The following is a 144,179-nucleotide window of genomic DNA, read 5'->3' as shown; positions in this document are numbered from 1 at the left end:
GGACATAGGATTTAATACCTGGGTTCAGACTCCAGGAGATGGTGGTAACAGAGTACTAAGATTCCTGTAGAAACTTGGAAAAAGTGATGGCCCATAGGAAGTAAAACTGATATGCTGGAAGTGCCATGATAAACAGTGAAAGAAGGAATCCAAAGGCTTCGAATAGTGGATATATTAAGATTTATATGCTTGTAAGTCTGGAAAATCTACCACATGATTGTTTACTGAAGTTATAAATTGTTCAGTGTTGCCATATTCTGAGGACCAGGTGGTTGACAGTAACAAAACTGAGCTCAATGACGTTAATTGTAATCAAATCCAAAAATAAGAGAGACTAGGTGATGGTACTCAATCATCAGAAGTCAGACAGTCACAATGATCACAGTGAACAGTGAGGTTAGAGTGGCAGCCAAGCAGTCTTAACCCATGAAAAGCTATCAATATGGTGATAGAGATAAACAGGCCACCAAAAAGGGCATTGTCCTGTCTATACTACCAGAAGAGTTTGAGGATCAGTATCAGAAGGATGAGGACCATCGCTTCACTCAAATCATAATCACTTGTCAAGCTTTTAGACCTGAGAGTTTTTAGACCTGATCCATTGACTAATGAAGAGACTAAGTCCTTTAGAGGAAGAACGCTGTAGCATCACAGTAAGTGTACATGCTAATAATTTCCTCAATTCTTTCCCAAGAGGATGACAGCATCCTGGGACAGCTAATGATTTTTTCAGTCCCTCAAATATATAATTGGATAGAAATACTTTGTCAGTGGCACAAATGCAAACTGTATCCTTGACATGTGGGATAAAAGTTATAATAGTGAGAAAGGTCGGGTAGAAGCACTCTGTATTAGATTCCTAGGGCTGCTATAACAAATTACCACAAACTTGGTAGTTTATAACAACTGAAATTTATTCTTTCACAGTTATGGAAGCCAGAAGTCTGAAATCAAGGTGTTGTTATGTTCCATTACTTTTTGAGATTTCTTGAAAAATCCATTCCATGGCTCGCTACAAGATTCTGTTGGCTTCTGACAATGCATGTTGTTCCTTGGCTGTGGTTTCTCTCCAATTGCTGTCTCTCTCTTCACATCACCTTTTCCTTTGTGTGTCTATAAACCCTTTCCATCCTTCTTGTCATAAGAATATCTGTCATTGGATTTAGAGCCCATCCTAAATCCAGTATGAACTTATCTCGATATCTTTAACTTAATTACAGGCATACATCAGAGGTATAGCAGGTTGGATTCCAGACCACCACAGCAAAGCAAAGGTCACAGTGAAGTGAGTCACAAATTTATTTGTTTCTCAGTAGATGTAAAAGTTATGTTTGCACTGTAATGTAATCTATTAAGTGTGTAAAAAAATGTACCTTCCTTAATTAAAAAAGATTTTATTGCTAATCAATGTTAATCATCATCTGAACCTTCAATGTGTCATAATCTTTTTGCTGGTGGAGGTCTTACCTTTTTGATGACTGTTAATGAATCAGGCTGGTGGTTGCTTAAGACAAGGGTGGCTGTGGCACATCAATTGACTCTTTCTTTTGTTTCTCTGTAACATACAATGCTATTTGAAAACATTTTGTGCTCAATAGAACTTCATTTGAAATTGGAGTCAATCCTCTCAAACCTTGCTGCCCCTTTATCAACTAAGTTTATGCAATATTCTAAATCATTTGTTTTCATTTCAACAATCTTCATAGCATCTGCACCAGCACTACTTTCCATCTCAAGAAGTCACTTTCTTTACTAATCCATAAGAAGCAACTCCTCACCCATTAGTTCTATCATGAGATTGCAGCAATTCAGTCACATCTTTAGTCTCCACTTCTTTTTTTTTGGCTGCTTCGGGTCTTAGGGGTAGCACGTGGGCTTCTCTCTAGTTATGGAGGGTGGGTTTTCTTTTCTCTAGTTGTGGTGTGGGTTCCAGAGTGCATGGGCTCTGTAGTTTGCGGCACACAGGTTCTCTCACTGAGGTGCACAAGCTCAGTAGATGTGGCGCGCAGACTTAATTGCCCCGTGGCATGTGGAATCTTCGTTCCCTGACCAGGAATTGAACCCATGTCCCCTGAATTGGAAGGCGGATTCTTTACCACTGGACCACCAGGGAAATCCCTAGGCTCCACTTCTTTTTTTTTTTTAACATTAAAATAAATTATTTTATTTATTTATTATTTATTTCTAAATCTTAGGTTCTATTACTATTTATTTATTTATTTTCACACACACACACACACACACACACACACACACACACACACTGTATTTTATTTTTACAAAAGATAGACTGACACCAAGCACTGTAAATGGATGACCACAACAAAAGCAACAATGATTGCAATTACCAAACATGAAACATACTCATACTATGTCATGATATTGATATTCAGTCCAGTAATCCTCCATGTAACAGTTCCTTTACTTTGCAGTGAAAATTGATTTGTATATTTTTTGCCTAGGTTCCACTTCTGAATCCTCTTGCTATTTTCACACGTGCAGTTCCTTCCTCCATTGAAGTCTTGAACTCCTTAAAAATCATCCATTAGAGCTGGAATCAATTTCTTTGAAACTTCTGTTAATGTTGATATTTTGACCTTTTCCCATAAATCACAAATGTTCTTAATGGTATCTAAAATGGTGAGTTTTTTTCAGAAGGTTTTCAATTCACTTTGACCAGATCCATCAGAGAAATCACTATCCATGACAGCTATAGCCTAACAAAATGTATTTCTTAAATAATAAGACTTGAAAGTTTTAGTTAGTCCTTGGTCCATGCGATGCATGATGGACATTGTGTTAGAAGGTATGAAAACAATATTAGTCTCATTGTACATCTCCATGAGAGCTCTTGGATGATCAGGTGCCTTGTCAGTGAGCAGTAATATTTTGAAAGGTTCTTTTCTCTGACAGTAGGTCTCAGAGGTGGGCTGAAAATATTTAGCTGTAAATATACATTGTAAAGAGATATGCTGTCATCGAGGCCTTGTTGTTCAATTTATAAAGCACAGGCAGAGTAGATTTATCATAATTCTTAAGGGCCTAGAATTTTCAAAATGGCAAATGAACTTTGACTTCAACTTCAAATCACCAGCTGCTTGGCCCATAACAAGAGAGTCAGCCTGTTCTCTGAAAATTTGAAGCCAGATATTGATTTCTCCTCATTAGCTATGAATGTCCTAAATGGCATTTTCTTTCAATATAAGGCTGTTTCATCTACATTGAAAATCTGCTGCCTGTAGTCACCTTCATGAATTATCTTAGCTAGATCTTCTGGATAACTTAGCACAGCTTCTACATCAGCACTTGTTGCTTTACCTTGCACTTTTATGTTTTGAAGAGGGCTTCTTTCCTTAAACCTTATGATCCAAACTCTGCTAGTTCCAATTTTTCTTAGGCAGCTTCCTCACCTCTTGCAGCCTTCTTAGAATTGAAAAGAGTTAGGACCTTGCTCTGGTTTAGGCTTTGGTTTAAGGGAATGTTGTGGCTGGTTTAATCTTCTAACTAGACCATGAAATCTTTCTCCATTTCAGCAATAAGGCTGTTTCACTTTATCGTTTGTGTGTTCACTGGAGTAGCATTTTTAATTTCCTTCAAGAACATTTCCTTTGCAAAAAAAAAAAAAATCTTTGGTGCAAGAAGCCTAGATTTTGGTCTGTCTTAGCTTTCAATATGCCTTTCTCCTTAAGCTTTATTATTTTTACCTTTGATTTAAAGGAGAGATAATCAACTCTTTCAGTTGAAAACACAGAGACCATTGCAGGGTTTTTAATGGCCTAATTTCAATACTGTTGTGTCTAAGGGAATAGGGAGATCTGAAGAGCAGGAGAGTGACAGGTGAATAGCCAGTTGATGGAGCAGTTAGAACACATGTATTTATTGATTAAGTTCATCATTTTGTATGGGTGAGGTTCTGTGGCACCCCCTAAAATTACAATAGTAATATCAAAGATCACTGATCACAGATCACCACAACAAACATAATAATAATGAAAAAGTTTGAAATATTACAGGAATTACCCAGATGTGACACAGAGGTATGTAGTGAGCAAATGCTGTTGAAAATATGGCATTGATTGACTTGGTTGACTCATGTTTGCCACAAACATTCAATTGTTAAAAAGCTGATATTTGTGAAACACAGAAAAGCAAAGCACAATAAAATGAGGTATGCCTGTATATTTCAAAGACTGATTTCTCCATATAAGGTCAATTTTATAGATCCTGGGAGTTACAACTTGGACATACTTTGGGGTGTCCACTATTCAACCCATTACAGACTTGAAACAACTTACTCTCACCACCACTTGACCCCAAAAACACAAACAGAAGACAGGATCACACTTCTGTGTATGGTGAAAATTAAAGATCTTAAAGAGTTAAAGAATGCAGGATGATGAGCTCCATCCTATCTGGGCCCCTCAAAACCAAAAGATCCTGGAAAATGGTAGTGGATCCTGCAAACTCATACAAGAATTCATTCTACTCTCACACTCTGTGTCTGATGTGATATCTCTGCTAAAGCATATTAATACATCTTCAGGTACATGGGATGAGGTCATTGTTCTGGTAACTGTGTTCTCTGCCATCCCTATCTGAAAGGAGATCAGATACAGTTCTCATTCACTTGGAAAAGACAATAGTATACATGTATATACAATTTTGCCTGAAGACTATATAAAATAAACTTTCTTCTCTTCCCTCATAATATAGGCCAATGAGATATGAATTATCTGGATATCCTTCAGAAAATTGTACTAAACAGCTATGTTGACAACACTATGCAAATCAGAAAGATGAGCAAAAAGTGGTTAGTATGTTGGGCAACTGAGCTTTAGAAAGTGGGAGACACATGAGCTTTAGAAAGTGGGAGAAAAACCCTATGAATATTCAAGTGTGATCTTCCACATCAGTAAAATTAATTGAGATCCAGTGATCAGGGATATTTAAGGTTATCATTTCCAAAAGAGGATAGATTTTGCATTTTGCCTTTTTTCTGCAAAGAAAAATAATAGATATTGTAGGCCTTTTCAGGAATTAGGGGAAGCATATTTTTCCATTCTGTGACTCGTAGGCCAGATAACTCAAAAGACTATCAGTTCTGAATGGACCCAGAGCAGGAAAGAATTCTGCAGTAGGTCCAGCCTGTAATAGTCTGTAATATTAGGTAGACCTTATAGCATTAAATACATCAGCAGTGAGAGAAGACACTGTATGGAATCTCTGCCAAGCTTAATAGAAGAATCACAACACAGCAATATAAAGTCATCTGGACTGAAGAATTATGTGTTTTTGGAAAAACAACTCCTGACATGTTATGGGACCCTGTTAAATATGGAACACTCAACCATGGGACATCATGTTATTTCTCACCAGAGACCAACCATCATAGAATTGGCATTAAGCAATTAAGTAGGCAAAATTACCCAGCCAGGTCACATCAGACCGCTTTTATCATCATCCACCCCAGTTCTGGCTCCTAGAACAAATTAACAAAGTGACTATGGTGACAGAGAGTAAAGCTATGCATGGGCCCCAGTGTATGGGATCCTATTTACTGAGGCTCATGTAACTACTCCCTGAGTGTCAAAAGGATCATATCTGCTTGGAAGAGAATTAAACATTGAGTTCCTGATAGGGCATCATTGCTAGAGTAGACCAACTGGACACTGAGGCCAATTTCCTAAATTGGATCCCTTTCACACTGGCTATTTACCCTGACAGAAATAGATAATACTGGAAATGATTTTATTTTATTATCTACATGGACTCTGCAAAAAGGTCACATTTCATTGACCCAGAATTTTAGCAATTTTATTGGTTCCTAAGACTGAGAGGTATAAAAGTGGTATAAAAATCAAGATATTTTAAGGCCACAGGTGAAAATTGACTTCAGCATCAACACAAACTGAGTACCTTAGTTTTTCAGTAGAAAACAGTATAGAGCATTTTGAATTTCCAATTTATGGCAGTTTCTTTCCCAGATGTCAATTCTCCTCAAGTTCTCATTTCTTTTTCTTCACTCATTGATACCCCCAGTTTCTGCTATTGATTCTATTTTTGGCAATGTAATATCAAAAGTGGCTATAGTCAGAAAGCTATGGTGATCTTAGGGTTCACCTCATTAGCTTCCCTTCTCTTAGTTGTTAAGTTTCTGTGATGCCTGTTCAATACCTGAAAATAGTTGTTACATATAATTTGTCCAGTTCTCTAGTTGTTTGTGGCAGAGGGTTAGTCTGGTTCCAGTTATACCATCATGGACAAAAATGGAGTCAATACCTTAACTGACTTAATTACTAAGAAATTTAAATGACTTGGAAAAATCTTTGAATAAACAAATTAAAGCAGAACCGGAGGAAGCTTTGCAACAAGAATGGAATTTTTGTAATGTAAAAATTTAGTGACTCACTGAACTCAAATCCAAGAGAAAGCCCACTCTCTTATTTTTCCAGACTTCCTAAGACTAAGAGAACAAAATAAACACTTTTAGTTTTTTCCTACTAAAGTACAAATGGTTAACATCCAAGCCAGGAAACATCTAATAACCTTGAGAGAGTAATACTGATAATGGATGAATTCATTGGCTGTGGGTCAAAGTTATTTATCCCTTTTGTGGTTCATAACAAATATAATTCAGTAGAATCATTAATACAAGAAATTTTTAATGATATCCAAACATTTATGGAGATATAATCAACATACAACATAGTATAAATTTGAGGTGACTTGAAATGCTTTTATATTAGAAATAATTACTGCCTTAGCATTAAATAACATCTTTGAGACACCACATAATTACCATTCTTTGCTTTTGTGGTGAAAACATTGAAAATGTTTTCACTTAGCAACTTTCAAGTGTAATACAGTATTATTAACAATAGTCACCATGCAGTACATTAGGTCCCCAGAACTCATTCATCTTATAATTGTATGTTTGTGCACTTTTACCATCATCTCTCCCTTCACTTTAACCCCTACCTTCTAGAAACCACAATTCTATTCTCTGTTTCTATAAGTTTGGCTTCTTTAGATTCCACATATAAGTGATATCATACAGTATGTCTTTCTCTGTCAAACTTATTTCACTTAGCATTATGCCCACAATGTCCATCTATGCTGTGGCAGATGGAAAGATTTCCTTCTTTCTCATAGCTAACTAATCTTCTATTGTATACATATATCACATCAATTTGCCCATTCATCTATTGATGGACACTTACTTAGATTATTTCTATATCTTGGCTGTAGTTATTAATGCTAAAATGAACATGAGTGCAGATATCGCTGTAAGATCCTGTTTCCATTTCCATTGGATATGTACCCAGAAGGGGAATTGCTAAATATGTGTAGCTCTATTTTTTTTTTCACAAAACCTCCATACTGTTTTCCATAGTAGCTGTACTAATTTACATTCCCCCAAATAGTACACTAGAGTTCTCTTTTGTCCATATGGTCACAAATACTTCTTGTGTCTTGTACTTGATAATAGCTATTCTAACAGATGTGAGGTGATAGATCATTGTGGCTTTGGTTTGCATTTCTGTGATGGTTAGAAATGTTGAGCACATCTTCACATACCTCTTGGTGATTTATAATATGTATTCTTTGGGAAAATTATTCAATGTGTCTACCCATTTTAAAACAGATTTTTTAAACTATTAAGTATAGAGTTCTTTATGTAGTTTGGATATTAATGCCTTATCAGATATATGATTTGCAAATATTTTCTCCCATTCTGTAGGGTGCCTTTTATTTTGTTTATTTTTATTCTTCCTGTGTAGAACTTATTAGTTTGATATAGTCCCACTTGTTTATTTTTGCTGTGGTTGCTGTGCTTCTGGTGTCAATCAAAAAAAATCAATGCCAAGACCAAAGTCAAAGAGCATTTCTCCTAACTATTCTTCTATGAATGCTTTCAGTTTTTGTTATGTTTAAGTCTCTATCAATTGCATGCTAAATTTTGTGAGTGATGTAGGATAGGGGTCCAGTTTAATTATTTGGCATGTGGTTATCCAGTTTTCTAACCCCATTTATAAAAGAAACTATCATTTCCCCATTTAGTGTTATTGGATCCCATATAAAATATGAGTTAACCTTATAGTCAAAGCTTTTTTTGTTTTAAACTCTCAATTCTGTTCCATTGGTCTACATGCATATTTTATGCCAGTGTCATACTGTTTTGATTACTATAGCTTTGTAACATAATTTGAAGTCAGGAAGTGTGAGCCTTCTAGCTTTGTCCTTCTTTCTCAGGATTACTTTGGCAATTATTTTGTGGCTCCATATAAATATTAGGATTGTGTTTCTTATTTTTGTGAAGATGCCTTGGAATTTTTACATTAATTGCATTGAATACAGAAGGCTTTGGATAGTATGGATATTTTAACAATATTAATTCTACTAATTCATGAATATGGGAATCATTCCAACTTTCTGTGTCTTCTTCTATTTATTTCAAATAAGTCTTATAATTTTTGGTGTACAGAACTTTCACATCCTAGGTAAATTTACTCCTAAACATTTATTCTTTTTGAGCTATTTTGGATGGAGTTGTTTTCTTTGTTCTTTTTTGAGATGTTCTGTTGTTAGTGTACAGAAATACAACCCATTTCTGTACATTGACTTGTACTCTGCAAATACACTGAATTCACTGGTCACTTCTAAAAACTTTTTGGTAGTCTTTATAATTTCCTATATAAAAGATAATATCATCTGCAAAGAAATGCAATTTTACTTCTTTCTTTCCAATTTGGGTGCCTTTTATTTCCTTGCCTTGACTGATTGCTCTAGCCAGGACTTCTAGTACAGTATTGAATAGAGCACATGTGTTATTCCTGATGAAATCCCAGAGGAAAAGCTGTCACTTTCACTATTATGTATGATGTTAGCTGTGGGTTTGCATAGATTGCCTTTATCATGTTGAGTCATGTTCTTTTTATTCCTAACTTGTTAAGCATTTTTATCATGAAAAGATGTTATATTTTTTTCAAAATTTTTGTGTCTATAATATGCTCATATGAGTTTTATTTTTCATTCTGTCAATATTGTGTATCATAATACTGATTTATGTATGTTGACCCATCCTTGAATCCCAGAGATAAATCTTATTTGATCACAGTGTATGGTCCCTTTTTTGTACTGTTGAATTTGGTTTGCTAATGTCTTGTTGAAAAAAATTGACATCTATATTCATCAGAGATATTGGTCTGAGTTTTCTACCATTTCAGCTTTTGTTTGTATGGGAAAGTATCATTCCTTTATTTCTGAAGGACATCATTTTCACATAAAATATTTCAGGATCATAGGTTTTTTTCTTTTGGAACTTTTAATATACCAACCAAATCTGTCCTGGTCTGCAAAGTTTCTGCTGAGAAATTTATTAATATCTCTATGGGGAGTTCCCTTGTATGAAGTGAGTTGTTTTTTTCTCTCTTGCTGGTTTGGTATTTTTCTCCCTTTGCTCTTTGTTCTTAACTATTGAGAATTTGATTATCATATGTCTTGGTTAAGTCTTCTCTTTGGTGATTCTGTGTGGGAACCTCTGAGTTCCATGTACCTGGAAGTCCATATCCCTCCCCCAGCTTGAGAAGTTTTAGCTATTATTTCTTAAATTAAGCTTTCTGCACCTTGTTCCCTCTCTTCTCCTGCTGAGAATCCAATAATGCAAGTATTGTTTAACTTTAAGGTATCCCGTTCTTCACATAAGCCTCCAGCACTCCTTTTTGGTCTTTTTTCCTTTTTGTCTTCTGACTAGATAATTTCCAATGACTTGTCTTTGAGCTCACAGATTCTTTTTTCTGCTTCACTGAGTCTGCTCTTGAGGCTCTGTATTCATTTTTCATTGCATTCTTTAGTTCCAGGATTTCTGGGGTATGTTGTTTGTTTCTTTTCATTGTTGTGTTATTTTTAGAAAAATATGGTCTATAATTTTTCCTGTTTCATTTTTGTTTCTTTTTATGATTTCTGTCTGTGTTGAATGTTTCATTTTGTTCATGTATTGTTTTCTTGATTTCACTGAGCTGTATTTCATTGTCTGTGTTCTCTCACAGCTCTCTTAGCTTCCTTTAAAAATTATTTAAAATTCTTCTCAGGGAATTCATAGATCTGTATTTCTTTGTAATTTGTTGCTGGAAAGTTATTGTGTTCCTTTGGTGATGTCATGTTTCCTTAATTTTTTATGTTCCTTAAAGGCTTGTGTTGGTGTTTGCACATAAAGCATCAGTTACCTCACACAATCGTTACTGACTGGCTTTGGGACAAAAATGCTTTCACCTCTCAGTCTGACTAGAAAATCTGAGACTTTCTCAGACCTTTCTTATGGATATGTCTGTTCCACATTGCTTTTTCCCTCTTTAGGGGGATTTCTTCAGGTTGTATGCCTTCTTTTGATTCCACAATGGAAGCTGTGTGTTGAGGGTCTCCAATTTGTTTTCCCTAGTGTAGAGTCCTGAAATGTTCAAGTTTGTGAGTCTTATCCCAGTCCTACAGATATGGGTCAGGTTTCTGCACTTGCTTACTCTTATTCTCCATGGCAGTGTACAGCTGGAGACAGCTCTGTGGGTCAGGGAGAAGGAGCAGCAGCGTTTAGTAAAGGAGCACAAAGCATTGAGGGGGGCTGTGGCCCCACAGAGCAGTCTTCTGATGAGTTGTCCCAAGAAGATGGTGGGCAGGCTTCCTAATGGAGTCCAGAAATTGTTTAGAAGGAAGAACCACAGAGTGATTACTAGCCTTGCTTTGATAAGTTCTAAGGCCTGGTGATGATCCCAGCCTCTCCTATCTCCTTAGCTTTGCAGATCACCTCAGTAATCTGGAAAAGGTGAGAAAGAAGTGGACATCCCTTATTGCTGGGGAAACCAAGTACTCATAAGATTTCACTTTCCACTGTAGGAGAAATTACAGTTCTCCTAAAGAAGAAGTTCTTACAAGGAACTTTCCGGGAACTGGTCCATAATGCCCTGTGGAAGGAATGACACAGGCAAAGTGAAATTGTTTTCTTACCCTCTTCAATGAATCTGTTCTTGGAATGATTTGCTCCAATGGTGGGATAAAACTTCTCCACCGGACTCCCAGAAACTTACCTTCATTCCTGGATGACTGCCAATATCAATATTCTGTGTGGATGACAGTAGAGATCTCCTTCTACAGTCTTGATGCTGTCACTACAGGAAAGAAATTCTTATCATGGAAAGTTTAAAGGAAGCTGATATCAATGAAGGGGGAAAGTGAAACAACATAAGATTAGAAAACTAGGGTCTTGTGGGCCATTTCAAAGAGTATAGATTTTAATGTACATATAAGAGAAAGTTATTAAACCATTTTGCTCAAGTATGATATTTTCTGAAATAGAATTTTTTTGAAAATCAGAAAAGTTTCTCTATGGAGAGTAAGTTGCAGGTGTGTAGAAGTTGAAGAAGTGATATTGGAAGGGTACTTCAGTAAGTCCAGATTAGATATGAAACTGAATAGGGTTAGATTGATGATAGTGAAGACTGCAAATGAAAATAGATTGGCTTATCATTTGGAGGTAGAATTTAAAGTTATAGTAGGAAATTGAATAATTATGCAATTATATTTTTATTATTAGTCAATTATTCTTATGATAATATTATTATCATCCTATATTCCTATTGATTAATAACTTGAGGAAGTCAACGTTTTAAGCAAAAGGGCTATAGATGAAGTTATGATCCTAAATATAATTGTTTCCATTTCTACATGGAGTAGTGGCTTCCAGTTGTGAAGATCCAAGCTAAAAAAAAAAAAAAGGGAATTTTACACTATAAGAAGAATCTTAGAACAAGAAAGCAAAGAAAAGAGAAGTGGATACACTAGAAGGAAGCATAAGATAATCAAGATGTCTTATTCTTATTTATGATCTACCTTCTCCATTCTAAGTTATCTCTTCACAACATAACATTAATCTCACCTAGAATCAGAACTTGACTCATATCCACAGTAATAGTAAAAAGACATTTTTCTTAAAGATAGTTGTGATATAGCCAAACTGGCACTTTATTTAGCATCAGAATATTTATATTAAATTCTCCTTGCCTTAACAGCTCTTAAACTCGACATATTTTATTTTTCTGACAGGAAGTGTTTGTCTCTTTCCTATGTAGAATATCTACTATAATTATCAGTAAGAGAAATACTAGAGAGACCACTCTTTTCAAACGGACATTCAAAGAAAACCAGAGAAAAATTCCAAAAAATCTAGTTTTAATTGAGTATGCATCACATGATGATGGATTTTTTTAACATTACCAAGAAATTATTATGGATTTGTCTTTCACTTTAAGCCTCTTTATTTTGATATCATCCAAAAGAAGTTTGGAAATTCTCACTTTTTTTTTTCCTTAATATATTATTGACTTCATCGACTTTTTTTTCCATCACAGCAGTTGCATTGCATTTTAATCATTTTCTTTTAAATTAACTAATTTATTTTTTAATTGACATATGGTTGATTTACAAGTACACAATTCAAAGTTCAACCCAGCCTACTATAAAATAAAATAAAATGGATAAGATTTAGTTTGAGCAAGAGTTAATCATGAAGACTGTGAAAGGCTTCTGTGTCCTTTTCAGGCTGCATCTATGTCTCTTTGACTCTGGAAGGACTGGGAAAGTACTTGTATGGCCTGAGGATTTTAGTCACTGGATTAATTTAAAAGTTATTCTGGAAGAACTCCTCCTTCACACACATGAGATAACCATCCTGGTACCTTCACCAAGCCTTCTGCTGGATCATACCAAGATTCCCTTCAATGTGGAGATCCTCCAACTTCCAGTAACTAAAGAAGCTTTCATGGAAGAATTTGATACTGGTCTCTATACAATTTCTTTTGAAGTGCCGAAACTTTCATGGTGGGACTTGCAAGAAAAACTAACAAAAATGATCAGAAGTTTATTAACATCAGACAAATGAGTATGTGACAGTGCTATCACAAACAAGGAGTTACTCAACAGGCTACAGGCAGCTAAGTTTGATATCTGTATTGATGACCCTTTAAGCTTTTGTGGGGAATCAGTGGCTGAACTCCTCAATATCCCATTTATATATTCTTTTTGGTTTTCTTATGGGAATGTCATTGAGAGATTGTGTGCTGAGCATCTTATACCTTCTTCATATGTTCCTGGCATCACATCAGTACTGACAGACTACGTGACTTTTATACAGAGTCTGAAGAATTGGTTTTTCTATGCAATGAATGAAATGTTATATTCATATGATATATTTCTGGAATGGGTTAAGTATTACAGCAAGGTTTTAGGTAAGAGAAATGTGCATGTAATGATTCTTATTTCATATGTAAAATGTAAATATTTATCTGACTGCATGAAAACTTACAAAAAAGTGTTTTTAAGAGAGAACCCAAGCTCCTCTTGCTTAACTGTATTGAATGAAAAAATAATAATTTTTTCTTTCTTTTCTTTTTTTTCTCTTTTTTTCCTTTTTTTCTCTTTTTTGTTTTGTTTTATATGATTGAGTACTGACAATATATCAAAGAAGGAATATTCTATATATCTATGCATAAATCCTGACTGATGCCCCTAGGTTTTTTTGAAGTAACTGGAAAACCCAAATCTGACACTGTGCTTAATTTCCATAACCTTGGACTACTCTCTTGTTTACTTCTGGTACACAGCCTGTTTTCTTTCTGATTAACGTGCTGTTTCTCAGGCTTTCTGTTTGCATTCTATCAGGGCTTGGTTAGTTGGTTGCAGAGCTTGGCATGTGTTGAGCATGAAACTAGAAAATAAATAAATAAATGTAGCTTCGTTTCATCTGCTCTTGTTTTCCAAAGGAGAAAAAAGGAAGATTTTTCCCTAAAGGACCATGTTTTTAAACTTTTAACCTATTATTTTCTTGTTGCTGTTGTTCTATTTTAAATTGCATTAGAGGTCAACTAGTGAGTTTTTACTCTGAGCACAAAGTTTTTCTCTGTTTAAGCAAGTCTGTTTACCCCCTTTGTTTTTCCTTTTGATTTTTTTTATTTGAAAAGCATTCATTTAATTGTGTCATGGATGATTTTTGCATAAGACATTATTTATCTTTGAGGAAGCCCTACCCTACTTACATTATTTAGATTTTTTGAGATATAATTAACATGTAACATTGCATTCATTTCAGGGATCTACAAAAATTAATCAATAGTCAGTCTACAAAAAACTGGAAAATTGTATTCGAGCCAACGTGAGGATTATAATCCAGGAGACAGTTTTTCATAAAGCTCTGAGGAATGTTCTCCCCATTAGAAGTCAAAGCACAGTTGTACAAGTTTTTGAGACAAAGTGTTATACATCAAAGTAATATACTGACAGTTTACATAGGTCAAGAAGGCGAGTAGTGGGTCACTGTGATCCCTTAAGGGATTAAGGAAGGAATTTTATCTCCTAAGGAGCTACCTTGCTGGCACCAGGAGGAAATTGGTTTTTTTGTTGTGGTGGTGGTGGTGGTTGAGTAGGCACTCTTGTGTCTTCTAAGGGGACCTAGTTAATGTAGAATGCAGATACACTAAAGGGGGGGGGGTAGTGGCTCAAATGGAAGAGAAAATTTTATGTTAAATTTTTCTTGTCCTGCCTTAAAATCATTTCCTTTTATCACAGGTATACAACATAATGGTTTTATATTTGTACATATTGAACACCACAAGAACTTGTTAACACTCATCACTGAATGTAGTTTTTTTTATTTTGAGATGAGAACTTTTAAGATCTACTCTCTTAGCACATTTCATATATACAATACAGTATTATTAACTATAGTCACCATGCTGTACATCACAGCCACAGGACTGACTGCAATTTTGTACCCTTTCACCACCTTCACCTACCTATTGTGCCCATCTTCCAGCCCCGGCATCTGGCAACCACCAGTCTGTTCTCTGGTTCTATGAGTTCATTTTCTTTTTCGTTTTGTTTTCTTTTTAGATTCCACATTTAAGTGATATCAAATAGGATTTGTCTTTCTCTGTCTGACCGAATTCACTTACCATGATTTCCTCAAGTTCCATCTGTCGAGGCAAATGACAGGTTGTCCTTTTTTCTCATGACTTAATAATATTCCATGGTATATATAATCATATTTTCTTTATCCATTCACCCATTGAAAAACATGCAGATTGCTTCCATATTTTGGCTACTGTATAATGCTCCAAACTTGCAGTGAACATGGAGTGCCATAGTAGTTTTATTTTTAATTTTTTGAGGAACCTCCAAACTGTTTTCCATAGTTTTACACAAATTACATTCCCACCAACAGTGCACAAAGGCTTCCCTTTCTCCAGATCCTCCCCAGCATTTGTTATCTCTTGTCTTTTCATGATAGCCATGCTAATAGGTGTGAGGTGATATCTCACCGTGGTTTTAATTTGCATTTCCCTGATGATTAGCAATGGTGAGCACATTTTTATATATTTGCTACCTATTTGAGTAGCTTCTTTGGAAAAATGTCTATTCAGGTCCTTTGCTCAATTTTTAATTGAATTATTATTTTTTTTGTACTGAATTGTATGAATTCCTTAGAGATTTTGGATGGCAACCCTGTATCCAATATATGGTTTGAGAATAATGTCTCTTATTTCACAGGTCACATTCTCATTTTGTTGATCATTTCTTTTGCTGTGCATAGTCATTTTAGTTTGAAGTAGTCCCACTTATTTATTTTTAATTTTGTTTTTTATGCTTTTGTGTCATATTTTAAAAATCATTGTCAAGACCTCTGTCAAGAAAATTTTCTGTCATGTTTTCTTCTAGAAATTTTTTGGTTTCAGGTCTTATATTGACGTCTTTAATCTATTTCCAGCTAATTTTTGTGGAGTAAGATTGGAGTCTAGTTTCATTCCTTTGCACATGAATATCCATTTTTTTCAGCAAGAATTGTTTAAAACTGTCATTTTCCATTGAGTTGTTTTGGTTCCTTTGTGAAATATTAGTTGATCAAATATGCATGGGTTTATTTCTGGGCTCTTGATTCTGTTCCATTGGTCCATGTGTCTGTTTTTATGCCTGTACCAAATTGTTTTGATTACTATTGCTTTATAATCTTGCTTGAAATCAGAAAGTGTGATGTCTGCAGATTGGTCTTTTTTCTCAGGATTTCTTTGGTTATTTGGGGTCTTTTTCAGTTTCATGTGAATTTTAAAATTGTTTTCTTTGTTACTGTTTCTGACAGAAATATCTCTAATAATGCATCATTACTAAAAAATTAGTTTATTCCTGAAAAATTAAAATTTTCCATTATAGTTGTGATCTCTTGTTTTATAACTGCTTCCCTTTTCCTTTTATCGAGTATCTGTTCTAAATGGATACAGGATTTCTTTGGGGATTAATGATTTTCTAAAATTTAATAGTGGTGATTGTTTCACAACATTATAAATATACCAAAAACTATACTGTCATTTATTTAAAAGGAAGAATTGATTGTATTTAAAATATATCTCAACGAAACTTTTATGAAAGGGTATGAGAGTGAAACATTTCACAAAGAGAATAATATTATACTCATGGCTGACACAAATAAGGCAGTGAAATGGGATACACACTGAGTATGAAACTGGATTTTGAATACCTTTGGCATTACCAGAATCAAAACCTAAATTAATGAGATTTTCTTGTGATCTCATGCGGATAGATCTTCCTGGCAGTTCAAAATCGCTTATATTTTCTAATCAAACTTTAACACACTTAGAACATCAAGGAGATTATTCAAAAAGCCATGTGGTGAGAAACCAGATAGTAATGGTTTCCTCCTATTAGTGATATAGAGTACATATTTCAAAAGGACACCAAAATGCTGGGTAAGGTCCCTTACACCACAGTAATTGAATAGAATTCAGAAAGGAGGCTCTGGCTCAAAATTAAGAAAAATAATTTAATCAGAGTCACTAATTTTATTTCTTATTCTGTTAATATTCACTTGGTCGCCACTTCAGTTGAAAGGTACCCCTTTTGTAGTGTTTGTCAGCTAAATATGTCAAAATAACAACTAATACATCACCAGATTATTATGAAGTGCTATATCTTCACCAAAGAGGATAAGATCTTGTGAAACGGGAACTATAATTATGGATAGCAAAGGAGATAATCACTTTTAAATATTTATTAAAAGATTTCAGTCCTAATAGGATATAGTTAGTTGTGGTGGCAAACTCCCAAACACCAGAAAAAAAAAAAGATGGATCAATTACAAAAGCTGATTTTTAAAGACATCAAATTCTTTTGGAGCAATGAGGATGAGATAAATTGGAATTCCAGAAGAGGAGGAGACTCTACCATAGTAGGCTGGGATCACTGGCTGAATTTCTTGCTCATTGCTCAGAGCACGTGCTGGTTCTGAGCATGGAGTAGGGCTCAGACTTAGCTCAAGCTGAAAGAGTCTGTTGACAGAGAAAGCAGCAGGCTTTTGACTTTGTTCCATACTTAAATCTGTGTCTGATTCTTCATAATCTCACTATTGTGTACTCTTGCAGGGAAAAGGCAATAGTTACATGGGACCCATACTGGTTCTTTAAAGATTTTTCTTAGAAAATTTGATGGTAAAACATTTCCCATCTCATATATCAGTTCGTTTTCCCTCTATCATTCTTTATTTTTATTCAGGAAAACCTACCACATTATGTGAGATTACGGGGAAAGCTGAAATGTGGTTGATTCGAACTTACCGAGATTTTGAATTTCTTCACCCTTACTACCTAATTTTGAGTTTGTTGGAGGACTGCACTGCAAGCCTGCAAAGCCCCTGCTAAAGGTAATTAAATGTACTTATTATTGCCTCTTTGAGTGTTTACCTCTTGGAATGATTTCTAGTTTATTATTTTTAGTATTTGATCTTCAATCTGAAAACTTGGACATAGGAATTAATGGGAATTATCCACTTGGAGTATTATAATACCATAGTATTAATAACATTATCATGGTAATCATTAATGATGTTCATCAAATATGCCAGATATTTGACAACAATAAAATCCCTAGCCCCTGAGTTTGGTGCAAATTGTTCAATATTCTCCAGGCAATGAGTATGAGCTGAACTGTCATGTATCACTTCCAGGTCCAACACTTAACTGTCAGGTGCACTTACTCCAGAGTTCTCTTTTCTGTAATGTCAATGGGGTGTGTTCCAGAGTGGTTACTCTGTCAACCTGAGTCCTAGTTAAAGAATATATGTAACAGTTACAGCTCTCTAGATGGACATATGGCATGGGAAAGAAATAAGCTGTTGTTTTAAGCCACTGAGATTTTGGAATTGCATGTTATTTAGCATAATCTTGTCTAAGACATGGACAATAGTGGGGAAATTATAGTACTTTGATAAAAGATCTAATAGAAATGAGATGGCCCAGTAAAATTCTGGCAGAAATTCAGTAATGATGACCTGTTTGATTTGAAAAGAGGAGAGAAATTAGACTGGAGACATGATCGGAGGATAGGTTATGAAAAAAACAAAGGGACAATGCTAAGTATTCTTCACTTCAAATTTAAGGTCGATGAGGATCAACATATAATTTGTAAGCAGTAATGTGATATAGCGTCCCCTTTCATAAATTTTGACTATTGAATTGTTTGGAATGGAGCAAGATTTAAAGCAGGGAAATGGGCTGAGATACAGTTGCAATAGTTCCTGAAAGTCATTATAAAGATCCAAACTTCAATATGATAGCAATTTTGAATATAAATGGAGAGACTTAGGAAGTATTTACAAAGAAAGTCAATAGGATTTTCTGATAGGCTGAGGGTGGAGATTAAAAGAGAGAGTGCCAGAATTCATCCTTGTCTTTTGTTTCTTTGTATATGTTAGCCCTTTACTTATTTATTATTATTTTTTTTGTATGGGCAATTTAGTAGTGAATATTGTCATTTACAAAGGTGAAGTAAATGGGAGCAGTTGTGAGGGAAAATGATCATTTCATGTATGGGTATGCTGAATAAGATACAATGCAGTGTCTAGCAAGCAGCTATAAAATACATTGTTTCAATCTCAGAGGACAGGTCTATGCAGTATTTGTGGGGTTTATTTTTAAACTAATTGACTATTTTTAGAGGCACTTATATTCACAGCAAAGCTGAGCACAAAATACAGAGGGTCCCCACCTATTTCTAGCCCCCTCCCATACACAGCTTCCCTCACCATCAATATTCCACATTCCTGCAGCACATTTGTTACACTTTATGAACCAACATCCACATGAATATCAACAAATGTCCATGGTTTACAGTAAGGTTTACTCTGTGTGTTGTACATTCCATCTTTTGATAAATGTATAATGACATGTTATCTATCCTTATACTCTCATACAGACTCTCCACTCTCCTAAAAATCCTCTGTGCTCCACTTCTTCATCCTTCCCTGCCCCTAAATCTTTAGAAATAACTATTTTTACTTCCTCCATAGTTTTGCCTTTTCCATAAGAAGTGGTTTTAAATTAGGGATGTCAAGGAATAAGAAGACATGACCTTGTATTGGCTGTTTATTGTAAACATTACACCACCCAGAGTTAAAAAACAGAAATTGGGGTGGAACAGGAGACTATAATCCAAATGTCTAAGGCTTGTGTGAACAGGTGTTGCACCTGTCAGCCTGACAGTTGGCATTAGAGAACATGAGTAGTTGACAGTACAGAGTAAAGACATAAAGATAAGGATATTTTTTAAAAGCAGAGAAAATGAAACAGTTGGAAATGTTAGCCAAAAGAAAGCAGGACACATATTAAGACTCTGTCTGGACCCTGTTTGATGTAGGTAGGGTAGAATGATTGAGCATACTTAAAGGATTATAGGGCAAGACCTGAGTTTCAGGTAAGGTCAGGAAATATATGGAATACTCAATGAAGAGGTTGAGAATTTGGGGGAATTTTTAAATCATGTAACAGAAATTTTTACTTTATCCTGTTCTATGAATATGTACATTAATATTTTGACAAGTTAAATGATATTGGATATCCATTCTACTTTGTTCTAAGCCATTGTTTCTGCTCAGAAAGTAATCACTTAAATATTCTGAGCCTTTTTTATTTTATTTCATAATTTTTGATAAAAGGTCTATGCCCTGTTGGGATAGTGTGAGACTTACTTATAAGTATATTTGCTATATTTAATAATTCAAAAGTATTCAGAATTCTCTTATTGCCTTATTATTGACCCAGTAACACACATACATGTATATATAATGTGTGTTTGTGTGAATTTGTGCATTTATTTATTTTACCAACTATATGTCACGAAGGATCTGATTTCTTTTGTATGAACTTTAAGGATGTCCAGAAAGTGTAAGAGCTTTGAAGTATTTCCAATGGATCTTATTTCCCCTGTCTCCACCCATCAGAGAACACTAGGGCCCTGGGGACACTACAAAAGCACAATCACATCTCTGCAGTTCAATAATGACATGCTCTCACACTCATGAAAAAAAAATGATTCCTAAGTTTATGACAGCTGTAAGGGGGTTCTTTAATATAGCAAGCATTTTCATAACATTTAATTGTTTGAATAATTCACATGATTAATTTTGGTATTAGAATATTTCCAGAAGATTTTCAATGGTATCCCTAACTATAAAAAGCAGATACTAGGGACCTCCCTCGTGGTCCAGTGGTAAAGAATCCACCTTAATGGTGCAGGGGACGCGGGTTTAATCCTGGTCAGGGAACTAAGATCCCACATGCCGCAGGGCAACTAAACCTGCGCACCACAACTACTGACCTGCGCGCCTCAACTAGAGAGCCTGCCGTGCCGCAAACTACAGAGCCCACGCACTCTGGAGCCCACGTGCCACAACTAGAGAGAGAAAACCCGCACACCATAACTAGAGAGAAGCCCGCATGCCCCAACGAAGGGCCCGCGCACTGCAAGGAAAGATCCTGCATGCCTCAATGAAGATCCCACGTGCTGCCACTAAGACCTAATGCAGCCAAAAATGAAATTAAATAAATAAATCTTTTTAAAAAAAAGCAGATACTAAAGTACACTGTATCTATGTTTACATACAAATACGAGTCGATGTGAATGTGCAAATTAACACATAAAGAGAGTGACAAGTAAAGTAATCGTGAGGTTTGAGGCTCTAATAGAAAGGAATATGATGGGAGAAAGTGTAAAACTTGAACATTTCCACAAACAACCATATTTGTGTTCTGTTTCTGAGTTAGAGTATGTACAATGACAGATGATATATAAGTGTGAGCCCTTTGTTAACTACATTTGTGCCTTAATCCTTATGCAGAGCTCTCTGGTAAATTAGCCTGGATCATTTGGTTAAACTCAAAGTGTACACAGCTGCTTCTACTCTTGAGCCAAAATCTTATCAATGTCAGGCAGCTATGTCAAATTAATCAGATCAATGTAAACATTAAAAGGAAAAAGCAGTATTGAAGACCCATCTTTGGAACAGGGTCTTTTCTTCTTAAACTTTTAGCCCCATCTACTGAAGAAGTAGAGGGAGAGTCACAGTTAATCATGTATGTGCGTTCTTATAACACTCAGCACAACAATCCTCTACGGAATGTGACCCAACTAGGGATCTGCAGTAAGACTCAGACTTTCATCTTTTCCCTGTAAGGAAGATGTAGGAAAAGGTTGGAGAGAGGAGTGAAAAATTTCCCTCCAAATAAAAGTAATAAACTTATTTACCTCCTTCACACTAGTCACACTATTCATATTAACAATTCCAATTATAATAACATTTACAATTATAAACTTAAGTATTTACAAAAGTAATATATATCCATCCTGTGTAAAACAACAATCTCATATGCTTTTATCACCAGCCTAATTCCAACAATAATATTTATCCACACAGGACAAGAACTACTTATCTCAAACTGACATTGAATCACAATCTAAACCTTAAAATTATCACTTCAAAATAGATTATTACTCAATAATGTTTGTGTCAGAAGCACTATTTGTCACATGATCTATTATAGAATTTTCAATATGATACATGTATTCAGATTCCATTACAACATGAAAAAGACGTCAATTTGATTTTGAATGCCAAAATGTAAGTTTGTGGAATTATGGAATTTGGGGTTTTCTTTTTTTAATTTCAGAGCCTCAGAATGTATTAATCATTCTCGCAATTCATTCCATATGATAATCAGCCCATAGCTGACATCTCTTTTGATTTATTTTCTTACATTTTTTTCTTTATCTTCTTTTTTTTCATTACCCCACAACCAGTAGGCACCCAGTCAAATGCATTTAATATTTATCATCTCACTTCAATTTACACAGATACTGTGGATCTTCAAACTATATATAGTATTGATTTGAGTTTTATAATTACATAAATTGTTTTATACTATAATTCACTTTTTCTTATTACTCTATGATTTTTTTCAAATATATCCAAGTTTCTATTTGTAAATCTATTTAATTCATTGTGAGAGTTGCAGAGTTTTGGTTTATGTATTTATCACATTTTATTTATTCCTCACAAAGGATAATTAGGTGTCCCCATCTCCATCCTACAACGGAGAATATTAGGAGGAAAATTTGCAAAGCTAGGCATATATTTGAGATCTATATCCAATAGTGGGATTAAATTATAGTATCATGGGTTATTGGCATATTTAATTGTGTTGTACATTTAATTTCACTGAATATCTCTACAAATGTGTTGTTTCATCAGGAGTGCATAGGTGGTCACATCTTCCACATTTTATCTACACCTTGATACTATTCTATTTGTCAGTTTCAAAGAGGTAAAGTGATATTACATTGCTGAATTTTATTTGTATTCTCTGTAATAGCAAAGCTGAACATCTTTTCAGAAACTTATTATTCTTATTTTCCCTCTTTGAAACTCATATACTTAGTACATTATTTTGGATATTCTAACATTTTTGCAAGAAATACAAATTATTTCCATAGCACAGAATATTTAGGTATTAATCCTTGATCTAGCCATTGCAAATATCTTCTCCTATGGCTTCATATATTTGTTAATATTACCTCTAATTTCCTTTTTTAAACATAAACTGCCAAATTTGATGTAATCAAATCAATCCTTTAATACCTTACGATTTGTACTTTTCAAAGTCTCATTTAAAATATTTGTATCTTTTCTGAGGTTAAAGAGACATTCTCTTATATTTTATTTTTAAATGTATAATATTATAGTTTAACATGATATATTTAATGCATTCAGATTTTTCTATTAATACATGCTAGGAGGTAAACATTCACCTCCCTGTTTTGTCTGAATAATGAATGTATTGTTATACCACTACCTGATAAACAATCCACTCAGTATGAATTTTTCTCACTGATTGTCCCAGTGAATTGTGATATCATTTTTAGCATAAACGGGACTATCACATACTTATGCCTCTCTTTCTGTCCTAACTACATTATTCTATGGTTCACTTAGTCTGTTAGCAATTCAGTAGCCTTCATTTTGTATTCTGCATTATTATCTGATGAAGTAGTCTCCAGTATTTCCTTTGCTTTTTCAAAGTTCATTCATTATTGATGAAAATGTAATTTTTACATAAAATTTAAAATATGTGCCAATTTATCAAGAAAAATGCCATAAATGAAAAGAAATTTAAAGAGATTGATAGCTTTACATATTAAGTCAATCCACGTAAAATATAGTGTGATGTTTAATTTTATGTGTCAACTTGCCTGGGCCAGGCACCCAGCTATTTAGCCAAACATCATTCTGGAAGTTTCTGTGAGGGTATTTTTGGATGACATTAACATTTAAATATGTGGACCTTGAGTAAACAAATTGCTCTCTATTATGTGGGTGAGCCTCACCCAATTAGTTGAAGACCTGAATAGAACAAAAGACTGAATGCTCCCAAGCAAAAAAGAATTCTGCCAGTAGACAGACTTCAGACTTGAACTAGAGCAATGGCTCTTCTCTGAGTCTCCAGCCTCATGGCCTATTCTGCAGATTAAACTTTCCAAACTCCATAATCATGTGAGTCAATTCCTTAATATAAATCTCTTCCCTGTCTTTCCCTTTCAAGACTCATACATTTTTTTCCTTCTCTTATTTAGTTGATTTAGTTTTAGTTTTGTTAGTAGTTAAACATAGGATGAAAGGATCATTTTTACTTCAGCATGATTAAATATGATATTTTTATTTTTAATGGAAAGTCATATATTTCTATTATATTACTGTCAGCCTCAGAGTATTCATTATAGTTCTTTCTGCATGCCTTATCTAGTCAGGAATTTACGTGGCTACCTCATTTCTAAATGTGGTTATGGAAGCTTATACAAAGAGAAAATGTAACCAAAGTAAAAGAAAACTGAAATTTAGAAAACAGGATAAAGTAAATATACCAAACTTATGTCATTATACTGACTGCGATTCAGCAGAAAAAGGAATGATAATCTTATTAACATCCAAAACTAAATATAAAGTGAAGCACCAGAACTATTTAACTTAAAGCAGGAATCAAATGTTCTTCATTTGGAACATTGTGGAGAGGGTTTTGGAAGGCAATAGAGAGTACTGAATATAGTCATTGGCTTTACAGTCAACAAGCTTAACTTAGAAATTTGGCTCTGCCAGCTACTGCTGTGTAGACTTGGACAATTTACTCAACCTTACTGAGACAGCTTTCTCATTTGCAAATGTATACATATCTCTTAGAATGCCCATATATCTAAGTTAAAGGATACATGTAAAGAGCTCTGCACATGGCAGGAGATAACATGTAGTCAATAATTTGTAAACACACACACACACACACACACACACACACATACCACTCTATCATGCTGAAGGGAACATCCAATTTAAGTCATTTTTAATTTGTCTAATAACCAGTGATTTCAGGTCATATTTTGTACACTGAAATGGTTAACATATGAAAAACAGAAATGTTCTAATAATTCTGACACCTTGAGAAAAGTGTATGACTTATTCTTGATACTATCAACTTTCATATAACAAAGACTGTTTCCCTCACAGGAGTTAGAAGAGTTTGTGCAAAGCTCTGGAAAAAATGGAGTTGTGCATAGTTTTGGAAGTTTTAGCCACAGCAACCAGAGAAGAAAAAGAAATAAAAGGACTCCAAACTGGAAAAGAAGTAAAGCTGTCACTGTTTGCAGATGACATGATACTATACATAGAGAATGCTAAAGATGCTACCAGAAAACTACTAGAGCTAATCAATGAATTTGGTAAAGTAGCAGGATACAAAATTAACGCACAGAAATCTCTTGCATTCCTATACACTAACAATGAAAGATCAGAAAAAGAAATTATGGAAACAATCTCATTCACCATTGCAACAAAAAGAATAAAATACCTAGGAATAAATCTACCTAAGGAGGTAAAAGACTTGTACTCAGAAAACTATAAGACACTGTTGAAAGAAATCAAAGATAACACAAAGAAATGGAGAGATATAGCATGTTATTGGATTGGAAGAATCAATATTGTGAAAAAGACTATACTACCCAAAGCAATCTACAGAGTCAATGCAATCCCTAACAAATTACCAATGGTAGTTTTTTACAGAACTAGAACAAAAATCTGAAAATTTGTATGGAGACACAAAAGACCCTGAATAGCCAAAACAATCTTGAGGGAAAAACTGGAGCTGGAGGAATCAGACTCCCTGACTTCAGACTATACTACAAAGCTATAGTAATCAAGACAGTATGTTGCTGGCACAAAAACAGAAATATAGATCAGTAGAACAGGATAGAAAGCCCAGAGATAAACCCACGCACCTATGGTCAACTAATCTATGACAAAGGAGGCAAGGTTATACAATGTATATAAGACAGTCTCTTCAATAAGCAGTGCTGGGAAAACTGGACAGCTACTTGTAAAAGAATGAAATTAGAACACTCCCTAACACCATACACAAAAATAAATTCAAAATGGATTAAAGACCTAAATGCAAGAGTGGACACTATAAAACTCTTAAAGGAAAAGGTAGGAAGAATGTTCCTTTACATAAATCACAGCAAGATCTTTTTTGACACACCTCCTAGAGCAATGGAAATAAAAACAGAAATAAACAAATGAAACAATACATTTGGACCTAATGAAACTTGAAAGCTTTTGCACAGCGAAGAAAACTATGAACAAGATGAAAAGACAGGGGCTTCCCTGATGGCGCAGTGGTTGAGAGTCCGCCTGCCGATGCAGGGGACACGGGTTCATGCCCCGGTCCGGGAACATCCCACATGCCGTGTAGCGGCTGGGCCCGTGAGCCATGGCCGCTGAGCCTGCGCGTCCGGAGCCTGTGCTCCGCAACGGGAGAGGCCACAACAGTGAGAGGCCCGCGTACCGTAAAAAAAAAAAAAAAAAAAGATGAAAAGACAACACTCAGAATGGGAGAAAATATTTGCAAATGAATCAACAGACAAAGGATTAATCTCCAAAATACATAAACAGCTCATGTAGCTCAGTAACAAAAAAACCAAACAACCCAATCCAAAAATGGGCAGAAGACCTAAATAGACATTTCTCCAAAGAAGACATACAGATGGCCAAGAAGCACATGAAAAGCTGCTCAACATCACTAATTATTAGAGAAATGCAAATCAAAACTACAATGAGGTATCACCTCACACCAGTTAGAATGGGCATCATCAGAAAATCTACAAACAACAAATGCTGGAGAGGGTGTGGAGAAAAGGGGACCCTCTTGCACTGTTAGTGGGAATGTAAATTGATACAGCCACTATGGAGAACAGTATGGAGGTTCCTTGAAAAACTAAAAAGAGAACTACCATATGACCCAGCAATCCCACTACTGGGCATATACCCAGAGACAACCATAATTCAAAAAGACACATGCACTCCAAGGTTCATTGCAACACTATTTACAATAACCAGGTCATGGAAGCAACCTAAATGCCCACTGACAGACGAATGGATAAAGAAGATGTGGTACATATATACAGTGGAATATTACTCAGCCATAAAAAGGAATGAAATTGGGTCATATGTAGGTACATGGATGGACCTCGAGACTGTCATACAAAGTGAGGTAAGTCAGAAAGAGAAAAACAAATATCGTATATTAATGCATATATGTGGAATCTAGAAAAATGGTAAAGATGATCCAGTTTGCAAGGCATAAATAGAGACACAGATGTAGAGAACAAATGTATGGACATGGGGGCAAGGGGTGGTGGGATGAATTTGGAGATTAGGATTGACATATATACACTAATATGTATAAAATAGATAACTAATAAGAACGTGCTGTATAAAATAAATAAAATTCAAGAATAAAAAAAAACCTTAAAAAAAATCAAGTGTACCATACTAATGTTAGATGCTAGTAATAGCAGAAATTGGATGTGGGGTTTATGGAAATTCTGCAATTTTTCTGTAAATGTAAAAGTATTATAAAATACAAACTTTTTAAAAATCTGGAAAGAAAAGTAATTGGAAATTTTTTTTTGGCAGTACACGGCCCTCTCACTGTTGTGGCCTCTCCCGTTGTGGAGCACAGGCTCTGGACACGCAGGCTCAGCAGCTATGGCTCATGGGCCCAGCCGCTCCACGGCATGTGGGATCCTCCTGGACCGGGGCACAAACCCGTGTCCCCTGCATCGACAGGTGGACTCTCAACCACTGCGCCACCAGGGAAGCCCCCAGAAAATTTTTTTTTAATGAATGAAAACACAACAGTCCAAATCAATAGATGTGGAGAAGCAGGACTCAGAGAGGAATTTATAGGTGCAAGTGCCTACATTAAATAAGAAGAAAGATCTAAAAATCAATATACTAATATTATACTTTAAAGAACTATAAAAAGAAGGCAAACTAAACCAAAATATAGCAGAAGGAAAAAAATAATGGAGTTAGAGCAGAGATAAACAAAACAAACAAACAAACAACAAAAAAAAACAGAGAAAATCAATAATACCTAAACCTGGTTCTTTGAAAAGGTCAGCAAAATTATCAAACTTTTAGCTAAACTGCCAAAGTGAAAAAAAAAAAGTAGATGTAAATAATTTTAAAATGAGAAATGAACCTAGGGAGATTACTAAAGGCTTTTCAAAAATAAAAAAGTTTATAAGAGGATATGAAGGAGTTGTAGCCAAGATGGGAGAAGAAGAATACCCCAGCTTACCTCTTAGCACAGTGAGACAGATAGGGGGGATGAAGAAGTGGTATAGTCAAGACTCATAGCACCAAGGGAGCAAATTAGCAAAGATTGTCCCCAAGGAGTGCATAGTCCTAACTCCTGGTTAGGCTCCCCAGACCAGGGCTCCAGCACCAGGAAGCCATGCCCCGAAAACAATGGCCTTAAAGGCCAGTGGAGAGTACTTTCAGAAGAGCTAATGGCTCATAGTAATCAATCTACCACAATAAGAGGACAGAGGCAGCCCAAATACAGGTACCCCTAGTGCATCTAAGTCTGGTGACCGGATGAGGGTGCACTGCTTGGATGGATAGGATGTCTAATACAAAAGGCCACTTTTACAAGGTCAGGAAATGTAACCAACCTTCAGATACATAAAAATAAAAACTGCAAGTTGGGTGAAATAAGGCAACAGAGGAATATGTTGCAAATGAAGCAACAACATAAAACCCCAGAAAAAGAACTAAGTGAAGTGGACATAGGCAATCTACCCCACAGAGAGTTCAAGGTAATGATTGTAAAGATGTTCAGAAAAACTGGGGAGAAGATTAAATAAACAGAGTGAGAAGGTAGAAGTTTTTAGCAAAAAATTAGAAAATATAAATAAGAACAAAACAAAGATGAACAATACAGTAACTGAAATGATAAATACACCAGAAAGAATCAACAGTAGATTAGATGATACAGAGACATCGATCAGCGAGCTGAAAGACAAAGTAGTGGAAATCATTGAAGTTGAACAGAAAAAAGAATAAAAAGAAAGAAGACAGTTTAAGAGACTTCTGTGACAACATCAAGCATATTAACATTTGCATTATAGGTCTCCCAGAGGGAGAAGAGAGGCAGAAAGGGGCAGAGAACATATTTGAAGACATAATAGCTATAATTCCCTAACTTGGGAAAGAAAACAGTCATCTAGTTGTAGGAAGCAGAGACAATCCCACACAGGATCAACCCAAAGAAGACCACACCAAGACACATTGTAATTAAAGTGGCAAAAATTAAGAGAAAATTTTAAAAGCAGCAAGGGAAAAGGAACAAGTTACTTACAAGGAAACTCCCATAAGCCTATTGGCTAACTTTTCAGCAGAAACACTGCAGACCTGAAGGGAGTGGCACAATATATAATATTTAAAATGATGAAAGGGGAAAACCTACTACCAGGAATACTCTCACCAGCAAGGCTCTCATTCATGTTTGATGGAGAGATCAAAAGTTTTACAAGCAAGCAAAAGTTAAAGAGTTCAGCACCACCAAACCAGGTGTACAAGAAATGTTAAGGGGACTTTTCTAAGTGAGAGAGAAAAGGTCACAACTAGAAACATGAAAATCACAAAAGGAATAATTGGTAAAGGCAAATATATAGTAAAGTTAGTAAATCAGCCAGATATAAAGCTAGAAGGAAGGTTAGAACACAAAAGTAATACAATCATGTATACTCATAATAAGTAGTTAAGAGATACATGAAACTAAAAGGTTTAAAATATGATGTCAAAAATAGTAAGTGTGGTGAGGGAAGTAAAAATGCAAGGTTGTTAAAATGCACTTGAACTTAAGAGATCAGCAACTTAAAATAATCATGTATTTTCACATATATATGTATGTATTTTGCTAAATACAGTGTGGGGAATAAGACAATAACTATGCAATAGTTTTACATGTTGTAACTAGACTTATCGTGATGATCATTTTGAGAGGTATAGAAATACCAAATAGCTATATTGTGTAACAGGAACTAACATAGTGTTGTAGGTTAGTTATACTTCAAAACAGAAAAGAAAAAACAACCTCATGGAAAAATAGATCAGATTTGTGGTTACCAGAGGCAGGGGACTGGGGAAAGGACAATTGGAGGAAGGTGGTTAAAAGGTTCAAACTTCCAGTTATATGACAAATGAGTACTAGGAATGCAATATACATCATAAATAAACACTGCTGTATGTTATATATGAAAATTGTTGAGAGTAAATCTTGAGTTCTCATGTGAAGAAATTTTTTTTCTATTTCTTTAATTTTGTACCTACATAAGATGATGGATATTCACTTATTCACTTATCACTTATTGTGATAATCACTTCATAATGTATGTAAGTAAAATTATAATGCTATACAACTTAAACTTAGTGCTGTATGTCAATTATATATCAACAAAACTGAAAGAAAAAATAGAGGATATTATCAAAACTTGCACAACAAAAATTAGACAACCTGGAATACGTGGATAAATACCTTGAAAAACTCAATTTACTTACACTGACTAAACAAGAAATAGAGTATTTCAACAGACCTATATCAAATTAAGAGACTGAAATAGTAATCAAAAACCTACCAAAAAGGAAAAGTCCTGGAGAGATAGCATCACTGGCAAATTGTATCAAACATTTATATAATTAAGTAATCCTTTTCAAATATTCCAAAAAAGTGAAAAGAAGAAAACATTATATAATGCTGTGAGGCTAGATTTACCTGATATGAAAGCCTGTGTATTGCCGAAACCTGCTTTCAGTTTCAAGGTTCGTTGCACTCACCAGCAAAATACCCACTCGTCTCACACAACTGAACAGATTTAATTAATTTCTTTAATAGAAGATGATTTAACTTAATTTCAACATACAATCATTAGAAGGGGATGAATAAAAGTATTAGAAAGACATAACAGAGTATACATCACCAGATTGGGCTGACATCTTCATCCAGATTCAAACAGCTGCTGGGAAATCCCGAGTAACAGCAATCTGGAGTCCCAGCTGGGAAGGGTCCCAGGCGGTGCGTCCACCTCAGGGGTGAAACTTCAAATTGTAGTTCTGGGGGCTTCCGTTTATAATTCCAGGCCACAAACTGATGTCATCAATTTGCATGCAAAAATGCAGCTCTGGTTCAACTGTAACAATGCTGTTGATTTCACCATATGAGTCACAAGATTTTCTACACCCCAGGGGACTGGCCAGGTCCCCAGGGCTCGAGAAATTCCAAGACCCACTCCCTTTCTTATTGTACTTGCTGCTTGACTTGTTAGTAAGAATTGTTAGGTGTGCAAGCAGGCCTGCAGTCCAGGCAGGATCACAAGTCAGTCAGAGGCCTTCTTTTGCCTCTGAAGCCTAAACAAGACTACTTTACTAGTTTTCCCAACAGCCAGATAAAGACACCACAAAATAAAATTACAAACCATGATCATTTCTAAATATGGACATTAAAATACTCAAGAAAAGATTTGCATATCAAATCCACTAGAATATTGAAAGGAGTATTCACCATAGTAAAATGATACTTATTCTATTTTTGCAAAGCTGGTTCAGCAAATGTAAATCAATCCATGTAATACAGCACATGAATATAATGACGGGAAAAACAAACAAACAAATGATCATTTTAACTTACACAGAAAAGGAAGTTGAGAAAATCCAACATTCTTTTGATGAAAACTCTCAAGAAATTTAGGAATAGAGGGAGAAGTCCTCAATATGATACAGGATACTTTTGAAAAACCCACAGCTTATGTCATACTCAGTGGTGTAAACTGAAAGCTTTCTTCCTAAGATCAGGAACAATACAAGGTTGTATTGTTTCACTGCTGCTATTTAACCTTATACCAGAAGTTCTAGCATAGGAATGACACAGGAAAAAGAAATAAAAATGCATCCACATTGGAATGAGAGAGGTAAAGCAATGTGTATTTGCAGATGACATGATACTATACATAGAAAATCTCAAAGAATTCACAAAAAACTACTATGGATAATAACCAAACTTAACTAAGGTGCATAATACAAGATTAACAGGCAAAAATCAGTTTTGTTCATACACACAGTGTCAGTGAACACTCTGAACATGAAATTTTTAAACTTCCACTTACTAGAGCAACAAAACAAATTAAATACTTAAGAATAAATCTAACCAAGGAGGTAAAACATTTGCATGATGAGAACCACAAAATATTATTATTATTATTATTATTATTATTATTACTACTGTGCTGCGTGGCATGCAGGATCTTAGTTCCCCAACCAGGGATTGAACCTATGCCTCCTGCAGTGGAAGCTCAGGGCCCTAACCACTGGACAGCTAGGGAATTCCCCACAAAACATTATTGCTGCAAGAAATTAAAGGATACCTAAATACATGGAAACTCATCCTATGTATGTTCATGATAGGAATACTTAACATGGTTAAGATGTCAACACTATCCAAAACTATCTACAGATTTAATGCAATGCCTATCAAAACTCTAACAGCATTTTTGTAGAAATAAAAAATCCAATCCTCAACCTCATATGGAGCTACAAGAACCACAAATAGACGAAACAATCCTGAAAAACAACAAAGTTAAAGGACTCACACTTTCAAACACTGAAGTTAGAAATTTACTATAAACCTACAGTAAATTAACAGTGTAGTAATGGGAAAAGGGCAGACATATAAACCAATGGAATAGAAGACAAAGTAGAGATTAACCCTCACACGTATGGGCAATTGATTTTCAACAAGGATGCAAGACGATTCAGTGGGGAAAGGACAATCTTCTCAACAAATAGTGCTTGTAAAATCTTGATATCCACATGCAAAGGAATAAAGTTGGACACTTACCCTAAAAAAATTAACTCAAAATGGATCAGAGACAAACTTTAGAAGTAAAAACATAATACTTTTACAAGAAAATCCTAAGGGAAAACTTCATCACATTGTATTTTGCTATGATTTCATAGGTATGACACCAAAAGCACAAACAATAAAAGTAAATAAATTGGACTTCATCAAATGCAGAACCTTGTGCATCAAAAGATACTATCAAGAAAGTGAAATACAATATACAGATTGGGAGACAATCTTTGCAAATCACGTATCTGATAAGGAACTAATGTGCACAATACATAAAGAACTCCTATAACTCAACAACAACAAAAAACCAATTGAAAAATGGGAAAGTACTTGAATAGATACTTCTCAAAATAAGATACACAAATGGTCAAAAAGTACATGCAAAGATGCTCAAAATCATTAAGGAAATGCAAATCGAAGAACCACTTCACACATTAAGATGGCTATTATAAAAAATAAATAAAAGGAAAATAGCAAGGGTTGGTGTGAATGTGGAGAAATAGGACCTCGTGCGTTACAATTCTGTTACCGAATGCAAGTTTGTATACCTGATGCAGTTAGTCCAGACAAACCAAAACATAGGAGTTTGGAGCAGAGAAAGGTTTACTGCAAGTCCACAAAGGAGGTGGGTGGCTTGTGCCCAGAAAGCCCTGAACTCTCCAAAGGGTTTCAACAAAGCACTTTTAAAGGCAAGGTAAGAGAGGTATGTGGTTAGTTGTTGCAAACTTCTTGGTGTAGGACAGTACTTTGTTCTTGCCACTCTCCAAGTAGGTCAGGTCATGATGTTCCTGTAAACCTCCAACAAGACAAATATTATTTTCTGTTCTGCAACTTTTATCTCTATATTAATGGACTCTTAAAGGTCAGAGCCTTGAGAATAGGCTACCCTGTACATTTCAGGCTGTAGGCAACATTATTTTACAAAAGGTACAGAGCCAGCATGACCAACACAGGAAACAGAACAGAAAGGTTAAAGTAAAAGAAACAGATCTAATGTGAAATCAGATTTGTTCTTCTCTATTATACTCATAAGAGTGCAAAATGATGTATCTGCTCTGAAAAACATTTTTCTTGTTCTTCACTAAGTTAAACATAGAGCTGTTATATGCCCCAGTAATTCTAATCCTGACTATTTATGAAGAGAAATTGAAATCAGGGACTCAAACAGATATTTGTACAACAATGGTCACAGCAACATTGTTCACGATACCAGAATGAATGGATAAAGAAAATGTGATATACACACAAAATGGAATATTATTCAGCCTTAAAAAGAAAGGAAATTCTGATATGTTAAAATATACATGAACCTTGAAGACATAATGCTAAGTGAAATAATGTTGTCAGAAGACAAATACTGTATGATTCCACTTATATCAGATACCTAGATTAGACAAATTCATGGAGACAGAAAGTAGAATAGAGGTACCAGGGGCTAGGGAGTGGGGCGAATAGGGAGTTATTGCTTAATGATACAGAGTTTATGTAGGGAAGATGAAAACATTTGGGGTATAGATAGTGCTTATCGTTACACACCACTGTGGATGTATTTAGTGCCACCAGATTCTATAATTACAATACTTTAAAATGATAGACATCATTATGTATATTTTACTATAATAAAAAAGGAAATACTTGATTCTAATTTACTACCAAGTATATAACAAAGATCAAAGCACTAACAATTTCTTAGTGAGGTAAATCACATTCCTTCCGTTTGCCTCTGAAAACTTTGTTTCAAAATCCACTTTACCAGAATGGCCTAGTAATACCAATATACACTTGTTTCAGACACAGATTATCTTTTATCTTCATCTACAAGTTAGAATTAACCTGATGATGATAGCCTATCGACTAGGATTATTGCAAGCATTTGAAAACACTGTTGTGGTGTCAAAGGTTTAAAAACATTCATTACTTAATCACTTAGGACCTCAGTTTGCTTGTGTATTACCTGGAGTCATCAAACCTGATTAATTATAAGTTAACTGCCTCCTTCTGATGGGATGTGATTCTAAAAGTTTTCTAATAGAGCAAATGCACTTGTCTTAGCAGGTTCTGTGGAGATACACAGGAAAAGAAACCAGAAACACTAGGAGCAAATACCCGGCTATATGGATGGATTCCACAGAATGATCTTGGGTAAGACCAAAGAGAAGCAAAATTAAATAATTTTGCTTAATTACGAATGAGGAATAATCTGAATGATTACTCAATAACAGATAAGTTGTATTCAAAATAAGAAAAAAAACTTAATTTCTTCTTCACATTTCTTCTGGAGCTTGTTAAAGAAAAACTTATTCATGACACTTGTTAAAGACTGTAAGGCACACTTTAGCCAAGACCACCATGATAAGTACAGTAACTACTGCAATGGACTTTTACAGTAAGACAGAGAGATTGGACTAAACTGCATGCAGAAAGAAAAGTGGGAAATTTATAACCAAAGTGCAGAGAGGGAGGTCAGTGGATGGAAAATCACTAGAAGAAACATCAGGGTCAAGGGAGGACGCTGGCAAAACTAACCTAATCCGATTCTTGTTGACAGCAGGCCAGGGTGATCAGCCATCACTTGGGGGATGGTGAAAGAGGAAGCAGCAGCTCAAAAGAGTGATCAGGTATCAGTACTAGGAGAATCTAGCTAAACTGACTTTAGAAGGATGGTTGCTAAAATTGGGCAATGCAGAGATAAACAAAAAGCCCCCAAATCAGGGTCTACTTGAAAAGAGAGTTCAGAGGAGCCTGACTAGAGTTTGGTCAAATATGGAATCTTTGTCAAGCACTAACATAAATATTGTATTTATAATTCTTCCGTTTATGATACAATCTCTCAGAATCAGAGCCAAAGAAAGTACCTTTACATCAGGCTATAATTATCTTTTGTATAGAATATTGCAACACCCTCCTGGCTTTCTGTATCCATTATCTTCCTCGTCTCTTCACTTTTCCCACAGTAGCTATTTGAAAAAAAAATCTGATAAGCCATTTCACCATCTACAATATTATAAATGGTTCAAATTACTTATAATCAATTCAAAACCCAATTTTTAAAACAGAGTACTACATGAACTTGCCCAGGTCGATCTTTCTAGCCTGTTATGCCAACATTCTCACATTGAAACCCTGCACATCTCAACTCCCTTTCCCTATTAAAGCAAGCGTTTGTTTTCTTAAAACTCTCCATTCCTTTTTATTAAAGTATTCTCACCCCAGCAACTGTCCAACGTCAAGTGCTCTCCATCGGTTAACTCTGCACAAACTTTTCACAGGTGTGGAATGACTTAATTGCTGGAATTACTAATTGCTGCTTAGCCTGGAATAATTAAGTGCTGCTTTCTTTAGAGCCTATAGGAATTTATATATGGCCTCATGGCACAGAATTATGCAGAAGATGCTACCTAATTGAATTAATGATTTATAAAGGTGTCGTGATTTTCTGTATCTGAAACTCTTACTAATGATATATATTTTATTTTTAGGTCATCCCAAAGCCAGAGCTTTTATTACTCACTGTGGAACCAATGGGATCTATGAAGCTATTTACCACAGAGTCCCTATGGTGGTAATTCCCCTGTTTGGTGATCAGCATGATAATATTGCTCATATAAAAGCCAAAGGGGCAGCTGTTGAATTAAATTTGCACATAATTACGAGTTCCAATCTCCTTAACACTTTGAACACAGTTATTAACAACCCTTCCTGAGTATAGACTATATTCTTTTCTGAGAAGCGTCGGTATTTTAAAAGGAGTAAATTGTCTCATTCAGTTAAATTGATTACTTTTACATAATCACCAGGACATAACTAACATCAAATATGATTGTCTTACACTTCTCAAATTCTATGAAAGTATTTAGATTCACCTACTGTTACTGGGTAATAGATTACAACCTCAAAGAAATACTAAATTTATTTAAAGAAACTAAGCTGCTGTTAAAGAGACACAAATATTTTTATTAATAATACTTATTGTTTATCTCTTAAAAATGCAGATGTTAACACTATAAAGAATTTAGACAGTATAAAAAAAGCATAGAGAAATAAAAATGAAAAATCACTTAACTCTCCACATGCAGCTATAGCCATCAGTATAGAAATATTACTTTAGGTATTTCCTCGTGCTAATTTATAACTAGAAAAAAAAGATAGAAATACTTTTATAAAAATAGGATCATTCTACTTGTTAATTAAAAACATCCTATATTGGTATATTTTAATTGAAAACAAGAGAAAGACAGTGAAGTAAAGAGTGTGAGACAGTGAGATCCAAATGGAGACATAGAAGACCCCAGCCTCCCTGTCCCCTGACAAAGATCGACAATTAGACACGACAGTACCCATAAACAAAAACATCTCTGGGAGAGCTCTAAAGTCCACTTAAGGAATTTTAGCAACACTGTGGAACTAAAAAATCCTGAGAATAATCACACAAAAACAGAATGAAGACAGCTTCATTTTACCCATATCATCCCATTTCCAAGCCAGCATTACTCAACACCAAGAGGGAACTTCCCAGCTAGAAAGAGTTTCTCAACAGGAAAGGGTGAGTCGAGTGACCAGGTTCTAAAGCCTTTTGGGGCACAGAAATTGAAACACAAATCCTAAATTGTAGCTACTACAAAGCTACAGATCTTCTAAAAGTATGGTACTGGCATAAAAACAGACACATAGACCAATGGACAGGATTGAGTGTCCAAAAGTAAACCCTCACATATAAGGTAAAAAAATATTTGACAAAAGAGCCAAGAATACTCAATAAGAAAACAGTTGTGTCTTCAATAAATGGTGCTGGGGAACCTAGATAATCTCATATAGGAGAATGAAATTGGACCCCTATCTTACAACACTTACAAAGATTAACTAGAAATGGATTAAAAACTTAAACATAAGACCTGAAACCATACAACTCCTAGAAGAAAATATAGGGGAAAAAAAGCTCCTTGACAAGGGTCTTTGTAACAATATTTTGGATATGCCAACGACAGCACAAGGAACAAATACAAGAATCAACAAATGGGCTACATCAAATTTAAAAGCTCCTGCACAGCAAAAGAAATGATCTACAAAATGAAAGAAAACGTACAAAATGGGAGAAAATATTTGCAAATTAGATCTCTGATAAGGTTAAAATACAAAATATATAAAAACTCATATAACTCAAGTAAAGAAAAATTTAAAAATTAGTAGAGTTACTAAATAAACATTTTTCCAAAGAAGATGTACAAATGGCCAACAGATACATGAAAGGGGGGTTGACATCAGTAAGCATCAGAAAATGCAAATCAAAACCACAATGAAATATCACCTCATACCTATTAGAATGGCCATCAACGAAAGAAAAGGTATAACAAATGTTGGTGAGGAAGTGAAGAAGGGTGTTGGTAGGAATGTAAATTGCTGTAACCACTATGGAAAATAGGATGGCGCTTCCTCCAAAAATTTAAAATAGAACTACTACATCATTCAGCAATGCCACTTTGGGGTATACATCTAAAGGAAATTACAACGGAATATGGAAGAGATACCTGCATTTCTATGTTCATTGTAGCATTATTCATAACAACTAAGATATAAAAACAACCTAATTATCCATCAATGGATAAATGGATAAAGAAGATGTGGTATATGCATGTAAAGAAATATTATTCAGCAAAGAGAAAGAAGGAAATCCTGCCAATTTGTGTAACATGGCATTGTTCTAAGTGAAATAAGTCAGGCAGAGAAAGTCAAATACTATATGATATCACTTATATGTGTAATCTAAAAAGTCAAATTCATAGAAACTGGAAGCAGGTTGGTGGTAACTAGAATCTAGGGGTTTGGGAAGTGAAGAGATGTTGGTCAAAGTGTACAAACTTTTAGTTTGAAGTGAATAAGTTATAGGGATATTTGTACTGCATGGTGATTAGCTGTGATTATAAATAAATAAAAATATACTCAACAGCAAGTGATTATATTTATCATTTTAGTGTATTTCAAATAAATCAAATATATTCTTGAAAAAAATAAGTTATATTAAAATTAAAAGAATTGCCACGGTTGGAGAGATTTTTTTAATATTAGATAAATTCTTACTAAAATTTTCCTATAATTCTATGTACAAATATTTACATTAGAGTTTAGAATAATTACTTTTTAAATATTTCCAATTTTGGTCAATATAGAATGACTTTTCACTATGAAGTCACTTTTAAACTTCCCATTCATGTCACCTAAACATCACATCTTAATTTTTGTTTGCTGTATTATCATTATAACATGTTCAAAACTTACAATGTACACATTTTGTCCACGACCAAAATTTCGAATAACATTTAGCCTTAGTTTTGTATTTATATGGATTTAATGATGCACTTTCTTTTTATTGCAGTCTCTCTATTCCTGGAGGATTTTCTTTTCATTAATTTTTTATCTGACAGATATTTTGTTTTTGGGTCTTGGAGGGTTTCTTGTTGCTATTTCCTTGTTTCCTTGAGATATATTCAGAAGTACTTATTCCTTAAATTCTTGGTATTAAGAAAGGCCTTTTTTTTTTTAAACCAAACAGCAACAAGGATTTGATGTTTTTCTGATTTACCGTTCCCTTCCTCAGAACTTTCTACATGCTCTTCCACTATCTTCTACAATTTAATGTTCTATATTCTCCATCAATGATGACTGCACTTCAGTGTGGGAGAATAACTTTCCTCCTTCAACTCTTTCACAGATACAAGGAAATCCTTTTTCTAAATCAGCCATTCAAAACCTTAAACCAAACCTTGGTCTGGTCTTTGTTCCATGACAGAAGTTAGAAGGGTTAGTGTTCTAGCTATTGCCATTGTTCTATCTCAACACTGGCACTTGCATCCCTCTGTAGATTGAAGCAAAGAGTCCAGCATCTACTCACTTTCAGGCCCACTTCTTGCCCAGACGGTCACATGAAACTTATTGGTTTCATCTGGAATGTCAGGGCCATGAAAATCACAGACTGAAACCATTTCCTGTTACTATTGAAGACTAGCTCCTTGCTAACACTGACACTCCAGACAGAACCTGGGGAAGGGCAGAGTGGTGGGGGGAAGGGTTCCTTTTTCATAAACTTTCCCCTCATTGCTGCTTCTTGTCACTATCATGTTCCCAATACTACACTCATCAAATGAAACCAAATTCTGTATTCTCAACCTACATATTCTACATTCCTATTTCTGAACTTTCAAAATGCTATTTCCAGTTAGAAATTCTTTTCTCCCCTGCCTCCAATCATTACTGAGACTATGAAACATCCAACAAATTCCAGCTGATAGGCCACTATATCTAGAAATATCTCAAGAGGAACCAAACTTTCATATGCATTCTGACTCTTGGTGATATCATTTATGACACAACTTATTATATAATTATGTAATATACTTTTAATAATATATAACAGTTTTAGGTATATCATGTCCTTAACAAATTTTTCAAGTTGCTATCTGTATATTCAATTTTAGCTATAAAGAGAATGCTATAAAGTTAGCAAGAATTCACCATGATCAGCCTATGAAGCCTCTGGAATGAGCAGTTCTTCTGGATTGAGTTTATCATGTGCCATAAAGGAGTCAAACACCTTTGGCCAGCCATCCACAACCACACCTAGTACCAGTACAATTCTTTTTATGTGATTGGGTTCCTCCTAGCATGCGTGGCAACTTTTATATTCCTGATCACTAAATGTTGCCTGTTTTGTTGCTGGAAGTTTGGTAAAACTGCGAAGAAGAAAAAGAGAGAGTAGTCTTTTTTTAACAGTTTGGCTGGAAACTTTGGTAGGATCCATCTGAATTAACCCAGCCACTGATTAGAATAGATTCCTCTCCTACTTCCCCAGGTTCTTGTCCATTCCTCAGCTTACCAAGTCACAGATCAAAGACTCACCCCAAAAATATGCCACATGATTCAGAATTAAGGTTTAAATTAATCTGTTCTTTAAAAGAGAATATAAACAATTAAACACATGGAAGTTATTACCATTAAAGTCTCAGTGCTTTATTTCTTTCTTTCAGTTCAACCAAATGAGATGCTGTTTGAGACCTTAGGAACATAATGATTAATTCTATTTTCAGTACTGCTCATGTTGAATATTTCCTAAATAACATCGTTTTGGGTCCAGTGTATGAGAATTATTGCGTATTATCTAAAGGAACTAGACAAGAAGTAATGTAAAATATTACTCTAGCCAGAGCTGCCCTTCTGGTCAGGAAGATCAGGAAACTGTCAGGGTTTCTAATCTGCTATAAAGCAGATTTTAAACCATCAATTTCCTTTCACATGACACGTCAGACTTTGTCCCTCTTGGAATACAAAACACTATTTTTGGTCTTTGATTTGAAGATTTCCCTTCATTTGGATATTAATAATGATAGTACTTCATTTGTATTGTAACACTTCGTGGCTTCAGAGAACTAGCTGATTATCATATGTTAGCATGGTTGATGATATGATGGAGCAGAAGTAAATGATTGGAATTTCATTCCTACCCTTTTAAATTAATTTAAAAGTTTATTTAATTATTTCCTACATTAATTTTACTTACAATGTACATATTTGAAAAGAAGAAGCAAATTACTTAAGAGCTACTCTGCAAATACTTTGGGAAGAAAATGTATTTCTCAGAAATGCTATTTTCTATGGGTATGATTTCTCCATCAGAAACTCAAGAGTTTGCCCATTTCTTCCTTTTCCTTTGTCCCATCACTTCCCCTGGTCCTCTCATGAACTGTACTGGGACAGCTATAATAAGCACAAGTACCTAGGCTTCTTATTAACTAGCATCAGTCAGAAATCTGCAGTAAACATGAAGACACAAGTTCAATTTTAATAAAAATAAAGAATATATTTTCCTTTCTTTTCTAAAAAGTCTATCTTCCATTATGTTTGCCAGTGTTTTGCCCTTGAGGTCAAAATATTATTTAACTGTGATGGTATTACATAGTAGTAACCAAGTTCATTAAATGATTTACCACAGAGTTTGAAATTTATAACTCAAGTTTAAGAGGCCTAAAATTATAGCTCTATCTTAGAATAGTTATAAATCATTTGGGAAATTATCTTCTTTGTTACAGGAATAGTGGCACAAATAAGAACAAGAGAAAGATAAATTTATTCTTAGGTGTGGAATTAACTATAAAGAGATATACAAAAAAAGATATTTTCTCAATTTTATGAGGTTTTGAGATAATTAACTAATTATAATGCTTTAAGGTACATATTTTGAAAAATGTAAACACAATGCTACCTTGTTTACAATCTAATTAATGTAATCGAAGCAATAATTTACCATAGTGCTAAATCATTTATTCTGGCAATAAGATAATGTTATTTCCTAAAATGCTCTATAAAATCATAGTTTAATCTTTGGTTATTTTATACCAATGTCAAGATATCCCTTCACTTTTTTCATTATTATCAAATGATGTAACATAAAGGAGTTTAAGTAAACTCAAGATTTGGATACCTTGTTAGCAATTTCTGAGTTTATTCAAAAGAACTACCCTGGCAAATAAACAAATATATTCTATCTTGTAGAGACCAAAGTTTTTCTTAAACACAAATATTTACCTATTTAAATCATCTATACATTACTATATTAAATATATTAACAATCTGGTAATAATTTTAGGTGTGTAGAAGCTAAACCTTTGTAACATATCATATTTTTTCTAGTTTAAGTTTTAATAAAAACATATTTTTCAGGAGTTTGATGACCTCTGGCTTTTCCAGTCAGTTAAAATAACATGTCTTAAAATACTTTATTTTTAAACTATTTACTATTCATATGTGACTATATTATAGAATCCTGCTCAATTTTCTTCTGTATCATGACCATTGAAAACACTAATAGGTAGATGCAAGTATTTTGTACATTACATGCATACATATGTGAATACAAAGTCACTTTCTATACATCACAAAAAAGTGATTTATATTTTATGTTTTGATTTTCAAACTTGCTTGTTTTTTACAATGAAGGATTTGTTTCTCTTATGTTCTACATGTTTTACCAAAAATAATGATTCACCTGTATCTTAGATTTAACATACTCCCTTAATTTAGGATAATATTAACTGTATTTTAAACAGTAATACATTTGGGACTTAGAAGCGTCTGCTGCCTATAAAATAGAGAACCATAAGTTCTGCAATGAACATTGAAACCCTACCAACCTGCTTCTCAATTTCATTTCCTCCCCAGGTTGTTTGCTTCTGAATTCCATTCCAATTCTACCAAAGTTCTAGATTCTGGCTCTAAACTTAGCCAAAGAGGCTGAGATCCTAATCTCTCATTGTCAGTTCCTGCCATTCATTTCCCCCAGAGACAACCTTTAATACACTCAGATGAAATCTTCTATGATATCAGCAATCCATATGACACCATGAAATGAAGGCGCCTTTCACGCTTAAAGGAATTGTCAGATGATAAAATTATGATCTTTTCATGAAGGGAAGCCACCCCACTATCCTGGAGATCCTTTGCCCTCATGAACATGCCTCAGTTTAGACCTTGTCTCCTTTCCAGGACTCCTAGACATAAAGTCTCATCATGCAGATTATGATAGGGGAGATCCTAAAACTCATGGAGAGTTTGCAATAAACTAGATCTTTCTTCCTTTGTTGAGATAAAACTGCTATTTCATCGATAATTACTAAGAACTGAGGGAAGATTCACTGTCCAGGTGTCATGATGGTATCATCTTACCTGTGTGAGAGGTATAAGAAATCACTGCTGGTACTATTACTCCTGCACCATCCCTTTGCAGTTAACAGCCATCTTCCATTCCAGTCTTCACAAAACCCGATGCAATACCTCTGGAGAATCCTAACATGAGAAATGTGAATTTATCCATTACTTTCATATGTTTACAAGGCAAGATGATGAGGATATTGTTCCCAAATTAGTTGCTACACTTAAAAGCTTATATCACTCACAGAATGAATGTTTACTTAGAATCTGTATCCAAATCCTTTTCAAAGGAGATTCTCCTCTCATTTCAGGTAAATAGATTATTGATAGCATAAAAACAAATCTATCCCATGACATGCATCTTTCCCTTCCTACTTCTAATTTGATGGGAATTCCTGGTAAGATCATTTTAAAATATAACTTACCTGGACTACAAAGGCAGGATACAAAACAAAGTTCAGAAGAAGGTACTTAGAGGATAAATACTTTCTAAGAGTAAGTATTGGGAAGTACTGAAGAAGTGAGAGAAATATAAGGAATGTTGCAAATGTTCAGAAAAGGAAATGATCATAATTCAGAGATAATATTCTTCTTTTTTTTTTTTTTTGCGGTACGCGGGCCTCTCACTGTTGTGGCCTCTCCCGTTGCGGAGCACAGGCTGCGGACGCGCAGGCTCAGCGGCCATGGCTCATGGGCCCAGCCGCTCCGCGGCACGTGGGATCTTCCCGGACCGGGGCACGAACCCGTGTCCCCTACATTGGCAGGCGGACTCTCAACCACTGCGCCACCAGGGAAGCCCAGAGATAATATTCTTAAATAAAGGAAAGTAACCAAAGTTGATACTCAAAGGATACCCATGTTTGGATAAAAAGGAAAAAAGGGAAGGAATAACTATAGCCAAAAGAACAACAGCAAGCTAAATGAAATGGGGCTAATAAAACAGGTGTGAAAATATGGAGAAAGAAATGCTTGGAAATGCTCAAATAAATCAGAATATCCTTGTGTTGACACATGCTGCTTTCGTATCTGGAAACTCCCTACATACAAGGTAATTTCTTCTTAGCCTAGAGCCAGTAGCATTTACAATGATACTGGGATTTATTTTTCACACATAGAGGCACAAGATCATCTACGCTTTTCTTTATCTATTTGCTTTCCAAAGCCTCTGAACTGGAGATTAGCTTGCAGAGAAATTATGAAGGCGTGCTCTTGGAAACAAAATCTTTACCTCATAGTCATTGTGACCTTGCTATGTGCCAGTTATATTTTAACTACTTAATTACTCCATACTGGATATAAGTGAGAGCTACCTCTGCAGTAAAGTAAGTTTATCAAGAAGGTTTGGATTTTATCAAGATGTCTAAGACATGGGTTTCTCTTCTTGTCCTTTCCTTTTATTTCAGCTGTGCATCTTGTGGAAAGGTGCTGCTGTGGCCAATGGAATATAATCACTGCATCAATTTAAAGACAATATGGGATGAACTTGCTCAGAGGGACCATGAAGTTACTGTGCTAGTATCTTCACCATCCTTGTGGGTCCCAATAAGCCATCTACCCTTAAATTTGAGGTTCACTCTACATCCTTCACTAAGAATGAGCTTGATTTGCTTTTTACAAAATGGATCAAGATATGGCCATACGAGTTACCAAAGAGTACATTATGGGCATATGATTCAAAGATGCAAAAAACATATTATGAATATTCTGATACTGTTCAAAAGCTCTGTGAGGATGCAGTTTTGAACAAAAAACTTGTGAAAAAACTGCAGGAATACAGATTTGATGTTGTTTTTGGACATGCCATTTCTCCTTGTGCCGAGCTGCTGTCTGAACTACTTAACCTACCTTTGGTCTACAGTCTTTGACTTACCACTGACAATACAAATGAAAAACTCTGCAGAGGGCTCATATTACCTCCTTCCTATGTACCTGTTATCATATCAGAACTTAGTGACAAAAGGACATTTATGGAGATGGTAACAAATATGTTGTATTAGCTATATTTTGACTTTGCATTTGAGACTTTTAACAAGAAGTAGTGGGATAAATTTTACAGTGAAGTATTAGGTAAGTCTGGTTTATTTAGTACGTTTTCCCTCTATTAGATGGAAAGAAACCTTACTTCCTTTGTGTGGGTTAGAGTGCATATGTGTGTGTATATATATATATATACATATAATTTAAAATAAAAAATAACTTGTATTTTCTTAGCTTTAGTGTCAAAATGGAAATAGAACGCTTCTCAGTCAAACTTTATCAACTATTCAAGAAAGCATGCAAAGTAATCTAGAACTGTGTGACACTGGAGATATCCCTCCATTTGACAATAATATTCCAATATGTGAATATTCTTGGGACTTGTTTATTTAGAAAGCTACATACTCACTGTGTTTTCGATAAACCATACTGTCTGTTAATTATTGTTGTAAAATCAACCATCCTAAAACTTAGCATTTAAAAGAGCAAACGTGAGAGAGCCTCCGGGAAGATGGCGGAAGAGTAAGACGCGGAGATCACCTTCCTCCCCACAGATACACCAGAAATACATCTACACTTGGAACAACTCCTACAGAACACCTACTGAACGCTGGCAGAAGAACTCAGACCTCCCAAAAGGCAAGAACGGCCCCCCCCAACGTACCTGGGTAGGACAAAAGAAAAAGAATAAACAGAGACAAAAGAATAGGGACGGGACCTGCACCAGTGGGAGGGAGCCGTGAAGGAGGAAAGGATTCCACACACTAGGAAGCCCCTTCGTGGGAGGAGACTGCGGGTGGTAGAGGGGGAAAGCTTCGCAGCCGTGGAGGAGAGCGCAGCAACAGGGGTGCAGAGAGGAAAGCGGAGAGATTCCCGCACAGAGGATCGGTGCCGACCGGCACTCACCAGCCCGGGAGGCTTGTCTGCTCACTCGCCGGGGCGGGCGGGGCTGGGAGTTGAGGCTCGGGCTTCAGTCGGATCTCCGGGAGAGGACTGGGGTTGGCGGCGTGAACACAGCCTGCAGGTGGTTAGTGCGCCATGGCTAGCCGGGAGGGAGTCCGGGGAAAAGTCTGGACCTGCCAAAGAGGCAAGAGACTTTTTCTTCCCTCTTTGTTTCCTTGTGCGCGAGGAGAGGGGATTAAGAGCGCTGCTTAAACGAGCTCCAGAGACTGGCGCGAGCCGCGGCTAAAGCGCGTACCCCAGAGACAGTCATGAGACACTAAGGCTGCTGCTGCCGCCACCAAGAAGCCTGTGTGCGAGCACAGGTCTCTATCCACACCACCCTTCCGGGGAGCCTGTGCAGCCAGCCACTGCCAGGGCCCCGGGATCCAGGGACAACTTCCCCGGGAGAATGTACGGCGCGCCTCAGGCTGGTGCAACGTCACGCCGGCCTCTGCCGCCGCAGGCCCGCCCCGCACTCCATGCCCCTCCCTCCCCCCCGGCCTGAGTGAGCCAGAGCCCCGGAATCAGCAGCTCCTTTAACCCCGTCCTGTCTGAGCGAAGAACAGACGCCTTCCAGCCACCTACACACAGAAGCGGGGCCAAGTCCAAAGCTGAGCCCCTGGGAGCTGTGAGAACAAAGAAGAGAAAGGGAAATCTCTCCCAGCAGCCTCAGAAGCAGCGGATTAAAGCTCCACAATCAACTTGATGTACTCTGCATCTGTGGAATACATGAATAGACAATGAATCATCCCAAATTGAGGAGGTGGACTTTGACAGCAAGATTTATGATTTTTTCCCCTTTTCCTCTTTTTGTGAGTATGTATGTGTATGCTTCTGTGTGAGATTTTGTCTGTATACCTTTGCTTCCACCATTTGTCCTAGGGTTCTATCTGTCCGTGTTTTTTTTTTCTTTTTTCTTGTTAATTTTTTTCTTTTTTTCTTAATAATTTTTTATTTTAATAACTTTATTATATTTTCTTACTTTATTTTATTTTACTTTTATTTTACTTATCTTTATTTTATCTACTTTACTTTTATTTTACTTTATCTTCTTTCTTTTTATGCTTCCTTCCCCCTTCCTTCCTTCCTTCCTTCCTTCCTCCCTCCCTCGTTCCCTCCCTCCCTTCTTTCTTTCTTTCTTTCTTTCTTTATCTCTACTTCTACTAATTCTTTCTTTCTACTTTTTCTCCCTTTTATTCTGAGCGATGTGGATGAAAGGCTCTTGGTGCTGCAGCCAGGAGTCAGTGCTGTGCCTCTGAGGTGGGAGAGCCAATTTCAGGACATTGATCCACAAGAGACCTCCCAGATCCACATAATGTAAAATGGCAAAAATCTCCCACAGATCTCCATCTCAACACCAGCACCCAGCTTCACTCAATGACCAGCAAGCTACAGTGCTGAACATCCTATGCCAAACAAATAACAAGACAGGAACAAAACCCCACCCATTAGCAGAGAGGCTGCCTAAAATCATAATAAGTCCACAGACACCCCAAAACACACCACCAGATGTGGACCTGCCCACCAGAAAGACAAGATCCAGCCTCATCTACCAAAACACAGGCACTAGTACCCTCCACCAGGAAGCCTATACAACCCACTGAACCAACCTTAACCACTGGGAACAGACACCAAAAACAACGGAAACTATGAACCTGCAGCCTGCAAAAAGGAGACCCCAAACACAGTAAGATAAGCAAAATGAGAAGACAGAAAAACACATAGCAGATGAAGGAGCAAGATGAAAACCCACCAGACCTAACAAATGAAGAGGAAATAGGCAGTCTACCTGAAAAAGAATTCAGAATAATGATAGTAAAGATGATCCAAAATCTTGGAAATAGAATAGACAAAATGCAAGAAACATTTAACAAGGACCTAGAAGAATTAAAGATGAAACAAACAACGATGAACAACACAATAAATGAATGAAAAATACTCTAGATGGGATCAATAGCAGAATAACTGAGGAAAAAGAACAGATAAGTGACCTGGAAGATAAAATAGTGGAAATAATTACTGCAGAGCAGAATAAAGAAAAAAGAATGGAAAGATCTGAGGACAGTCTCAGAGACCTCTGGGACAACATTAAACGCACCAACATTCGAATTACAGGAGTTCCAGAAGAAGAAGAGGAAAAGAAAGGGACTGCGAAAATATTTGAAGAGATTATAGTTGAAAACTTCCCTAATATGGGAAAGGAAATAGTTAATCAAGTCCAGGAAGCACAGAGAGTCCCATACAGGATAAAGTATGCCAAGGCACATATGAATCAAACTGTCAAAAATTAAATACAAAGAAAACATATTAAAAGCAGCAAGGGAAAAACAACAAATAACACACAAGGGAATCCCCATAAGGTTAACAGCTGATCTTTCAGGAGAAACTCTGCAAGCCAGAAGGGACTGGCAGGACATACTTAAAGTGATGAAGGAGAAAAACCTGCAACCAAGATTACTCTACCCAGCAAGGATCTCATTCAGATTTGATGGAGAAATTAAAACCTTTACAGACAAGCAAAAGCTGAGAGAGATCAGCACCACCAAACCGTCTTTACAACAACTGCTAAAGGAACTTCTCTAGGCAAAAAACACAAGAGAAGGAAAAGACCTACAATAACGAACCCCAAACAATTAAGAAAATGGGAATAGGAACATACATATCGATAATTATCTTTAAATGGACTAAATGCTCCCACCAAAAGACACAGATTGGCTGAATGGATACACAAACAAGACCCATATATTTGCTGTCTACAAGAGACCAACTTCAGACCTAGAAACACATATAGACTGAAAGTAAGGGGATGGAAAAAGATATTTCATGCAAATAGAAACCAAAAGAAAGCTGGAGTAGCAATTCTCATATCAGACAAAATAGACTTTAAAATAAAGAATATTAGAAGAGACAAAGAAGGACACTACATAATGATCAAGGGATTGATCCAAGAAGAAGATATAACAATTGTAAATATTTATGCACCCAACATAGGAGCACCTCAATACATAAGGCAAATACTAACAGCCATAAAAGGGGAAATCGACAGTAACACATACATAGTAGGGGAATTTAACACCCCACTTTCACCCATGGACAGATCATCCAAAATGAAAATAAATAAGGAAACACAAGCTTTAAATGATATATTAAACAAGATGGACTTAATTGATATTTATAGGACATTCCATCCAAAACCAACAGAATACACATTTTTCTCAAGTGCTCATGGAACATTCTCCAGGATAGATCATATCTTGGGTCACAAATCAAGCCTTGGTAAATTTAAGAAAATTGAAATTGTATCAAGTATCTTTTCCAACCACAATGCTATGAGAACTATATATCAATTACAGGAAAAGATCTGTAAAAAATACAAACACATGGAGGCTAAACAATACACTACATAATAACGAAGTGATCACTGAAGAAATCAAAGATGAAATTAAAAAATATCTAGAAACAAATGACAATGGAGACACGATGACCCAAAATCTATGGGATGCATGCAGCAAAAGCAGTTCTAAGAGGGAAGTTTATAGCAATACAACGTACCTTAAAATACAGGAAACATCTCAAATAAACAACCTAACCTTGCACCTAAAGCAATTAGAGAAAGAAGAACAAAAAATACCCAAAGTTAGCAGAAGGAAAGAAATCATAAGCATCAGATCAGAAATAAATGAAAAAGAAATGAAGGAAATGATAGCAAAGATCAATAAAATTAAAAGCTGGTTCTTTGAGAAGATAAACAAAATTGATAAACCATTAGCCAGACTCATCAAGAAAAAAAGGGAGAAGACTCAAATCAATAGAATTAGAAATGAAAAAGGATTAGTAACAACTGACACTGCAGAAATACAAAAGATCATGAGAGATTACTACAAGCAACTATATGCCAATAAAATGGACAACATGGAAGAAATGGACAAATTCTTAGAAATGTACAACCTGCCAAGACTGAATCAGGAAGAAATAGAAAATATGAACAGACCAATCACAAGCACTGAAATTGAAACTGTGATTAAAAATCTTCCAACAAACAAAAGCCCAGGACCAGATGACTTCACAGGCGAATTATATCAAACATTTAGAGAAGAGCTAACACCCATCCTTCTCAAACTCTTCCAAAATGTAGCAGAGGGAGGAACACTCCGAAACTCATTCTACGAGGCCACCATCACCCTGATACCAAAACCAGACAAGGATGTCACAAAGAAAGAAAACTACAGGCCAATATCACTGATGAACATAGATGCAAAAATCCTCAACAAAATACTAGCAAACAGAATCCAACAGCACATTAAAAGGATCATACACCATGATCAAGTGTGGTTTATTCCAGGAATGCAAGGATTCTTTAATATACGCAAATCAATCAATGTGATAAACCATATTAACAAATTGAAGGAGAAAAACCATATGATCATCTCAATAGATGCAGAGAAAGTTTTTGACAAAATTCAACACTGATTTATGATAAAAACCCTGCAGAAAGTATGCATACAGGGAACTTTCCTCAACATAATAAAGGCCATATATGACAAACCCACAGCCAACATCGTCCTCAATGGTGAAAATCTGAAAACATTTCCACTAAGATCAGGAACAAGACAAGGTTGCCCACTCTCACCACTATTATGCAACATAGTTTTGGAAGTTTTAGCCACAGCAATCAGAGAACAAAAGGAAATAACGGAATCCAAATCAGAAAAGAAGAAGTAAAGCTGTCACTGTTTGCAGATGACATGATACTATACATAGAGAATCCTAAAGATGCTACCAGAAAACTACTAGAGCTAATCAATGAATTTGGTAAAGTAGCAGGATACAAAATTAATGCACAGAAATCTCTGGCATTCCTATACACTAATGATGAAAAATCTGAAAGTGAAATCAAGAAAACACTCCCATTTACCACTGCAACAAAAAGAATAAAATATCTAGGAATAAACCTACTAAGGAGACAAAAGACTTGTATGCAGAAAATTATAAGATACTGATGAAATAAATTAAAGATGATACAAATAGATGGAGAGATATACCATGTTCTTGGATTGAAAGAATCAACATTGTGAAAATGACTCTACTACCCAAAGCAATCTGCAGATTCAATGCAATCACTATCAAACTACCACTGGTATTTTTCACAGAACTAGAACAAAAAATTTCACAATTTGTATGGAAACACAAAAGACTCCGAATAGCCAAAACAATCTTGAGAACAAAAAACGGAGCTAGAGGAATCAGGCTCCCTGACTTCAGACTATACTACAAAGCTACAGTAATCAAGACAGTATTGTACTGGCACAAAAACAGAAAGATAGATCAATGGAACAGGATAGAAAGCCCAGAGATAAACCCATGCACATATGGTCACCTTATCTTTGATAAAGGAGGCAGGAATATATAGTGGAGAAAGGACAGCCTCTTCAATAAGTGGTGCTGGGAAAACTGGACAGGTACATGTAAAAGTATGAGATTAGATGACTCCCTAACACCATACACAAAAAGAAGCTCAAAATGGATTAAAGACCTAAATGTAAGGCCATAAACTTTCAAACTCTTAGAGGAAAACATAGGCAGAACCCTCTATGACATAAATCACAGCAAGATCCTTTTTGACCCACCTCCTAGAGAGATGGAAATAAAAACAAAAGTAAACAAGTGGGACCTAATGAAACTTCAAAGCTTTTGCACAACAAATAAACCATAAACAAGACCAAAAGACAACCCTCAGAATGGGAGAAAATATTTGCAAATGAAGCAACTGACAAAGGATTAATCTCCAAAATTTATAAGCAGCTCATGCAGCTCAATAGCAAATAAACAAACAACCCAATCCAAAAATGGGCAGAATACCTAAATAGACATTTCTCCAAAGAAGATATACAGACTGCCAACAAACACATGAAAGAATGCTCAACATAATTAATCATTAGAGAAATGCAAATCAAAACTACAATGAGGTATCATCTCACACCAGTCAGAATGGCCATCATCAAAAAATCTAGAAACAATAAATGCTGGAGGGGGTGTGGAGAAAAGGGAACCCTCTTGCACTGTTGGTGGTAATGTAAATTGATACAGCCACTGTGGAGAACAGTATGGAGGTTCCTTAGAAAACTACAAATAGATCTACCATATGACCCAGCACTCCCACTACTGGGCATATACCCTGAGAAAACCATAATTCAAAAAGAGTCATGTACCAAAATGTTCATTGCAGCTCTATTTACAATAGCCCGGAGATGGAAACAACCTAAATGTCCATCATCAGATGAATAGATAAAGAAGATGTGGCACATATATACAATGGAATATTACTCAGCCTTAAAAAGAAATGAAACTGAGCTTTTTGTAATGAGGTGGAAAGAACTAGAGTCTGTCATACAGAGTGAAGTAAGTCAGAAAGAGAAAGACAAATACCGTATGCTAACACATATATATGGAATTTAAGAAAAAAAAATGTCATGAAGAACCTAGGGGTAAGACAGGAATAAAGACACACACCTACTAGAGAATGGACTTGAGGATATGGGGAGGGGGAAGGGTGAGCTGCGACAAAGCGAGAGAGAGGCATGGACATATATACACTACCAAAGGTAAGGTAGATAGCTAGTGGGAAGCAGCCGCATAGCACAGGGAGATCAGCTCGGTGCTTTGTGACCGCCTGGAGGGGTGGGATAGGGAAGGTGGGAGGGAGGGAGACGCAAGAGGGAAGAGATACGGGAACATATGTATATGTATAACTGATTCACTTTGTTATAAAGCAGAAACTAACACACCATTGTAAAGCAATTATAATCCAATAAAGTATAAAAATAATAAAAAATAAAATAAAAGAGCAAACATATCATTTGCTCATGATCCTATGAATCAGCAACTTGGGCTGGGCTCAGGGAAATGTTTCTTCTTTGAGGCTTGTCTGGGCTTACTCATTACCCTACGGTTAGTTATCAGCTTGGCTGCGGTGGATCAGTCCAAGAAAGTGTCACTCTCATGGCTGGGATTTGGCAGATTGGCAGGATACTATGATTGTCTCTTCCATGTGACCTGTCCAACAGAAAAGCTTGGAATTTTTCACATGACAGAAGAATTCTAGAATAGTTTGTATGAAAGTTTTAGGCCTAGATTTGGAAGTCACACAGTATCACTTCTGCCACCTTCTATTGGTAAAACAAGTCACAACGCAAGCCCAAATTCAAAAGGTGAAGAAGTAGCCTCCACCTCTCAATAAGAGGAGTTTCAAAGACTACGTAGCCATTTATAATATATAATAGTAAGAAACTTCATTAAATATATTTAAAAATCAAGTGAAAGTCAGTCATGATTAAATATAATTTTTAACCTGGGTGTAGTAAAAAAAATCTACTTCATGTACAAGAAAGTATGACACTTTGTGTAAACTTTATGTTTACTTGTCTTTAAAATTAAACATTTCTAGGGTTTCCCTGGTGGCGCAGCGTTTTAGAGACCGCCTGCCGATGCAGGGGACAGCGGTTCGTGCCCCGGTCCGGGAAGATCCCACATGCCGTGGAGCGGCTAGGCCCGTGAGCCATGGCCGCTGAGCCTGCACGTCCGGAGCCTGTGCTCTGCAACGGGAGTGGCCACAACAGTGAGAGGCCCACGTACCGCAAAGAAAAAAAAAAAAATTAAACATTTTATGAACTCATACCTGAGGTTCCTTTCAGCTTTCAGCATCAAAGTCTCTGATATCTCTCTTCTAGATTCAGTACTTCTATTATTTTAATATCTCTAACATCTTCATCATCTAATATATCTATTAAGAAGGAAAATTACTTAGTGTGGATGAGTTGTCGCTGGGAATTATCTAGTATTACTCCTTCCCTCTCAATGGATTAAAAGTCATTTGCTAAGCAAACCTAAAACACTGGGGATTTATATTAGAATTATCAATGTCTGCTTTCTGATTCTACAGCACTACAGTTTGAAAAATGAAGCAAAAGGCAAAGTTCCAGAATATTTTTCATATCTGGATGATTTCTAATCTTGATTCTGTGAGTACATTCATTCAACTATAAATATTTATTGAGCTTCTTCTTGTTTGAGGGGGGGTGAAGCACAGAAGGAAATTAGTAAATATTTATTGAGAATTTACTCTTCTCCAGGAAATCTTCTACATCCTTTACATTTATTAACTCATGAAAGACACATATAGAAATCCTGTTCATAGGCACTATTATTCTCGTCATTTTATAAATATGGAAACTTAAGTAAGATAACCTACTCAGGTTCTCTTGGGGAAGAAGTGATGGAGATGGGATTAAAACACAGCAGTCTGGCCCCTGAACCTAAGCACTTGTATATTGCATTAACTGAAAGAAAAGCATGAGACTGTAATTTCAAAACTCCATGTACGATTTGGAGAAACATTGTGCTAAGCACCAAGTGTTCTGCAATATAGAAGACCAAGAAGATTAGTTTTTCTTGATGTTGGTGGTCTTTATAACAAACACTCTCCATAGTCAGCATATACCGCTGAACTAACCAAACTTATTTTTGCCAGGAGAGATGCTCCCTCACCACCATTTACTCATAGATACATATAAAGCATCTTTGTGTTTGGGAAGTATTGTAAAAATTTTGGAAACCTAAGAAAAGTATCCCTTCCAAATTGATCTTAACCATCCTTGACAGAAATTCATAATTACTCTCAATGCCTAAGAATATTTAAAAGGGTAATTTACAATTACAAAGGAAATAAATATCCGAGTTATATAAACATTAAACTTTGATTACATATATAGTATATGAGGTTATAGGACGTAATGGCTTGGAGAATAGAGCCAAGGTCAAAGTCTCAGGAACAAATTCTGCTAAAAATTAATCAAGAATCACAGATCATAGAAAATAAGCTCTTAGATGAGATTCCATTGCCAGGGCATGCAAGGCAATGTGAAGGAAAACAGAGCATCAAATGCCAAACAATCAAAGTAGAAAGCTGGTTGGTGAATGAAGTGGGAGGATGAGTAGGCCTATCTGAAATAAAAGACTAAACAAATAACCCAAAGACCAAAGTTTCTAAGATAAAAATTAATCAGGAATCATAAGTCATAGAAAATAAGCTCTTAAATGAGATACCATAATAAGCACATGCACAGCAATGGGAAGGAAAACATGGCACCAAATAACAATCAAAGTAGAATGTTGGGCTGTGAATGGGGCGGGTGCATTGGTCTGTGAGAATATGACTAAGCAAATAATCCAAAGCCACGAAAAAGCTTAGAGAAATTGTAGGTAAATAAGGGGACAGAGGTGAAAGCGATTGACACAAATAGACTTTTACAACCAAGGCAGTTTTCCAGTCTGACTTTCCAGAAGTTTTTTGTCATTCCTTGAAAAAGAAGCCATCACAGCATTGCTGATTTATTCTAGGAATAGAAACTAACAAAGGAGATCCTCTGACCAAGTTATAAACACTAAAGGAATATTTTTCAGCTTTGGGCAGCTGAGTCTCCTTTATCACTCATTCCCACTTGTTCATAATATTTATTTTTAGCTTTTCCAGTATTTATAATTTTTCTGGAGACCAAAGAGACAAGTTTAGATATGGGAAAACTCTTCACAGTCTGAATCATGTGATACTTCCTTAGCCTCCTATCCTTTCTAGGCAGTTATCAAGCAGCCTTCCCTTTATATTAGATTGTAGTAATTGATACAGTCAGAATGTTTCGAATTTCCTAGAACAGAAAAAATAAATGACATAGAGATGGAAGTGAAAGACATCATTTCATTTGGTGCACCTCATTCATCATGCCCTTTCTTGATCACAGATGGTCCAAGAATTTAGTCCCACAATAAGCTTTCTTCTTTAAAACATAAAAGAAAGTGTGAGACTTTAAGTTATGCAAGGGAAGGCTATTCATTCTTAGTGATATATGCATCATTAGGGAAGCTTCTTAAACCACTGAGGTTTCTCTTCTTGCCTTTCTCTATACCCCTAGAGGAAATTCAATTTCCTATGAGTAACCTGTTTATTCTCTGGTGGCTAGCTAAGTGACACTGGAGACCAGATTGAAACAAGTGTGAACAGTGCAAATTCATCATGCTGCAGGTCCTTCTTTAATGTGGAAAGTCATTAATAATCTTTAGAAAACAATCTCTATGGGGGTGAGATCAAGTTGGTGAAATAGGAACTTACCTCCTCCCATGGACACACCAAAATACAACTATTCAGAAAGCAACTATCTTTGAGAACAACTTGAAGACTAGCATAAAAGATTTCCCACAACTAAAGATATAAAGAAGGAGCCACAACTAGACAAGTAGGAGGAGCAGAGATGCAGTCTAACCAGGATGAACACCCTGGGGTTGGCCACCCACAAACAGGAGGAATATCACAACCACAGAGGTTCTCCTCCAGGAGAAAGGGGTCTGAGCCCCCACTTCAGGCTCCCCATTTTGGTAAGATAGGCCCCCAGAATGTCTGGCTTTGCAAACCAGACGGGCTTACATTCGAGAGAACAGGAGACCCTGTAAACAGAGATTCTGTTCTCAAAGTATGCACACAAAATCTCACACAGTCTGAGTCCCAGTGAAGAGGCAGTAGTTAAAAAGGCACCTGCTGATCTTGGCAAGTCTCCTGGAGAGGCATTGTGCAGCTGGGACTCCACCTAGGGATGGAGACTCTGGTGGCAGCCATTTTGGGGATCTTGTTCTACCATGCTAACACTGGCAAACACCATTTTGGAAGACTCTTTCTAACATATTAGCACCAGGGTCTTGCCTGCCAGTAGGTCCATGGCAGTCACACAATGCTGGGTCATCCTTGGAAGATGGGGATGCTCAGTTAGTTAAAAAAAAAAGTTTAAAATGTTAGAGCATTAAGTAAAAATGCACAAATATCATCAATGTGATACAAGCCCAATGCTATGCAGGAAAATGACCATTTAGAATGTAATATTCATCACATACTTAAATAATTACAGAGAGATATTGACTTAGAATTAAAATCTGTTAGTTAACTTGAACATGTAATACATCAAAAAAGAATTAATCTTTAACAATTATTTGAACCTGTTTTCAAAGGTGCAGAGGGGAGAAGTTATTGTAAGCTATGTAAGTCTCTCACTTAACATGTATTTTTTCCTTCTCTTTTTTCTGTATATATGTTTGTTTAAATTATAAAACACTGGCATTATTTGTTCATCTTGACCAACACAGACTTGAAGCTTTATTGCTATATCTTCTAAGAAAAAATGGATACAAATTTACATATATTCCTTTTCCTATTTTCTTTTTCAGGAAGACTCACTACATTGTGTGAATTAATGGGGAAAACTGATATTTTACTGATAAGAAGCTATTGGGACTTTGAATTTCTCCACCCACTCTTACCAAATTTTGAATTTGTTGGAAGACTCCACAGCAAACCTGCTAAACCACTGCCAAAGGTAAACTGGTGTCTTGAATAGTTTTCTATTCCCAGTCCAAATACTGTCTTATGGAAAAGAAACGGACAATATATAAAATTTCTTCACACCATGTCCTCACCTATTATGTGTTTCAGGTTTTATTATCACTGAAGATTCTGAGCTACATAACAGTCATGAAAAGTAAGAGAGAAATGCAAGATTGTGTGGATATAGCCACTATAAAAAAGTCTTCCAACACATAAGAAATTATATTTTTTTCAACAAATGTGTATTCTTTGTCTGCTAGATACCAGATTCTACACTCCGAAATGAAGAAGGAGGGGTGAATGAGATAGACACAGTTGTAGTCCTTAGGGATATTATAGACTGGACAGCCAGAAAAACTATAAATGTTAAATAGTTATTTACAATCAAGTACAAATCACAAAATGCATAAGACTGAGGTAATGTGGGAGCTTATCTCTTGTATTTTATTAAAATAAATTGCAATGAGGTATTTAAAAGAATTAAATTCTGATAATGTGATATTAAAAGTGGAAATATGTGAGAGTATTCAAAGGTTATGGAATCTGGTGCTTTAATATATGGTACTATGGTAGCTAGGAAATATACAAAAGCCAAATCCTGCCGGTAGTGCCTTTCCTATAAAATATGGATGCACAAGAAAAAAAGAAAAATGAGGGAGGGGGTTTACTTACCTACCTCATTGGAGTGGTGTGAGAATAAAATGGTCTAATACAGTAATTCTTCATTATATACAGATTCTGTATTTTCAAATTTTCCTACTCACTAAAATTTATTTGTAACCCCAGAATCAATATTTGTAGTACTTCATGGTCATTCATAGCTATATACAGAGCAGCAAAAAAGTTACTCACTGGACGTGCATGTTCCCAGTTAAGCATTGAACAAGGCAATCCTCTGCCTTTTTGTTGCAGCTCTCATACTGTAAATAAGTGTCCTTTTCAGGTCTAATTAATACCACATTTTTGCATTTGAGTGTTTTTTGTTGGTGATGTCCCTGTTTGGAATGGCCCCCAAGGAGAGTGCTGACATGTTTTCTATTGTTCCGGAAAAGAAGTAAGAAGGCTGTGATGTGCCTTAGGAAGAAAATATGTTTGCCAGATAATCTTCATTCCATTCCATGAGTTATAGCACTGTTGGCTATGAGTTCAGTGTTGATGAATCAACAATATATGTTAAACAAGGTGTTTTAAAACAGAAACACACATAAAACCAGCTTATGTGTTGAGCAGTTGACAAAAATGTTGTGACAAGAAGCTTGGGTGAAACCAGGAGCAATGATTCATTACTCACAAATGACATGTTTGTGGCAACTTTATAGAACATAGTTACTAAGAATAAAAAGAATCGACTGGATACATAAAGCCCATACACAGTGCCAAGGACATAGTGCTTGATAAATATTAGCTATTGTGACAAATTTCTTAGTGCCCCTTTTGACAAAAGGAATTTGTCTCAGAAACCAAAGTAAGAAGAAGAAAATGTTAAAATTGTATTTGAAGCTTTAAGCAGTCTCACTAGTATCTAGACTGGAGGGATTCCTTCTGATATATGCACTTGTGTATGTGTCATACTGGCAAACTCATGATATTTTTTCCCCCAAAATTTGTTCTCATCATATTTGAGATCAAAGAACTTCACAGCACAAAATAGAACAGAAATTATTGTATCCTGATAATACAATTCATGGAAATAAGCCTCTCTCAGGAATTGGTTGTGGTGGTGCATTAAAAATCATCCAGTAACGCATAAAGATATAGCTCTATTTCAATCATGTAAACTGCCTGACCTCACTAGCTAGGCTTGGAAACAAATAAAGTAAAGTAGATATCAGAGAGGAAGTGCCTAGTTTAGTATTAACATGCACAATAGGCTACAAATTTTAAAATGTAAATGAAAGTTTTCCATAACGTTATGTCATGAGCCCCAATTAGTTCATAGATAGCCTGATCAGATGTTTTACCCAATAAATCACACTCTCATGGAGTAAAATCCACCCAAAATAAACAATTTACAGGCAAAATCTGTCACATTCATTATAAGTCATAGCATTAATTCCCTTAAAATATCTGGGCCATGATCAGAAGTAAAATTAAATTTATACTCAAAATTTAAACATACCATATAAAAATAATGATAATATTTGATATTGTAATTTCATTAGGTTTTGAATGAAAATAGAGAGAAATAAACTACAGGAAGTTTTGAAAAGCTATTTCCTTAAGAGAGATGAAATTAATATAGCATGCCCAGTGTTATCAGAGCATGAGGTAGAAAGAAAAAGGAAATAATATTTTAAGATAAGGAAAATTGCTTTCATCAGTCTTTTTCTCTTTCAGTCAATTAATGTAATATCACCAGAAGTTTAATAGATCAGAATCTTAACTGAGGATTAAATTTAGAGAACCCGTCAATATTGGGAATTTGAAACACCAATAAATAAATAATAAATTGTGATTAATAAATTCAGAGTCATTTATTTATATATAGATGATTTAACAAGAGCACTTTCGTTCTTTTACCAAACCAATTATATGTAACCTCATCATCAGGTTATATTATCATATGTAGCCTTTATAATCAGGAAAGCCTGTACACCAAAAGAGACATCCTGAAAACTGCCAAGAAGAAAAGTAGACCAATTCAGTAACAAATACACTGGACATAAAATGACATAAAATCTCAAGAAGCCGAGCTACAGACAGATTCTCTGTTAGGAATTCAGGTCCTTTTAAATATTTGTCTTCTGTCAACTCCAAACAAAACCAAAAAAAATCCAAACAAACAAAAAAAACCTTGTTGATCAAGCAAGGCTAGGTTTATTTGACTTATTATAGGAAACAAGAACAGCACTTTGACAGAGTTTTATTACTTTTCAGCAGAGGAAAGTCAGGGGAAGATAATTCTAAGGTGTTGGGGCCTGGTTGGCGATATCGAGGAAGAATTTGTAAAGTGAGGAACAGTTTGGGACTGGGCAAAGTTCAAGGCATAACTTTGAATTGCTGGACACAGTGAGGTCAGGTCTTGAATTTTGTCTGGGTGAGCAAGCCACGTGTTTTAATAAGCACACTATTTTACTTGGTCACAATCCTGTCATCCTGGGACAAATTACTAAGTCATTGTTGCTGGAACTTAGCATTATTTAACACATAACTAGAAAAAAAATTCCTGGTCCTGCTATTGTTTGAGACATGGAATAAATATTACACTGTTTTCAAAACTCACTTAAGAAAATTAAACCTGTGCTGTCACAACGTAAAATGTTCTTCACTGGAAACTTTCACTTTACTGCTGTCTCTTGTTGATAAGTAATAAATAAATCACCATACTTGCCTAGTAGTCAATGATTATACATTGATTAAAGAAAATAGATTTCATATTACACATCTCTTTCCAAGGGGGTTTAACGTTTGGCATGTTAGAAGATGAGGCATTCTTACAATACTTCTCTCTTTAGAAATATACATATTCATTTCCTTCAAACAAACTAAAACAAGAATAAATGAAACAAACAAACAAAACTCTCTCTTTCTCTCTTTGCTGATGCCCCTTTGTAGTATAGCAAATTATTTCTTTTCAGGAAATTGAAAAGTTGTCCAAAGCTCTGGAGAAGATGGCATTGTATTACTTAGTTTGGGCTCAATGGTCCAAAACCTTCCAGAAGGAAAGGCTAACATGATTGCATTGGTCCCTGCCCAGATTCCACAGAAGGTATGATACATTGCCTTTGTGCTGAACAACTACTTGAATGACTCTCTTTAATGTCTATGGAGTGGGTCCATTAAAATAGTTTTTGCAAGGGGGAGAGAATTTCATAACACAATTAGATCAAAATGAACTGGTATATCTGTTTTTCTTTTGAAGTCAAAGTTTTAAATGGTACAAGGGGACTCATGTGCTTAAATATTCCAATTCAAGTTTTACTTTGTTCTCAGAGACACTTCTGTATTAGAGGTTATGTGTGAGGTTTCAGTGCTATTAAGTTAATAGTAAGAACACAAGAATGTCCAAATCTAACCCCACAAATGATGATTTTTCCCAGAGGAGTTCCTGGGGGACTGTGGAAGTTCTGAGCAGCAGAGAGACATTGTGTTACAGTTCAGTTAGTACTCGATATTCAATATTCAAAATAGAATTTTGAAAAAGGCTGAGTTGAAGCATAAAGATTCAAATCCTTCTTCCTGTTCCTGCTCTCTCTTTTCCCAAGATGAAAAGAGCATATATCTTTTTTCTTTCTTTCTTTCTTTTTAAAACATCTTTATTGGAGTATAATCACTTTACAATGGTGTGTTAGTTTCTGCTTTATAACAAAGTGAATCAGTTATACATATGCATATGTCCCCATATCTCTTCCTTCTTGCGTCTCCCTCCCTCCCACCCTCCCTATCCCACACCTCTAGGTGGTCACAAAGCACTGAGCTGATCTCCCTGTGCTATGTGGCTGCTCCCCACTAGCTATCTATTTTATGTTTGGTAGTATATATATGTCCATGCCACTCTCTCACTTTGTCCCAGCTTACCCTTCCCCCTCCCCGTATCCTCAAGTCCATTCTCTAGTAGGTCTGTGTCTTAAAACCAGTCGTTGAGTAAAAGACCAAGAGAGACCCCTGGGAGCCACGCTTTGTTTCCTGTTAAAGCAGAAAAGGGTGACAGTAAGAGGCACAGGTTCTGAATTTAAGGTCTCTTAGTCCTGCCCATTAACAACTTAGCCTATTCAACATACGGTTCTGACCAATTGGATTAACAGCTACTTTCTCAGAGGTGGGGAGGAAGAGGAGAGGCAAAAACTGGAAAGCATGGGAGTAGTCAGGGTTAGCACAGAGAAAATTACAGAAGTGCTCCCTGGTAAATCCTATAGTTATTTTTATGACAGTATAAATCCATCTGAGCTCTCTCACTAGTGGTGAACTACTTTCCACCTTCAGGCATGATCTAAACTGCCCCAAAACAACCCAAACAATTTTTATCTTCTACAGCCTGGAATCAGGCTGACTGCCTTGACAAGTAATAGACAGCCACCTACCTTAAAAAAAAAGAAAAAATTGCCCCAGAAACCTAGGATTCCTTGGGATTTCATCCCATTGAGAAGTGAGAATTTCAATATCCATGAATTCTTTGGGCTGGATATAGCATATTCGATACCTTCTAAATTAGTGTTTTCCATTGTATAAAATGCAGTTAGATCTCCTGAAAGCATAAACTGCTACTTTGCCTATTTTAGCATATAATCGTCAGTGAAAATTGATGTGGCATTGTCTTTTTTTAAATTTTATCACTTGTATTATTCTTCAGTTCCTAGTTTTGTATAAAAACATGTAAAACTGTGCATGGATAACTCCACTCTTAGAAACTAGAAACTTTGAGGGAAAAAAACTGAGATAATATCTTGAAAAATTCATACTTAAAAGATTATAGGAGATTGGTTCAAGATGACAGAGTAGAAGGACATACTCTCATCTCCTCTTATGAGAGCACCAGAATCACAACTTACTGATGAACAATCATCGACTGGAAGACACTGGAACTCACCAAAAATGATACCTGACATCCAAAGACAAAGGAGAAGCCACAATGAGATGGTAGGAGGGGTGCAGTCTCAATAAAATCAAATCCCATAACTGCTGGGTAGGTGACTTACACTGGAGAACACATACCACAGAAGTCCACCCACTGGAATGTAGGTTCTGAGCCCCACATCAGGCTTCCCAACCTGGGGGTCCGGCCACAGAAGGAGGAATTCCTAGATAATCAGACTTTGAAGGCTAGTGGTATTTGATTGCAGGACTTTGACAGAACTGGGGGAAACAGACTCCACTCTTGGAGGGCACACACAAAGTAGTGTGCACATTGGGAAACAGGGGAAGGAGCAGTGACCCAATAGGAGACTGAACTAGAGCTACCTGCTAGTGTTGGAGGGTGTCCTGCAGAGGCGGTGAGTGACAGTGTCTCACTGTGAGGACAAGGACACTGGCAGCAGAAGTTCTGGGAAGTACTGCTTGGTGTGAGCTCTCCCAGAGCCCGCCATTAGCCTCACCAAAGAGCCTGGGTAGGCTTCATTTTTGGGTCACCTCATGGCAAACAATGAACAGGGAGGGAACCCAGCCCCACCCATCAACAGACAAGTGGATTAAAGTTTTATTGAGCTCTGCCCAACACAGCAACAGCCAGCTCTACCCACCACCAGTCCCTCCCATCAGGAAATTTGCACAAGCCTCTTAGATAGCCTCATCCACCAGAGGGCAGACAGCAGAAGCAAGAAGAACTACAATCCTGCAGCCTGTGGAATAAAAACCACATTCACAGAAAGATAGACAAGATGAAAAGGAAGAGGGCTATGTACCAGATGAAGGAACAAGATAAAACCCCAGAAAAACAATTAAATGAAGTGGAGATAAGCAACCTTCCAAAGAAAGAATTCAGAATAATGATAGTGAAGATGATCCAGGACCTCCGGAAAGGAATGGAGGCAAAGATAGAGAAGATGCAAGAAATGTTTATCAAAGACATAGAAGAATAAAAGAACAAACAAACAGAGATGAATAATACAATAACTGAAATGAAAACTACACTAGAAGGAATCAATAGCAGAATAAGTTAGGCAAAAGAACAGATAAGTGACCTGGAATACAGAATAGTGGAATTCACTGCTGCAGAACAAAGAAAAAAGAAGAAATAGAAAATATGAACAGACCAATCACTAGTAATGAAATTGAAACTGTGATTAAAAATCTTCCAACAAACAAAAGTCCAGGACCAGATGGCTTCACAGGTGAATTCTATCAAACATTTAGAGAAGAGCTAACACCCATCCTTCTCAAACTCTTCCAAAAAATTGCAGAGGAAGGAACACTCCCAAACTCATTCAATAAGCCACCATCACCCTGATACCAAAACCAGACAAAGATACTACAAAAAAAGAAAATTACAGACCAATAACACTGATGAATATAGATGTAAAAATCCTCAACAAAATACTAGCAAACAGAATCAGACAACATATTAAAAGGATCATACACCATGATCAAGTGGGATTTATCCGAGGGTTGCAAGGATTCTTCATGATACACAAATCAATCAATGTGATACACCATATTAACAAATTGAAGAATAAAAACCATATAATCATCTCAATAGATGCAGAAAAAGCTTTTGACAAAATTCAACACCTATTTATGATAAAAACTCTCCAGAAAGTGGGAATAGAGGGAAGCTACCTCAACATAATAAAGGCCATATATGACAAGCCCACAGCAAACATCATTCTCAATGGTGAAAAACTGAAAGCATTTCCACTAAGATCAGGAACAAGACAAGGATGTGCACTCTCACCACTATTATTCAACAGAGTTTTGGAAGTGCTAGCCATGGCAATCAGAGAAGAAAAAGAAATAAAAGGAATACAAATTGGAAAAGAAGAAGTAAAACTGTCACTGTTTGTAGATGACATGATACTATGCATAGAGAATCCTAAAGATGCCACCAGAAAACTACTAGAGCTAATCAATGAATTTGGTAAAGTTGCAGGATACAAAATTAATGCACAGAAATCTCTTGCATTCCTATACACTAATGATGAAAAATTTGAAAGAGAAATTAAGGAAACAATCTCATTTACCATTGCAACAAAAAGAATAAAATACCTAGGAATAAACCTACCTAGGGATACAAAAGACCTATATGCAGAGAACTATAAGACACTGATGAAAGAAATTAAAGATGATACCAATATATACCATGTTCTTGGACTGGAAGAATCAACATTATTAAAATGAGTATACTACCCAAAGCAGTATATAGATTCAATGCAATCCCTACCAAATTACCAATGGCATTTTTTATGGAACTAGAACAAAAAATCTTAAAATTTGTATGGAGGCACAAAAGACTCTGAATAGCCAAAGCGGTTTTGAGGGGAAAAACACAGAGGTGGAGGAATCAGACTCCCTGACTTCACACTATACTACAAAGCTACAGTAATCAAGACAATATGGTACTGGCACAAAAATATAGATATATGAAATATAGATCAATGGTACAGGATAAAAAACCCGGAGATAAACCCACGCACTTGTGGTCAACTACTCTATGACAAAGGAAGCAAGGACATACAAGGATATGCAATAAGTGGTGCTGGGAAAACTGGACAGCCACATGTAAAAGAATGAAATTAGAACACTCCCTAACACCATACACAAAAATAAACCCTAAATGGATTAGAGACCTAAGTGTAAAACTGGACACTATAAAACTCTTAGAGGAAAACATAGGAAGAACACTCCTTGACATAAATCACAAGATCTTTTTTGATCCACCTCCTAGAGTAAGGAAATAAAAACAAAAATAAACAAATGAGACCTAATGAAACTTTAAAGCTTTTGCACAGCAAAGGAAACCATAAACTAGACGAAAAGACAACCTTCAGAATGGGAGAAAATAATTGCCAACGAATCAACGGACAAAGGATTAATCTCCAAAATATATAAACAGCTCATGCAGCTCAATATTAAAGAAACAAACAATGCAATCCAAAAATGGGCGGAAGACCTAAATAAACATTTCTTCAAAGAAGACATACACATGGCCAAGAAGCACATGAAAAGCTGCTCACCATCACTAATTATTAGATAAATGCAAATCAAAGCTACAATGAGGTATCACCTCACACCAGTTAGAATGGGCTTCACCAGAAAATCTAGAAACAACAAATGCTGGAGAGGGTGTGGAGAAAAGGGAACCCTCTTGCACTGTTGGTGGGAATGTAAATTGATACAGCCACTATGGAGAACAGTATGGAGGTTCCTTAAAAAACTAAAAATAGAATTACCATATGATCCAGTAATCCCACTACTGGGCATATACCCAAAGAAAACCATAATTCAAAAAGACACATGCACCCCAATGTTCATTGCAGCACTATTTACAATAGCCAGGTCATGGAAGCAACCTAGATGCCCATCGACAGACAAATGGATAAAGAAGATGTGGTACATATATACAATGGAATATTACTCAGCCATAAAAAGGAACGAAATTGGGTCATTTGTTGAGACGTGGATGGATCTAGAGACTGTCATACAGAGTGAAATAAGTAAGAAAGAGAAAAACAAATATCGTATATTGACGCATGTATGTGGAACCTAGAAAAATGGTACAGATGAACCGGTTTGCTGGGCAGTAGTTGAGACACAGATGTAGAGAACAAATATATGGACACCAAGGCGGGAAAGCCGCGGGGGGTGGGGTGGGGATGGTGGTGAGATGAATTGGGTGATTGGGATTGACATGTATACACTGATGTGTATAAAATTGATGACTAATAAGAACCTGCTATATAAAAAATAAATAAAATAAAATTCAAAAATTAAAAACAAAACAACTAATACTAAACTTCCTTTGGGTTATTTGTATGGAAATATGTTAATATAAATGTTTCAGACATTACATGAAATTCCTAAAAATCTTATATATTCTGGTATAATATTAGCAGTCATAATTCTAGTTATTATTTTAAAATGTATATCTCAGAAATAACTAAATTTCCTTGTCAATTGCATTATTATGAACTTTCATCAAATCTTTAACTGTGGTCATTTTTAAGTCTTTTGTCATTTACAGACAGTTCTGGGTGTACTCTGATGCTTTTGCAAAAATGTTCCTATAAAAGTGTTTCATCTTCTAGGAATTCATGGAAAAGACTCTGACAAGCACAGGTTTCTGGTAACTGACTGTACTGCTGAACTGAATGAATAAGCATTTTCTGAACTCTAATGGAAAACTGATGAATTCATAAAAGTGCTAACAAAAGATCAAGATAAAAAAATTAATTACATGGGACTGAGTGAACTGCTGAGGATGATTATAATTTTTGTGACTTGCTGTTTGAATAAAAAAAAAAAACTGTTAATGATGAAAACTTACTATGCCATGGCTTAGTATGGCCTGACTTGGAAATTTAGTTTCAGAGGCTTTTGTGAATATACCAAGAAAAGAGGACCTAAATGTATCTTATTCCCACAGACCGCCAATAAATATTTGCTTAACGGAGAAAAAATTAATATATAGTATAGGAGAGAACCTGACAGATGCTTAACATTATTGAGTGATAGCAATGTCCAAACTCATCTGTGATCAAACACTATGAAGTATCCTCCTAAGGATAAACTTATTACAAATAAGAAGTGAAAATTCAATTATGGAGATGTTTTCAGTTTCAGCTCTGATATGCAAAAACTTGGAAGTTGTTACTGTATCTTGTCCTTACAAGATAATGCTGTACAAAATGAAAATCAGTGACTTTTCTCAGACGTGATTAATAAAACATGTAACTACGAAAGAAAAAAAAATAGGTGTAGGGTTTCCCTGGTGGCACAGTGGTTGAGAGTTCGCCTGCCGATGCAGGGGACACGGGTTCATGCCCTGGTCCGGGAAGATCCCATATGCCACGGAGTGGCAGGGCCCGTGAGCCATGGCTGCTGAGCCTGCGTGTCCGGAGCCCGTGCTCCGCAACGGGAGAGGCCACAACAGTGAGAGGCCCACGTACCGCAAAAAAAAAAAAAAAAGGTGTATAGTGGTATCTCAAGGTTTTAATTTGCATTTCCCTAATGACTAATAATGTTAAGCATCTTTTCTTGTGCCTTATTTACCACCATATATCTTCCTTACTGATGTATTTGTTCAACTCCTCTGCCTGATTTACAAATGATATTTTTGTTTTCTAATTGCGTTCTAAGAGTTATTTACGTATTCTTGATACAAGTCCTTTATCACACATATGATTTGCAAATACTTTCTCTAAGTCTGTGGCTTGTCTTTCATTCTTTTAAAAGTATCTTTCAAAGATAAGTTTTAACTTTGATAAAGTCCAGTTGATCAGTTTTTCCTTTTCTGGACCATGCTTTTGGTGTCATATTTAAGAAATTTTTGCCCAACTCAAGGCCATGAAAGTTTTCTCCTAGGAGTTTTATAGTTGTAGATTTTTTTTTTTTTTTTTTTTTAGCGGTACTGGGCTTCTCAATGCCACAGCCCCTCCCGCTGTGGAGCACAGGCTCCGGACGCACAGGACCAGCGGCCATGGCCCATGGGCCCAGCCGCTCTGAGGCATGTGGGATCCTCCCGGACCAGCGCACGAACCCGCATCCCCTGCATCGGCAGGTGGACTCTCAACCACTGTGCCACCAGGGAAGCCCTAGTTGTAGATTTTGCATTTGATTTCATGATCCATTTTAAGTTAATTTTTGTGTATGGTACAAGGTATGGTTTGAAGTTCTTGTTTTGGTTTATTTTTTTGGTTTTTTTTTTTTTTTTGGCACATGCCTATCCTTTTATGCCAGCACCACTTGTTGAAAGGTTATCCTTTCTCCACTAAATTGTCTTTACACCTTTGTCAAAAATCATTTGTCCATATATGTGTGCCATATGTGTGTGGGTTAGTTTCTGGACTTGCTATTCTATTCCGCTGATCTATTTGTCTGTCTTTGCACTAGTACCATACTCTCTTGATTACATAGCTTTACAATAACTCCTGAAATCAGGTAATGTTAGTCCTTCAACTTTGTTTTCCTTTTTAAAGTTTGATATACAACTTTGGTTATTCTAGGTCCTTTTCCTTTCCATATGAATTTAAAAATCAGATCATCAATGTCTATCAAAAAAAAAAAAATCCTGCTGAACTTTAAAAACAAAACAAAACAAAAAAGCCTGCAAGGGACTTCCCTGGTGGCGCAGTGGTTATGAATCCACCTGCCAATACAGGGGACATGGGTTTGAGCTCTGGTCCAGGAAGACCCCACGTGCCGTGGAGCAACAAGCCCGTGCATGACAACTACTGAGCCTGCACACCACAACTCCTGAGGCCACACACTTAGAGCCTGTGCTCTGCAACAGGAGAAGCCACCACAGTGAAAAGCCCGTGCACCACAATGAAGAATAGACCCCACTGACTGCAACTAGAGAGAGTCCACACACAGCAACAAAGATCCAACACAGACAAAAATAAATTTAAAAAAAAACCCCTGCAAACTTGAAGATAGATCAATAAGATAATACACCTCAAAGAACAGAGAGAAAAAAGAATGAAGATAAATGAACTGAGGGGTTGAGAATTGTGGGACATAATTAAGCACAGTAACATACACAAAACGGGAGTGTCAGAGAAAAAGGAGCGGAGCAAAATATTTTTAAAAATAATGCCTGAGAACATCCCAAATATGATGAAAAGCATTAACCTATGTATCCCAATTGTTCAACCAAGTCCAAGTACGATAAACATAGGAGAGCCATACACAGACTTAATGAAATGTTGAAAGCTAAAGACAGAAAATCTTGAAGCACTAAAAGAAAGTAATTTATCCACACAAGGGAACTCCAATAAGACATCACTTATATCTCATTAGAAACAATGGAAGCTCTATGGCAGTGGGATGACATATTCAAAGCGCTGAAAGACAAAACTGTCAACCAAAAGTTCTATATCAAACAAAACTATCTTTCAAAAATGAGGGCAAAATACAGATATTTCTCTCCCTCCACTCCCCCCCAAAAAATTCATTGCTTGGAAATCTGCCTTATAGGAAAAACTAAAAGAAAGTCTTCAAACTGAAGGAAGTAAACCCAGATTGCAATTTCTAATCACCATGATAAAACAGAAAGAACTGGTGAGATAAGTATTTATATGACAGTATAAATGCATATGTCTTCTTTCTTCTCTTAATAAATATAAAAAGCAAGCATGTAAAACATGTATATAGTTGTAGTCCTAGGCATTTGACATATAGTTAATATATTGGGGGGGGTGGTGACTGGGATGCAGCAGTGTTACAGGCCCTGAGATGACAGGGTTCTACAATGGCTTAGGTCCAAGGGTCCAGGGTCCTGTAGCTGCACAGCCTGGAAATGGTGGGCCAAGATTCCAATTCTGGCCCTAGTGGAAGTCACAGAGCAGCAGCAGCGTGTGCCCAGCAATGGCCTGTTAAAGTCGCAAGTCAGGACCCATGGGCTGGGGTGCAGAGCCCCAGCAGTGTGGCCGTGGTAATTGTGGATCAGAACCCTGACCCAGGGTGAGGTACAAAGTAGCAGCATTTTAGCCCCAGCAATGATAGGTTAAAGCCATGACTTAGGCTCCAGGAATGGTGGGTAGCTCAGCAGCTCAGCCTAGGTAATGACCAGTCAAAGCCACAACTAGGAATACACAGTGAAGTCCAAGCAATAGCAGCATTGCCCCAGTTATGGCAAGACAAAGTACTGACTTAATACCTGAGGGCAGGGCACAGAGCAGGAGCTCCAGTCTCATAGATAGTCAGGCATTGTGACAACTCAACCAGGGAAAGCAAAGTACCAGAGTGATGGGGCCCCAAGTGTCAGATCTCACCATAGCAACATTTCCAGCCTCAGGAAAGACACAGAAGCAGGGACTCTGGGCAGCTCTGTGTCTGCTGTAATCAGTGTTGGTGAAGACTGTGGAAGTCCTCAGTAGCAAATACTGCAAACCTCTATGATGGTGAAGCTTGCTGGGATTCTCCTGCTCTTCTTCTCCCCATGGGGTGAAATCCATTTGAAGGAATTTCTGTGGGTGCCAAGCTGCTCTGAACTGGAGGATGAGGTGATGGAGGTAAAATGTTTCCCAAGCTTTTTCACAGGGCCATCCTCAGTTTTTACAATCTGCAGGGTTTCTGCTGCTTCTTCATTGTAGTCCAGAGCTTTCCCAAAGTAATTTACATTGGTTTGTAGTTGCTCATTTATTTTTTTGTTGTTGTTGCTTTTATGGGGGATACAAGTGTTGGAACCTCCTAACCCTCCATCCTGTTGATGTTACATTATCTCTAATTCTGTGTCAAGGGGACTGCAGACAAAAGAGCCTCTCACTTGTCACTGTTGTTACACTATTTTTCTCTCTTACATAATAACTGATTTGTGTGTGCAAGGTCATCGACTTTTAGATGGGTGATAGCACTGATGAAATAATATTAAACACCAGTATAAACATGAAGTGTTCTACACTTTGCCCTTTCACTTGATTTCCACAGCTATGACTATTCATATAATGTAGTTATTTGAGGCACAGGAGTTATAATTTAACATCCTGATTGATTTCTCCTTGGATATAAGCATGAGCAATGGCAAAAGGATAATGTAATTTTTGAAAAGTACTGCATATGAACAAGATGTCTGTGAAATGGCTCTCACTTCTGCTGCTACTACAGCTGACTTGCTACTTTAGCTCTGGAAGTTGTGGAAAGGTGCTGGCACGGCCAATGAAATACAGTCATTGGATGAATATGAAGACAATCCTGGATGAACTTGTCATGATGGGTCATAAGGTGACTGTTCTGACAACTTCAGCTTCCATTCTTATTGATTCCAACAAACCATCTGCTATTAAGTTTGGGGCTTTCCCTATGTCTTTAACTAAAGATAATTTGAAGCATAACATCAAGCATTTGGTAGAGAAATGGACATATCTGGCAAAAAATTCGTTGTGGACATATTTTTCATCATTGAGAAGTTTATTTTGGGAACTTTCTGATATGCTTATGAATATCTGTAAAGATGTTGTTTCGAACAAGAAGCTGATGACAAAACTACATGAATCAAGGTGTGATGCTGTTCTTGCAGATGCTGTTGGACCCTGTGGTGAGCTGCTGGCTGAGGTATTTAAAGTACCTTTAGTATACAGTCTCCGCTCCTCTCCTGGCTATTCAGCTGAAAAGTATAGTGGAAGACTTCCATTACCACCATCCTATGTACCTGCTACGTTTTCAGAATTAAGTGATCACGTGACATTCACGGAGAGGGTCAAAAATATGATATATGCACTTTATTTTGACTTTTGGTTCCAGACATTTAATGAGAATAAATGGAATCAGTTTTATGGCGAAGTACTAGGTAAGTCATATTTTTAGTTGGTAGCATGAAGTCCTAACTTTCCTAGTGCCTTGGAAGGTGAGTTTGTATAAAGTAACAGAATTTTGTCTCTTATAAGTGAAACAAGGAAATGAAAATATAAAATGATTTCATAAGTATTATCAAAATATTAAATTATAGGGTAAGGTATAACCCTGTTTCCCATTACTCATACAGATTCTCCTCCAGGAAGTCATAAAACACAAACTGAAGCACTTAGGACTTCTCCAAGCAATTATATATCTATATTACTAAACTTCTTTTTTTAACTTAAAAAAAATCACTAGAAACCTCATAAAATGCCTTGATAAATGAAGACAGGTAGATTGAAGAGTTACACACATATTTGTAGCACAAGTATCTAGGTAGCATTTGGAAATTGTTTCTACTTGTGTAGCTCGATTTCTGTATTATATGATATGATATGATACAATATCAATATGGTGTACACTATACACATACATATATATTTGCTTAATTAGAGAACACTTTCAAACATCTTTGGCTATATCATTCCAAGCTCCTTTCCAAAAACTACCTACTATATTCACATGGCAATATTCTCATTTGATCTAACTCTTGTTGTTTTAGTTTATCCTTCCAGGAAGACTGACTACATTATTAAAGACAATGGGGAAAGCTGAAATGTGGCTCATTTGAACATACTGGGATTTTGAATTTCCTCTCCCACTGCTACCAAATTTTGAATTTGTTGGAGGCCTCCACTGCAAACCAGCCAAACCCCTGCCTAAGGTTACCTATTCCTATTTATTCTGTTTTGTTTACATTGAATTTTCAATAGGAATAATCCTGTGTTCTTTATTTAGAATATTTAATTACAGTGAGAGAGATGTGGGATGCTAGATAAAGTGACTTGCCAATTAGAAACTCATATATTTCTATACCAACGCAAGTATCAGAATTTCATTATCAATACAGAATAAAGTGGAAGACTTTGAGAATATGTCAGTAAAATTATTACTTTCATTATTCAATACATAATAAATCATCAGACTTCATTAAAAGAATTATTATAAAAAATTAAAAGAATAATTATAAAATGACTAGCATATTCCAGAAATAAGTGCTAATATGCAGAGAAATGGTGTAGACACAGTTTCTGCCATCTGACACTCTACCTGGAAAGATAGAATACCAGCAAGTAGTAAAAACTTTGTGAAATTTTTATAAGGAAAGACCACAACACTAAGGAAACATCCAGCAGGAATCACAGATATTATCCCTGAGGCATTGATAATTAAGACAAGATCTGAAAGATGTTCAGGATAGGGCAGGGGTAGAAGAAGGCACAAAAGAAAAGCAGGTAGAGTAGTAATGACAGTTTCCAAGAAGTCTAAGTTTAGCCTAAAAAGGAAGAGTTTGAGTAAAGAGGCAGATGATGCTGGAGAGGTAAGTTGGAGACAGATAATTATAAGGAGTTTGAAACATCTAGTAGGAGCATTAGGGAGAAAATTAAAAGGGTAAAGAAAGGGAGAGAGATGTTCACATAAAAAAAAAAACACACACAGGATGTAGTCACTGGGTTGGATTGTAGAGGGGCAAGAGTGAAAAGGGACACCATTTAGCTGGTGGTTACAAGATACAGGCAACAATGATGGAAAATTAGAATACAATGTTCATAGAGTTATGTCCGCCTTAACTCTTATAATAATAGTACAAACCTCATATTGTTGTGGGGAAAAAATCTGTTAGTATGTATGAAACACCCAAAATGTCTCTGGAACATACTTAGTGATCCAGAAAAAATATTACCTATTGTCTTTATTGTTATTTTGTTGCTATTCCATACTGTCAATAACCCAATGTGTACCAGTCACTTGGATCTAATTTCTAAATTACTAGAAACTGGTTTTCCAATATATCAAGATTATATAATCTAGCAAAGTCCTAAAGAGTAGATATCCCAAGGAGTTGTTTAAAAGTAAATTTTAAGTTTTTAAATGAAAAATAAAGGGAATTAAAATTTTAATACATGTAATAAAATTTAAGTTAAATAAAATATAATTTAATACATTTAAGTTAAAATTGTTTTATTTTAAGAATTTTTTAAGGTTTGGCTATCTGACCAGCAAGATAAAATGATAAAATTCTTTTCTAAGGATTGAGATTCTTCACTGGCGCACTAGCCAAAAAGAACACCATTCTTGAACAATATAAATGTATGATCTAACAATTTTTGGAGCCAAATTCAGCATTTCCTAGCTTTCACATCAGCACTTAAACCATTCCTCATTTGAAATCCCAGGGTTTTACAACTTGCAGAATAAAAGAGATAATTTAGTTTATTAGGATAGGTGTTTTCTGCCTATACCAATCCTACAGAAAACCTCAGTAAAGCTCCCTTAGGGATGTACATCTCAACATCATAGCTGCCTAACAGAATGAGCACAGGGAAAATATACACTGCATATATAAGAACCATAAACTCTGCACATACACTAAACAGCAAATAATTTGTACAACTTGAATCTGAAAACTTCCTGTAGTTTAAAAATACAAAGAATTTTCTTCAGTTTATAGGATGCTATTCCTTATGAAGGAAAGCAAGAATCGAATCTATTTTAAATTGGTATGATCTCTTTTAAATTGACTTAAGGGCTTCCCTAGTGGCACAGTGGTTAAGAATCTGCCTGCCAATGCAGGGGACATGGGTTCAAGCCCTGGTCTGGGAAGATCCCAGATGCCACGGAGCAGCTAAGCCCGTGTGCCACAACTACTGAGTCCGTGCTCTAGAGCCTGTGAGCCACAAGTACTGAAGCCCGCATGCCCAGAGCCCATGCTCTACAACAAGAGAAGCCACCACAATGAGAAGCCCACGCACTGCAGAGAGTAGCCCCCACTCACCACAACTAGAGAAAGCCCGTGCACAGCAAGGAAGAACCAATGCAGCCAAAAATAAAAGATGTGGTACATATATACAATGGAATATTACTCAGCCATAAAAAAGAACAAAATAATGCCATTTGCACCAACAAAGTCTGAGATAAGGTTAGTGAAAGTTCTATGCTATCTAACCCTAGTTTTTGAAAGATTTCCCTGTTCTCATTGCAGGAAAGTGATAGTGTTAGTAAGAAGGGAGGTTAAGAGGAGAGGAATAAGGACAAAGAAAAGATGAATAGTAGGATAATGATAATAATAAGTAATAGTAGCTGTTGCTATTAAGTTGCAAAATAAGATTTAAATCCGTCAATGATTGTGAAGATTTCATTATATAAAGAAACTATTCCTTCAAGCTACTAACTTTTCCATTCATTATTAGGTTCTCAGAAAATTTCTGTAATTTTTAAAGAATTAAGACATTTGGCAAAATGCTTCAAGAATCTTAAAAATGCTATAGCCTTTGACTTGATAGTATACTCCTAAGAAACCATACAGAGAAAATTAATCAAGGTGTGCAAAAACAATATTTTGGGCAGTAATTCATAAAAGCCAACACTGGAAGTAATGTAAATATTCAAAATTAAGCAATAATTAAATAAATTATCATGTGCACATCTCACCATTACAATCATTTTCTCAAAGAATTTTTTATTACACTAAATCAACTATAGTATGAGGTTTAGTTGGAAAATAACAGCTATAATAAGATCACAGTTTTCTTGTAGGATAAAAAAATATAAATTAGAATTACAATTTTCAAAATATATATCACAATGTATATTTAGTTATAGGAGTAATTAAGATTAGAATGAAAGCACGAATTTTAGCATAATGCCATCAAAGTCCATCCATGTTGTCAAAAAATGGCAGGATGTCCTTCTTTCTCATAGATGAATAACATTCAGTTCTGTGTGTGTGTGTGTGCATGTGTGTGTGTGTATTATATATATCACATCTTTATTATGTTGAAGTATGTTCCTTCTACACCCAATATGTTGAGGGTTTTTATCAGGAAAGGATGTTGTATCTTGCCAAATATTATTCTACATTTATTGAGATGATCAAGTTATTTTAAATTTCATTCTATTAATGCAATGTATTACACTTACTGATTTGGGTACTTTGAACCATCCTTGCATCCCAGGGATAAATCCCATTTGGTCATGGTATATAATCCTTTTAATATGTTCTTGAATTTGACTTGTTGATATTTGGATGAGAATTTTTGCATTTATATTCATCCTGGATAATGGCTTATATTGAAGGTAATACTGGCTTGTAGAATGAGTTTGGAAGTGTTCCCTCTTTCCTCTTTAATTTTTTTGGAAGAGTTTTTGAAGAACTGGCATTAATTATTCTTTAAATATTTCATAGAATTTGTCAGTGAAGCCTTCTGGTCCTGGGGTTTTCTGTTGAGAGGTTTTTGAAACTGATTCAATATCTTTACTTATTATGACTCTCCAGATTTTCTAATTCTTCCTGATTCAGTCTTGATAGATTGCATGTTTCTAGGAATTTATTCATTCTTCTTGGTAATGTAATTTTTTGGCCTATAATTCTACACAGTAGTCTCTTACGAGCGTATGTATTTCTGTAGCATCAGTTATAATGTCTCCACTTTCATTTCTAATTTTATTTATGTCTTCTTCCTTCCTTAGTTAATCTAGCTAAAGATTGTCATTTTGTTTATTTTTTTAAAAGACAGAGAAAGACAAATACTAGATGATATCCATTTTATGTGGAATATAAAAAAGTCAAACTTGTAAAAACAGAGAGTAATATGGTGGTTACCAGGAGCTGAGGGGCAGGAGAATAGGAGAGATGTCTTTTAAGGGTACAGATCTGCATCTCATAGAAAAATAAGTCCTAGAGATCTAAGGTATAGTACAGTGAATATGGACAACCATATTATATTATAATCATCAAACTTGCTAAGAGACTACATCTTAATTATTCCAACCACAAAAAGAATTAATTATGTGACATGATAGAGGTGTGAACTATCATGAAAAATGGCTATCCTATTACAATATATTGAATATAAATGTATCAAATCAATACATTATACAACTTAAATTACATAATGTTTTATGTCAAATATATTTCATCTTCAAAATATACATATCTCTATTTAAAAACACCTTATTGGTAATAAATACTAATCATCTTGAGCCTTCAGTGAGTCATAATCTTTTTGCAATAGTAACATCAACGATCACTGATCAGAGGAAGATCAAATGGTGGTGGAGCAAGATGATGTGGAGCTCACCTCCCCACACAAACACATCAAAAATACATCTACAGGTGGAAAAATTCTCATGGAAAACTAACTGGAAAGTGGCAGAACTCCTACAAACCAAGGCTGTAAGTAAGATACACACATAATTGAGTAGGACAAGAAAAAAAGCACCGGTCTGGGACAAATACCCCTGGGAGGGTACTAAGAGGAAAAGAGAGATTGCACAGATGGACACTCACCCTGGGAAGTGAGTGGGTCAAGTCACAGACTGGGCATCCCAGTTCTAGGGTCCTACAGGAAGGAGACAAGTTCCCTTGGCTGCTTGGAGAACTGCTGGGACAGATAGAAATTCTGGAGAAGCCTGGGCTCCATTCGTGTGGAATGCAAGGGTGCTGGCTTGCCAACAGACAGGGCGGAGAGAGGTCAGCCCTAGTGGTTGCTGCCTCACTGGGCTCCCCAGTCCAAGCCAAGCAAACACTCCTACCTCACCCACTCCACACCACAGCTTGGTCCTGGATCTAGGGAGATTTCCCACCAACTGGGAAAAGATTCAATCTTGGGATGCAGAGGTGACCTGGGGCCTGGGGTGTTTACAGGTGGGATGGTGGAGGCCATTGTTGGTGCTTACTAAGACAGCACCCCATAAGCAGCCCAGACTTCTGATGGCAGCACAGCTGCTTGAACTCCTGTGACCACAAGTATGCAATCCCAGATGAGCAAATGCTCCAGCCCTGCCTACTTGATGCCACAACCTAGCACTAGATCTGGAGTGACCACAACAGGGGAAGAGATGTGAATGTGAGCTGTGTCTGAGGTAGCCACAGATGCCTACAAAACCAGTGCATCAGACCACTGTAAGCACAGGAGCCCCACTTGCTTCAGTACTCCCCTGCTTTGGGGAAAAGACCCCAGTGCAGGGAGGAGGAAAAACACACACTTAAATGGAACACACAACCAGCTCCAGCCAGATTCTCAACCTTCTGCTCCAGCACCTTGGGAGCAGACTCCACCTGTGAAAGGGTAGAGATGGCCACTGAGCAGAGTGGAAGTTCCACCTCACACCCTGCACAGGCTCAGGCTTCTCCATCACCAGCCACAACCCCTACACCAAGGTGATAGCTACCAGCACACCCTAAGGAAATGTGTGACTGGAATCCACATCAAACACAGTCCTCCCACCAAAGGCACACAAGGTCTACATAAGGATGCTTCCACATAAGAACACCACTTCAGGACCACAAAAGGTAACTGTTTCACCTATATTCACAGAGACAGAGAAAGTAAAATGAAAAGGCAGAGAACTACTCTCAATTGAAAGAGCAAGACAAAACCCCTGAAAAAAAATAATGAAACAGAGATAATCAGTCTACCAGACAATGAATTCAAACGGTTGATAATAAAAATGCTAATTGAATTAGGAAAGAGAATTCATCTAAGCACAGATCATTTTAACAGGGAACTAGAAAATATAAAGAAGACACAAACAAAAATAGATAATTCAATATCTGAGATAAAAAGCACTCTAGAAGCAATGAATAGAATACTAAATGACACAGAAGAATGCATAAGTAATCTAGAAAATAGAATGAAAATCACCCAATCAGAACACAAGACAAATAAATAAAAATAAAGTAACATGAGATCTTTGGGATAGCATAAAACATGCAACATTTGCATTTTAGGGGTTCCAGAAGATGAAAGAGAGAGAAAAGTTATCGAGATGTATTTGAAGAAATTATGGCTGAAAAATTCCCAAATCTAAAGAAGGAAACAGACATCCAGGTATAGAAAACACAGAGGATCTGAAACAACATGAACTCAGACAGACCCAGAATAAGACATATCATAATTAATGACAAGAGTTAAAAATAAAGAGAGAATTCTAAAGGCAGCAAGAGAAAGACAAAGAGTCATATACAAAAGGATCACTATAAGGCTATTATCTGATTTCTCTGCAGAAACTTTCAGGCCAGAAGGGGGGCAGCATGATCTATTCAAATTCCTGAAAGGGAAAAATTTGCAACCTAGGATACTCTACCCAGCAAGACTGTCATTTAAAATAGGAGAGATAAAGAACTTCTCAGACAAGCAATAACTAAAAAAATTTGGCAATAATAAACCTACCCAAAAAGAAATGTTGATGGGTCTTCTCTAAATGAAAAAGAAGTAAGAATCTATAGGAAAGGGATAATCACAGTAGAAACAGCCAATATAAAGTAAGGATTGAAGATCCCTTTTTTTCCTGAAGAGCACTTAAATAAGCCAGTACATAGATTAAAAGACAAAAAAATATTGCAAAAGCAACTATAACTACCATAAACAGTAAAGGGATAAGCATGAAGATGTAAAATATAATATCAAAAACACAAAATATGAGGGAGAGGAATAAAAAATTAATCTCTTAGAATGTGTTTAAACTTAAATGACTATTAGTTTAAAGAAAGTAGATATAATTATGGGTTAACATATATGAACCCCATGATAACCACAAATCAAAAATGTACAATAGATACACAAAAATCAAAAAGATGGATCCCAAGCATACTATGAAATAAAATCATCAAACCACAACAGAAAAACAAAAAGAAGAAATGAACAGAAAAAAACTACAAAAACAACTGGAAAACAGTTTTAGATTGGCAATAAGTCATTAATAACTATCAAAAATTCCTTTACATGTTAATGGACTAAATGCTCCAACCAAAAGACATAGGGCAGCTGACTGGATAAAAAAGAAAAAGAGGGCTTCCCTGGTGGCGCAGTGGTTGAGAGTCCGCCTGCTGATGCAGGGGACATAGGTTCATGCCCCGGTCTGGGAAGATCCCACATGCCGCAGAGTGGCTGGGCCCATGAGCCATGGCCGCTGAGCCTGCACATCCGGAGCCTATGCTCTGCAACGGAAGAGGCCACAACAGTGAGAGGCCCGTGTACCGCCAAAAAAAAAAAGAACAAGAGCCTTCAGTATGGTGCCTTACCAGAGACTCACTTCAGGGCAAAAGACATACAGACTGAAAGTGAGGAGGTAGGAAAAGATATTTCATGTAAATGAAAACAACAAGAAAGCAGAGGTAGCAATACTCATATCAGACAAAATAAACTTTGAAAGACCATAATGAAAGACAAAGAAGGGCATTACAGAATAATAAAGGGAAAGCAAAAAGAGGATATTATACTTGTTAACATATACACATCCAATACAGGAGCACCTAAATATATATAGCAAATACTAACAGACACAAATGGAGGACTTGACAATAGTACTATAATAGCAGGAGACTTTAAAACCCCTCTGACATCAATGGGCCAATCATCCAGACAAATATCAATAAAGCAACAGTGGTCTTAAATGGCACAATAGACCAGTCGAATTTACTTGGTATCTACAGGACATTACTTCTAAAAAAAATAAGAAATACACATTCTTTTCCAGTGCACATGGAATGCTCTCCAATATAGATCACATACTAGGTCGCAAAACAAGCATCAACAAACTTATGAGGATAGAAACTATACCAAGCATTTTTCTGATCACAGTAGCATGAAACTGGAAATCAGCTAAAGAAAGAAAATTGGGAAAAGAACAAACATATGGAGACCAAACCACATGTTACTACCAAAAATGTGGGTCAACAATGAAATCAAAGAGGAAAAAGGAAAACACCTCAAGACAAATAAAAATGGAAACACAGCTTTCCAAAATCTAGGGGTTGCAACAAAAAGCAGTTCTAAGAGGGAAGTTCATAGTGATGCAGGCCTTCCTCAAGAAATAAGAAAAATCTCAAACAACCTAATCTATCAACTAAAGGAATTAGAAGAACAAAGAAAGCTGAAAGTTGGCAGAAGGAAGGAAGTAATAATCATCAGAGAGGAAACAAATGAAATAGACATCAAAAAACAATAGAAAAATCAAACCAAGAACTGGTTTTTTGAAAAGTTAAACAAAATTGATTAATCTTTAGCCAAGCCCACCAAGAAGAAAGAGAGGACCTGAAAAAACAAAAGAAGAAATAAAAGAGGAGAAATAACAACCAATTCCACAGAAATTCAAAAAATCATAAAAGAATACTATGAACAATTATATGCCAACAAATTGGACAACCTAGAAGAAATGGACAAGTTTCTAGGAGCATATAGCCTGCCAAGACTGATTCAAAAAGAAACAGACAATTTGAACAGACCGATAACTAGAAGTGAAATTGAATTTGAAATTTAAAAAGACTCCCAGGAAACAAAAGTCCAGGACCAGATGGCTTCACTGGGGAATTCTACCAAACATATAAAAAAGAATTTATACCTATCCTTCTCAAACTATTTCAAAAGAGTGAAGAGAAGGGAACACTCCCAAATTCATTCTACAAGACCACGATTACCCTGATACCAAAACCAGTCAAACATAAAAAAAGAAAATTATAGGTGGATATCATTAATGAATATAGATGCAAAAATCCTTAAAAAAATATTAGCTAACGAAAAATATTAGCAAACTGAATCCAACAATACATAAAAAGAATCACACACCATGATCAAGTTGGATTCATTCCAGGGTCACAAGGATGATTCAACATATGTAAATCAATCAATGTGATATACCACATTAACAAAAGGAAAGATAAAAATCACATGAATATCTCAATAGATGCACAAAAAGCAACTGATAAAATTCATCATCCATTCATGACAAACACTTTCATCAAAGTGGGTATAGAGGGAACATATTTCAACATAATAAAGGCCATTTATGACAAACTCACAACAAACATATTACTCAACAGTGATAAGCTGAAAACCTTATCTCTAAATTCAGGAACAAGACAAGGATGCCACTCCCAATGCCTCTATTTAACATAGTTTTTGAAGTCCTAACCACAGCAATCAGATACAAAAAGTAAATAAAAAGTATCCAAATTGGAAGGGAAGAGGTAAAACTGTCACTATTTGCAGATGACATGATAGCCTATATAGAGAACACTAAAGTCTCCACACAAAAACTATTAGAACTAATAAATAATTTCAGCAAGGATGCAGGATACAAGATCAATACAAAGAAATCTGTTGCATTTCTATAAAATAATAATGAAATGTCAGAAGAAAGTAAGATAAAAATCCTGTTTAAAATCACATAAAAATAATAAAATACCTAGGAATAGACTTAATCAAGGAGGTGAAAGACCTACAGGCTGAAAACTATAAAACATTGATGAAAGAAATTGAAGATGATTCAAAGAAATGGAACGATATCCTGTGCTCTTGGGTTGGAAGAATTAGTATTATTAAAACTGCCTTAGTACCCAAAGCTATCTACAGATTTAGTGCAGTCCTGATCAAAATACCTAGGACATTTTTCACAGAACTAGAACAAATAATACTAAAATTTATATGGAACACCAAAAGACCCCAAATTGCCACAGCAGTCCTGAGGATAAAGAACAAAGCTGGACGTATAATTCTTCCAGACTTCAGACTACATATACGACAAAGCTACAGTAATGAAAACAGTGTGGTATTGGCACAAAAACAGACACATAGATCAATGGAACAGAATACAGAGCCTGGAAATAATCCCACACACCTATGGTCAATCTCTGAGAAAGTTAGCAAGAATATGTAACAGAGAAAAGAGTCTCTTCAACAGGTGGTGCTGGGAAAACTGGACAGCCACATTAAAAACAATGAGATTAGACCATTCCTGTACATTATACAAAAATGAACTCAAAATGGTTTAAAGGTTTAAATATAAGACCTGAAACTATAAAACTCCTAGAAGGGAACATAGGCAGAACACTCTTTGACATAAATCACAGCAATATTTTCTTAGATCAGTCTCCTAAGGCAAAAGAAATAAAAGCAGCAATAAACAAATGACCTAATTAACATAAAACCTTTTGCACAGGAAAGGAAACCATCGGCAGAACAAAAATACAATCTACAGAATGGGAGAAAATATTTGTAAATTACCTAACAAGCGGTTAATATCCAAAATACACAAACAGCTCATACAATTCATTATCAAAGAAAACAAATAACACAATCAAAGAATGGGCACAAGTCTCAAATAGACATTTTTTCCAAAGAAGATGTACAGATGGCTAACAGGCATTCAAAAATATACTCAACATTGCTAACTATTAGAGAAATGCAAATCAAAACTACAGTGAGGTATCACCTCACACCTGCCAGAATGGCTAGCATCAAAAAGTCTATGAATAACAAATGTTGGAGAGGATGTGGAGAAAAGGGAACACTTGTATATTGTTGGTGGGAATGTAAATTGGTGCAGCCACTATGGAAAACAGTATGGAGGTTCCTCAAAACAATAAAAATATGATCCAGCAATTCCTCTCCTGGGTATATACCTGAAAAAAATAAGAACAGGCTTCCCTGGTGGCGCAGTGGTTGAGAGTCCGCCTGCCGATGCAGGGGACACGGGTTCGTGCCCCGGTCCGGGAGGATCCCACATGCCGCGGAGCGGCTGGGCCCGTAAGCCATGGCCGCTGTGCCTGCGCATCTGGAGCCTGTGCTCCTCAACGGGAGAGGCCACAACAGTGAGAGGCCCACGTACCGCAAAAAAACAAAACAAAACAAAACAAAAAACAGTGAGACTATAAGCAACCTTGTTTTATTGCACTACCCTTTAATGTGCTTTACTGATACTGCATTTTTTTTTTTACAAATTGAAGGTTTGTGGCAACCTTGCATTGCTAGATGATGGTTAACATTTTTTTTGCCAGATGATGGCTATCATTTTTTAGCAATAAAGTGTTTTTTAACAAAGGTACATAGTTTTTTTAGATGTATTGCTATTGCACACCTAATAGACTATAATATAGTGTAAACATAACTTAAATGCACCGGGAAACCAAAAATTTCATGTGACTAGTTTTACTGAGATATTTGCTTTATTACAGTGGTCTGGAATTGAACCTGCAATTATCTCCATAGTATGCCTACACATCAAACTAAAAAGCCTCTGCACAGCAAAGGGAATCATCAACAAAATGAAAAGGCAGCCTACAGAATGGGAGAAGATATTTGCAAATCATATATATAAGGTGTTAATATCCAAAATATATTAAAAAACATACAACTCAATAGCAAAAAAACAAAACCCCCAAAAAATCCAATTAAAAAATGGTAGAAGTTCTGAATAGCTATTTTCCAAAGAAGAGAAACAGATGGCCAACAGGTTCATGAAAAAGTGCTCATGATCACTAATCATCAGGAAAATGCAAATCAAAATATCACCTCACACCTGTTAGATTGGCTATTATCAAAAAGACAAGAAATAACAAGTGTTGGTGAGGATATGAAGAAAAGGGAACCCTCCTGTACTGTTGCTGAGATTGCAAACTTGTGCAACCACTATGCAGAACAGTGTGTAGGCTCCTCAAAAAACTAAAAAATAGAACTACCATACAATCCAGCAATTTCACTCCTGGGTACTTACCCAAAGAAAACGAAAGCACTAATTCAAGAAGATATATGCACGTCCATGTTCATTGCAAATTTACAATAGCCAAGATGCAGACATAACCTGAGTGTCCATTGATGTCTGAATAAAGAAAGTGTGGCATACACACTATGGAATATTATTCAGCCATAAGAAAAGAATGAAATCTTGCTATTTCTGACAACACAGATGGACCTTGAGGGCATTATGCTAAGTGAAACAAGTCAAAGACAAATACTGTACAATTTCACTTAAATGTGGATGGAATCTAAAAGAAAAATCTTTAAAGTAAAAATTTTATACAGAAAATAGGTTGGTGGTTACCAAAGGTGGCAGGTGGTGGAGGTGGGCAAAATGGCTGAAAGGGGTAAAAAAGGTACAAACATCCCATTACAAAATAAGCAAGTCATGGAGATGTAATTTTAATAGCATGGTGACTATAGCTAACATCATATTGCATATGCGAAAACTGTTGAGAGTAAATATTAAAAGTCCTCATCACAAGAAAAAAACTTACACGTGGTGATGGATGTTAACTAAATTTACTGTGGTGATAATTTCACAATACATAAATACCAAATCATGTACACCTCAAACTAATATAATGTTACATTTCAATTATGCTTCAATTAAACAACAAATTTAAATGAATTTAAAATTTTTAAATGTTTTAAAAAAATTTTGATATTTTTTTCCTTCATTCCTAATCAACATCATATCTCGACTCTTTTGCCAGATTGCACCAGGAAACACATTCCCAAACAGAGGAGAAATAAGCTCTTCCTTCCTCCTCTCAGAAGATTGTGGGCTACTGAGTTAAAACAATGTGGCTCAAAGCCTGACTTTATTGCATACTAGCAATAAAGTCTGAAGCGCCTACTGGAGAGAGAGGATGTAAAGATTAAATGTAACATCATTAAATTTCTCCCTTCCCTTTTCTCCCTTTACCAGATTTTTACTATAAACTCCAATGTGCTCTGAGCACCTTTTCCCCACATCAGCACTTGGGTCGGATGAGTTCAAGTGCAAAGCATAACCCTGTGTCACTTTTTCTTGAGCTGAAATGTAACTTGTTTTATCAAGATGTTTGTCCATATTGATCCTGCACCCTCACTCACCCTCTGTTTTACTCAGATCTATGACCTCTTCCCAATGATTTTTCCTTATTTCTGTAAATCCTTGACTGTACTTACAGCATCTTTGGTTCAAGGCCCAGTGAAGTAGAAAAGTTCCTCAAAGATTACAGAAATCTCTACCCTATTCTATGATGCAAGACAGAACGGGTTGTCCTATTTGTTGGATTTATCCTTAAACCAGTTCCCTGAAGCTGGCAAAATAGTTAAAACATTTCCACACTTCACATTCACATAATTTAGTCCCATGAGATGAAAAAGTATCTATTTCAGTGACTCTCTCCAAAGAGCAGGCAAACCTTTCCCAGAAATTCTCAGAAAAACTCCCATGGCATTTCATTGGCCTAAGTATGGTAAACTGCCTAATTTTAAGCCAAGTCCTGGCAAAAGGAATGCCATGCCCTGATTCATGAGTTCCTAAAGGAATGGGATAACCCTGGCCAATCAAGTTCACTCTCTGAGGATGGGGCCAACTAATTCTGAATCACATGGGTTCTTGCAGGGTGGGATACTTTGGTGATAATTGAAGAACTGTTAGGATGGACAAAACAATGAATGGAGGCTATAAAAGAAATCAGTAACATTCACTGTGACTATTATTTAGAATTTATTAGTCAATGGATCTGTTCTCAAATTCTCTCTCAAGCTCTATGACCTCACTGCAGTGATGAAAAACAGCTGCTATAGTACAGATAATGTACATTTCTAAAGAGGTCTGCTTACAAAGTAAGCAGTTCTTGTACAAGTTTTTCTACAACAGAATATGATTTTGAAACAAGAAATGACACAAATGGAGATTTCTTATCCAAAAGGAAGTTTATATATAGTAAATATTTTATGTGCATTGTTTTGAAAACAAAAATTTAAAAATTGAGTATTTTGAGCTTAAAATTAATCCCAATAATATTCTATCTCCATAGACTTCAGTTAAAAACTCTCAGAAGGGGCTTCCCTGGTAGCGCAGTGGTTGAGAGTCCGCCTGCCGATGCAGTGGACGCGGGTTCGTGCCCCGGTCTGGGAAGATCCTACATGCCGCGGAGCAGCTGGTCCCGTGAGACGTGGCCGCTGAGCCTGCGCGTCCGGAGCCTGTGCTCCGCAACGGGAGAGGCCACAACAGTGAGAGGCCCGTGTACCGCAAAAAAAAAACACAAAAAAACCCTCAGGAGTTAGAGGAAAAATACGATTACCCCCATAGTAAAAGAAATACCTTTAATCTAAATAGTATGTTCCCATAAAAAACACATTTCCTAATTTTCTATCAAAATTCTCATCCACTTCTGAAAATCACTACAGATGAAGTGGGTAGTAGGAATTTTTGCACTCTTATAAGCCAGTTGTTTGCCCATTGATTATTTCCAACCAAAAGTACTGAGCTCACATTCCAAAATCATTGAGTCCTTTGAAAACTATTTGAGGCTAACTGCAGCCTCCTGTCTTTTGCCACGTAATTAAAAAAAAAGTTCCTTTGCGTGAGTTCAGTGGACGCCAAGATGTGGAACAGTTTTCTGACCTGTTATACCCTGAATATCATTTGTAGGAATGAATAGTCTTTCAGGTGTCACAGAAAAATTTAGGACATAGAGAAGAAACTGAAAGGGAAACACAAAGACTTAAGAGCATGAAAAGGAGAAAAAACTTAGATGACCCATAATACAGAGGATAGAATACTATGAATTGTTTTAAGTTCTAAGATACCTATTCCTACTACAAGGAACTTGAAGTCTAAAGGTTTGGATGAATAGTGTCACATGTGCCTCAATTTTTAATATGTACATCAAATTACATTTGGAATGTTTTCTATCCAAATCAAACAAAATTTTAAAAGTTGAGATAAAATGACCCATGTGTGAACAGTCACCCTTACCTTGCAGTCAGGGAACTCTAGCATAGTCAGTGAAATGCTGCAAAAACTCGTATTTCCTTATTATTACATACATCGATGCCTTAAGATCATAATTTTAGTGATAGCACAAAGCAGGATCTATGTCTTTCAGGTGAGTGACCAAGGCATTCTACAGCAGGGTGAAAAGAGACATCCAGGAACAGAAGGAAGCTATGCCTATGATGACAAAATATTCTGAGTGAAAAATCAGACATAGAGATATTAGTTCTATGAGAGAACATGCATTTAACAGCTATCTACTTGTCCATGTCATTTGGGAACTGTCGCTCCTGATGTAATTCCAGTGGCACTGACATAATAGCCCCAGCTTCTCTTGCCTCCAGTGCTGGCTAGTCAAAGAACACCATTTCCCTGGACACACACATTGGATCAGACCTGGCTCCATGAAACCAGCATGGCTATTCAGAGTTCTTTTGTGGAATTGATATGGAAACTTGTTGGAAAAATGGTCTCTCTCCTTCTGACACTGAGAACTATATGGATAATAGAAGCCTGGAGATGGTAATGGCCATTTTTGGAATACTTAAGACTATGCCTGAGAATAAAGTCATTATAGAGGAAAGCAAAGCCAAAAGACAAGTGACATACCTGAATTACATTTCCCTCCCTTGAATTTTTCTCCACCTAATAAAAACCCTGAATTTCTAAACTCTGAATAGGGAATTCCCTGGTGTCCAGTGGTTAAGATTTGGTGCTTTCACTGCGGTGGCCGGGTTCAATCCCTGGTCAGGGAACTAAGATCCCATGCTGCCAAAACAAACAAACAAGAAGACAAAAAGAAAACCACTCTGAATAACAATTTTGTTTGACTTGAACATGCTGCTGATGTATAGATTTTTACAGTCAATACTGTAGAATACATGGAAGAAACTATGCTTCTCACAATAAGGAAGGCTGTCATAAATGTCTTCAAATAGCTAATCAAAATTTCCATTTTACACTTCTATTATTTTGATTTCTTTGCATAGGAAAAAAAATTATCATTCAATCTTTCACACCACGTTCCTCTGTCAGTTTTTTCATTCAAAAAAATCATGAGGAGAAAAACCAGTTATTGTGAGGAGTAAATCAGCTAACATTAAGTATACAGAATAATACGTGATAACATAGTAAGAAATCAGTAAATGTTAGCTTTTTAGAAGAGATTAACTGGATACTAAGCATCTTAACACCTAAAATACAAAGCACACGTTAACATGTGATTGGACACTTCTTTTAATAAGGAAGCTTGAAATGTTTAATATCCTTAGTAGAACCCAGCACCATCATTTAAAATATTTATTTTTCTATTTTTTCCAAATGATGAGATGGCTTCTTCAAAAACACCAAACTGGCTGAAATATATGGGTGGAATCTTGGCTCCATCAATTACCACCTTTATAATCTTGAGCAAATTATTAACCTCTTTGGGCCTATCTCTCCATGTATAAAAATACAGAGTGAGATGCTATATGAAGATGAAGTCAGTACGTGAAAGCACAAAGTGACTTTAAATACAAAGTGCTCAACATGATGTATATTTTATTATTACTATGATTATTTCAGAAAGATGACTTTAATATTACCTACTTATCTCATAAAGTAAGATTTTTGGTGATTCCTCTACATTTTAGAAATTCTTCAGAGTTTAAGAACTTGAAAAGAAAACCTTAGATATCAACTTGTAAAACATACTGATGAATACAAACAAAATGTCAGTGAAATGACTTACCATGTATTACCAACTGGTTTAATCAAAGGCAATGCTGAATCTAGAACCCAGGTTTCGTAATACAGTTAAATGTTCTTTCTTCTCTACCACACTGCACAGACTTAAATCCTTATGCTTTATTTTTGAAATAGGTAAATATACCTACTAATTGTAACTGAATGGAAAAATATTCTAAATACCAGTGAGCATATGAAAGCAGTAAACTGATAGTTTTAAGTATCCTTCAACAGTGAAGTTCCTGTGTTCTTGAGACTAATATAGAGTAAATATAAAACTGTAATCATGATCTGGTACAGAACACAATTATGACAATGTATGAAAACAAAAAAATGTGGTCAAATATCCCAAATATTTAAATATTCAACATAACAAAGGCCAAAACTATAGGTATAACTCAAAATAAAGTACAAAAAAAACTCTCATAAACTGTATTTTATACAGCTTGTTATTACTGAGAGGGATTGATGATTAACTTGATTAACTTAAAATAAGTAACTATAAGAGGGCTAAATTTTAAAAGTGTATTCTAAAAGTAAAATAGAAAATACCTAAAGTAGCTAACTTATCAAAGTTACACACAAACCAACACAAAACCTGAAAAAACAATCCTATAATCAGAGGAGATCCAAAAATGTTATCAGATGAATACTTAACCAAAATACTAACGAAACTCCACTGTGTACCATTAGTTCTTATATTAGAAATATAAGTAAGCTTTTAATATAATTGACGTAAGTTAATCATTTCTGATAAAATATGCAAAAAGAGACAAATGGGGTTCCCACAATTCCTGAACACAAAGCATTCTTTTATGTCCACTAATATATAAGGAAACAAACTTGCATACAGACAAGAAAGAAATACAAGACGTAAGTGTCAATCTTTACCAATTTATTTTATACAAAACAGTAGCAATGTAGAATATGGGAATTATCTTCCGCTGCCACACACGCAAGTTGTGAACATTCCAAGCCAATGTATACAGTTTGGAGGGGAAGGCTAAACAATAGCATCAACCATGCTACTGAACATAGGAATTCTTTATCTAAAAAGACTAAAAATTAGATAGCAATGTCTTCTTAATATTGCTGTCATCATTGAAGACGGAAGAAACATAAAAAGTGACTTTTTTTAAGATTAAAAAAAAGGAAAAACCAAGAGGCTGCTACAACACTGCCATACAGTCAAACCATCATATTTCAATATTTGCATACTTGATAGCAGCATTATTTTTACTGAACCGTGTGCACCTACATTTAGAAATACATCAAAGCAAAATATTGTGGCAGTCATCCATCAAGATTCAAAAGAAAGAAAACAAAAAATAACTCTAGGATGAACATACTATATGTAGGTGAACATTTATGGAGACTGAATCAATATCTACATTCTTGGACTGTTCCATTCTGCCCCAATAAAAGTCTCAACTCAAATTGTCAACTGTGCATTTTTTGGAGGATTTGAGTTTTTCCAGTTCTTATTATACTGCATGCTTGGAACAAAGAGGGTCATAATAAATCCTTCTACACAATGAACTTTAAGTAGACAGTTGAAAATAAATTTACTACTTGTAAACACACACAAAAAGAAAAATACAAGATTCTTTTTATTTTTAAACAATCAGTGCTTCCAAAAGCACATTATCTTCTATATCGACCTCTCTCCCCTCGGTCTCTGTCCCGATCACATAATCGCTCTCTTTCTCTTTCTCTATCACGTCCTCTATCTCGTTCTCTGTCTCTTCTGTTATCTCTAGGGCGGTCTCGCTCTCGCTCCCGATCTCTTTCACGAGGTCTACTTCTCCGACCACTGACAACAGCTTGTGTTCGACGAAGGAAATCATCCACCCTCATATCATAATCATGCTAGAAAAGGTAAGAAATGGGTAAGGTATGTCAAAAATCAAATGGAATTTATGTGTCCCTTCATTGTAGAGAAAGAATCTAAAGAAATGCCCTATTAATTCACAGAATGTAATTCTGACATTGTTTGGAGAAAGGATTTTGATGTCTTACTAATTAGACACCTACAACAGAGGATTATTCAAATCTCATTAAAAAATCACTTCATGCAGTTTTCTATTTAACTTTGATGATTTCTCCATCCAATCCCTTTAGTAAGATTTATGCCAAAATAATCACCTGATGACCATCAACCACATGATCAATAAATACATCAATACATGCTGTCAACTACGCTAAATGTCATCAATGTTTTTCTGCAACAGGTGAGCTCTACTTATTTTTCCTCCTGAGTCTACAAACTAAACCAAACCAACTCTGCCCTCTAAAGGTGAAATTAAGAATTCTTCCATTCCTGATTTTTTTCAAACTGAATCATTGTTAATGACAATTTGTGGAATTTGACAGAATTTTAAGAAAATATGTACTGCAGTAAGATTGTAGTCTATTCCACACAGAGCTAATAATACACAAAAGGTTGAGGAGGACAACGAAGGGTAAGATAAGCAACTGAGGTGCAAGGTTGTTACCGTGGATATTTCTAAACTTGACCCCTGCTCTAGATTTCTACTCTTAGTTCTCAATTCTTTACTTACTGAAATTGGTCTCTTCAAAAGTCAGCTTAAATATATAGAATATAAGGTTCAAAAACAATTTCACACTACCTTTCACATATAATAAATATGTGAATATTACCTAAGTATGAAATATATACTAACAAAAAAGCTACAACAGAAATAGAACTTGTTTAAAAGTACATTTAGATAAAGCAATCTCAGAAAAACTTCCTTTTTTGAAAATATGATCATTTACAAAAGGCATTTTTAAAAACACAATCCAGCTAGTCAACTAAGATTTCACCATACATATAGGCTGTATATGTCTTCTTCTGTGACTGAAAAAAAAAACCCACTATTAAATTAAAGTCTATTAGTCAATTAGTATTCTCAAATTGTTTAACCGAACATTAAAGATCCTAGTATGACTTTATTTTGAAGGATTAGTATCTTTATGAGGATAAGGAAATAAATGACAGATGAAAGTATCTCAAAGATAGGCTAGGAAACTACTGCTCTGACTGGTCCTCTCAGATATGCATGCTCTTCATCATGTGGGAAGATAAAAGGATGTTTATGTGGCCCAGCACAGAGTCATCGTGTGTGTGTGTGTGTGTGTGTGTGTGTATAACATTTAATAAACTAAGCCCAACTACTATACTGAAGACCCAGAAATCTCAAACTCAAATATAGTCTGCTTAAATAATCAAAGAAACTAGCCATTTTTAATAAAAACAAGTTGTGAATTACTTCAAAAACAGCCTTCAATAAGAATGTGAAACCGTCTACCACTCAACATAATCTGGTATCCCTCACATTCAAATTATCTACAGAATTCTAAGTAGTTCCCTCATACTTCTGCCTTCTCATTCACTTACTACTCGTTTATCTCTGTATCTTGCTTCATGTGGTACTGGGTGATGTCCTGAGTAGGGGGGATGAGCTTGAGGAGGTGGAGCATGGTGCTGATAGTAAGGATGGTGTGGAGGTTGTTCCATTCCAGGATAAGGAGTCTAAAAAAAGAAAACCACTTCCATAAGCATCTACCAAACATCCTTGTAAACAAACCATTCTTAGAATTCCCCTATCCAAACCATCCATCCCAAACAAATAATTTACTCTGTACAAGCCGTTTACTTTGATGGCATTAGGATTCGTCAAAATACCCTCTTTATTTGCTTGTTGAAAATGTGTGTAATAAACTCTCTAATTACATATCTTCCAAAATTTAACATTTATACATACCATTTACATACTAATAAAAACAGCGAGCCCTCACTACACAGTGATTACTATGGATCAGGCACTGTCCTAAGCACTTTACATGGCTCATTTAATTCTCACAGCAACCCTACAGATAGGTACTATTACGTAATCCTAGTTTACAAAAGGGAAACTGAGGCACCAAATGGTTAAGTAACCTGCTTAAGATCACACTGCTAGTAAAGGGGTGGAAGTTAGACACAACATCAGGCATTCTGGCTCTAGAATCAGTCATCTTAACCACTATGTACAAATGTATTCTTAAAAAACAAAAAAAACTCAGGGGCTAATGAACTTTTAAATGCCATTATAAAATAATGGAAAATCAAAGGTACTTCTCCCCCTAATTAGTGCCAAGATAATATTATTAAATATTTTCTTTAATTTCACAGAATCTAAAGGAAAGTAACCTCATAATTCACCTATCTGTACAGAGTAACTAAGTGAAACAAAAGTCAGATGGAAATGCCACATTACAGGCAGCATTTAAGATAAAAAAGGTAAGAAACAATCAGAACTACTTAAACTTCCAAGTTTTTTATTTTTTAGGGATTAATGCTTCAGCTATCCTCAATACCTTAAGATATATTCTAAGAAGAATATCCAGTTTTCTTAAAAGAAAGGAAAAAAAATTAAAGTTTAGGAATAGGGTTTAATTAACCTTATTTAATATAGAGAATTTACTGAATATTAGGGTCAGGCACTATGCTAAACTTAACTTGTATTTTGTATATTTAGCTTCTTGACAATCCTGAGGTTGACATTAAATGATATTAATGACTATTCCATTAAATTTTAAGCCATAAAAGGATAGACATAATGCCCAATTTATTCACCAACATATACCCAGAGCAAGCACAGTGCCTGCAAAGAGTAGGTTCTAAATATTAGTTTGATGAGCCAAAGAATGAATGGATGCTTATCGAGTTTTACAGATAAGGAAAGCTATAAGAAAAAAATATATTATGAAACTTGTCCAAGGTCAGAGTTGAGAAGGGAAGGTATTTGAACCCCGAAGAGTTTGCACTACTAGCCACTACAATAATAGATCATAATACTCATCAATTAAGCCGGTACTATTAATATAAATCAAATCATTCATTAGCCTTTAGTTTTAAAAACAGCATGCAAGTATATATCACCAAAGATACGTATTTTAAGTCTCCTAATGGGTAACTGTAATAATCATATTCCAAGTAAGCACTCAAAATGTATGGAACTGCAAATGAAGTTAAATAACTTGCAAAAACAGAATAATACAAACCATTCCTTGCCAAGGTGGTGGTGGTCCCATGTTATGAAATTCCCTCACATAATCATTGTAGGACTAAAATGAAAGATGATAATGTTAATAAATAAATAAAATGCCCAGAAGTTATAAATCATATACAGATTTTATGTACATTAAATTTAAAAAGTGAGATGCTTACCCCATTTAAAAACACATCTCGGCGAACTCCTGAAAACCGTCTGTTGGGAATAAGATTTGTGAAACTAAATTCAGGTAATTCATAAACCAGTTCCAAGAATGTAATTCAAAACTAAGCAAGAGTGAACCCAACTTACCTATCTACTTCCTGGTATCGTGGATCCTTTAAATACCCTGTTTAAACATCAAGCATTTTAGTATATCAAATGTATGTTTTTTATTATGGCATTATAATTAAACCTTCCTTACCACTCAATTCAATTCTTCCCATGTAATAATAGTGATGCTATTATTGTATTATTCCACTTTCAGATTTTCTTCTCAGATTACATGATAAAAGTAACTAAATAACTTACTGATATCACAGAATTATAAACTGCTAGAGAGATTTTCATATGGATCTTCTAAATTCACACCCCACTTCTTGCTAGACAGAAATTTCTTCATGCTGCACCGTAAGGAAGGTAAGGGCAGAGGAATTATCTTGAGGACACCGTAATAGGGCTTCCTTAAAACAAATGTTTACCTCTACCTTGAGTATACACAAGTCTTGCTAAGTCAACCATAGTTTTAAAAAATGCAAACGTACAGGGAAAAAAGCAAAATTAACAAAAGTTGCAAAAATGAAGATATATACATTTTATCAATAAGTGAAAGAACCATGGTAATAAGAGAAATATTCTCCCTCCTTTTCATAAGTACTCAGTAAATTAAAAATGTAAAAAAATCTGAGTGGCCAAGTTACTGGGGAAAAATTTAATTTTACCCTCTGGAATATCCCATTTTGGAGATGAGGCTTATCAAGCCACTTGCCACTTACTGTGCTGTATGTGCTGTAATGCTAACACCAACTTCCAAACTGCCTAATTTTTATACGTGTATCACTGACTAGTTTAAATATCTTCTCTTAAATACACTTTGCCTTTTTCAATTCCAGTAAGGGAAAGACTAACTGAAAAGCTGCTTTTAGATTAAACCAAGCATTCCCCATTCCTCTCTAAAAAAAATGATGTCAAAGGTATTTTTATTTAGAAAAATACAGCATTATTTCCGTTTCCACTTAAAGCTGTATACACATGAAATACTAAGTATCAAAGGGAATAAAAAGCTTAATACAGTGTAAGATCACTGCTTTCCCTAACTACATTTAATCTTAAAAGCACAAGTGCAGTTTCCATTTGTGCAATAATGATAAATTAGTAATTTCAGATAATTAACAGATTATGATAATGAGTCACACTAGAATAAACAACCTTAACAAAGAAGAGGAATTACTATGTGATTAATAATTTCCTAAGGTTTAAGTAGTCGCATCCTAAAGTTTTCTCACTTTTAAAACTATAGGGTCATGATAGAAGTTTGTGTTGTTGTTGTTGTTTTTAATAATTTCAAGTCAAATATCTGCAGGATTATAAAATATTAACCTGGTCTCTGATGAAACTCAGGGGCATAGTCAATCCTTGGTTTCTTTCTGCTGTTATGAATATCATAATCTTCTGGTCGACGCCTACACAAATTAGACACATTAGAAATTAAACCAAAAACTGCTGGGAGAACAAACAGCAAAGCAAGTGTTTCTGACAGAAATAAGCACAAAAAAAAGCTCATTATTTCCTTTAAAATAACACCCTCATTTTTGGTGAGCAAATACCTTAAAATTCCTAAATTCTAATTCCTCAAAGTAATTACTATACACCAATCCTTAGATGTATCGCTGGAATAGATATTCTCTGTAATCCTCATGCTATGACGAGGCACTTGCAAAGAGTAACCTGCTCAAAATACGTACATCACATTTTAGTAATCTAAACAAAAGTAAGTGAGCTGCCCTCAAACTAATATAAATATCCAGTTTAACAAAACACTTTCCCAAATAAAGTCTCCATTCAGGTAAAAGAAAGGGGAAAAAAAACTATCATCATTACACAACAGGTAATTCTAAAATCTATATATTTAAACGTATTAATGTCATTTTAGGCTAAGTCTAAAGAAAATTAAGAATTTTTTAAATATTTTTCTTTTGCTTTGCACAAAATTACACTTTTCACATGATCATACAGAAAATTTGATAATTAAACGTGACTTTACAGAAAAGTTTTGAAAATCTTAATACTTTGAAAAACCAATTTCTAAAGTTAATAACATTTAGGAATTATGGGAATGTTTTCCAGAGACAATGCCTTAAAATAAAACTGGCACGTAATGGGGCAGAGTTTTAACAGAGTTCATAAAATGAGTTCAAAGTGTATTCTTTAGAAGGTGACAACTTTACTATCTGCAGAGGGCTGCTCTTCACTATCTTCCATAAATCTCAATGGTTAATGTAAATACATCATTAAATACACTTCATTTTACTTAGCATTTAATAAAGAGCTACACAAAAAAACAAAAATCCAAGTTTTTAAGGTAATAATAAATACACCTTTTTACCCTTAATGTAAAAAACTCCATAATAACCTGGTATCACTAGTTTTCCAGCTATTTCTCTGCATATTAACTGTTTTCATTAACTTTTGCAACACAAGTTCACTCAAACTACAAAGCTGCAACAAACCCAAGCCCCCCAACAGAATAAAAACAGTTGCATCTACAATAAATAAGACTAAGAAAATTAAAAGCTGGTTTAAAAAAATAAACATACCGCTTTCTTGTAGTTTGGGGAGTGCATTTACGACCGGTATAAAACATGATAGTAACAGTTCATAAAGTAGTCCAACTACTGACTTTAAGCTGTAAGCCACATACAAATATGGAGGCCCTGGCAGGCTTGAGAGAAGGTGTAGTGTAAGTATAGTTTACAGTCCATTGCAAAACTGAGGTAAAAACTTCACTTGTATGTACTGTATTGCACTGGAAACCTCTTAGCTTAAAACTTCAAAAGACATCTTGGTGCTCAGTCCTTTTAGGCCAAAAATAAGGGGGCTCTGCCAGGTTTCCTCCTACCTACTTGACAGTGTCCTTCTTAAGCTCAAAGAAATGGGGACTCTTGTTGGATTATCTGTACCTACCACAGGATGTTTCCACCAAAAGGAAACTTAACCAAAGGTTTCATCCCATCAACCACACATCCAACAGTCTTTAGCAGAATATTTTAGATTTAGCTGTATGCAAATCTATACAGGGGAAGGTGTTGGGTAGAAGGGCATATATCAGTCCTTTGCAAAGACTTCTCCAATTCTGTAACAAGTTAAACCCCCTTTTCCTGGAAAATGCTGTTTAGTTCATAAGTAGTGATCAATAACCATGGCGATCCTCTAAAAAACACTTTAAGTCCACAGGTACTGCCAGCATCTGGAAAAGCTGTAAACAGACACAGCAACAGCCCTTCTTTTTGGTTTGTTGCCGGGTCTCCCAGGGCCACTTGATCCCCTTTGGAAAGAACCTATTGTTTTCAGAAGCTCAGCAAGATGTGTGAATTCACTGGGTACAAGTTAGACAATATTTGACAATGGGGTTAACACATCACGATGGTAAAATCTGAAACAGTCCCAATAATGCTCCTCTTGAATATCAAAATAACTTAAAATATTTTATCCTCTAAATGAGGCGTCATCTTCTGAAAAAATATTAGTGATCCTTTATAAAAGTCCCATATCTGATAAGGCTTATCCAGAGACACACCTGAAAGAAAAGGCTTTTTACAAAATATTAACAATTTTTGCAAATAAAGACTTCCTCCTCTTCCTCCTTTCTAGCCTGTTCTTAGCAACAAAGGCCTACCTCATTTCAATGGTATACATTGTATTATCAGATTATTATCTAATCTAAACTGGTTATCACTCTTTAGCAGATAATTTTTTCTGCATAAGGAAAGATCCCCATTTTCCTCTTGAAAAATGACTGAGACCAAGATGACCATGTGAAATCCTCAATGAAGCCACAAACTAGTCCATGCAGCTTGATTTGAGGATTTTCTCTTTCTTCTTTACCGCAGGACAAACTTTTGACGAATCACATTCCTCCATCATGTTATTCTGATACATGTGCCTATTATCAGTCCAAAGAACGTTTCTAACCTTCCCACATCCCGGACTGGTTCTCGACGGGATGGACGTCCTCTTGACCGGGGCTGAGAATGCATTCTTCTCTTGTGACGCATTTTATGAATGACCTGATACAAGTCAATACTTTCATCAGGGGGAAATAGAAGACAAAGCTGGGTTCCACATTCAAGTTCAATTTCCTAGAATAGGAAAGTAGTAATTTACAAGATGAAAAAAAAGGAGAAACTTTCAATAGACTTGTATTTTCCTGATGTACAAGAACAAAAACAGATTGACTTGGAGGCTTCCTTCCCAAGGCTGATGATCGTATGAGATTCCGATAAATTTCCTTGAAAGGTTTCTAAAAAACCTTTTAAAAGTGTTTCACGTATTTATATAAGGGGAAAAATTAAAAGTGTAGAATCTCCAACGTTAACTATACAAAAAGTCTGTGACAATCTCCCTCTGCAACAAAGGAATATTTCTTTGTGCAAAACACAGAAGTATCAGGACAAAGTCATCCATCTCAATACAGTGGAGGAAAAACGTGTTAGTGTGTCAACAATTTTCATAATAAATTGCTAAATGCACTTAAATACATTATATTAACTAGAAAAACAGACTAATCTACAGACTTTTTAAAATTAAGTTTTATTTTCAATTACCAATATTTTCACTTAGGAGCAATGAAAACCTGGTTCAAAATTACATGTAGAAACCATAAGGTTCACAGGTTTGGGTTTAAGTCACGGCACACTTTTAATTTCATTTGCAGATTTGAAAACCTGACTACACATACTTATCTCCTTTTCATAAAGCTTCCTTCTACTCAGAAAACTTCAGCAAAGACATTAAATGGCATTTCTAAAATATATTATACAAAGTTCAGAATCTGTCAAACAGTAATAACATAATGAAAAAGCATGTAAAAATCATGCCAATTCTCTTTGAAAACTTTTCCTTCAATTGTATTAATGAAGTACCATATAAAGCTACCTTTCAACATTAACGGAAGTCAGATTAATCAATCAAAATCACAGTAATCACAAACTCCAAATAAGAATATTTTCCCTTAATCTTTCCCACAAATTCAATCAAAAATGGTTTTAGAATATCCTTCAATAAAGATCTCTAAAAGGGTTGATTAAATATGTTTTTTAAAGAATCAATTAAAACAACAAACCTGTCCATCACGTCCGATCTTTACTGGCTTATGTTCATTCCAAGGATTGGTGAGATGAGCCGACTTAGTGAAGGGTAATTCACGCCTAAATACAAAGTAATATTAATTACATTACTTTGCAGAATCCTTATACTACTTTAGTAGTGAATTCCTATGTTAATCATGATTTAAATATGACTAAAACTTAAGACTGATGGAGCTTATTCCCCAGAAAGGGAGCCCCCTTCAGAGACACACTCTTTCCACATTCTCAGGTGTTCTCAAAATTTAAAAAAGCTAAACAATACGCTTAAGAAACCAAGACAGTTTGGGGTTTAATCCCAGCTATCTCTCAGCTTCTCTGAGCCTGAGTTTCTTCATCTTATAAACAAGGATATCACCACCTTCTTCATACTTGTTTTAAGCAGTCTACATATGAAATAACATATCAAATGTTTAGCATATTTCTTGCTTCTGTGTACTAAAAATCTTGTGTTTTTTTTTTAATAAATTTATTTTTTTTTGGGCTGCGTTGGGTCTTTGTTGCTGCACGCGGGCTTTTCTCTAGTTGTGGCGAGTGGGGGCTACTGTTCGTTGCCATGAGCGGGCTTCTCAATGCGGTGGCCTCTCTCATTGTGGAGCACAGGCTCCAGGCATGCGGGCTTCAGTAGTTGTAGCGCACAGGCTTAGTTGCTCTGCGGCATGTGGAATCTTCCCGGTCCAGGGCTCAAACCCGTGTCCCCTGCATCGGCAGGCGGATTCTCAACCACTGTGCAACCAGGGAAGCCCCTAAAAATCTTGTATTTTTTAATAACTGATCACAGAGAGATGAAGCTTAACCAGGCAGTTAATACCAAATGAAAATACATGCCCCCTATCCTTGGTTCAGGGCTGCTTTCCCAGATTCAAATGTCCTCCCTCCTTTTGATAAGGCAATACTCCCCACCACACATGGAATGGCTCTTGACAACGCAAATGTTTTTATTCATAAATTCCTATATTTGCATGTATTAATTATGCCCTTCACTTACACTACAGTGCTATACCTAAATAATTTAAACAAACTCTGGCTCTAAGCTGAGCCATAGGGCAAAATGGTCTCACCAAGTTAAAAAAAGATACCCTGTATTTTTATAGTTCTTTATCAACCCAGCACAACACTGAACACAAACATGACACATAAGTACTTGTCAAAAAAAATAATCGAAAATTAACATCATTCAATAAGGTTTCATCTATCTGTGCATAAAGTAATACCAAATTAAATAAATGCTTTAATTAAAGATTATATATATATACACATATATACAATATAAATGAAACTACTCAAAAGACATACAAAGATGAATAAAATAAACAGCCTGCATTCCTAACCTTTCTTCCACAGCTTTTATCAGAGAGTAAACAAGCACACACAATTATTTTGTAAAAGAATGGGTACCATAAATAGAGTACAGAAGTTTTGTTTTTAATGTGCATGGTCATATCTATTTTGGAAAGAAAGAAAAAACAATCAGAAAATGCTTCCTGGAAAAGGTGGCATATGGGATAAGCCTGAAAGAAAAGTGACTCAGGAAAAGCCGTATGTAGAGAGGTAAGGCAGGGTTACATTTGAAGCAATGAAAAGGACCTGAGCAAAGACATAATGGAGAAGAAAAAATACAAGCAAATAACCTGGTCCAGTGGACCAGCTATATAACCATTTATTCTAACCTTATGTGAATTTTCTTAAAGATGAATATTAAACTCCCAAATTTTACACAACTATTTTTAAACCTCAGAAAATATTTCGACATTTACAGGAAAAGAGAAGTATATCTAAAATTAAAGTATCAAGGTGGCATGATCTGTGGTGGTGGTAATGTGAATGTATGGGAGAAATGGGCAGAGTGTACAGAAATGCCTACTAGGTACTACTACTGGATTCCTCACCTTAAAGACATCTTACCTCACACATCGAGAGTGGTTCAATAGTGTATATACATACATAAAAATATGTGTGTATGTATCTACATACACACACACACACACACGCGCGCACACACACACACACACACACACACACACCCTTTACAGGGAAGGCAGGGGGAAAGAGACTATCATTAAGCTATAATAAGTCCGTATCAAAAGCCTAGAATATCCAGATGCAGATCTATAGTTAAAACTGTACTTTAATAGCTTCTCAGATTTTTCCTCTCAGTTGCCAGTTAAAAAAAGGTTACGGAAAGGAATAAATAACCTACAACTACGAAAGTGCAGGACGGTTACAAATTATTATTGTACAGAGTTACCACTGTTATTTAAACATTAGCAATGGAATACCCTAGGTCCAAAAAAAAGGCATATGTTGAGCTGTTTGAGTCACTTAGGGTTAAAATTCTTTGGTGGCACTGGTTCTAACTAGATTCTAGAGACCTCTGCCCACTGTTTCGACAAATTAATCCCAGACTGAAAAGCACAGAGAACTATGAGGCCTTAGGAAAAACAGGGCTCAGATTAAGACTAAGAGAAACTGCACATCTGTGGTCATCACAATTATAGAGCAGGCATCCTAAAAATCAGCTTTTGAGCAGACATGTAATGAAAAAGCCTAGAGATGACTGTCTTTACTGTGAGTACCCTAGGTAACATGGCAGTGATTCTCTGACTTAAGCAGCTTAGAAAATGGGGCATATTTAACAAAAGAACATGAAACTGTACAGAGGCTCTTACGTACTGACAGCTGTTTTGGTCATTAAAACTAAAAGGAATAATATCGAGAAACCATGAAAGAAAAGAGAAATGGGTTATCTGGAATGGACAAGAAAGGGGTGAGGTTAAAATACAATATAGTCAGTAGATTTAATTCTGGTTGAATGACATTCTATAGATTTTAGCCTTACTTTGATCTAACTCCCAGCAGCAATTTAAGTCACTTTTTAATGCCTGCTTTCCTATCTGCTACCATGCACCATCTAGTTTTAAACTTCGGTGTGCCTACAGGTTTGAGGTGCATGTAACGATTCTGCATTTTAATAATCAGATACTACTGATGCAGGTGATCCAGGGACCACACCTCAAAAAACTTAAGGCTAGTTATTATTAAATCCAAAAGGTGCTTAAATAAAACTCTAATAACTATCATATCTGAAAAGAAAATATATTAATAGCAGTTACTATTACTGATAGCAAAGCCTTCAGGGTTTGTATTTATTAAAGTTTCATCCTTTTAACACTGAAGGTCAAATGTAATTCTCATTTCACACAGAAAACTAAGAGTTCAAGTGACTTACTCAAAGAAATGTCAATGTAATAAGAACACGTGCCTCCTCAGAACTCTGAAGTATTTTAATATTACTCTTTAACGCACTTATGAGTATTTAAAAATAAAGTTAGTTTTTTTTTTTAATTAAGAATATTCTTTCCAGGTAAACCAAAAACTTACTTAACAGTAATAAAAAACATTACTACACAAAATTTTACACAAAATCTTAGCAGAATGGACTATTTGGGTTTGTACCTATCTTCTGATGCTAGCTATATATATTTCAAATGAGTTAGTAAAAGAGCCAGTAAGTCAATGAAGAAGAAAATTAAGACGATAATCTGTGAATAAATTAAACTCATCTTCTAAAATTAAGAAACAAATTTCCTTATCAATAATCTGAAAATGAAGGTTCACAAAACAAGCAACATTCAAAATAAAATTTGCTACCACCAATCTAAAACTGGGTAATTATTTTTCTCCTAAAAAAGCATCACCTCCAAATATTTTCCAGTGACACCAATAATGTTTCTAGTCATTAAACCATAGACTTAACAAATCTCTCCTTTGGCCTTTACAGTTACCCATCCAAAAAATTAAGTAAAAATGTCTATCTCTGCTAAGAAATAATTGGCACCTTGTCTTCCCTATAAACTGCCACCAGATTTTTAAATTTTATAATTTTGACTATGATTTAACTTTAGAAATTAAGAACTATAAATCTATATTTTAAAACCCTGGGTACAGTGGAGTATGGGAATATCATCTATAGTCTCACCACCCTAACAATGCATTCGAACATTATAATTATGTATCCTTTCATTTGTTGTATCTTTCCATGTTATCACATGGACAATTATTTTTGTGTATTACATTTAAGTGACAAACCATAACTTACTTAACCAATTTCCTATGAGAGAATTTAGATTGCTTCTAATTTTTCCCTATAGAAAGTAATGACAGGGGGCTTCCCTAGTGGCGCAGTGGTTGAGAGTCCCCCTGCCAATGCAGGGCACATGGGTTCGAACCCTGGTCTGGGAAGATCCCACAAGCCGCAGAGAAACTGAGCCCATGCGCCACAACTACTAAGCCTGTGCTCTAGAGCCTGCAAGCCACAGCTACTGAGCCCAAGTGCCACATCTATTGAAGTCTGCACGCCTAGAGGCCGCGCTCCACGACAAGAGAAACCACCGCAATGAAGAGCCCGCGCACCGCAACAAAGAGTAACCCCTGCTAGCCGCAACTAGAGAAAGCCCGCCTGCAGCAACGAAGACACAACACAGCCAAATGTAAAAATAAATTTATTAAAAAAAAGTAATTACTGGATGAATAATGGTGATATATTTATATGCGCATATAGCTTTTTGCTACTCTATTAAACATCAACTTAATACACGATCTCTACTGTATCACTGCCCATTTTCATAGTTCCTCACTGTCCCACAGCAAAGGTTTAACTCCTTAGGCTGGCCCACATTACTACCCATCTTTGCCTTTTGTTCTTCTCTTTAATGACTATCTGCTTTATTAAAAAGGTGGTTCCCTATCCCATCCACACACCCCACTCACACCCCCCACCCCATGGTTTCTGATTTCATGTCTCTTCTTTGTGCTACTTTGCCTTCTGAATATGAACAGCATTTTTCTTTCTTATCCAATTCCTCTATCCTCATCAAAAATCCACCTAAGACGACTTAATGATACAAAAAAATCCATATGGTCCCTTTCAGGTAATTCTTATTTAGCTAAAGTTAATTTTACAGGTAGTAGATTTGTGCATGCCATATAAAGTTCACTTAAATAATTAGCTTTTCATATTGTTGAAATAGCTTTCTAAGCCCAAGATGGAGCCACTCCTGTCCAAGGTGCTAAGCCAGCAAACTGAAACTTAGATAACTTTCATGTCCCTGTAAATGCTCCACTTGACCAGAAATGCAATATATCCAGTCAGTCAATCCCCAAACGCCAAGCCAACTCTGGGCTTCCTCATCCCAAAGAAGGTTGACTGTGTGGCCCCATCTAATCAGATATTTTCTTGTCTGTTTCTTATTCTTTACTATTTATCCTGTAAAAGCTTTCTGCCTTCTGCCCCATTTTGCAGTTCTCGACAAGAGACTATCCATTTGCTGACGTGTTAAGTCTCTCTGTATCATCTAAATTGACTTCTTTAATCATTTTTTAAAACAATGTACAATCGTTCAGTAAGGACAAAAAAAGTGGTAAATAACTCAGATTTCAAAGTAAGTCTACTTTTCTAACAAACATTTAAATCTTAACTACTGCAGTTTCAAAAGGTCACAATGCCAACTAACATGATTTGCTAACTTCCTTAAACACTACTTGTTCACAACTAGTCACCTCCAAAATGTTATATTAGCCAAGTCAAAGGGTGACTATTTTCCCACTCCACAGTAATAAAATGGCATGTTAAATCACTAAACATAAACATGTGCTAATAACATAAGCAACTGTCTGATTTGTAAATTTACTGCCATAATACTAATGCAGAGAACAAATGAAATACATAAAACTCTTGACTAAATAAATCTTTGCCCTATGCGTTCTACATTACATTATAAAGGTGGTGAACAATACAATCTAAGCATATTAATGTTACTTTTACTTTTAACATTGTTAAATAAACTCTATAGATCCCAATCAGCCTAGGAATGACACCAAAATAAGGGGGAAAATAATTAGAATAATAAATTAAAACTAAATAACTGTGGAGTTTTAACATTATTCTCAACTGGTAGCCCATTCAAAACAAGAGCAACTTTAATTATCTACACTGAAGTGTGTAATTTACCTGCAAATCCAGTCAATTTTAAAGACGCCTCCCAGCATTTTAGCATTCATTCCTGCTGGAAGTACCCAATGTATAGGAGATCCTCCATGGTGTGATTCTGAAGAAAGTCTTGCAAATCCTAGGGGAATAAATCACAACATAATATATAGATGCAAATATAATTAATGTTTTTACATATCCAAATTATTTTTACTCTTACCTTGAAATTTTCCACTCTCTCTCACAGAAAATATTAAGATAACACTCCTTGCAGATCTGAATGCAGCATTTAATTTCTTCTCATTTACTGGCAGTGTAGACCATACACCCTATATAAATGATGTAAAGATCAAAGATTGAAATTAATGTAAATCTTTTATGTTTCCAATTACATTTGCAGAAGACCAAGGTTACCAATAAGCTATAATGAATAAATGTCCTATTTATTCATAGGACATTTATGAATAATGTATGTCAAAATAATGGAATAATCTATTAAAAACTTGGGAAAAATATGGAGAAAATTACCAACCTTAACAAAATCATTAAAACAACTAGTAAACACATGGGGACAGGGGGCAATCAAATCATATGGGCTAGAATTTTAGATAATAAAAACAATCACCTACAATTTAAAATCAGAACCATTTACTGTGGTAAAAACATTTTGTTTGAAGGTGAATCACAATATGTACATTTTTTTCTTTAAAAACTGTGACTAACCAAATAATTAAAAATGATCATGTTAATAAATCCATAAGTGAAGAATTTCTGTCAAGTTTCTAGCATTTCTCTCTTCTTTCTATTTAAGTTCAAATTTTCATGTATCAATAGTTTGACTGAAGAGACCTGTGTTTTATGTTGAGCTGGAACATAGTTATTATTTCCAAAGCATTTTAAACAATTCTTTGATCATGAAAGATTAAGAGGCAGGAATGGTAATGTAAACCAGAACCTCTAATTCAGTTTAATCTGCTGATACATACTAGACCTCATTCTCACTAGGTGCTTAACTACTTCTGCCTAAATCCACTCCAGCTAAAGAACAGAATAAACTTCCACTATTTAGTGTATTATTCCTTCCATCTGTAAAATTTAGTGGGTAACCCTCAACTTAAGTTAGAAATATAGGATTATTAATATTGACAGAAATACAGTTTAAAAAATGCGTAATTTTAACTTTCTCAAAGTCAGTAGAAACTCTCTTAAAACAAAAATACAAAAATATTAGAATAGTTGGTATAAAAAGTAGATGCATTTTTGTAACAAAAACATTTTTTAAAAAATTAACCTTACGACATCCTATAGCAACTGGGCATATCCCTTTTGTAAAGCCCAGGGTGGGGCTTTAAACTAAAACTAACTCTTCCCTTTTCTTCTAAATCCAAGTGATCTTACTTCTAAAAGTAAAAGAAACTCTCCGGAAAAGAATTCAAGAAAATCTCAAGGTGTAAAACAAGCAGCAATATAAAACAAAACTGGTTAACTAAAAAAACTTTATAAAATTTATTAGTATAATAAACTAGCAACTGAGTATAGAAACACAAAAATCCAAAGAAACACGGCTTTTTCAGTACAACGTATGATTATATATTCTTCAAATACTGAATATTTTTACTTCTAAACTCATCTTCAAAAGATTTAAAAGAAAACTCAAATTACTACTAGGTTGCCTAACCAGTCAAAAAAGCAGACCCTACATGGCAACTGGACTATGGATCTCTAAAGCTTTAATGAAAATTACAGTATGTCATGTACTCAAGTGATACTCAAGTCCACCTTCACATTTAAATTTTCAAGATTAGGATATTTCAACAGAACTGATGCTAATACCTTAGCTTTGGCAAGGGACACATTCTCATGGTTGTTACTCTTTATGAGAAAAAATCTCGCATCCTGTAGGACATATTTGAGTTTACTGGTTTGATCTGAAAAAAAGAAATCCAAATTGATTAAACAGAGGCCATTATCACACAGAGGGATATAAGTTGTACTAACTGAAATCAGCCCTCCAAAACCCAGCTAAACTTTTTAAATTCATAATCACCCATTCAACCTAGAAAGCTAAGCCACAACACATAATAAAGCAAAGCTAAGAAAGACACCAGCATTTTGCAAGAAGGCAAACCTAATATAGTAATGTTCTAATATATCAGATCCATATTTTTTAAGTGTGAAAATGGCTATAAATTTTATAGATCTTTATCACATTAATCATTTAAAATTTACTAATAGACCATTATGCTACTAAAATATATATACCATCCACTCTGTCCAAAAACTGTTAAGATGTCCTAAAATGTCTGCTACTGTTCTAAAAGACACCCAGTAAGAAGTGAACATGGAGCTCTGTGTAAGACTAAATTATTTTTTTTCCCTTAATGTAATATATCAGAACATTACTACATTAAAACCAACTATTAATGGAGAACCAATAAGGCAAAATAATGACTTTTAAGGAAGCATGCAATGAAAACAATTTCAAATTTAAATGATACCTTTTCGGACAGCACGAACGGAAGATGATAATTTCTCATGCTTCTTTTCTGAACCTGTATTTAGCCAAAGTACATTTGTTCAGATTGAGCTTTAATAGAGATAAGACAAAATTTCTACAGTCTTGTCACATAAAGTTCTCATTCAAGACAAATTATTCTTCCTGGCGCACCCACACACACAAAAAAAAATACTTCTCAATGTGTACGAGTGTTTTGCTTTTTGGGTTGTTTGGATGTTTTTAAAAATATTTGAACAGTTTCTCACTCAGAAAACTAGTCACTGAATCATCATCTTCCAAGAAAAAAAAAAGTGAAATTCCACTTAAGCAGTAACAGAACAGGATTAAAATAATAAGAAAAAGCTTAGTTTCCTCTAGATTTATTACACTGAACATGCCAGAAATCAATACTAATGAATATTAACAAGTTCACGCTAAACTACAGCCTCCACACACTTTTTACAGCAGATTACATTAGAATCAGTCAGATATGATCACAAATAAAATGAGAATACCTGCATATGACTCTGATGCAGAGCTTCCACTTCTATCAAAAACAATAGGAGATATGCCTCTAGCTCTCTTCCTTTCCTTCTTTTTCTCATCTAAAAAGGAATTCAGACAAGATTCTTAAAAACATTACAATATAGGTACCGTTAGTCAAACAAGAATGTATCACCATGCATCTGGATTTTGCATAATCCCTAAGTATTATTCATTACTAATCCTTCCTGACCCCCTCAATTTCCTAAGATGTTCCAATTCAGACACTGTTCAAATACTAAGGACATTTTGTTATTTCTCCCATCAACTTTAATCAAATAAAAATACACAGCTATAATTAAGAACTACTTATCCTACATATAAAAGGTCTTAAAGTTTTAAAAGAGAAAAAAATTCTGCAAAGCAAACAACTTTTCTTTCAATTAAATTTACAGTGTTCCCTTCTATGAACCAAGTACCACTGTTTTAAGTCCTCTTTTTAAAAAGTATACTATCATTCTTCATCACAATTCCAACTCTGATTCTATCTTAGATGTCTGATGAACCCCAGAACCCAAAGCCTTTCAATTTTTTTTTTTTAAATTACACTATAGTAAATTAGCGACTCCCTTCTGGTTGCCACTGCTTGCTTTTGTATCTTCAATTCCATTCTTCCTGAACACTTCCTTCCTGAATTACTGCTTATTTTCAAGTTCAATTTAAAATTTATCTCTAAAATCTCAGCGATAGTCTATGTATTTCTATTAAAAAGCTGGGAATCTTCAGTAGACAGAAGAGGTTTTTTTGCATTACCTATAAGAACCATTTCAGGCTTAATTTGGAAGCATATAAATGAGGGCCTAAAATGGAATTAGACTCTCCTGTCTCTGTTGGTATTTTAATTACACCACTATAAGCACCTTTACTTTTCAGCTAGAAGGAATATGATGGGAGAAAATGCATATACTTATTTTTATAAAAGTTAACAGAATGTTGAAAAATAATAATCAATGATCTTTCATACAAACTCCTATTTTAAAAGCTTTAAATAAATTATTTCCCTTAATCCTCATAACAAACTCATGAGATACATAATACCCATTATTCTCATTTACAGAAAAGGAAACCTCAACTTAGTGGTGTGGTTAGGCAACTTGGCTAGGGTCCCACAGTTCCTGAGTGGCAGAACCTAGTTTCTAACTTGAAAGTACAAGCCATGAGCAAGAGAATAGAAAAGATATTTTACTTCTATTCTTGAAAGGGGATTCTAGGTTTAAACTAGTTTAAGATGGAAAACTCCAAGGACAAAAGTTCCTTTTCTTTTAGTTTAAGCATTTTTCCCTTTGTAATTTACTACTAATTCCTTCTGCAAATAGATGTTAACAAGAAGCTTGTAAATGATGCTGATTTTCCTAACTTAAGGCAAAAAGGAAAGGCAAAGCAGTACATATTGGCACAACTTCAAAGCCAGGCCCATTTAAAGCTAGCAACTTGGGAACATAATGAAATTTATATAACTAGCTATAGAGAAAAGCATTTATTTACAGGTTTGTTGGCCTTGAATGATACCTGACCTATAAGTTTTAAAATCCTCTCCCTCAGGGTAAACTATAAGACTTCAAGAGAATAGACTGAAGCCTTTTAGTATAAAATGACTGAGAATCTCGTCCAAACAGATAACAGGAGTTTTTGTCATATCCCAAATCTCTTTCTCATCTATGTCTGTTTTGTTCACTGACTACACATTCTTATATAGTGTTTGGCACACAGAAGGAACTGAATTCACTGAATCAATGAGTATGACATGTACATGAAAGAGATTAGAAAAATAACTGTTTAAAAAAATTTTTTTTAATTATTTCTTTCAAAAATTCTAGCATGTTTCTTTTATTCTTTTCCTCTTTGAATAGTTAGGGATCTAAGCATTATAAATTGATGACAAAGGTAATATATCTCTTGCTGCTGTTTAAAAATAATACTTTACGGTTCTAAGTACTAAAAGAATCTCTCACCAAGATGATGCAGGGACTTCCCTGGTGGTGGAGTGGTTAATAATCCACCTGCCAGTGCAGGGGACACGGGTTCAAGCCCTGGTCCGGGAAGATCCCACATGCCGCGGAGCAACTAAGCCCATGCGCCACAACCACTGAGGCCGCGCTCTAGAACCCGTGCACCACCGAGCTCACTTGCCTAGAGCCCGTGCCCCACAAAAGGAGAAGCCACCACAACGAGAAGCCCATGCACTGCAATGAAGAGCAGTCCCTGCTCGCAGCAACTAGAGAAAGCCCGCGCACAGCAATGAAGACCCAACACAGCCAAAAATAAATAAATAAATTTATTTTTTAAAAAAAAGATGCAGGAAATATAATAGAAGCAGAAGTAAGATCTCGCCCAACAATTTTTATGTAATGTTAAATATAGCATTACCATGAAAAATCTCCAAGAATTTATTATCTTTTTTGTATAAATAACCTTCACTGCTCTTAAGTTTATGATCTCCTCTCCCGACTATTATTCTCAGGTCAAAAAAACAATTGAGGGCTTCCCTGGTGGCGCAGTGGTTGAGAGTCCGCCTGCCAATGCAGGGAACAGGTTCGTGCCCTGGTCCGGGAAGATCCCACATGGCACAGAGCAGCTGGGCCCGTAAGCCATGGCCGCTAAGCCTGCACGTCCGGAGCCTGCGCTCCGCAACAGGAGAGGCCACAATAGTGAGAGGCCCGCATACCGCAAAAAAAAAAAAAAAAGAAAGTCATCTAACAAATAAACCTTTAACAACCACCAAGTGTGTCACTTTTATAAGGAAATTACTGAAATTTTGAGAAAAAATAAGGTAAAATAAACTGGAATCTAGAAAATTCAAGACACAAAAACTAAACTGTGATCCCTTGTATTTAAAAATCTTTAAAAACATTTTTTACCTCTGGTGGAGTTCCAGATCCACCCCATTTTTCTCTCACACATTATTATAAAGAGAAACCACTCCAAAATAAAAATAATAATGTCCTGCATACTAAATACAGTCTTTAAAAAATGTTCCACATAAGAGCTCTTCCAAAGAAAAGCCACAAATTTTCCTTTAATATGGAAAGTAAGAGTTCCAGGCAGGTATCTCTTTTATAACAGTAAGTCTCTTAACAGTTTTAATATCCAGGTTTTATAAAACTATTGGCTACCATTCAATCTGAAATGTCTAATCCACAAAAAACATAAAGTATGAATAAGTATCTTGTTAAGTATCAGCATCTAGGAATTTATTAAAAATATACATTATTTCAGGCCCTACGTATTTATATGTCTCCCTCGTTTGACTTAAACAGGATAAACGTTCAAGTCTAAGAAATAGCGTTCTTAACAGGGACACCAAAAAGAAGATTCCTATAATAAAATGTTCCCTACTTTTACAGGTTTGACACATTCTCCACAATAAATGAACATTCATTCATATTGCCAATGCAATTTTTGTTCTCTATCCATTATCATAAATTACAAAACGTATATCCCATCAGTTTGCAAAAAGTATGATGGGATAGTAGAATTAAAGATTCCACAAGTTTTTTTTTTTATATCAAACCCTACTCATCTATTCAGTTTAACTCTTTAGCCCCCTGTCAAAACCTATCTAAACTCCCAAACCTAGAACTCTAGTAAGCAAAAGGCTAGAAGCACTTCAGCTGCCAATTAGAAAATACCTGGTCATTTGCTCTTATCATTTACACTATATCAAAAATATGATTTACTAACAATGTACTACACTAAAATGATAAAATTCTATAATAATGACATTTAACTATCATATATATCAAAAGAATAGAATTTTTCTTGTATTCCAATATTTAGTACATTTGGCCTATGTAGGAGATCTGGCTGCATCTTTACATAAGACAGCCATGAGTATAATCATCACAGAGTGACCAGCGGTCTCTAAGTACCCCGGCCTCTCGTTGCTCTACCCTCTGAACTTCCCCCCAAAAGAGGGCTCCCTCAGTCTAATGACTGCAACTACCTACCATTCTCATATTCAAGTCTCATGGGTCAGATAAAGTGGCAGGGCACGTAGCATTGAAGGAATGACCCAAGATGCCTCTTACCCAGTCTCTCCACAATAATTTTATACTCTTATTTTCCATCTGGTACCTTTATACCCAGCCCTCTGGAGACCCTGCCCGTCAGTCAACCCACAGGTACAAAAATGAAAGAAAAGTTTGTGCTCCCAAGAGAAAAAGAAAGTTATTTTGGTTTCTGTTGCCACATGATGGAAATCTAGAGGCATTTAACATGAAAATATTTTAATACCTAGCAGACAGGTCCCATATGAATATACTTCAAGTACATCAGTGTTTAAATAAGCTGTTGTTGACTAGTATGGAAATCTAAGAATTTATAACATTAAAACCTCAAATACATTTCCTTATAGAGAAACAATCAGACTAGTGTATTTATAATACAATCAATTTGTAGCTGGGAAATGCCTTTACTAAGATATGTAAATCTTATTCAAGTGCATTTATAAAACTCAAAAGCACACTATTAAAAAAAAAATCACAGGACAGTCTTACTAACATCCCCCCCATTGTCTCAAAAATTTTATAATTCAATTTAAACATGTTCAAGAAAAAAAACAATTAAAAAAAAAAAGACAAATCTTTACATATAAAAATTAGTACCTGATCCATCTGTTCCTGAACCAGATCTGACAGACCCATCCGTGAAGGAAACAGATTCAGAATCGGAGTCGCTAGCCTCACTCCGGGTGTCATAATCATTTCCCTCTTCCTTCTGGTCTCTCTCATCCTGTTCATATTCTTCTTCTTCCTCCTCCTCCTCTTCCTCCTCCTCCTCCTCTTCCTCTTCTTCTTCCTCCTCTTCCTCCTCTCCATCATCATCCACCTCTTCATCTTCCTCTGCATCTTCTTCTACTTCTTCATCTTCCTCCACATCTTCCACCCCTTCCTCCTCATTCTCAGTGTTGTTGCCTTGCTCATCAGAAGAACCACTGCTGCCAGTCTCATGGTCAGAGCCATATTCTTCAGAGTTCACTTCCTCCTTGGAAGACTGGCTGGATCTGCTTGCACGTCTATCCACTTCAAGCCCAATTCTCTGATGTTTAAAGAAAAAGGGAATCAGCAGTCATATAACAGACAAGGTCAGAGTGAATAAATAGTTCTAGCCTCAAAAAGAACTGCTTTCTGTATTATATCTGCAATAATATTTACTACCTCAGAACCATCTGGTGTAGGGGATTTGACCCTCCTTTCAGGATCCCTTTTCCGCAGACATGTTTTCTCAGATTGACTCTTATAAGATTCTCTGGAGGCACTGCTTGACAAACGAATCTTCCGATCAGCTTCTAGACGTTTGTTTCTTTCAGATCTTTGATATTCCTCATTTTTATACTCTGTGACTGACTTTCCTTTTGTACTAACCATTCTTTTGTTATTGCTAACTGATGAGCTCAGTGGCTTAGAAATCAATTGTCTTGAATGAACAGAAGGCTTTTGTCGCTTTGTGTCAGTAGATTCCATTCGGTCACTTTTTCTTTTTGAACCTTAAAAATACAATGAAAAAAATATATATAAGAATTTGGGTATTAGACTTATTTCACCAAAGTTTAACAGGTAAATATATAAGAGAGTAAAAGCCTCACTTCTTTAAAATGTTTTCTGAAATACCTTTACTCCAAAGTTAATCATAAAGAAAACACAGCTTTCAAACACTGGAATAAATACATGAGACATTTCACACGTTTGGAAAAAAATATATTACTCTCATTCACATGGAATTGGGTACCACTGCTTCTCATGATTGTGCTTTTGGTGGTAAGTGCCTCAAGGAATAAGTACAAAAGCAAAGACTCTTTCTTACGAAACTGATCTCTACTTTGCCATTTTAACAAAAATAGAAATCTTACATACCCTTTTTCTCATTTTTATCTTGTTCACTCTCTGGATTATAGAGTTCATCGTCCTGTTCTGGTACTTCAGTCAAAATATCATCTAGAACATTAAGTTCTCCATCTGGAAGCAAAAGATTAAAAAGTAACAGGGAAAAATCATTAACATTAAGCATTTATTTCTGAGTACTTACTGTGTTGAGGCTACGGAAGTATGAGAACATAACCTTCAAGGAGCTTTTATTTCAGGATCAAGACACAAGAATAATTCCTATAAAACGATATAAAGTAAAGGATATGATGCACAGCTCCGGTCTACAAAGTCAGGAGTATATATAATCCATAAGGTATGAAAGGATATACTGGGGTACAAAAAGAAAAAGTGAGACCTTCTGTATTTGTAGCTCATCCTTTAATGTCTAATGTTTGTACCTGCTTTAAAATGTGCACAATAATAAAAATACATGTGTATAATATTTAAATAAACATACATTTATCAAAGATTGTGTACTCCGGGCAGAATACTTATTACCATTGTACAGTTGAGAAATCTGGCACACTCCAGCTTAACCAAGCAATCAAGATTAACATCACTAGCAGTGGGTCAAATCAACAACATGGAACCCCTGGAATGATGCACTATGAATAGAAAAATTCTGTGATATTCCTATGCAAAACCTAAACCTATACATGAGTAAACAAACATCAAACCAACCTAAATTTAGAGGCATCCAAAAATGTCACAGTTCATTCATGAAATACAAACACTAAGGAAATACTTCAGATTAAAGGAGACTAAAAGATACAATAACTGACACAGCACATTATCTGAGACAACTGAAAAACTAGTGAAATCTAAACAAGATCTGTAGATTACAAGTATCAATGTCAATTTCCTGATTTTGATAGTACTACAGTTAAGTAAAAGAGAATTCTACTTTTTAGGAAATACATACTTAACTATTTAGGGGCAAAGAAGCATCATGTCTACAACTGACAAAAGAGGGAGAAAGAATGAGTCAGAAAGACAAATGTGGTAAAAATGTTAACATTTGTGGAACGTGGCTGAAAAGCAAAAGAATTCTTTGTACTATCCTTACAGCTATCCTGTTTGTCTGAAATAATGTCCAAGTAAGTTAAAAGAAGAAAATTACTGACGGGGTACACAATCAAAAACATTTGAGGCTGCTGGCATGGACTATAAAAGTATAACTTGTTCAGACAAGGAAACTTGACTGTAATTGATACAGTCAATGATCGTGAAAATTTAGAACTCAGTTTTATTACCCCAGCACCTTCCCTACCCCCAACCCAGTCCAACTGGATAAAATAAGTCTTAGAAATACATGCAACTATGTATTTACTACTTTAAACTGATTTTTTTTTTCAAATAAGGCACTAAAGCTAATGGTAAATGTTTTGAACACTAAATATCCTGGCATCAAAAAATATCTTCGAAATCTAAGGTGACGTAAAGAGAGGTATAAAATCATAAAAACTGATGAGATAGGACAATTGTATCACAGCTCCAGCCAAAAAGGAAAGCCCACTAAAATTATAGCAAGGATTATTAACCTGAGGTCTATGAACAGGTTAGATGGAGTTCAAATATCCCCCAAGAGGGACAGGAATCAGTGACTCAAGAGAACTAAAACAGATAATGTAGGCATAATAAGAAGGAAAGCAAGGTTACACAGGATATGGAAAAGGTAACAATGTATCTTCCTCTGTGCTTGGAGTCACTGCTGCTACTTAATAACACTGACACATACACACTACTATATATAAAATAGATAACTAATAAGGACCTACTATATAGCACAGGGAACTCTACTCAACTCTCTGTAATGGCCTATATGGGAAAAGAATCTAAAAAAGAGTGGATATATGTATTTGTATAACGGATTCACTCTGCTGTACACCTGAAACTAACACAACATTGTAAATCAATTACACCCCAATAAAAATTTTAAAAAAAACACTGAAAATTACCTATGCTTGGAATAGCATCGTAACTGATTTCTTTGAGTGGTAAGAATGCTTTTCTGTACTTTACCATTTTTCTAAAATGAATATATACTATACAGACTGTTATCATTTTTATTTACTTATTTTCTTAAATGGTACTGAAAATCAAGATATGCCAACCAAAAAGGCTTCTCTCATCCTCTGGGTTCATGTTTTCACTGAGGAAATTCCCTGAAGACCTGAATGGTGGCAAACACAATTTTTGGACGTTATACTGTAAATAAAAAATAAAAACATACAATTTGATTTTTTAAAACCCAAGTTTTTCAGATATTCAATTATTCTTAGGTCAAAGCTCTCTAGTCAGTAAAAAGTGGGTCCAACAGATCTTGAAAAATAAGATATCTGTAGAAGCAAAAGAAAAAACATACAACTAGGACAGCAAAATAGGCAATTAAGTAAATACAGTACTACACAAATCTTTTCATGAAATACTAGTTCTTGATTAGAAATATCCACTTCAAAAGCCTGAACATTCACATGAACTTTTATACATGCTAAATCCAGACATGCTAAACACAGAATGAAATAACTGTGCAGGTTAATTAATCAATTTAAATTTCAGACATGCCTAAATCATGGTTTCCCTATAAAAAGGGTATTACTGTCTTAAAAAGCTTTAACAAATAATTTTATTAGTCAAATTCAAAGATTGGTTGCAGTTTTAGAAAGCATCTACAAAATTTTAAAATATTAATCAATACTTGCTTTTCTAACATTTTATCACTTTCACACATATCATACATGACACACACAAGGTATGTTTTAGATCCAATACTCTGCAGATAAAGAAACAGAAGCTCAGAAATTCAAGTTGAGCAAATTCACACGTCTAGAGTTCAGGCTTTCTAAATTTACGGTTAAATCAGATGGGGGACATTAAAATCATCTCTTTTTTTTTAACATCTTTATTGAGGTATAATTGCTTTACATTTTGTGTTAGTTGCTACTGTATAACAAAGTGAATAAGCTATATATACACATATATCCCCATATCTCTTCCCTCTTGCGTCTCCCTCCCACACTCCCTATCCCACCCCTCTACGTGGTCACAAAGCAGGAGCTGATCTCCCTGTGCTATGTGGCTGCTTCCCCCCAGCTATCTATTTTACATTTGGTAGTGTATATATGTCAATGTCAATGTATATATGTCAACTCTCTCACTTTGTCTCAGCTTACCCCTTTCCCCTCCCTGTATCCTCAAGTCCATCTCTATGTCTGCGTCTTTATTCCTGTCTTGCCCCTAGGTTCATCAGAACCCTTTTTTTTCTTTAGATTCCATATATATATATGTGTTAGCATACAGTATTTATTTTTCTCTTTCTGACTTACTTCACTCTGTATGATAGACTTTAGGTCCATCCACCTCACTACAAATAACTCAGTTTTGTTTCTTTTTATGGCTGAGTAATATTCCATTGTATATATGTGCCACATCTTCTTTATCCATTCATCTGTCGATGGACACTTAGGTTGCTTCCATGTCCTGGCTATTATAAAATAAGCATCTTCAAACAAAATATAAGAAAACAAAACTACAAAGTATCACTGAAAGGTCATGTGCACTAGTAGATCAATTCCAAATTAGTGCACCAGAAAGCTCCATATTACCAACATTATAGCACCTTAAATTTACTTTAAGATCAACCATAACATCCTCACTTGATGGTCTACAAATTTTTATCCATATTATAGTCTATGACATCAAAAACCTAACTGTGGGGAAAAAAAAAAAACCTAACTGTGGTTTTATCACAGTATCAGCCAACTAATAAGACCTGCAGGACAAATTCAGCCCATGGCCTATTTTTGACTGGCAAGATATAAATGGTTTCTTCATTTTTAAGGTTGTGTTTTAAAAACAAGGAAAGAATATATGACGAAGACCTTATGTGGCCCACAAAGCCTAAAATATTATTTTCTATCTGACCCCGATATAAAAGATCACATTTTAATTTACTTCTCTCCACCACTGAAATCGCTTATATATTTGCTGAAATATGATACATAGGAGCAAGAGATTTGTATTTGGAAGCAAGAAAATCCAGGTCATCATTTAAGAGCTAGGTATCTTTAGGAAAGTCCCAGTCTGAGCTCCAGTTTCTTCACCTCTGAAAAGAGGCATTTAGAATAAAAAGATCAGTGTTTGGGGAAGGGAAGGAGGTGGACAGGGCAGTTATTTGATGCTTCTGAACCTTTTGTTAATGACTAGGGTACATGATACACAAAATCTGGTCCAGCACATAAAATAAAATCCTCTTTTCTCAATAAGACAAATGCATAAATGTTCCTACTATCTACTGCTGTAAGTTTAACATGCTACCCCAAAAACTTGGTGACTTAAAACAATACAGTAATTTACTATTATTGCTTATGGTTCTGAGGCTCAACTAGGGTCTCTCACGTGGCTGCAGTTAAGGGTTAGCTAGAATCATCTGAAGGCTTGCTTATTCATATACCTTGACTGGGAAGTCTCAGAACAGCTGGGGTTCCTAGGGCACTCCTTTCTATGGTCACTCTCCCCCATGACAGCTTCAGCGTAGGCCGACCTCTTTCATGGTGGTTTAGAGCTTTCATGGTGGTTTAGGCAGAAGCTCAGCAACAGTGCCACAGTATTTTATTCAGAGACAATCACAAAAGTCTACTCAGGTTCAAAGAGAGGAGCTATGGACTCCACCTATTGTTGGTTGAAATGTTAAATACTTGATAGATGTTTTCAAAACTACCACCACCTGCTTAGTTTTGCTTAAACTTAGGGATTTTAATTATAAATATAAGGAGTACTCTTAAAAACCAAAATCTGGTTTAAAAAGGTGAGAGAGTTCATAGTATTGGGTTATAAAGCTAACAAGCCGCTTCCTCTGACCACTTCATTCATTGGCTAGAGAAAGGAGTTTGTATATATTTTAATTCATGTTTTCAATTTAAAATGAATTAGTTATAAAGAAAGATTATTTTAGTAGTCTCAGAAGCTACTACTATTAAAGACTATCTATCACTGGCATATCCTTTTTAGAAAGAAATAACTATGTCTTTAAGAGATAAAGTAACATCCACCGGTTCTCTAGGGTGACTCTCTTTAAACTACTTTAATGTTTTAAATCACTCACTTTATCCTGAAATTTAGCATTATTATTCTGTATAATGATATGTACATATACAATTTCTTCACAGTAGTTTGACAGCAGCACCTTAAGAATATTAGCAATAAAATGAACAAAGGCTAGCAAATGCCAGGTTAAGAATTCTATATAAAAAATAACTCAAATGCAGTATTTCTACAGTTAAAGCACTTCATTTTTTTTGAGAAGTCTATATAAAGAACTATACAGTCTTTTTAAAAAAATCCTTTTAAAACCCTGAAAATTGTATTTTAGATGCCACAACAAAATGAATTTTTCCACAATATGTCAGTGCAACAAATTAACTCAAATGAAACACAAATAAACAGTATTTCCATTTACAGCTAAAGTTCAAATCCATTCAAAGTTATACACTAACAGCCTGTAGGATGAATCTAGCTCTTGGATGCTTTGTTTTTGAAAGTGTCAAGGATTTAATATAAAAATCCAGACCCTACATTTAAAAAAAAAGACTATTTGATCACTAGGGGCCCAGACTCCCATCTGAAAAAAACCAGATGGAGCAGTCCTGATAGTCTTCTGTTAAGACACAGAGAAGGTAACTTATGTCATAGTTTTGCATGAGACAATCTGGGTTTATGCCCCATACATCAGTGTATTTACTAATATTGCCTGAACATATACCATGCTTACTCCTTTACTGTCTATAACCTAACACTCACCATTACCTACAGTACTAAGTAAGTACTTTATCTGCCTGACCCTAGAATGCATATAAACCCACAACTCCTGAACAACACTGATGTTAAATAACTGCAAAAAAATTTAAGGTTCAAGACACTGAGGCACAGGGACACCAAACTTCAGTTTTAGTATATATGATACTTTGTGGAAGAGTAGGAATGCTAAAGGGGACAAGCCTATTCAACTCAAGTGGATTAACCGCCTTGACGGAATACAAGTGCTATGTCGGATCTTACAAATTTTCGAGAGGATTCCCAAATTCAGATTTTTATTTGAAATTGTCTTTTAAATGCTGCCTCAATTAAAAACAAAACAAAGCAGGCTACTGCTAGCTTGATTCCTCTATGGAAATGCAATAATCTGTGAACGTTTTGCATTCACAATATATGATGTTTTTATACGGACTTCATTATCATCATTTGTTAAGCAAGCATAATCTTAGTTATCACAAACTATCGATATTATTAACAAACTGAGTTTTGGGAAAGAGGTAGAGATCCATGGGTATAGGAAGCAAAACAAGGAAACAAAAAATATCCCAAATAAAGCCCAAAGAATTAAAGTACTGTGACTTAAATCTCAGTTCTGAATCCAAATTTAATGCTGTTTCCACTCTACCAGAATTACACCTCAACCTTGAAATTCCTGGCCCAGGAAGGCCACAAACCTTAACTCTAGGGATATCAGTGTAGAAAATTAACCTTTATCTGAGACGCAGTTCATTTTTTTGACCCAGGAAGCTTCTGGGTTAGGAGATACAAAGTACTATTTATTTCAGGATCCAGCATCAGACTAAGACCTGAAATATTTAAAGAAAAAAAAGAAAAAAAAACCTGGGTACTTAAATATACTACTTATTTTGTTTTCCAATACAGGGCACCATAATACATTACAGTTTTTATTTTAATTCACTTAATATAGTTTTAGTCGGGTTTGGCAACGTAGCAAGATTTCCTGGAGCCTCCCCTTCTGTTGTGTTGTACATTAGACCAGTCTCTCACTTACTTTTTTGTCACTCAAAACCGTCATTCTTCAAGAAGTGTAGAGACTTGGATTTCCTATACCATCCAAATTTCCTGTCTTCCAAAACGCATACAATTGAAGTCTAAGGAGGGCATTTGTAATTTTTTTCTCCTACTTCTATTATGGGTAAAACAAATATATCGGAATATCAAATACATACTCTATGCTTTACAAAGCCCTAACTAAAGTGGACCAAGTCAATCTAACCCTAAGGACTTACTATAGTGAGGGCTACAGTGTGTATACACATATATGTATGTATATATAACCATGCATACATATTTATATGTATTTGCCTGCATGAGTGTGTGTACGTATATAATTTAAACTGGGAAACTCTTAACTTTGGACATCAATAGCAAATATCACATAACTAGTCATAACTAGTCAGTCCTTAATGAAGTCCAACCTTGAGCTAATGATTTACAATCTTCTAAATCATTTATTCGAGGCACTGAGACATAATTACTGTACACCAGGAACCTGGTAAACAAGACATACTCCTGGCCTTCATGGAGCTTCCAGTCTGGTAATGCAGAAAACATGTTACTTTCAAAAGTGGTACCTCATTATCCACATTTTAGATACATTAAACTTGTATAACTGTTCTTCAGAGAGAAATTTTTAAGAGCTTAAGAAATAAAATATAAACCAGGTGTTTATAATGGAAAACATAGAAAAATGGCAATTAACACTAGTTAATACCACCAACATTCCAACATCTTCCACATCTACTTTTTGGACAATCACCACAGGAATCAGGAAGCTGGCAAATTCTCCAGTTATAGGCTTCACTTTCTAGGTATGGGTATTACAGAAGCATTTATAGAAGGTAATGTCTGCTTATTACACAGCTAATGTGCAAAGCCCAATAATCCAAGGACTTTATAACTGAAAGTGTTGTAACTGCTCTGTGATTTATAGCAAATTTCTGCAACTTAAACTCATTTCTTATCAAGATCTTACACCACTTACGGAATCTTTCAAGAAAGGACTTAAGGTTTGTGACATGTCTAAGATTTGTGACAGGGTTTACCTTTACAATTTCCTAGTGTTTCATTGTCATCCTACTGATGACAATAAGTACTTAGCTTCCCATTTTTCCCTGTTCAACATGAAAAGAAAGAGTCAAGCATTAATTCTAATTCTGGCTATTATTCTAGCTGTTTGACAAAGATCAAGAAAGTGAGACACCCTAGGCCTCAGTTTCCATACATGCAAAGTGGGTTATTCTAGAAATCTGCTCATTCCAAAATTAAATAAGCAATTCCAGTAGGTATGTATCTGCTAGCTTTCCCAGTAAACTAGAGACAATCTTAAACTATAAGTACTTACATCATAAATTCTGAAATGAAGCTGAATTATGAAAATTAATTTTTTAAAAACTACACAAATGGGAGGCCTTTCAGAAGCTGGACAATTTAGCTGGACAATTTATCCTGAGTATTGCTAATAGGTGGCATTACTACTTCCCAATAATAGTTACAAAGTTTATGCATTTAGACGTTTTCATCACTAAATCCGTTTCTAAAACAAAATTTATAAAACATCACCTACTTTTTTCCTCCGTGTACAATATTGTGTCTACTCCATAAATGACTTACAACTATGTTCACCTTAACAGACACTGAACTCTTGAGAAGTACTGAGCTTTTACTCATTTTTTATCTAGTTCATCTCACCCACCACAACCACCACCCACTCCCATACACACAGATCATAGATTACACTCTGAAACAATCAAATGTTGACTGAATTAATTCTTCCTGATTAAAATCATCTACTTAATACTACTTTACTACTAATTAAAAGCAGTTTCTTTTATTCACTAACACCATGTAATCCTATGATCACATTCCTTCTGGACTTCTCAAAAGGAAGGGAGAGGATTTTTAGGATTCGTTTAAGGAAGAAAAATTGAACTACTAAAACCTAATCACCGAGCTGCTTTGAGATAGGAGCCATATCTTAAACATATTCCCACCCACTCCGTTGCCCAAGCCTGTCCCTATTATTGAGCAGTTCACTGATTCATGAAAACTCTTTCAAGGAGAAAAATGAGAGGTCACAAGTCTAATGGAACTTGACTCTACAGCCCACTTAACAAATCCTCCCTCCCCCAAATCAATTAGCCACACAAAAGAGTAGATCCGTAAAATACAGGACAGCAGCTGGCCAGATTTTTATCAACCATAACCTTGCCAAATCTATCATGGTAATCTTAGGGTTGTAAAAAACCTTAACGTACCATCCAATCTAGACCACTCTCCAGACTTGTACTGATTCAGGATCTACATTAACATTTCCAGGGCTTGGAAGGTCGGTATTTAAAAAGACATGACATTTCATTCTGGCAACATCAGTTCTTCCCATATTTAAAGTAACTGTAGCCCTCCGACTCTCTACAAACTGTATCCATTTGTTCCTGGTTGTACCCTCTAGGAACTACGCACAACGTGTGTCTATCACAATAGTGGCCAGGATTTTTCCTGCCTGGCCTAAATCACATAATCATCTTTTCAAACATCACGTTTTCCAAAATAAGTATCTGAGGAACCAAACAGGCCATTCTTGCCACTTTGCCTATTTAACAGAACAGCCATAAGTTACTCGTAGACATTTCGCGAAATTATCTACCTATATCACTTCTTAAATATGCTTACTTAGTAGATTACCAGCTTTAAGGGTATTAAGGGTTTTCGAAATTCAGCCTAACAGAAAAGGCTGTTTTGAAGATACGCATTACATCCGCATACCACTACCAGGAAATAAACCTAAGGGCCTGCAACTCAGAACAGGCCTTCTCTCTGCCGCGCCCAGGACACATAAACGTTAAGTGAAAAAGGGAATTAGGATTAAAGAAAAATCCAAGGCTAGATGAAGTGTTAGGTTATGTGGAGACCGAGGACGAAAGGGCAGGCCTTGTCTTTTCCAATGAGTCCAAGCGTCTCGATGGAGAGACCGGCTCCGCGCGGAGGAAGCTAACCTCCCCTACCCACAACGACGACTACGGCTCCGTCGACCCACTCCCGAGCCCCACCTCCGCCCATCACCTTTCTCCGCACTAACCTTTCTCCTCTCGGCTGTCGGCCGCCATTGCTCCCCTCTTGTTTCCGCTGCTGCCGCCGCAGCCGCCACCGCCGCTTCGACGCGACTCGCGCGGGCGCCGCAGCCGCGGCAGCAGAACCACAGGCGCGTCCGTCAGTCCGTCCGCTGGGCTTGCGCGCTTCGCACGTTAGCCTCTACCACTCACCCTTCCCGACCCACCCTTTCTCCCCACTTCTTCCCTTTCTCCCTTTTCCCCTTTCCTCCTTTCACTCCTGCCTCCCCCACCCCAGGCCCAGCCTTCCCGTTGGGGCTTAGGAACGGGAGGCGGTAACGGGGAGGGAAGGGAAACAGATGGCGACAGCGGGCGGCGCTAAAATGGAGCCTGCTTCCTGCGTGAAACAATCCCCCTCCCAAAATGCCCTGCGCTGTTTACGCTTCGTTCCTCCCTGGGAACGTCACAGTGCGGAAAGGGCGGGGTGGCAGGTCAGGCAAGAACGTGACGTAACGTCAGCACGTTGCCCCGCCCCCCGCAGCCCGGAAGTCCCTGGAATGAGTTCTATTTCTAGCGATAAAAGTCTCCCAAGTTTACGGGGAGCCAGCTGCGCTGGGTATTCCCAGGTGGCTCAGGTTTCTCACCTGAAGCGCCTATTAACGGAGCTTCCAGCCTCAAAGCAAAGATGCTTTCTGTCGCTCCGCGGGACACCTGATTCAGTTCTGGAAATTGGAGACTTATTTAGGACAAGTCTGGGCCAGTCCCTTTGCAGCCACCACTTTCTACTCTAGGTACCGGATGTACTTTCTTGTTTGGTGCTACAGGCTTACCCAAAGGCAGCACAGGACACAACCAGCTCACTTGTCACAAAAGCCTACTAGTTTCGTTTTTAACTGGGGAAGGGAATTATATTGCATCTTAAAATAGCTTTGTAATTCACATAAATTTGATTGAAACATTTATCGAGGTCCTGGGGTACACAGTTGATTTAAACAGACTATTGAGAAATTAAAACTACAGAATGACGAAAAATTATTTTACATGATATGGTAAGATCTGCGAGGAAACTTGCTTAAAGTTCATTGTCCAACGAATGAAAATGTAATTTTGCTTCACTGCTCCATAACTGAGTTTACAAGAGAAAAAAAATTTGAAGAACAGAAAAACAAGAAAAGTAACAGTGTTATAGACATAAAAACAAACTACAAACTTATGGCAAGTTTAGAGAAGGACAGATCTATGGTGTCTTGGTCTTTGATTGCCCTTTTAACGTAGAGACCAAACTGAAGGCAGTGGGAAGATTTTAAGTAGTGGGAAAACACGAATAGAGATTCGTTTGGAGCTATCTGGAGGGCTTGAAGGGAGAAGAGAGAAGGAAATCAATTCAGTAAATATAAATCCAGCTTTGTATCAGATGCTTAGGAATCAAGCATGAATAGGACAGTATTTCTGCCTTTCAGGAATTTTCAGTATGTATAAGGAAGAGACAAGTTAACAGGAAGTTACTGTGTAAAAATAATAGCTAAAAATTGTGTGTTCTTACTGTCTGGCAGGAACCGTTCTGAGCACTTGACCTACACAATCTGATTTCATCTTCTGAAAACACAATTAGATTAGTATATTACTAGCTCTATTTTACATAAAAAGAAAGTGAAGTAATATGAAATTAAAGTGCCCAAAGTTATGAGTAGTAGTAAGTAACATGACTCAAATTAAGGCAATTTGGATCCAGCCACCACCTAACATTGCCTTATGTGGAGTAAGCTCAGAATGTTATTGGAACTTCTAGGGGCATGTCACTCAGACTGCTGGAGGGTACAGAATAGAGTAAAGGAAAGCTTTCTGGAGAAGGGAAAATAAAGCCTAGTTGAGATCTAAAAGCCTCCTAACCTAGGTAAAGGGGAGAAAAGACAAGGGTGGTGGGCAGAAAAATGGTTTTCATGTTAAAAAAAAAAGGTCCTAGGTGGCAAAATTACCCATGGTTCAATTCAGGTTGATATTCAATGGTTATGTAAGAAGAAGCTGAATCAAGAAAAGCATTATATATGTTCCACTCATTTATTATTTCAGTCAACTAGTATTTATTAAATTCCTATCCTGCCCCAAATGTTGTAATAGGCTCCAGAGTTTAAAAATATACATGGTATAGAATCTGGTTTCTCTTTTCAAAGAGTTCAAGTTTATGTTCTAGTGAGGGAGACAAAGCAAAAGTAAACAAATTAAAAGTCATGACAAATTCTATGGAAGAAACAAGAGGTTAATATGGCAAAGGGTGTGGTAGGGGGGGAATGGGTGGAGGCTTTTTATATAGAAAAACTAGTAAAGTCCTCTCTGAGGAGGTGAAGTTGAGACTGATACCCAGTAAGAGGTGGAGATAAGGGTCTTCCAGGCAGAGGACAGCACACCCAAAGGCTCTGAGGGAGAAAGAGGCCTTGGTGTGGTCAAGGGTCTAAGGAGAACACCAATGAGCTGCCACCCAGATAATGAGTGAGAGAGCAAGTGGCTGAGATAATGTTTGATGGACAGGCCACATCTTATGAGAGTAAGGGCCTAATCAGGACCCAACCCTAAACAAAAGCAGTATAAGGTCTACAGAGAAACAGAATTTCAAAGGTGAGCCCACTGGAGCGTGAGGAAGGAAAACACCTTTGGCTTTCCAAAGAGCCACACCTGTAAAATGTGAAAATAAGCCAACACAAGTTCAAGATGATCAGCACTCCTCAGAGGAAGACAACAAAATATAAAATCTCTGAAACATATATTTCACAATATTTAATATCACATCAGGCTAGGGCCAGGTTATATAGCACAGGTTGCAAACTGGTGCCTGCTGACCTAAGACTTTCCTTGAACCATCAGTGTTTATGTGCTTTTATTGAAGCTTAATGCCTTTAATCAGGGCATGCACTTTCCAATAAGATTTCCTCCACCACCCTTCTCAATTGCCCTACCTTTGACCAATATTACTGATTGAAGTATGTATCAATGAAGTGTGTGGATTCAGAAAAAAGAAAAAAAAAATTGATAGCTGTGTTCTGTCGCCCCGGGAAGGTAATGTAGGGTGGAGAGTAAAGGAGACTCAGTCCAGACTCTTAGAGAATGTCAATGAAGAGAATATGCAATATGAACCTAGAACATCTTCTCATATTAGAAAGTAGTAATCAGAGAATGCCAGAGACCTATCAAACTATGGAGCATTTTGAGCAACTGTAAAGATAAAATTGCATTGGACTGAAACATATCAAATATGTTTAAATCCTTGAATTCATAATAGTTCAGAAAAATTCATCATTCCCCTTTGGGTGATGCTAGGGAACCAGTTCATTATTTTGAAAACTGGTAAAGAGAAATCATCATTTATCCGTCTTTCCAATTAGAACTGTATCTCAGGGTTACCAAACAAATAGTTGATGAAGGGAAGTTTCTCTTTAGGGAAGTATTCCAGCTACTATGTGGCCAGGGCAAAGCAATGATAGAAGTAGGACATCACCATTTTATAACCATTATGAAATAAACAGATCAAGACAATGGTTATTAATGGCTGCTAATTTGTATAACAGAAAGACAATCAGATGTTATGTGCCTCCTGCTGGAAGTACCTAATTCTGTCTATGAAGCAGTCTTGCCAAAAAACTAAACCTGGATCTCATCAAGACTTTTGTCAGTGGTTCTCTAGCAGGGGTGGGGGTGGGGGGGGATTCTGCCCCCAGGGGACATTTGGCAGTATTTGGAGAACTATGTGGTTGCCACAACAGAGAGCGTGCTGCTAGAATATAATGAATGGAGGCCAGGGATGGTTTTAAACATCCTGTAAGGCACAGGAAAGCCTCCCACTTTAACAAAGAACTATCTGACCCAAATGCCAACAGTGCTTGTGCTGAGAAATCGAGCTCTGGGACACAGACAAAGCACAGGTGACTGTGTTAAGCTATCCCCCACAAATACTATTAGCAAAATCCAGACAGTAGGAAACTACAGAACAAACAAGCAGATGTCTTCAAAAATAAATTGCAATGAAGAAGGAAAGAAATAGAGAGGAGTAAGTAATCTATACACTAAAATAAACTTACAAGAAATATAAAAAATGTAAACCAATTGTAGTACGTGGATGTTATGGGTTGAATTGTGTTCCCCCAAATAATATGTTGAAGACATAACCTGCAGTACCTCAGATTGCAACCTTATTTGGATATAGGCTTGTTTCATATGTAACTAATTAAGATACGGGTATACTGGAGTAGGGTGGGCCCTTAATCCAATGACTGGTGTCCTTATAAGAGAGGAAAAGAGACACAGAGACAGAAGTACACATGGAAAATTTGGCCATGTGACGAATGGAGGCAGAGGTTGGAATGACGCAGCTAAAGAATCCCAAGGGTTACAGGCAAAAACCAGAAACTAAGAGAAGCAAATAAAGACTCTCCCCTGCATATTTCTGAGGGAGTATGGCCCTAGTGACATCTTGATTTCAGACTTCTAGCCTCCAGAACTGTGAGACAATAAATTTCTGTTGTTTTAAGCCACCCAGTTTCTGGTACTTTGTTACAGCAGCCCAGGAAACTAATGCCATGGATCTTATTTAGATACTGATTTGAATACGTGAATACACTTGCGTACACACACACACACACACACACACACACACACATACAGAGTCATACACATATCAGCAAACTTAATATTGAGTGAATGATAATTTTGAAAGAATTGCTATTAATATTTTTAGTTTAATAAGTTAAGTTTAAAAAATAGTTCTCGGGGCTTCCCTGCGTGGTGTAGTGGTTGAGAATCCGCCTGCTAATGCAGGGGACACGGGTTTGAGCCCTGATCTAGGAAGATCCCACATGCCGCGGAGCAGCTAGGCCCGTGAGCCACAGCTACTGAGCCTGCGCGTCTGGAGTCTGTGCTCTGCAACAAGAGAGGCCGCGATAGTGAGAGGCCCGCGCACCGCGATGAAGAGTGGCCCCCACTTGCCACAACTAGAGAAAGCCCTCGCACAGAAACGAAGACCCAACACAGCAAAAATAAATTAATGAATTAATAAACTCCTACCCCCAACATCTTCTTTAAAAAAAAATAAATAAAAATAAAAAATAGTTCTCATAATTTCATGATATATACTAAAATATCTGTAGATGAAATGACATGTTATCTGAGATTTATTTCAAAATAAACTTGTACAGGGCAAGGGGATTTGGGTGGCATCATACAAGTCAGCTCATGAGCTGCAGATATGTATACATTCATAGAAAAACGTATTCTCTTTACCTTTTTAAAAAAATATTTTAGATTTTCTTTAATAATTTTAAAGAAAGGCAGAGCAAGAGAAACCAACGAAGAAAGTTAAGGCGATATCAAAATGCCATTTTCCCTAATCCATATTTATCCTATCAGAACTAAGAAGTAATTGAAAGTAATCTTTAATGTAATTAGAATTCTATATTTAAATATTTGCTATTAAAATAAGGTTATGTGATCAATGACAACAAGGACCTACTGTATGGCACAGGGAACTCTGCTCAATACTCTGTAATAACCTAAATGGGAAAAGAATTTTAAAAAGAATAGATACATGTATGTGTATAGCTGAGTCATTTTGCTTTACACCTGAAACTAACACAACATTGTTAATCAACTATACAATGTAAAATAAAAATTTTAAAAATAAAAAAATAAGTTTATGTGAGAACAAGGGTACAACTGTTTAAAAAATGCAGTTTTCATTTCAGTCATGTTAATAAAAAGGAAAAGTTATAGGGGTTATAAAGGACTGAACTCTAGCTTTGTTGAACATTCAACTATTGTGTACTTATTAAAAGCACAGATTTTGCAGTCATAATAAGCTGGTACAAATTCTGGCTCTGCCATTCACTAGCATGCGATCTAGGAGAAATTAACCTCTAATCTTTAGTGTCTTTATGAATGAAAACTTAGAAATCATTTTCAGAGTTGCTATAATGTTTAAAATGGTTAGAAAAGGGCAGTTAAATGTTCAATAAGCTGGAACTACTGTTATTTTTATCATTTCTGTAGTTCAGGGATGATGGATTGTTTTATCAATTGTTGTTGGTGAACTTAATCAGAAAATGTAGCACCAAATGACTCTAAATAGATTTTTGGCTTAGCTGTCTATGTATACATATGATTTCCTGAGTAAAGATCAGTAAACTAAAAACATACAGCCAAAACTTCTCTTCAGATCTCAGGGATCATCAAAATATTATTTAAAAAATACAATACAGCTTCTAAAGTGGGAAGTTCCTTTTAAACTGATGGTAATGAATTGTGAATTGAAATTAACAGAATTTAGATAGCAGTAAAGTGCCCAGAGCTATACATATGGAGATAGGATGATATGGAGATATGATAGGATGGATTACCAGATTTCAGTTACTATTGGGTTAATATCAGAACAGAGATACTAGGGGACAAGCAAAGCTAGAGGAGGAGCAGTGGGAGGGAACTTTGGAGATCTAGCCCTTCTGGGGTAGAAATCTCATTCATACCTCCTAATACCCCAGGTAGCCACCTGAGACACCAGAAAGGCCACACCATAAGAATAAGGACTTTAGCCTAAAGTAAAGTCTAATCATGACCTACTCAGACAAAGACTAAAACCAAGGCCCAGGAAGACCCACAGGGGAAACAAAATGTGGAAGTTGCATCTTGCATATTAGAAAGGATTTAAAAACTTGGGTTGTTTCTATAAAGCATAAACATACAATCTACACAAGTTCAAGGTGATTAGCCTTCATATGACTGCAGCCTTAATCTGACCTCAACTTCATGAGCCAGAACTGCTCAGCTGAGTGGTTCTGAAATACCCGACCCACAGAAATGGCAAAAGATAATAAAGGTTATTTTTAAGCCACTAAACTTGGGAGTGTGCTGTTTCATAGCACTAGATAAGTAATACACAATGTCATATGTAAAAATCAATTATATTTCTAAATATAGCAACAAACAATTGGAAAATGAAATTTAAAAACATTTACAATAGCATTAAAAAACATAAAATACTTAGCAATACTGAAAACTATAAAAGTTGACAGAAAGAAGACCTAAATAAATGAAAAAATACTCATCATGCATTGAAGGACTCAATATTGATGTCACTTCTCCCTAAATTGATCTATAGATTCAAAGCAATCTCATTCAAAATCCCAATGGATTTTCACAAAAGAAATTGACAAGGTGAATTTAAATTTGTAGGGAAATGAAAAGGACCTAGAATAGTCAAAACAACTTTGGAAAACAATTTTGGAGCATCAGCATTACCTGATTTCAAGACTTATCATAAAGCCATAGTAATCAAGACAGTGTGGTACTTATTAAAGTAAGACAGGGGCTTCCCTGGTGGCACAGTGGTTGAGAGTCCACCTGCCGATGCAGGGGAGCGGCCGTGGAGCGGCTGGGCCCGTTAGATGTGGCCGCTGAGGCTGCGCGTCCGGAGCCTGTGCTCCGCAACGGGAGAGGCCACAACAGTGAGAGGCCCAGGTACCGCAATAAATAAATAAATAAATAAAGTAAGACAGATAGATCAATAAATCAATAAAGTATGATATAATCATACCTAGGCATGGAATACAGAATTAAATGTAGAGATAATTTGTTATATTCAAATACAGTTACATAATACAGCATTAAAAATGAACAAGAGCTACATGTACCAACATGGTTAGATTTCAAACACATAATGTTAAGTGAAAAAGGAACTTTCAGATTGCTATGGTAATATTGTTTAAATGTTAAAAACACACACACAAAAATACTATGTATTCTTTTATAGAAATAGATATATGTATGAAAAATACAAAATTATAGACCAGAAGTAATCTTCAAAACAGTGTTTATTTCTAGGAAGGGAGGAAGGAATATAACTCAGAAGGGGTACAAAGAGGATTAAAAGCTCATCAGATATGCTTTATTTATTTAAAGACAAGAAAGACCTGAAATACATGGCAAAGCAATAATAACATTAGTGAGCACATGAGGATTACATTACTGTCATCAGTGTCTGAAATATTTCATTTAAAAAAATTACACATGGAATTTCAAGCAAATTTTTAAATGGAACGTGTTGCATTATGCAATTGTGTTTAAAATAGTTGCTCAAAGCTGTAGAGAAACTGAGCTTCCTTTGTCTCTTGGCCTTCTCCACTAGAGTCCTTGTTTCTGCTCATTCTAGCTTGATGCAGACTTGACAGCATTTCCTATTCCTAACCAAGTATGTGTAGGTGAGAGGAGAGCACAAGATAGGACTCATATCCTTTACTGAAATGGTTATCTGGATCTCCAGATGCATAAAGCCTAGCTTGCCTTCACAGCCCAGCCCCTCTTCTATTGCCTGCCTGAGTGCCTCTGTAAGCTGCTATGTGAGCTAATGTGCTACGGCCTGATTTGCTGCTCCTGACACTATATTTTCCCATCTTCACCCATGCCTTGTAAGGATGAGGTGTTTTTATAAAATAGCACATCAAGAAGTTTAACATAATAACGGAATACATTATTAAGAGAGATACAAACTTTCAGCTTTAAGGTGACTAAATTCTAGGATCTAACGTACAGCATGGTGACTATAGTTAACAGTACTGTATTGTATACATGCTTGCCATTGCTTAGAGAGTAGATCTTAAGTGTTCTCACCACACCAAAGGAAAATAAAAAGGTAATTATAACTATGTGAAGTGACGGATGTGTATATTAACTTGATTGTGGGAATCATTTCACAAAGTACATGTACTTTGTACATGTACAAATACAAATACTTTGTATTTCTAAAGTACATTTTAGATCTTAAACATATACAATTTTTACTTGTCAATGATACCTCAATAGAGCTGGGAAAAAAATAAAGTAGAAAAAAAAAGGAGAGGAGTTGTTTGTACTGTAGCTGCTCCACTCTGAAAAAAACATTCGTGAAGGACCTAGGCCTCTTAAGGGCAAGTGGGTCTCTCTAGGCTTTTTCTCTAGGAGAAAAAGAGGCCAAAGTGCTCAAAATCCTGAGGAGGAGAGCAGAAGGCTAGAAAAGAGAGTCTGAAGGAAAGCCTTAGAGAAGGGAACTTCCTGAACCCACTTGAAATAGGTTTATAAAGACTTAAAGATACACCGATAGGAATCATTTAAAATATTTAAATATGTATTCTGCACCACCTTCTGGAATCTGACTGAATTCATGTTTGGCTCCTAGTAAGGACTTGGTCCTTTCTGGTATTGGACTTGCCTGAAGCTCTTCCAGAACTTCCCAAACATGAGGAAAGATTACATTAAGTATACCACAGTAAACATTGCTGAACTATTGAGTATAATGCAGCAGAGTCCTTGATATAGCACTGAACTGCTGCCTGCACAATTTAGTATATTATGTAGTCTTAAAATAACTAACATTTGACTAGCACATTTACTGAGAACTTCTCTTTCACATATCTTATCCCATTTAAACTTCACAACCAGCTTCTGAGTTAGATTCAATAAACATTTATCCTAACAGCAATTATAGTTTTAATTTAAAAAATCAATAAAAATAGGGCTGTTTAAATATTACAGGGTATTTTTAAATTTGGAAATGTATTAATCTTTTGATTTGAAACCAGGTACCTGAAACTGTTCTTCTACACTAAGATGTTAATGTCAAGTTTTCATTTAGTTTTTAAGTGTACCACAGTAGGCAGCCTTGCATTCTTTAACAGAAATTCTATTGGTTTAAGCCTTTTAATAGGAAATAAATTTTCAAAATATAAGTACTTCCAAAAAAGAATATAATTTTGCTCAGCTTTTTAAAAAAGTATCTAATCCTGGGATATTTAAAGAATTCTGGAATTTCAAAGTTGTTCTTCTTCCTTTTTAACAACGTTGATAGCTGACATTTACTGAGTACTGACTATATGGAGTCTACTCTGAACTCTGCCTGTATTTTACTTCCCTTAATCCATCTAACACCCCCATGAGACCTTATTGTTATATTTATTTTACTGAGGATGTAAATTTCTTTTGAGTAAACGCTTAAGCTTTCAGGGTTTTCCTTCTTTTCCTCTTCTCTTTTCTTGGTAGCATCTTGGCACAGGGGTGTGCTGGTGCCCTGATCCATTTTTCATACACTGTATCCTGCTCTGTACCTTAGAAAGCTGATCCATAGAGACTGGCCAATTGGCTCCCTTCCTTGGTTTTGTTTGAGTGCAGTCAACGGAAGGCACAAACAGAAGACCTGAGAGTAGAGTAAGAGTTGAAACATTTATTTTTGTGACTACATCCATGCAGGGTTACCAGAGGTTGGCTCTGTCCTTTTATCCATGGCCCCAGTTCCTAGAAGTCAACACTATCTGTACAGTTATCCTAACTTGGCTCTAGTAACTCCAACCTTCATTTGCTCATCCTGGCTTAGGGTACTACTCTGGACTGAACTGTATCTCCCCAGGACCCTTATGTTGAAGCCCAAACTCCCAATGTGACTGTATTTGGAGGTAGATCCTGTAGAACCCAGGGACAGCCCCTGAATACCAAGACAGAATTGTTCCAGTGTCACTCTTAGTCTTCTGCTCTTTTGGGGGGGACTGTAATGGGAATCCAGGCTGACAGACCTGGAGCAAGTTGAGGAGGATTCTGGGAGCTCTACAAAATCAGTAGCAAGTGCTGTGAAAGACACAAGCCAAAAAGGTAAAGGGAACCTAAGGCACTGAGTACCTCTCTGACCTGCTTAGGGCTAGCCCAGTGAAGAAGAAAAACTTAGAAACTCATGTTTACAGAGTTAAATCTGTCAAGCAGGAAGAACCCAGGGTTGGAAACCAGCTCAGTCCTTCAGGTCTGAGAAGTCCAATGCGCCTGACGGTGCTCTACTTTCTGGTTCTTTAAAGAATGCTGTTTTTGTTCCATTCTCCCTGTTTGAATGGGTACAAACTTAGTTCTCTTCAGCAGCTGGAAGACATTCCTCCTACGCTTTTCCCTTCTTGGCCCAAGAAAGTACCCACAAGACAGTAGCACCTGGTTTCTCAGGTGCTGAGGACAGTCAGATCACTGCTTGGACTCTGCTTTGAGTAGGGGTGGTAAATATCCTGCCTGAGTGGCTTTCCCTTTCCTTCTCCCCTCCTGTTCCCATGGTGAACTGCTCTGGTTATCACAGAGTTTTATTGAACCCAGCTGCAGCTGCCTGGCCATCTGGATGCTGTCTGCTGCATAGCCATATGATACACTGGAGGGCGGAGGCTGTTCACCTCCCCTGCTCTACAGGATGTTGTGGAAATCAGGGAAGAGAAGGTGGTGAGCCGACCCTTATTTCTCTCTCCACTCCCTCTCTTCTATAATACATTCCGCATCTGTGTCTCTTTTGTTTAAAAGGAGAGGAAGCAGCATTAACGGATGGAGGAGACTATGTGTTACTTATCCACTTCTGAATAAATATTTGTTACTCCTAAAAAAAAGGGGGAAAAGGATATACAGTGTTGGGAAAACTGGATATACACATACAAAAGAATGAAACTGGATCCTTATCTCACATAATACACAAAAATCAACTCAAAATAGTTTAAAGTCTTGAACATAAGACCTGAACCATAAAGCTCCTAGCAGAAAACATAGGGGGTAAGCTTCTTGACATTGGTCTTGTCAACGATTTTTTGGATTTGGCAACTAAAGCAAAAATAAACAAATGGGACTACATCAAACAGCAAAGGAGGGCTTCCCTGGTGGCGCAGTGGCTAAGAATCCACCTGCTAATGCAGGGGACACGGGTCCAAGCCCTGGTCCGAGAAGATCTCACATGCCACAGAGCAACTAAGCCCGTGAGCCACGACTACTGAGCCTGTGTGCCACAACTACTGAGGCTGCGCGCCTAGAGCACATGCTACACAACAAGAGAGGCCACTGCAATGAGAAGCCTGTGCACCACAACGAAGAGTAGCCCCCGCTCTCTGCCCATGCACAGCAACGAAGACCCAATGCAGCCAAAAATAAATAAATAAAATAATTAAATTAAAAAAAACAGCAAAGGAAACCATCAACAAATGGAAAGGTAACCTATGGAATGAGATAATCATATATCTGATAAGGGGTTAATATTCAAAATATATTTTACAAACTCACAAAAGTCATTAGTAAAAAAACTCAAACGATTCAATTAAAAATAAAGGAAATGAATAGACATTTTTCCAAAAGAGAATGTACAAAGGGCCAATAGGTACATGAAAAATACTCAACATCACTAATCATCAAGGGAAAGCAAGTCAAAACCACAATGAGATACCTCAGATCTGTTAGAGTAACTGTTATCAGAAAGACAAGAAACAGCATGTGTTAGAGAGGATGCGGTGAAAAGGGAACCCTGGTGCACTGTTGGTGGAAATGTAAATTGGTGCAATCATTATGGAAAAGAGAAGAGTAGGGAGGGGTTTCAAAAAATTAAAAACAGAACTACCATATAATCCAGCAATTCCACTTCTGGGTATTTATCCAAAGGAAACAAAAAACATTATCTTGAAAAGATATCTGCACCCCCATGTTCATTGCAGCATTATTTACAATAGCCAAACCACGGAAACAACTGAAACGTCCATCAATGGGTGAATGGATAAAGAAAATGTGGTATAGAAAAAGAAGGAAGGGCTTCCCTGGTGGCGCAGTGGTTGAGAGTCCGCCTGCCAATGCAGGGGACACGGGTTCGTGCCCCGGTTTGGGAAGATCCCACGTGCCGCGGAGCGGCTGGGCCCATGAGCCATGGCTGCTGGGCCTGCGCGTCCGGAGCCTGTGCTCCGCGACAGGAGAAGCCCACATACCACCAAAAAAAAAAAAAAGGACATTTTGCCATTGGCAACGATATGTAGGGACCTTGAGAGCATTATGCTAAGTGAAATAAGTCAGACAGAGAAAGACAAATACAATAAGATCTCACTTATATGTGGAATCTAAAAAAAAAACCAAAACCCAAAACCCAGAACCAAAACCAAAGAAACTGAGGTCACGGATATGAGGTAGGGAGAGGGATGTGGAGTGGGCAAAATGGGTGAACGGGGTCAAAAAGTACAAACTTTCAGTTATAAAAAGAGTAAGTCATGGAGATATAATGTATAGCATAGTGACTATTGTTAATAATACTGTACTGTATATTTGAAAGTTGCTAAGAAAGCTAAGTTTAAAAGTTTTCATCACAAGATGAAATATGTGGTGATAGATGTTAACTAAACTTAACATGACAATTGTTTCACAATACATACATACATCAAATCATAGTGTTGTACACCTAATACTAATACAATGTTATATGTCAGTTATGTCTCAATTAAAAAACAACAACAACAATAGTAAGGTAGGCAGAAGTGGAGAGAAACAGGAAGAGAAGCCAGAGGCCATGAATTTTAAAAAACCATAGGGTCAAGAGCAGAACACTACAGTATGCTGTTAGTGGCATAAACGGCAAAAATGAATCAAAGCTAACTCACTGTAATGATGGACTGATTGCAGGAGAAGGAAATAAGAAATTCCCACTTCTGAGTTGTATTTATTAGCATTGTTATTAGATCAGTATAACTTGTGAAACAATTAGAGCTATTTTTGTATCCTAAATTATCTTCCAGTTGTTTATTTTTTGTGGCACTTGCCTAAAAGGCTACAAATTGGGAAAATGGCTACTCCCTACAAGGAGTCCAACATACTTCCCAAATGTAACATTTTCTTTCTACTTTCCTTTAATAGAATTTAATTTTAATCAATGTTCTATAAGTGTGTATACTTTGTATAAAGGAAAACTATGTATTTATTTGTATATTTCTCTTTTTTTTTGAGATATCATCCAGCCTGCCTCAGTTAACCACTCCCTGCTCTGTAGTCCCATGACACTTTCTGTTCTCACTGTGGTTACTTGTGAACATGGCTATCCAAACTGCTATGTAGCTATCCAAACTCACAGTCATCTCTTAGCAGTAACTTATCCTTAAAACTGCCATCCTATTTTTTGAACCAACTATACTTCAATTTTAAAAATAATTTAAAAAATTGTAGAAGAGGCAACTGTATTGTTATTGTGTTATAGCTAGTTTAAAGGAACCTATCTTCTAGTACAGTAGAAGTAATAGATAGTAGAGAAAAGGGTACTTTGACTCCTTTAATTGATAGTGAGCTGATAGATATTTAACAACCAGCACTCCAGAAGGAAAAACCGTCTTTGTAGTGTTTGACAATTTCTATGGTATAAGTACTTCCATATTATCACGACCTATTTCAAGCTACCAATATGACACCATATCACTGAAAAAAGTTGAGAAGTGTGTAGTAACACACAATTATATAGTATTTTCACCACACACATGCAATAGATGTAAATGTAAATAACCTCAAGAACATAGATAATATTGGATTGGCTCAAGATGGCGGAGTAGAAGTACGTGCACTCACTCCCTCTTGTGAGTGCACTGGAATCACTACTAACTGCTGAACAATCAATGACAGGAAGACACTGGAACTCACCAAAAATAATACCCCACATCCAAAGACAAAGGAGAAGCCGCAATGAGACAGTACGAGGGGCACAATCACAATAAAATCAAATCCCATAACCACTGGGTGGGTGACTCACAAACTGGAGAAAAATTATACCACAGAAATCCATCCACTGGACTGAAGGTTCTGAGCCCCAGGTCAGGCTTCCCAACCCGGGGGTTGGGAAACGGGAGGAGGAAATCCCAAAGAATCAGACTTTGAAGGCTAGTGGGATTTGATTGCAGGACTTCGACAGGACTGGGGGAAACAGAGACTCCACTCTTAGAGGGCACACACAAAGAAGTGTGCTCATGGGACCCAGGGGGAAGGAGCAGTGACCCCATACGAGACTAAGCCAGACCTACCTGCTAGTGTTAGAGGGGCTCCTGCAGAGGCAATGGGTGGCTGTGGCTCACTACAGGGACAAGGACACTGGCAGCAGAAATACTGAGAAGTACTCCTTCCTGTGGGCCTTCCTGGAGTCGGCCATTAGCCCCACCAAAGGCCCTGTAGGCTCCAGGGCTGGGTTAACTCAGGCCAAACAACCAACAGGGAGGGAACTCAGCCACACCCATCAGAAGACAAGCGGATTAAAGTTTTACTGAGCTCTGCCAACCAGACCAACACCCAGCTCTACCCACCACCAGTCCCTCCCATCAGGAAGCTTGCACAAGCCTTTTAGATAGCTTCATCCACCAGAGGGCAAGACAGCAGAAGCAAGAAGAACTACAATCCTGCAGCCTGTGGAACAAAAACTACATTCACAGAAAGAAAAACAAAATGAAAAGGCAGAGGACTATATACCAGATGAAGGAAAAAGCTAAAACGCCAAAAAAAACAACTAAACGAAGTGGAGATAGGCAACCTTCCAGAAAAAGAATTCAGAATAATGATAGTGAAGATGATGCAGGACCTTTGAAAAAGAATGGAGGCAAAGATAGAGAAGATGAAAGAAATGTTCAACAAAGACCTAGAAGAATTAAAGAACAAACAGAGATGAACAATACAATAACTGAAATGAAAAATACACTACAAGGAGTCAATAGCAGAATAACTGAGGCAGAAGAATGGATAAGTGACCTGGAAGACAGAATGGTGGAATTCACTGCCATAGAAGGGAATAAAGAAAAAAGAATGAAAAGAAATGAAGACAGCCTAGGAGACCTCTGGGACAACATTAAACTCACCAACATTCGCATTATAGGGGTCCCAGAAGGAGAAGAGAGAGAGAAAGGACCTGAGAAAATATTTGAAGAGATTACAGTCGAAAACTTCCCTAACATGGGAAAGGAAATAGCCACCCAAGTCCAGGAAGTGCAGAGTGTTCCAGGCAAGATAAACCCAAGGAGAAACACGCAAAGACATGTAGTAGTCAAATTGACAAAAATTAAAGACAAAGAAAAATTATTACAAGCAACAAGGGAAAAACAACAAATAATATAAAAAGGAACTCCCATAAGGTTAACAGCTGATTTCTCAGCAGAAACTCTACAACCCAGAAGGGAGTGGCACGATATATTTAAAGTGATGAAAGGGAAGAACCTTTTCACAGACAAGCAAAAGCTGAGAGAAGACAGCGCCACCAAAACCAGCTCTACAACAAATGCTGAAGAAACTTCTCTAAGTGGAAAATACAAGAGAAGAAAAGGACCTACAAAAACAAACCCAAAACAATTAGGAAAATGGTAACAGGAACATGCATATCAATAATTACCTTAAACATGAATGGATTAAATGCTCCAACCAAAAGACACAGGCTGGCTGAATGGATAAAAAACAAGACCCATATATATGCTATCTATAAGAGACCCACATCAGACCTAGAGACACATACAGACTGAAAGTGAGGGGATGGAAAAAGATATTGCATGCAAATGGAAATCAAAAGAAAGTGCAGTAACAATACTCATATCAGTAAAATAGACTTTAAAATAAAGGATATTACAAGAGATAAGGAAGGACAATACATAATGATAAAGGGATTATTCCAAGAAGAAGATATAACAATTACAAATATATATGCACCCAACATAGGAGCACCTCAATACATAAGGCAACTGTTAACAGCTATAAAAGAAGAAATCGACAGTGACAAAATAATAGTGGGGGACTTTAACACCTCATTACACCAATGGACAGATCATCCAAAATGAAAATTAATAAGGAAACACAAGCTTTAAATGACACAAGAGACCAGATAGATTTAATTGATATTTATAGGACATTCCATCCGAAAACAGCAGATTACACTTTCTTCTCAAGTGCACATGGAACACTCTTCAGGATAGATCACATCTTGGGTCACAAATTAAGCCTTGGTAAATTTAAGAAAATTGAAATCATATCAAGCACCTTTTCTGCTTATAACGCTATGAGATTAGAAAAAAATTACAGGGAAGAAAAGTAAAAAACACAAACACATGGAGGCTAAACAATACATTACTAAATAACCAAGAGATCACTGAAGAAATCAAAGAAGGAATCAAAAAATACCTAGAAACAAATGACAACAAAAACACGATTATCCAAAACCTATGGGATGCAGCAAAAGCAGTTTTAAGAGGGAAGCTTAGAGCAATACAATCCTACCTCAAGAAACAAGAAAAATCTCAAATAAATTATCTAACCTTACATGTAAAGGAACTAGAGAAAAAAGCACGAACAAAACCCAAAGTTAGTAGAAAGAAATAAGTCATAAAGATCAGAGCATAAATAAATGAAATAGAAACAAAGAAAACAACAGCAAAGATCAATAAAACTAAAAGCTGGTTATTTAAGAAGATAAACAAAATTGATAAACCATTAGCGAGACTCATCAAGAAAAAGAGGGAGAGGACTCAAATCAATAAAATTAGAAATGAGAAAGGAGAAGTCACAATGGACACTACAGAAATACAAAGCATCCTAAGAGACTACTACAAGCAACTCTATGCCAATAAAAGGGACAACTTGAAATAAATGGACAAATTCTTAGAAAGGTGTAAAGTTCCAAGGTTGAACCAGGAAGAAATAGAAAATATGACCAGACCAATCACAAGTAATGAAATTGAAACTGTGATTAAAAATCGTCCAACAAACAAAAGTCCAGGACCAGATGGCTTCACAGGTAACTTCAATCAAACATTTAGAGAAAAGCCAACACCCATCCTTCTCAAACTCTTCCAAAATATTGCAGAAGAAGGAACACTCCCAAATTCATTCTATGAGGCCACCATCACCCTGATACCAAAACCAGACAAAGATACTACAAAAAAAGAAAAATACAGACCAATATCACTGATGAATATAGATGCAAAAATCCTCAACAAAATACTAGCAAACAGAATCCAACAACACATTAAAAGGCTCATACACCATGATCAAGTGGGATTTATCCCCGAGATGCAAGGTTTCTTCAATATATGCAAATCAATCAATGTGGTACACCATAATAACAAACTGAAGAATAAAACCATATGATCATCTCAATAGATGCAGAAAAAGCTTCTGACAAAATTCAACACCCATCTATGACAAAAACTCTCCAGAAAGTGGGCATAGAGGGAAGCTACCTCAACATAATAAAGGTCATATGTGACAAACCCACAGCATACATCATTCTCAATGGTGAAAAACTGAAAGCATTTCCTCTAAGATCAGGAACAAGACAAAGATGTCCACGCTCACCACTATTATTCAACAGAGTTTTGGAAGTCCTAGCCATGGCAAACAAAGAAGAAAAAGAAATAAAAGGAATCCAAACTGGAAAAGAAGAAGTAAAACTGTCATTGCTTGCAGATGACATGATACTATACATAGAGAATCCTAAAAATGCTACCAGAAAACTACTAGAGCTAATCAATGAATTTGGTAAAGTTGCAGGATACAAAATTAATGCACAGAAATCTCTGGCATTCCTATACACTAACAATGAAAGATCAGAAAGAGAAATTAAGGAAACACTCCCATTCACCACTGCAACAACAAAAAAAATATACCTAGGAATAAACCTACCTAAGGAAGTAAAAAACCTGTATGCAGAAAACTATAAGACACTGATGAAAGAAATCAAAGATGACACAAACAGATGGAGAGATATAACATGTTCTTGGACTGGAAGAATCAGTGTTGTGAAAATGACTATTCTACTCAAAGCAATCTACAGTTTCAATGCAATCCCTATCAAATTTCCAAAGGCATTTTTTACAGAACTAGAACAAAAAAAGTCTTAAAATTTACATGGAGACACAAAAGATCCTGAATAGCCAAAGCGATCTTGAGGGAAAAAAACGGAGCCAGAGGAAGTAGACTCCCTGACTTCAGACTATACTGCAAAGCTACAGTAATCAAGACAATATGGTACTGGCACAAAAACAGAAATATAGATCAATGGAACAGAATAGAAAGCCCAGAGATAAACCCATGCACCTATGGTCAGCTAATCTATGACAAAGGAGGCAAGGATATACAATGGACAAAAGACAGTCTCTTCAATAAGTGGTGCTGGGAAAACTGGAAAGCTACATGTAAAAGAATGAAATTAGAACACTCCCTAACACCATACACAAAGATAAACTCAAAATGGATTAAAGACCTAAACATAAGACCGGACACTATAAAA

General features: G+C 36.1%; 1 protein-coding gene and 3 pseudogenes across 7 annotated transcripts; 3 read left to right on the top strand and 1 right to left on the bottom strand.

Annotated features, from left to right (window-relative positions):
* Positions 1–11,608: 11,608 nt before the first annotated feature.
* On the top strand, positions 11,609–40,425 carry LOC309961129 (UDP-glucuronosyltransferase 2C1-like; annotated as a pseudogene). Its single transcript, XR_014327192.1, has 6 exons — positions 11,609–13,274; positions 17,605–17,752; positions 24,935–25,063; positions 34,731–34,817; positions 36,155–36,374; positions 40,145–40,425. The product of XR_014327192.1 is annotated as a UDP-glucuronosyltransferase 2C1-like (transcript).
* A 4,301-nt stretch (positions 40,426–44,726) lies between these two features.
* On the top strand, positions 44,727–58,085 carry LOC309961128 (UDP-glucuronosyltransferase 2B31-like; annotated as a pseudogene). The gene is made up of 3 exons: positions 44,727–45,437; positions 57,555–57,703; positions 57,972–58,085. The product of its transcript is annotated as a UDP-glucuronosyltransferase 2B31-like (transcript).
* A 13,771-nt stretch (positions 58,086–71,856) lies between these two features.
* LOC309961127 (UDP-glucuronosyltransferase 2B4-like) lies at positions 71,857–75,712 on the top strand (annotated as a pseudogene). The gene is made up of 3 exons: positions 71,857–72,589; positions 73,212–73,360; positions 75,680–75,712. The product of its transcript is annotated as a UDP-glucuronosyltransferase 2B4-like (transcript).
* Positions 75,713–90,762: 15,050 nt separating this feature from the next.
* Positions 90,763–125,338, bottom strand: YTHDC1 (YTH N6-methyladenosine RNA binding protein C1). Of its 4 annotated transcripts, none has more exons than XM_082838278.1 (17): positions 125,146–125,338; positions 115,221–115,322; positions 114,525–114,853; positions 113,973–114,405; positions 109,341–109,430; positions 108,827–108,880; positions 108,162–108,256; positions 106,549–106,657; positions 106,350–106,467; positions 100,318–100,402; positions 99,168–99,334; positions 96,576–96,658; positions 95,289–95,325; positions 95,153–95,216; positions 94,987–95,049; positions 93,338–93,472; positions 90,764–91,806 (listed from the first exon to the last, which is right to left on the bottom strand). In XM_082838278.1, exons 1-17 carry the CDS (start codon positions 125,171–125,173, stop codon positions 91,582–91,584), a joined length of 2,217 nt encoding a protein of 738 aa, XP_082694404.1. In that variant the 5' UTR covers positions 125,174–125,338; the 3' UTR covers positions 90,764–91,581. The 4 variants fall into 4 exon arrangements, with proteins under 4 accessions (XP_082694406.1, XP_082694404.1, XP_082694405.1 ...); XM_082838279.1 differs by having other exon boundaries at positions 95,153–95,192; XM_082838280.1 differs by lacking the exon at positions 108,827–108,880 and having other exon boundaries at positions 90,763–91,806.
* Positions 125,339–144,179: the final 18,841 nt, after the last annotated feature.

Source organism: Leucopleurus acutus (assembly GCF_964270905.1).
Source record: "Leucopleurus acutus genome assembly, chromosome: 4".
Taxonomy (NCBI): Eukaryota; Metazoa; Chordata; class Mammalia; order Artiodactyla; family Delphinidae; genus Leucopleurus; species Leucopleurus acutus.
Note: the sequence above shows the minus strand (reverse complement) of the source record. Positions and strands in the feature narration are given on the sequence as shown.

Excerpts from the sequence above, each read along its gene's own strand:
- YTHDC1 (XM_082838278.1), bottom strand. The coding sequence starts at position 125,173 with ATGGCGGCCGACAGCCGAGAGGAGAAAG. Across the intron at positions 106,658-108,161 it reads TGTCCCTTGCCAAAGCTAAG|GGTGTATGGTCTACACTGCC; the intron begins GTATTAGCATCA and ends TCATTTATATAG. Across the intron at positions 91,807-93,337 it reads GATACAGAGATAAACGAGTA|CATGATTATGATATGAGGGT; the intron begins GTAAGTGAATGA and ends TACCTTTTCTAG.